The sequence below is a fragment of the Filicampus tigris genome, chromosome 9, assembly GCF_054856515.1.
Source record: "Filicampus tigris isolate MCC_2025a chromosome 9, RoL_Ftig_1.0, whole genome shotgun sequence".
Taxonomy (NCBI): domain Eukaryota; kingdom Metazoa; phylum Chordata; class Actinopteri; order Syngnathiformes; family Syngnathidae; genus Filicampus; species Filicampus tigris.
Window position 1 is genome coordinate 22,898,300 of NC_141225.1, and position 118,743 is coordinate 23,017,042.

The 118,743-nt window shown below is 42.1% G+C and overlaps 3 protein-coding genes across 9 annotated transcripts; 2 read left to right on the forward strand and 1 right to left on the reverse strand.

Annotated features, from left to right (window-relative positions):
* Positions 1 to 15,791: 15,791 nt before the first annotated feature.
* kbtbd8 (kelch repeat and BTB (POZ) domain containing 8) lies at positions 15,792 to 24,589 on the forward strand. Of its 2 annotated transcripts, none has more exons than XM_086041772.1 (5): positions 15,792 to 15,847; positions 17,965 to 18,172; positions 18,359 to 18,665; positions 19,619 to 20,438; positions 21,664 to 24,589. In XM_086041772.1, exons 1-5 carry the CDS (start codon positions 15,832 to 15,834, stop codon positions 22,125 to 22,127), a joined length of 1,815 nt encoding a protein of 604 aa, XP_085897898.1. In that variant the 5' UTR covers positions 15,792 to 15,831; the 3' UTR covers positions 22,128 to 24,589. The 2 variants fall into 2 exon arrangements, with proteins under 2 accessions (XP_085897898.1, XP_085897899.1); XM_086041773.1 differs by lacking the exon at positions 15,792 to 15,847 and adding an exon at positions 16,032 to 16,140.
* Positions 24,590 to 24,800: 211 nt separating this feature from the next.
* On the forward strand, positions 24,801 to 38,562 carry LOC147142597 (monocarboxylate transporter 2-like). Of its 5 annotated transcripts, none has more exons than XR_015088200.1 (7): positions 25,096 to 25,296; positions 25,991 to 26,214; positions 28,134 to 28,277; positions 29,445 to 30,263; positions 33,231 to 33,261; positions 36,955 to 37,107; positions 37,272 to 38,562. XR_015088200.1 is itself a non-coding variant. In XM_086041456.1 (7 exons), exons 1-6 carry the CDS (start codon positions 25,247 to 25,249, stop codon positions 36,956 to 36,958), a joined length of 1,272 nt encoding a protein of 423 aa, XP_085897582.1. In that variant the 5' UTR covers positions 25,096 to 25,246; the 3' UTR covers positions 36,959 to 37,002; positions 37,272 to 38,562. The 5 variants fall into 5 exon arrangements, 4 of the variants coding, with proteins under 4 accessions (XP_085897580.1, XP_085897582.1, XP_085897581.1 ...); XM_086041456.1 differs by having other exon boundaries at positions 36,955 to 37,002; XM_086041455.1 differs by having other exon boundaries at positions 36,955 to 38,562.
* Positions 38,563 to 65,377: 26,815 nt separating this feature from the next.
* On the reverse strand, positions 65,378 to 117,414 carry suclg2 (succinate-CoA ligase GDP-forming subunit beta). 2 transcript variants are annotated; one of them, XM_086040477.1, is made up of 12 exons: positions 117,247 to 117,414; positions 105,396 to 105,543; positions 99,241 to 99,340; positions 98,602 to 98,692; positions 96,456 to 96,608; positions 96,240 to 96,329; positions 95,478 to 95,574; positions 94,319 to 94,480; positions 92,765 to 92,907; positions 73,602 to 73,722; positions 66,338 to 66,446; positions 65,378 to 66,164 (listed from the first exon to the last, which is right to left on the reverse strand). In XM_086040477.1, the coding sequence occupies exons 1-12, from the start codon at positions 117,367 to 117,369 to the stop codon at positions 66,146 to 66,148; spliced, it is 1,356 nt and encodes a 451-aa protein (XP_085896603.1). In that variant the 5' UTR covers positions 117,370 to 117,414; the 3' UTR covers positions 65,378 to 66,145. The 2 variants fall into 2 exon arrangements, with proteins under 2 accessions (XP_085896603.1, XP_085896604.1); XM_086040478.1 differs by having other exon boundaries at positions 65,378 to 66,446.
* Positions 117,415 to 118,743: the final 1,329 nt, after the last annotated feature.

The following is a 118,743-nucleotide window of genomic DNA, read 5'->3' on the forward strand; positions in this document are numbered from 1 at the left end:
ATCAGTGTGATCATTTTGTTTTCTGTCTGCCTGTATGTTAGTTAGGAGCCTACTTAGGTAAGGTTCTCGAATGTCAAATAGTACTCTCCCATTTGCGTTCGGAAAAAAATGCTGTGCAGTGCGTTGTGACTCAAACAGTATAATGATATAATATAATAATAATCAATTTCTCTGTCTCCGTTTATTGACATGTGCACCCAAAAACGACGACGATCAACAAATGGCAATCAAAATAAAATACCGCACTCCGTCTTGCACGTTCCCACACCGCAATAAATGTGTCTTTGCTTTTGTATGGCTTGCAAAGCTGAAAGGTTATAGATGTAAAGTAGAAAAGGAGATCAGATGGAGCAAATCATGCAAGCAGGTTTTGCTCATCTGTTAACATGCCCCAGACACACAGGAAAGAGGGAGAGAGAGAGAGAGAGAGAGAGAGAGACTGAAAGAGATGAGAAACACAGGAGGAGTGAATGACACAGGAAGATTGCCAATTCAACAGAGATGAGGGTGAGGACAAAAAGGGGAGAAATGCTTTTGTTATTTTTAAAAGCTTGAAAAGGGAGGCCCGCTCCTCAATCCTCTTGCCCCTTCTCCTCGCTATTATCGCCAATGGCCAAAACAGAGCTCTTTCAGACGAGTGCCGTTGCAGCTGCAAGCTCTAAAGGACTATCAGACAATTGTAGGCCCTGCGGTTGCCGTGGGGACGCGGTTCTTTCCTCCCCGCCATGCAACTTGCCACAGTGTTCAGAATGGATCTGAAAAATGCTGGGAGAAAACCAAAACAACAAACTGCTCCCTCCTTTCCGCATCAAGTTTTCTCTCGCAAATTCAAATTGACCGCAAGAGATCTGTGAGTTTTGGATCCACACATTCATGGGGTGCAAGGCCCTTTGAATGTCCTTCTCTTGTTATTGTGCGACATTTTTTCTGGGGGGGGGGGTTTGTGTGACATGTCCCGTGGATGCTGTTTTTGTGTGTGTGTGTGTGTGTGTGTGTGTGCGTGCGTTTTCTGCATACAAACCCCATCTGTTTGGTAGCTGGACGCAGTCTGGGAAGAATTCACACACAGCACAAAGGTCCAATTATGAGCCCCCACTCAGACAAGGAGGATGGTGGATAATGGGGTCTTGTCCATCTCCGAAAGGAGGCATGGTGCTTTCCTTGCCTTCCACCTCAACCTCAACCCTCTTCTCGATGAATACTTGTCACCACGTAAAAGCATGGAGGACGTGCTGCAACATATTGAGAGTATACAGCGGCGCTCACTAAGCTTTTTTGAAACCGAGAGCTACTTCCTGGGAAGTGAGCGCCTTTGACGTGAAAAGTCGGCAATGGGAATCCTAACGAGGAGCGCCAGCGACTGAAATGGTCATAGCCTATGCTTTTGTTTTTTAATGGAAATAGGCAGAGAAAAGTCTTGGCCAGCTGTGGTTTGATCTTTAAGATGGGAAAATGATAAAACAAAACATTAGTTATGGCCAGAAGATGGCAGCATTGGGTCTCTTTTGGACGAGATCACTGTGGCGGAAATGGCAGAGCTTTTCGAAATTAACCTGTTACAAGCAGCTTGCGATTGATCAAATTGTTTGTCATGTTAAATATACTACAAAGAGTGTCTCAAACGAGAGTAAAGATGCTGGAGATTATTTAAATTTAGAAGTCAAAGTGATGATGTAATTGACTTACATGTACGCACACACACTACGGAATACTACTACTACTACTCAATAGCATGCAAATGTAAAGCTTGCCAGATGTAAATAGATTATTTTGCCCATCAAAAGCACATTTTTATTGTGCAACTGGTATTTTATAGAAGATGAGGACTGTTACGATGTTTGAAGCAAAAAGCAAAACTTATTAGCATAAAAGTCACTGCTGTGCGCAAAATATAGCTTTTCACCAAAAAATGATTTCCTGCTGATGACTAAAAAATGGAATGAGGTATGAACAAGCCTTTTTTTGTGTGTGATGAAAGAATAGAGTCGAATCTTTCATTTGGTAGTTTCTGTATTTACAATCGGTTCTATGAGCCTCGAAAGATCAGTCAGAATGCTTTTAATTGGCTGGTACTGGTTTCTCTCTCTTTTTTTTAATGGCTGGCATTGAAGGAGTTAACGCAAAGAAACAACGAATTTGCTAAAAAAAATCTTTAATAATTGTATTATTATATGTGATTATTAGTAAGTAATATTTACTCATAGGACGATCATAATGTTTACCAGGGTGCAAACTTCAACCTCCTATTTATTTCACAACACAAGAAATTAATTGTACCCAGAAACATTTTCAAAATAGATGTATAGACTGCTTCAAAAAAAATCTGAACTCAGAGGATTTTATTTCATTCATCCACTTGACAAAATAAAATTGAGTAAATGATGCGCAGCGGTGTTTTTTTTTTTCCAGTGTCATAGTGTGATATAAAATGGTAACTTGCATCTCTGAATGGTTTACAAATTTCAGTTCGGTCACGTCTTTCAATGCATGTAAACTATTCCAATTTCTTCGGGGGAGGAAAAAAAATAGCTTACAGGTTTTCAATTTCTCACGCAAGTTATCCGCCCCTGTCGTTGCTACACAAATATGCATTCCTGCAATGGGCTGCGCGTGACCCCAGGCATATGAGAATGCGCCACTCTTAAGTGTAAATGCAAATGTGTCGGGAATGAACCGAACAAACATACAGTTGTGCGCGCGCACACACCTATTTGTGTGCGTATGTGTGCATCTGACACTCAATCACGAGCAGCTGGTGAACTGCTCTCCCACGCCAGGTGTGACTCGTAGCTCCAGGCCCTGCAGCAGCGCATAGCAAGGCAATACGACACTCGGACGCATGCACATGCAGCCATCTTCGCTATGTGCGCGCAGCGCCCAAACGCCGCGCTGCATTTTGAACAAAGATGGCATGCAAAAGTCACCAATCGCTTGGAAAGCACCGCAGCATCCGTTCGGATCTGATGACTTCATGGTCAAGGGAGCTTAGATGGTCACGAAAGAGAGAGAGTGGGAGAGATTTTGCGTCCCAGCCTGCGTTCATGGCGGGTGTGATCGGGACGCACATGTGGTGAAGGCGAGCAATAAAAGGCATTTGGTCGCCATCTGTCTTTGTGGCCCCTCGGTGTCAAACAGTTGGTTCTCAGTGTCATGCCATGGACACACCACCCAAATAATCATTAGTTCATAAGCAGGCAAATGCTTGAAGATGTATAGGATCAAGTATGTGAAGAGTTAGAAATGTGAAGGATGACCTACAAAAAAGGCAACTTGGAATCAATAATACAGAATTGCATTTGGAGATATTAGAACTGAGTCACTCGACGTGATTGGAAGAATGTTCATGAACGTGTTCTTTTGTTTTCGTTTGGAAAGGGAAGTCATATTTAATTATAAGACTAAAGGAAGTCAATGGCAAAGCAAAGGCAAGGCAACTTTGTTTGGATAGCGCGTTTCATAAACAAGGCAACTCAATCTGCTTCACACAACCAAAAGCACAAAGAACATTTACAAACAGACCAGCTAATGACCTTCGGAAACAAATCAAAGAGAACAAAAGTAGCTGATCAAAATGACTAAAAGAACGTACATTGACATTTAAAGGGAAAGTCCACCCAAACATATTTTTTTCCAGAACACGTTCTATGCAAGCCCACTAGTTGAAACAAGGCAATATGATGAATATGAAATATGAGTTAAGCAGCAAAATCCACCTGTTTTTAGCCATCTCAGGGGGCGGCCATTTTGTTATTTCTGTCGACTGAAAATGACATCACAACTGCTCAGGTAACGACCAATCACAGCTGACCTGTTTTCTGAAGCTGAGCCGTGATTGGTCGTTACCTGAGCCCTGAGTAGTTGTGATGTCATTTCCAGTTGACAGAAATGACAAAATGGCCGCCCTGAGATGTCTAAAAAGGGGTGGAGTTTGCTGCTTAACTCATATTCAACAAACTCAATATTTATCAGAATGGCGTGTTTCAACTAGTGGGCCTGCTGGGAACATATTGAAAAAAAAAATGTTTGGGTTGATATCACTTTAAGCACATTTACAAACAAAAGATTTACAGAAATTTAAAAGCAAAGGACAGAAATAAAAACTGTCTTTCTGAAATGAATAAGGTCGTATAGTGAGATTGACCTCAATCAAAGGAATGTGGAAAAAAAAACATCGTTTAAAAAAGGATTTAAAAACATTCATACTTGGGGCTGACTTCACTTCTATTGGCATCTTATTCCATTTGCATGCAGCATAACAGCTGCTTCACCATGTTTGCTTTTGAAACCTGGGCTCTACTAATTGACAAAGAAAAAAAAACAGTATTTGCAAAAACAAATCTGATACGTAAGATGCAGTCCCATAGGTCTCATGTAAATTCAGGTGACCTCTGACCTTGGCATGTGGTTGTATGCAGCTTGGTCTACACCTTTTGGTTTTCTACCTAATCATTTTTTCACAGCGCTTCATTGTGCCCTGTACTTCACGAAAAGGTGCATCATGTCCTCGGCCACCCGTTGAGCGCATTTGAACATGGCATCGACCTCTTCTGATTACTGGCTGAAAGAGGAAGTACTTTATTCAACCTTGATAATCTGTGGAATTCATCTTTTTTTTATGAGGGACCAGCGTGCAGGACAGCAGAGGCGCTGAGAGACGCGCTGAGGACACAGATACGTTTATCCCCATCGGCAGCCCACTTCCAAAAAATCTCCGGCTTTCACATAAGCCTCCATCTGGGATTTAGAGATTATTACTATGTGTTGCCTCCTTTGTCCCCCGGGGTCATCGATGTGAGGTGGAGGTGACACCCCAGGAAAAACGTCGTTTAAATTGTGATTGAAGTATTGCCGCGATACACACAATGCGGAGTCGAATCAGCTGTGACAGAAATGATCTCAAGTGGCAAAAAAAAAATGGGAGTGTGAGGTTATTTCATATTTGTCGGTGTTGCTATGGCGATAAGGATTGTGGAGAAGACGCTGGTAATGGAGCTTGCGAGGAGGTCGGCACCCCTCCACCCCTCCTTGGAGCGAGCGCCCCTCACTGTGAGGCCTGTGGTGTTTGAACGCTGAAGGTCATGGGTGACACCTGTTTCCCGTCTCATCTCCCAACATCAAGTTGACTTGCCGGGAGAGGGGGATGGTGGTGGGGCGGCGGGGGTTCACCACAGCAGAGGACAAAACCTCCTGTGTTCGCTTCCTGCCTCAAGCAAGGAAAAAAAAAAAAAAAGACTGAAAAGGGGATGAAACGGCCAAGTTTGTCTATCGGGGTGGAAAATTAATTTCCGAGGCAAAAGCAAAGACTGGATTTAGAGAGGGAAAAATGAGTTAAAGCCTCAGTTGACCAAAAAATTCATTCACTCCATCCATACAAATAAATCTGCCACAACTGAATTATTTAGTGAAACTCACAATGCTACAATCCTGGCAGCACATCCAAATATGCTTCTTTTTTTGGTGCTGCATTAGTTTCAAACTTGCCATAAAATGTACAGAGGGCTATGCTTTGAGCACAACAAACAATGTGAAAGATAAAATCCCCCCAACCCCCACACATACACCAATGGATGACATTAACCCCGCCGCCCCCCGGAGTTATTTAAATGGTTCCGTATTTACAAGCGACAGATTCCCGTGTATGCAAATAATGGTTAGTGTTTGCCCCCCTGTGGAGAGAAATAGTACTTCACCATGGCAATCCAGAGACTGCAGTTGAAATTTTTGAAATACTCGCGGAGTGAGTGTTTATCTCCCCATCGACCCCACCCTCCCCCCCCCCACACGCACTAAAAATATTAATACAATGACGTCAGAAAATCTCAAGCACTCACAATAAGCCCGATTATTAATAATAATCAGGCACATATATTGGATTACTTAGAATGTACTCATGTTCAGATACACACACCTGCATCCCTAGACAATGATGATATTGAAAACGAGCAGCACAGAATCAGAAAATCTGGCTAGATTCAATTTATTAACTGTAATCCATTTATCGACAGCCCCCCCCCCCCCCCCCCCCCCCCCCCCCCCCCAACCTTGACCTCTGTGTCTGTATCACTGATTGCAGCTGCGTCGCTTAGGCTTCCACGTGACGTAATCGTGTCAGTTTGTTAGATGGCCCCCTCTGCGTGTTCTCGCTGCACAATACATTCACTTGTTGTTCAAAAGTCAGCAATACGTTCGCCTTATTTACGGAGGGGACGGATCAATCAATCAATCAATCACATTTTATTTATATAGCACTTTTCATACATAAAAATGCAACTCAAAGTGCTTTAAAACATTCAAAGCAAAACATAGATAATTAGAATTTAACAAATATTGTATCATTCATCTGAGGTCGCTATTTAGATCGGCGACACCTATTGTGCTGGAGTATCTACGCATCCAACTCAACAATTCTGAAAACAAAACACCACTGTTGAGTTTGCTTGTAAATATTTGGTTATGGGATTATTTTTTAAAGAAGCAGGTTTTTCTTTTCCAGACAGCAGATGGCATCAGAGTGTTAAATGGACTTTATTCATCATGTACTTCTTCCATTACCTTTTATTTTTTTTGCATATAGGTGATTATTCATTTGTTGCTGACCTATACCTAATAATCGGGACCTACCTACATACCAACACCAGCCAAATAAATACATAAATAAATAAATACAATAGAACAACCAGTGTAGTGGGCAACTGAGATTTTGCTTTTGAGTTCCTGTGTAGAGTTTACATGATCCCCTCACAGCCCTGGTGGGATGGCTGGTGTTGCACAATTTAAGAGCCCTGAATTCAACACACAAACAATTTAGTGTGGCCAATGCTTCTCTTACTCAACATCAGTTGGAAGAGTGCCAAATATGATGCTGTGGAGAAATGTGCTACAGGAAGATTCAGGTGGGAACTTTGGCCACCATTTCACTAGGTGAAGTCTCATATGACAGAGCTCTTGCATTCTCGCCTCGGTGAGTGGTGGCCAACTTGAGACAGAGAGACGGAGTATATTAATTAATCAACCCCCCCAGCCCCACCCCCACCCCCCAGTCACCCGCTGGATGCTCCCCTAGAATGGACATCTGTGGCCAAGAAATGAGCCTTGAAAATGTAATTAATGAGCACAATGGGTGAGATAATTACAGGGAATAAAATTATTGATCATGGCAGCAAAGTCTTAAAACCGTCTGACCTGACCAGAAAATATGGCGAGTGAGGTAATAGGCAATACATATTTGTTTGATCAGCTCATCAGCGAGCTCTGTAGAAGCCTGATAACGATCCTGGAATCAGGTGCGTTGGTGGAGGGAAACATCTCAAACATGGAGGATAGGGGCCTCAAGGACTGGAGTTAGTGACCCCTAGTTTACATTTTCAAACGATCCCATTTATATCACATTCTTAAAAAAAAATCACAATGTCCCATTTGTACTGGCCGCTAGCGCTGACTAACAAACATTTCAGAACAGGACTGCAGGCTACTCGTGTGGTGCTTGCGGGGGTTGACCTGGTACTCGCGGGCACCATGTTGGTCACCCCGACATCCATCCATCAATTTTCTCTGGCCACAAGTGTGCCGGCGCATGTGCCAGATGACTAAGCCAGATACAACATGAAGATACTGTCCGAAATGAATTCAAGTGATTTTATGTGGAACACTCAAGAAAAAAAACGTCTACATGCCAATGTGTACACCCCCACCCCCTTTTTTTTTTTTTTTTTTTTGCCATTTTGTTATGCCCCTCCCTGCCTCACCTCCTCTGTGGAGATAATGAGGCTGCAAGCTGATGACCGGATGAGAGATGGACACTCTGAGGTTTATTTTGGTCCTACGAAAAAAGAACTTGGCATGAAAAATGATGTGTCGGTGTGAATAATTAAACAGCTTCAGCGACCCACTGATCCATCTGTCCACGGATCAATGGACAAAATGCAGATAGAGCGGGCCGTATGTTCGCCATTGGCCCACAATAGCAATAAGTGCAATAACATAAAACATTTCCAGCATCAGAGTGAATTCCTTTCACGCGGTATTAGCATGTTTGCTATAATTGCTCTCTTGCACCATCCACCATACATTGACAATTGCTCTTGTGTGACTGCCTTGTAAGTGGAGATCAAATTTCTATTTTATTTCTGTGTACTGAACATCAAATGCCGTAGCGGGCTCTTGTGCGGGATTGGGGGGGGCTTGTTCGTTTCTAATAGATCCTCGACCTTCGCGGCTCCCTGACAGCCTTCTGACACGATGAGTCCTTTTTGTGGTAGCGTCGGCCGCTCGGGTTCCTGTAATGCAAATTTCATGTCACGACATCAAATGGCGCATTGATCAAAGGTCAGCCCTCCTTTCTGTAGGTGTTTGATATCAAAATTTCTATTTCATCTCCAGCCGTCAAGGGCTGTTAGCGCTGAAGCGCAAAGGATGGAGGGAGGCAAATGAGAGGAAGAGTCAGGACTAGGGAAAAAAAGGGGAAAATCGACTGCTTAGGACTTGGGAAAAAAAAAAAAAAAAAAAAGATTATAGTGACGACAACCCATACGGTATTATCCAGTGATCCATGTAGTTTTATATGCTATCATTTTAACTCATTCCGTGCTGACTTTTATTCTCGTCATATTTTCTGAAGCACTGGAGGAAAGCAAAGGAGGAAGTTTGAAACGAAGCATCAATCTTAACAAATTAAGCAAGAAATTTGTAGCGGAATGCTAAATGAACTGAGGGAAATTCAATCATATATGACCACAAGTAGCAGTGGAATTTTTGGGCCCGCATGGCAGCAAAGTGGGAATATCGTTCGCCAATGTGTCAGGCAGCATCACTACATCTCCTGAGTCCCTGCCCAAGAAATAAATCTCATGCTGACAACGGAATGGACCCATTCAAAGCCAATATGGCAGCACTTTGCATGCAAGACAAATGTCAGTTGGCAGTGAGGGAATGAGAGGGAAATATTCACTCATGCTGAAAGAAACCCACTTGGATTTGCACTTTTGTTGAAACTAGCTAACACAGAGAAACATGTATTTAATCCTTTCCCCCCCCCACTCTAAATAAACCTTTCCACTGTTTTTGCGAGTTACACTTTTTTTTTTTTGCATGCATTTCTTTTTCCAGATGATAGATGGCAATGCTGCTCTTCCCAAGAAAGTCACGCTGCTCCTACCTTGTCTGAAGTCTAAAAACCCAATTAAACACGTGATTGTGATTCAACTAATATTCTGTTAGATCGATTCGAATAGGAGAACGCCAAAATAGTCTTGGGTTGTTTTGATACGTCATACTTTATTTAGCAGGTGTCAGGAAAAAAAAAAAAAGAAAAAAGCATATTCTTGGAAATGGAAGCATTCTCACTGCAATCTTTGCGCTTGCGGTGAAATGTGCATTAAGAGAATGGCAACTATAGCGGTGATAGCTCCTTAAACAGACACACGCGGCCACATAGCCTCCTGTAGTAGCCGTGGAGACAAATTAGTTGCATGGGGGGTAATTATTCTTCCCCTGATACAAATGGAGGCGCAGAGGTTATCTCCCAGCTCATGAATAGACTTTGTTTATAATAGAGAGGCTCCTCATCGCCACAAGGAAGCTCCATTAATTGCCTGACAAGCTTAACCACTGCAACACTCATGGGCATGACCAGCATAGAAGTCAGATGATTCCGTCTCTTTATTTCTTTGTGTGTGTGAGAGAGAGAAAGTGGGGGGGGTGTGTGGGCGTGTGTGTTTTCAATCTTGGCCTCGCCACCTGCTGTCGGACAGGGAGAGATAGTGTGATGGGTGAGAATTAAAATTTACTGTAGTTGGAAAAGTTGGGAGATGGTAAGACGATGGGCAGGGAAAATGAGAGTCGGGCAGCGAGGCACAGGATCAAAATGAAACGAGAGGACGAGAGAAATGGCGTGTAGGGGCGAAGATGAGCGAGGATGGAGACAACAGGCGGGGAGATGAGATTTCGAAGGTTCTAGGAATGCTCCGTTTAGTCCCTTCACACACACGCGCGACACTATATTTCAAGACTCACGGCTCCATGTTCGGAATTGGTCATTTTGCCGATGAGTGGTCATTTCGTTTAAATGTGGTGCGCTGGCAGAACACATAGGGCCCCCCCCCCCCCCGCCCCCCTCACCTCCGCTCATTTGTGTGCGAGGCTCCAACAATATAACTTAATCCAAGCATTTTCACTCAAGGAGGCAAAACTGTGCACCCCACACGTCATACACATACACATGACCAAACTCAATTCTTAACGTATAACTCCAAAACGGTTTTTGATACTTTCACCAAATATTACAACAAGTACTTTATTGATAAATCTCTCATTTAAACCTTCCACCTGCAGTTTGAAAAGTGCTGTTCCAGCTCGCCCACTAATTGAGTGACTTGTCCAGCGGTCAGTGGATTAAAAGGCATAAGCAGTGGTGAATATTTCAACACTTCTCCAATGAAGGCTCCCATTTATCAGCCAGTGGGAGCAGTGAATAATACATGTGCTTGTCGGGTCCGAGCACACTAAAGCGAGGGCACTTGCAGTCGAGAAAAAGTTTTTCTCTCGTCCAACCGGTTAGGCCTCCCTGAGGCTGATTCCGACAGGTCCATTGGGGACGGTCATGTTTGTCCTCTTCCTATGTCTTCCCCTGAGGCTGCAGCCAATCAATCTCCTGATAATGCACACTATTCCATGTTGCCCCCCCCCAACACACACACACACACACACACACACACACACGCACACACACCCCACACACAGTATTTTCCCTTATTCATTAGACCCGCATTGCATCTGCTTTCTAATGTGAACTTTCTAACATGAAACATTAACATCTCTTACGCATATAAGCTAATATCGATACGCATCCCCAAAATACAGGGCGATCTCCCTCTGAGACGCTGATTGCAGCACCTCCTCAACAAGGAGATGGGATTCATGAATACAAACGTTTCAGCAGGTGGCGGCAGGCAGCACTGCGTCCAACTGAGATCTTTTTTTTTTTTTTTTTTTTTTTTTACCTACATGCCATAAAGCGCCATGCCGGCACAGCCGGCGCATTTAATGGGCTTCAATCGGAAAGGCGTGAAATGGCGCAGAATTGGAGCGCGAGGCCTCAACCAAACGCATACACACACGCGCGCTACCGTGTAAGATTTTGTTTTGTGAGAAACCCTGCCCACAGACGCGTGTGGCATCTATACTGTATGACTGAGCTGATTAAGTGCTAAAGTTGCATTTGCTCCTCCTAGCAGGCAGCCCCCAAGGCCAAAGAGGCCGCATGATTGCCTCTGTGTGCTACATTACGTCGACATGATGGAGAATACTCTCCTGGGGCATGAAATAATGTAAAAGGAAAGTGAATAGGGGGGGTGCAAGCCCATCCAAGTGCTTTTTGGTGGGACCCCACAATTCTTTGCATGCAATGGGATTTGCTGATAGATCCTCCTGCGCCACTGCCTCAGTATTGATGACTGGCAGCGAGCATTCGTACACGGCTGCATTGTGCCACACAATAGGGAACTCTTCCAATCCGGACCGGTTTATACAAGTCCATACTATTCGCGGCCCGGCCCCGTAACTATTTACCGTCAGCGGGGGGGGGGTTGAGAGGGGGGTGTGGTGCCCTATACGTCTGTTTGTTTTACTCATTTGCTAGCTTGTGCATTTAATATTAGCATTACGCGACGGAGATGCTAGCTTGTGCATGTAGTATTAGCGTTACGCGACGGAGATGCTAGCTTGTGACGAGACAACTCGCCTTGCGGGGGTGACGGGTAGCCGCGGCCTGGTGGTTGGGGACCCCTGCTCTAATCCACTCTTACTATTAGTGCCCAATACCTTCCTGCTGTGAGCCCCTCCCCACCTTGGCTCACCATGCTACAGCGAGAGGCTCATCCATGCGGGGAAGCATCCTGAAGGTTGATTTGATATTGAAAAACTCTGTGACGTGCACATTTTTGTCTCTCTTAAGTAATTAGTGGGAGGCTAAAAAAGGGGGCAGATTTTATTCAACAAAATCCATCAGCTGGACAAGTGGAACAAATGAGTAATGCACACAGTGGGAGGTGTACAACCTTGGTTGTTTGTTTGCTTGCTTTTGTAATTTGAAGGGCAGGAGAGATAAGTCCCAGAAAACTCCCAGCTTTTCTTCTAAGAAGCAAGAGGTTAATGTTAATTGTTTCCTTATGACTGATTTTGAAAACTCATCATAAGGACTTCCATATTTTGGGTCAAAAAATGCATCATAAAGAACAAAACAACAACAAAAAACATTTAAAAGTCACTCCAGAGTACAAGTCGTTTTTTGGGGGTAACATTTATTTAACAAAAACAGAGACCAAGAAGAGCTGAGGTTAGACTCGCCCCTAAAATCTCTGCTCCCAAATCGTGGGTGCGTTCGGGAATATGTTCCAAGCGCTCACTTTTTCACTCCGACTGTTCGGAAATGTGCCGTTCGGTTTTTCAGAGCGCTCCGAAAAAAGGAGTGCCAGAGCCCATTGCTTCTGGCGGTACAAGTTAAAGAAACAGTTCAAACACGAATTGCTGATTGCTTTATAACATAGGCTGTACTTGGAAATGAATGGCAGGGGAGCGTGCTCTGCCTCTCCGAACACACAACTCTCAGAGTGGTAGCCCTCATCGCAGTAATTTTCCAAACGCATCCAGCGTTGATGGCAGCAAACGAGTTCCGGTTGCTCGAAACTTCCGTTTCTTACTACAGAAAAGTTTGTCTTTTTAGTTTAAAATGGGCTCACTTAAATCCTACATTACATTGGGGCCAAAAGTTGAATCCTGCTCAGTTATTGCGCTTTTCAGTGCTGTAAATAGTAAATCCTTGTTGTGGCGAGCATACGGTTCAGCAGATTTACGTCACGCAACAGTTGCCATGACGACCGTTTTTCTTCTAGTTCTTCTTCTGTTTCCATTTCTTCTTCACTTTCTTTTGACAGTTGCCATATACTTTTGGTGCATCACGGCCACCTTCTTTATAAGTTGCAAACAAACCTTTCTTTAGCATCTTATAAAGAAGGGGGCCACAGCCGGTCATGCATGACTACTTCTTTTTCTACTACTTCTTCTTCCACGTCATCTTTTATTGTCCAATGCCAGTTGGCAAATACTTTTGGTACATTAAAGAAGATTGTGGTACTGCACAGAAAGTCAACACAATTAGGGAACAGAGATTTTTAGGTGCCAGTTCAAGCTCTGATTTTAGTATATCATTACTTTCCCCTTGTGACATTAAAAAAAAAATCACGTTAATAGTTTGCCTGTAATGCGGAAATCCTGTTCATGTAAAAATGAAAAAAAAAAATTGACATAATTGTTTTTTACAGGACAGCGACAAGTTGCACCTGAAGATAAGTCATAGGACCAGCCAAACTATGAAAAAAATGTGACTTATAGTACAAAAAATACGGTATATGAAAAGATTGCTTTTCAATACCTATAGTTGTCATTTTGACACAGGACATCCAAACGAGGTGGAAACTAAAATCGCACACGAGCAAAAAATATCATACCATCCTCATGGAAAATTGTCCACTCATTCCAAATACCAATGCCAGGTAGCTACTCTCTTTTACCTCTCAGGTTTCCACAGAACATATAAAACCCCCCACTTTTAGTTAGTTTATATCAAATCCAAAACCAGAAACCATCCGCGAGTATAAACGTGTTGCTCAGCAAGCCACTTTTGAGTTACTGTGCTGGAAAAATGTTGAAATGAAGTTACCTGCGGGGAGACTCGCACCATCTGCTCCCGTGCTTAGGCAAGGCCATGGAGAGAAAACAGCATCGCTAAAGATTGGCATAAAACATTGGCAAGGACCTCCAAGTCTGTATTTACAGCAGTCTCCTGTAGTGCTCCTATTTGTCCCCTTCTGAGTGCATGGCGGGATGGGGGAACCGATGGCTTTTTATAACATCTGCACGAATACTTGCCCACGTCCCTCGAGGCATATAATAGCTCATTACCTCCATCTCTGACAAAAACACACATTTAAACTCCAATTATGCCCCCCTGCTTCCTCTTCTTCATGCATCTCATCTTGGTGTCTTGTCTTTGTTTCCTGCAATACATGGCATCGTTGCCAAGCTGGGACAAGCCCAGTTAACCCCTGGCACTGTCTCGTCTCGCTCTCCTCCCTCAGAGATTGTAAAAGAGGGTCTAGGTGAAGTGGGATAAAAGATTAAAACAACCATTAAGAATTTCTTCCGTTGCGCTTATCACGCATGAAACAGTCGAATTAAATGGAGTCAGTATTAAGCAAACACATGAACTTTTGCTCAAACCGAAAGATGGCAGATTATCCTGGGGTAAAACAGAGCAGCTGCTTTCGCTCTCGAGCCTGGTGTAAGCAAAAAAAGCACACACTCAACGACTCATATATATTCCGAAGAGACACCTCTTCTAATTCCACTAGCGTTGGCCATTCCTGCACTCTTGCAGACTGAAACAGAAGCCTGTGATTGCACACTGTAACAATAAATCTCCGCCTCATATTGCTGTGACCATGAAATTCTGTGCGAGACAGGGAGAATGTATCAGGTGATCAGTTTCGATGTATCACAGGGCGACAGAAACCAGATCTATCATGAAATAAATGCGAGCAAAGGAAGCCCCTCTGTCTCATTCAGCAGAGGTTTGGCCCAATTTCACAGGCTGCTCTGTGGCGGAATGAGAAGAAATCAAGGGAAAATATGTGAAATTGCCTGCTTACATTGCAGTTGTAGTTTTATTTGTCTCCCTCTGCATTTGCAGTCTGCACAGCACAGATAAGGACACGTGTGTCGGAAGCTATCTTTCACTTCACTTCATCTTTACTGAAAATATTGTACATGTCTTATTGCAACCAAATGTTAGCTTTTTGTCAAAATGATAGCTTATTAAATTGGAAAACTTAACTTTTAGAAATGTACAAAAGTAAAATATACTGCAGTTGTGATGATCATTTTAAAATGGACCCCTTGCATTTTATGACACTTTTGTTGTATTAAAATGTCAGTGAATTAATCAATATTCATCAGAATGCCGTGTTTGGACCAGTGGTTGTGCATAGAACGTTTTTTTGTAAAAAAAAAAAAAAAAAAAAATAATAATAATAATAATAATACTTGACTTTATGGGAGTGAGACAAAGTTCTTTCAGAGTCATCAAATAAGAAATAACCTGTGAAGAAATAATACATTCTACACACAAGCCGTTGCTTTTTGAACATGCCGCTCAAAGAAAATTGTCATCAAGCAAAAAACGTAATTTTGTGTCAAACCTCCATCTGTGGCCAACCCTGAAATCAAACCAGCCAGGAATGTCCCTCGCCATAAGTCAGCTCATCCGCGACCCGAATGAGGACAAGAGAAAGAAGAAAATGGATGGATGATTTAACAATATTGGAATGCACGGTACATTTTCAATGACATCACATACGTTTGATACAGAACAAATCATTGTCAATTTATGTCAATCATTAATATCGCTGCACTTACAAGGCTGGAATAATAATATTGGATTTCAAGTTTAAATGGACAGCTGAGTTGAACTTTCACCTTAAATGCAAAAATACATTAAATGATTTGTTTGCACCAAGTTTAATCAAATTCAAATCAAGTCACTATTGCGCTGACTTTTTTGTTTGAGTTTATAATACATTATTTACTGCCACCGGCGAATGCACCAATGTGTATCATGTTCTCATTAAGCCAATAAACTTTTTTTGTCCTGTTTTAGATAGGAAGATTGTGATTGGCTGTTGCACTTGTGCCTCGTTGTCTGATTGGCTCCTCCTTGTTTCCGGGGCTCCACTGTGCACTCTGACGTTTTTCGGTCTGCCCTGAGACAGACTGGAGAGAATGGCTGCCAGTGCAGGTTAGCAAAAATCTTCATCGTTTTGTATGCTAACGAGACGTAAATAACACGGTTTAAGTTATACATCGTGCGGTTGTATGCTTGTATACTATATTGCCAAAGATGTTGTACCCATACGTGACATGTTGTGCTCTTGTTAAAGGAGGCCGAGCTGTAAACGACTCCTCAAAAAGTGTTTGGCTTTCGCTAGCTTGGCTTTTGCGGCTAACGTTAGCCGTGTGGCTAACTTTCGGCAGGTTAGCTTGCTACCTACAGCTGATTGTGTAAACACTTGTTCGTGACCACAGACAAAGGTTTGAAAGTTCAAGCCGTCGCATCGTTTATCACCACTAATGACAGATACACCACGTTGCGTGTTGTTATGCTGAAGCGAAATATATGTTGTGGCTGCAAGCATCCGAAGTTTTTATCACCGAATTTGATCTGGTTATGCTTGAGGGATGCCTTGCTAAACATTAGCTCGGGGACTGCGGTCTGCTAAAAGTTTAGCGTTGATGTTGACCAGGTAACGTTTACAAGTTGTCGCGTTGACTTTTGGTCAACGGCGTCCACTCGCGACGTGACTTGTGTTTGCAACTGGGAAAGTTGTAGTTCAGCCAAGGTAGCTTCCTTCCTCCCCTCTGTAGGCTCCGGTGAATTCTGTTAGCGAGCTAGCTACCGTCTGCCGCTGTGTTTTGCAATCACCTCATTTCAACTCTTTGTCCTGTCAAGTAGCTAGCGTTGCTCAACACGAGGTGTTTGTTGTGAAAGTTTTACCCCCCCCCCCTTTCAATAAAAATGAGATCATACGCGTAAGGCACAGTGTCCCTTTAGATTCCACCAACGTGGCTTTGCACGTGTGACAAGAATGTTTACGAATGAACTAACATCAGGGAAAACTGTCGAACCATAACGTTGTTTGGCTGATATGTTTAACTGGTGGTCTTCAAAATATGAGTGTGATCAAGCATTTAACAAAAAGACTGACAAAAAAGAAGACTCACAGAAAACTTGAACTTAAAAAGAAAATGTCCTTGTATTTTTTTAATTAAATCTCTTTTCAATAATAACCAGCATGGACCAACACATCCAGGTTATCCATACAAAACACATGGTGGCTGTGTTTCAGGAACTATATTAAAGGGCGTCAAATTGTACATTAACTTTTAAATCTACTTGCAGATTGACATTGCTTAGTTGAATGTGTTATTAATGATTTCTGTTATTGTTGTTGTTTTGTTTTACTGAAGCACACATTTATTTGGGTGAACAAAAGTCATTATTTGACTGCATTGGTCTGTTCCCTTAATGAAGATCAAATGCTGCAGGTAAGAATACATTAATAAGGGGACATGAAGGTTTTGAGGTTAATAAAGATATTTGGAAAATGGATGGATGGAAAAGGTACACTATTAAATTAAACACGAGGGCATCTATAGCTCGTGATGCCTTGATGTGGTTTGAGTTTCATTTGTTGAGTGACCGCGCTTGTAACTAAAAAGCATTTTTCACAATCGAAATGAATGTAAATGCCATTGCTCCATTCCAGCCCAAGACGTTTTTTTTCTTGTGTGCTCGCCTCGGCCACCAGGTGGCCCTTTAACACAGACATGCGAAGAAGAGTTTCACATCTGACTCAGGAAGCTGCAGTCATTCGTTGTTTTTCGCAGATAATAAAGGATTGCATGCCTGCAAGTGGTGTAGTTGTCTATATTTGTTTCTGCTGTGTTTATGTTCGTATTTACGTTGCTTGACATTTTATAACAAGGCTTTACACGATCAGGATTTTGGGGGCCGATCAGTGAGTTCATCATCTTTATATAGGGCTACTCATTCTTCAGGAAGAACTTGGTAGAAGTAATGCATCCATCTATTTTAAATTGATGCGGGTCATGGGTCTGCTGAAGCCTATCCCAGCAGACTTTGGGTGAGAGGTGGGCTACACCCTGGACTGTTTGCCAGTCAATCACAGGGAAATACGCATAAATGGCACAAATATATGTGTTATAAAACGGTTTAGTCAGTCCTTTGCTTTGGAACTTAATACTTGTACTCCGTTTGAACTAATGAACCATTTGAAGTTTTGTTTCTTGCAAGATGTTCTGCGGAACTTGAACGCTTTCCTCTTGTGTGTTTAGAGGTAGGGAAGCTGTTACAAGTTCAGAATGGGACACCTCCAAGCACCAACTACAACGGGGTAGATGCCATACACGCCTGCAATATCCTTCAGCAGCTCAAAGCTTTGTATGATGAAGCTCAGCTCACAGACATCGTCGTAGAAGTGGACCACGGCAAGACCTTCTCGTGTCACCGGAATGTTCTTGCCGCAATTAGCCCCTATTTTAGGTAGGCGATGGTTGTCACATTACAGTAAAATTGTAAAAAAAAAAAAAAACACACCCACACACCATTCTATAATCTTACCAATACATTCTTACTTGAATAAAAGTTGATGTTGAGCTTGAATGGGTGCGCGCTTTTTTGCATGCGAGTTGATGATTTTATTCTCTCCCCTGTCCCCCTGTTTACTAGGTCCATGTTCACGAGTGGCCTTACAGAGAGCAGCCAACGGGAGGTCCGAATTGTTGGGGTGGAATCGGAATCTATGCACCTTGTCTTAGACTATGCCTACACGTCCAGGGTCACGCTCTCCGAGTCCAATGTCCAGGCCCTGTTCACCGCAGCCAGCATTTTCCAGATACCTGCCCTGCAGGACCAGTGTGCCCAGTTCATGATCAGCAGGCTCGACCCCCAGAACTGTATCGGGGTTTTCATGTTCGCAGATGCCTACGGGCACCAGGAGCTGAAGGAACGCTCACAAGACTACATCCGCAAAAAGGTCAGTTTAACCAAGCTGAATTTTTAGAATTATGTGATAATTAGCACCGCAAATACTAATAAGAAAGTAATAATTCAGATTGGAGACACATTAGATACAAATGCAATTTATATTCAAATACAAAAGAGGCCTAGGTTGGATTTAAAAAAAAAAAAAAAAAATGGAATTGTGCTGTTCACATTGTATGGAAAAAAAACACAGCATACATAAGAATTTACCTCCATCGTAAACATTTATTTCAACTTCAGAGCGCTTGCATATTATTCAAGGCTCGAAATGTTTTTTTTTCTTTGTGGAACAGTTTTGTGAATCAATGACTGGCTATGAGGAGCGACTTCCTAGCTTTGTGGAGCATTTTTTGTGTGTGTATGTGGGGGGGGGGGCAGGTTAATGCTAGGGGTTTTTATTGAATAATAAAAATATGACAATATAATGAATGAATAATTGTCGATGATTACTGACTCTGCAACGTGTTTAGGCGCACTTCAGCACCAACCGAAGCTGTTGCTAGCTAGCTACTTATGCGTAAGTAGCACAGAGCTTCCCCTCGACATCCGACTACCCGCAGTCGGTAACGTGAGCCCAGCGAAGCGTTCTGGGACCGTCTCGGTAGTTGTTCTTCTACTTTCGTTTGAGAGTTGTGTCTGCTTTTGAGTCTCGGGTTTGCTGTACAATATGGAATAATGGATCGCAAAATAGACATTTTGACCCGCCAACAGCGTTGCGAAACCGCTTATTTCGAGCCTTGTTATTTCACATGAACGTGGTGTTATGTCGTCATTTTATGTAATTGTAATAAACCTTTTCTTAAAGGCAATATATTTGGTCACTCATCCCGTCCTACCGCAATCGCCATCACAAATTTGCAACCTGTGATAAGTGTCGATACTCAGCGTGTGTGCTTAACTGCTTTGAATTATGTTCTTGCTTTTGTGTGTGTGTGTGTGTGGTAGTTCCTGTGTGTTTCAAGAGAGCAAGAGTTCCTCCAGATGACCAAGGAGCAGCTGGTCAGCATTTTGAACAATGATGACCTCAATGTGGAGAAAGAAGAGCACGTCTATGACAGCATAATCCGCTGGCTGGAGCACGACCTGAGTGGCCGCGAGGCCCACCTGGCAGACGTCTTTTCCCAGTGCATTCGTCTGCCTTTGCTGGACGACACCTTCATCAGTCGGATACCCGCACCCTTTGCTTGTGCCCTTTCCCTGTCTAAAGACCCCGTTGAGGCCAAAGCCCGCCTCACCGGCACCAACGGTTGCCCCCAGCGACTGGGAATGACTGCGTCCGAGATGGTCATCTGCTTCGATGCCGCTCACAAACACTCAGGGAAAAAGCAGACGGTACCTTGCCTCGACACAGCCACGGGGAGGGTGTTCAAACTGTGTAAACCCCCCAACGATCTCCGAGAGGTTGGCATCCTGGTGTCCTCGGAAAACGACATCTACATCGCCGGGGGCTACCGGCCCAGCAACAGCGAGGTGTCCATAGACCATCGGGCGGAGAGCGACTTCTGGCAGTATGAACATGCGGGGAATCGATGGCTGCCACATGCGCCTCTTTTGCGAGCGAGAATTGGCTGCCGACTGGTACACTGCTGCGGCAAGCTCTACGCGTTGGGCGGCCGAGTGTACGAAGGCGACGGTCGAAACGCATTAAAGTCTGTCGAATGCTACGACGCCAGGGACAACTGCTGGACGGCTGTGAGTCCAATGCCAGTGGCTATGGAGTTTCATAGTGCTGTGGAGTACAGAGATCGAATCTATGTCCTCCAAGGTATGGTAATCCGTCTTAGTGGAAGGCATTTTTTTGTGTACAAAACGCTCACAATGCAGCGTGGGTCACGTCTTGAGATTTTCTCACGCCCGGACTTGCTTTTCCATAAAACACGTTCAATGTAAGAGAGGGTAGGGGGAAACAACTCTGAAAATGGAGCTTTACACTTCTAGCCGCTACATTTTCATGTTAAAATGAGGTGGAAGTTAATACGTAGCAAAATTTCAGTCAGCTTCCTCTTTGATTTACTGGTCCAGGGGGGGCTTATCTAAAAATCTGGATGAAACATACTGTCCTGTGCATTCTGGACACAGCTGCAGGACAAAGACAGTTTGCATGCATTTCTTGATGGTTTATGGTTAGTAGAAATAAGTAAGTACATTTTATTTTTAGAGCATTTCTCACTGAGAGGACTTACAAAGACGGTTATGTGGCCAAAATAAAATACACGAGTCACAAAAATACAGCCCATACACGAAAAAGCAAATCAAAACCATTAGCTGGCATCTAAAGACCACCTCAGTACTACTTCTTTTTTTTTTTTTTCTAAGCCGCGTTAATGTAAATGTAATGAAACTTAAGGGTGGGAATTTTTGTCTGATTTCGTAATTTCCAATGTCAACTCGTCATTGTACAGTCAGTATACAGTTTACATCAAACGTTGGTCTCCTGTGCTGCTCACTTTTAGACACGTGAAAACGTTTTTTTAAATTTGTTAAATTCCTTTTTATTGACTGGCTTAAAACAGGTTACGGAGTGCACGATTTTTTTGTGTTTGTGTCTGTTTTCTACTTTCTCCATTTTTGAACTAGGGAGCAATTTCATTCAATAAGTTTCCGAAAAAAAGTGTTTAATGACTTGCTGGACTCCTACGGAGCAGATGAATGATGCCAATTTGATTTCATGAAGTTGTGGCGCTCTCTGCTAAGCCTGGTGATGAATTACTTTTTAATTTAAGAAGTCAAAGCTCCCGCTGCTGCCTGTAGAACGACTATAATTTGAGTGATAAAACAAAACAAGTTGGTACTGTGCAAGCAAACTAGAATATGAAGGGTTAAAAACATGCTTGGAAAATCTTAACAAACGTTAATAATGTCTTCACGTGGAGAAAAATGGCCTCGTACCAGCTCAAAGGATTGTAGCATTGAACAAGGACGGGTTAACAATCGGTCAACTCTCTGGCAGTAGTACCAGTAGACTCAAACTTGCCTTTCCTTGTCCACAGGTGAATATTTCTTCTGCTTTGACCCTCGCAAGGACTACTGGAGTCATCTTTCCCCGATGAGCGCCCCTCGGAGCCAAGGTCTGGCTGCCCTCTATAAGAACTGCATTTACTACATCGCCGGCATCTGCAAGAATCACCAGCGCACATTCACTGTGGAAGTCTACGACATTGAAAGGAACAGCTGGAGCCGCAAGCGGGATCTGCCCTTTGACCAAGCCACCAGCCCGTACATCAAGGCCATGCTGCTGCAAGGCAAACTGCACCTGTTTGTACGGGCCACGCAGGTCATGATGGAAGAGCACGTGTTCCGCACCAGCCGCAAGAACTCCCTTTACCAGTACGACGACGAGGCGGACGCATGGACCAAAGTCTACGAGACGCCCGACCGCCTCTGGGATTTGGGCCGCCATTTTGAATGTGTGGTGGCCAAACTCTATCCACAGTGTCTCCAGCGGGTGCTCTGATGTAGCTTGGCTTGTTGTGTGAACCCAATAAGTTAGGCGGAGGGAGTGGTGTGGTCCTGCCTGCCTTGTGCCTGGTGTTACCTCGGGTTTGCACCGCAAAGACTTTTTTTTTTTTTTTTGTTTGTTTGTTTTTTTTGTTGTTGTTTTTTTTGATACGTCTTAAGCCGTTGAACCTTTTGGTTTGACAAGATCAAGACCGGGGTGCTTTTAAAGATTGCAGTATTCCCCCCTTCCCCCCCACAGAGAGCACCAACTCCCCACACTGATGCTTGCTCTAGAAAACCGTACAATGAATCATAAGTGCAATTACTCAACTTGTTTTGCTTATTGTTGAGCCACGCTTTTGTCATTTGTTTTCGATACATAGGTGAGGTTCTACAGAAGCATGTATACATGGTGTGCACTCTGGAGATATGAATGCGACATCTCAGCATAAAGTAAAATTCTATATATACATATAAATATACAAACGATATATTCATACGGGTAATATGAATAGCATTGCTCATTATCAGTTTGCTGGCTCTGAGGTTTGTGTGCGTCCCTGTCCCTGCCCCTCCCCCACTTCCAAGTCAAATCTCTGAAGCTCCTTTTATAGGTGACTTATTTTGAAGTGTAGTTGTGATTTACAGTAGTTTTTGAAGCCTGTACGCTATTTGTGTGTAAGCGTCAGTGTGTCAAACAATACACTATGTGTGGCTTCTGAGCAATGTTCGTGCTTTTGTTTTTACGATTCCAGTTGCATGGGGGGCTGGTGCCTCCCACCCTTTCAGTTGGTGTCCATTTTGTGTCACACACATGAAGACAACTTGTGATGTGTAATGTTGGAATATTCCCTCTCCACATTGGAGAAATGACAGGAGTGAACTTTGTGTCAACACTAAGTGGGAAGTTCAGACCAACTACAAGGCTTACCTCAGAGACTTCAGAGATATTCCATTGGGAGGAGAAAGAAAAGGAGAAAAGAAAAAAAAAAAAAGACATTTCTGGACATTTTGTGTTAATGAAGCAACATCATTGAGCTCTGTATGGGTTGCTCTGTGGAGTGTCATTCTAACCAGTTTGAAAAGGTTAAAAGAGCCTGCCACCTAAATGCTAAAATGCATTTGCGGTCTTGTGATAACTGATGTGGATGTTGGAAAGAAGTTTTGTTGTAGCAATAATTCTTGGAACTGTGATTAGGCTACATGTCTTCGTATGACTTCAGTGAAAGTGCGTTGATTATTTTATGTACTTGTCTGGTATTGAAATTGCATTTGTTCCACTGGAGCATGGGTGCAGGCTTGAAGCGAGGCGTCATTTAGTGCAGATCACTCGGGATGCCGACGTGCCTGCGGTTGCAAGAAGAGGCATCAGACTCAAATGTGTTCCTCCCGATGAACAATATCGGAAAAGTCTTAACTCAGCATTGCACTGAATCGCTCTCACTTCTACAGACCTGAAATGCGGACTCGACTTTGCAAAAGCACCCTTCTGAAAAGGCCATGAATCCGTCTTTACATGCCACCACAAGTGGACTCATAGTTGGTGCTGCGTTCATCTTTCGACAATCTTTTGCAGAAGAAGTAATGCCACAGCTAAGTGGCGTTTCTCTGCCCGTGTGACATTTTCAGTACATTACTGTCACTTTTGTCATGCTGGTTCCTGTGTCATCTTTGCACTACTACACAAGAGTGGCCCGCATTCTGAAAGAGCTTCAGCAACCTTATTACAATAATCCCCCCAAAAATGACATGCAAATAAAGCGTTCATAAAAAAAAAAAAAAAAAAAAAATTTACAACACCAGGAAATTAATACTCGAGGCGGTGACTTTTGCGGCCCAGTTCAGAGTTGATGTTAAAGCTTCATTCACACAATTTACAGTTGGTAAGCGAGCAATGGGGAACTCTCAGGATTTCTACTGAAACAGTACTGTATTTTTAATTGTTTTTGTCATGTGTAATATACTGTACTATAGGTTTGCTGTACTTGCACAGTTTTTAAACTTCAGTTTCTTTTATAACTTGAAAATAGATGTTTTTTCTTTTGTTGTCTTCAGTGGCTTTTCCCCTTTTTATGTTATTTCTTGTTTAGTTATGGTAGATTAATCCTGTTTTGAGAAGATTGCCTGCACGATTAATACATTTGAATTGATTTTCCCCCCACACTGTAGTACAGTACCGTCTCACCAAATATAAGCGTTGCAGATCAATAAACTACATTTTAAACACCAGTCATGAATTACAGTACAACAAGCTAGGAATGCTATTGTATGTTGAAGATTTCATGGCCCTGGGCTGCAATACAAACTCATCTCATCCACTGTGTGTGCATCCAGGTGCTATTTTACTATATTCCTCATGCTTTTCTCCACTTTGCTGGTTTGTCTTTTTGGGGTTATGGTTTATAGTGGTGGTTGAGCTCAACTGTGAAATTCACGTTGCACATAACTTGAAAATAAAACAATTAAAAGTGAAGAGAAGTCCGTTCGTTTTGTTCTCGGTGTACTGCAGAGGCATCTCTTTGTTTATGTTTTTTATTTTTATTTCTTTTATTTATTACGTCGTGTAATCATCCAGTAACGAGCCCGGAGTAAAAGTGCCTATGTCTGTTTTCAAATATAGAGATGATAAAATGTCAAATAAATTCAAGTACTGTACAGATACCGGAACTGCACTGTACAGGCGGAGCACGTGCTAGCTAGCTGGGAGCCTGTCTACCCTATTGGCCTACTCCACGCCGGGTGACACGTGACCGAGCAGAGCAGAGGAAAGAAAGTTCGGCAAACTTACTTTGGCTGTCCCGAAGTCTCATAACAAAAGGTAAGCTCCTGACTTTTTTTTTTATATTTATTTTGACTCGGAACTGCTGCCCCAAAACGGTCTAAAACTTCAAATTTGTATTTACTTTGTCTTGTACTACTACGATTAGACTGAAGTGTTTACTCTCGTGAGATAACGCGATATTCTTCAACGCGGATAGTCGTAGAGTGGTATCACTTTGCGAAACATTTGAAAATATATATTTATACAATTCGAATGACTGCGACAGTTAAAAACGTGTTAGTCCGACAAGACTCTGCCGTTTCCCCGTGCTCTAACACGATGCGTTCCAGTTCTCATTGATCGATTACCGTCACATGCTGACTATTATTACGTCAAATATTCTCCTGTACTCTGCTCTCAGTGGGTGAGTAATTCCTCACAACTAAATGTAGAACATAAGCGCCACATGGAAAGTCACGTAAGGAACGCTCGTTTGCCCCCATTAGTAAGGCAAAACTGCACTAGTTGATATTTGTGCGCTACTAATAGTGACTAGGGATTGCATGATAGATCAGATCAACGTACCGACTAGTCGCTGATGATGTCATTGTCATTGATGATGATGATTATTTTTTCAGGAGGGAATGTTTTGCAAAAATGTATCCAGTTCATTATCGGAATTTACACAAAAATGTAACTTGGGCTGCTACATGCCCGCTGTTGCTCCATGGTTAAAAAAAAAATAAGAATAATAAAATAAAAATGATATGCTTGCTGCTGGGACAGCCGCTTAATGTTTGCACATGTTATCCAAATGGGGAAACACGTCAGTGTTTTGGGTTCATCAGGTCAGCCAAAAACACTAAACGTCATTCCGGAGAAATTAAGTCGACAGACCGACTAGTTAATTAGTCTGTACAGCACCAAAAAGTGAAGTGCTAAATGTTAACTAGTACAATTTAATCATGTCTGGCAGTTAGTTGTTAACTAGTGCACTATTTTGCCTCAAGACACCGATCGCTGTCCTGTGAGTGTATATAAATTAGGCAAACGGCTGCTAACTGTGAATAATGATACATTGAATAAATGAATAACATACATTCTCCCACTCTCATCAGGAACATGTCCCCTGCACCAACCACCAATGAGCAGGGTTTCAAACCGCCAGATGGTGGCTGGGGTTGGATGGTCGTGATTGGGGCTCATATTTCCATTGGCTTTGCCTATGCTACGCCCAAAGCCCTCTCCATTTTATTCAAGGATATCCAGTCAGATTTGCAAGCCAGCTACAGTGATATCGCGTGGATCTCCTCCATCATGTTAGCAGCCATGTATGCTGGAGGTGAGATGACCCAGTCACACTTTGTTCCCCAGTTTTGTGGTAGAAGAATAACCAAAGCATTGTATTTTATCGCTACGCTATTAGAAAATGTTTCAAGGGTCCTCTTCTGAGGTTTGTGGTTTTCTCTGTCAATATCATCCACACGCATTTCAACTGAACGCATTTCAACGAGCTTGTCAAAACTGTTACCATAACGAAACCATTTAACTGTTTCAGAAAACTAGACAAAAAAACAACGCAAGCAGTCATATTGCGCATGTGTAGTAGGTTAACCCACAATTTGTTAATTGTAAAACCAAGTCTTAACTTTTATGACAATGGCGGAATATTTGGTGCGATAAGCCATATCACAGATGGAATTCATGCGTCTCATTTTTAACATTGTTGCACTCCTCTCTCCGAGCATGACATTTTTGCCCTCAAAAGAGTGCTGCTTCTCCGTTTGCGATTGATTCAGTACCTTGTCTCAAAACTGCCGCAAGCAGCCAAAGAAAAAGCTAAATGTGCAGAGTCAACTGCAAAGGTTAACATAGTTATTCGCCCTGGAAGGGAAATTAAATCATATGAAACAAAAAAGTGACGTGAATGAGGAAAATAATTTCTTTGGCCGTCCATAGCCACTAGCCATACTCGTTATCACGTGAAGATTCTCCACAAACAAAGAAATTGTAGTCGCGTGAATTCCTCAGGACATGTCAAATTGATAAGTGGCACCGCATGACTGACTGCATCCAGTTGCTTTAAAGTAAGGAGAGCCTCTCCCTCATCCATCCATTCATTTGTCTACACAGTGACTCTGCTAATTACAAATCTATTTGATGAATGTTCTAAAAAGTGTCATAGGAATTGAATAATATTATTAGCAAAGACCCTATTCACGTTCACTACTTTGCTACTTTACTACTAAATTGCAATGTATTTGCATGGAGAAGACAATGGACAAACTGCTAAAACTTGCAAAATACTTCTGTTTTTTTTTTTTTTTTTTTTTAACTCCACTGTGTTGATTGAATGAGCTCGATGTATGGCAAACTTAAAGGCACAATTAATCTACTTGGTTGGATTTCCATGAATTCATGGAGCTGTTCTCAAGGTTAGCCAATAAAAAGGTCTCTTCCTCACCTGACCTCAACTCAAAGAGGCCAAACTGGTGAAATATTTGCCTCATGTGGGGCTCAGGCAATGGGCTCCATCATATCGTCCTTGGCGAGGCTTCAGCAATGTCACCAAGTGGTGGAGAGCGACAGCGCAAATACATCAGCGGAAGGTCTCGCAAACTGGAGTCTCTCATCAAGCCCCTCATGGGAGAGACTTGACAGCCTTTTCAGGAGAAAAAAAAAAAAAAAAGTCTGACTCAAGGAGTCAAATGATAGGTGAAGTTCTAACAACTGCGGAAATGGCGCTAGCAACGGGACACGTGCTATTGTGACAGAGACACAAAGAGAAGGCCAATTGATTGCCACACATGCCTGTTCAACCACAAAGTGTATTTCAAATACAATGAATGGTTTTAATCTTGAGTTAAAGGGGGACAAAAGTGATTGTGATTAAATAGTCAATGTTTTTGTGCACAAGCGTGTGTGAAAAGATTGTCTATTAATGGCTGGTGTTTGTTGTCTGTCAATCTGTTGGCTACTCCCTCTCAATCCTAAGGGGTGTACAAAGGAACAGGTTCAGTGTTCGCAGCTTTTCTGGTTCGATAAAATCCGGAGTTACAGTTGCAATTTGTTTGCATTTGCCAAAGAGAAGAAATGAACAGATAATCAATAATCCACATTTTTCCATATTGCTGCTACTTCCAACAGGTCGGACTGCGCTGCGGCTGTGCATTATGCATCATTTTAGTGTTGTTTAGTGTAGCCTTTAGATGTATTTTTTTACTCTTCAATTTCAAATTTTGTCTTCTCGTAATTTTGCAGGGCCAGTGAGCAGCGCGTTGGTCAATCGCTATGGGAGCCGACCGATCGTCATACTGGGGGGGCTGATGTGTGGGGCCTCCATGGTGGCTGCTTCCTTTGGGAACTCCATCATTTACCTCTACTTATGCATTGGCGTCATTGCAGGTACACTATTTTACTCGCTTTTTTGAAATGTTTACTTGTTGTTCACATAATAGTTCACTATTTGGAGTGAGCTCAAATACTAGCCACTAAAAGGATGGATACTCTGAAGTGAAGTTATTTGTTCTACTACCTGCAGTTCGACGTGTTTTGGTACTCGACATCTTTTCACCTGCTTTCCTCACCCTTAACCTCTGACTCGGTAGCTTCTTGTTCAAGAGTGGTATCAGGGTGACCTTTCCAGCTATTGAGGTGGAGCAGGACCAGGACGGTAAATAAGTTAAAAAAAAAAACAAACAAAAAAAAAACACTCACAAAGTGGCCCCATGTTGTGCTACTCAGCCTCATATCAAGGTTCTCACATGGGGCTTCCTACCACCTTTAGTGGCTCATTACCCTACCAAGGACAATTGTGTAAGGATTAATACATGCAGCAATTGGTCCTGTGCGTAATACCAGTGTGCACGTGTCCTGTAGCCACACACTAACACAATGGGACGCTTTTAACGAGGATGTATAGTGTACAGTACACACAACTGTGTGCTACAGCATAACAATGTAAACTGCTTGATAGTTGATTATTGGAGTTGGCTCAATTTATCTGACTGGCTCCCAAGACCAGTAATCTGACAAGGTTCTCACCTTTTACCACATTGTTGTATTGTAGGTAACCAAGAGCTAATCTTTTAACGAAACCGAATTCTTCCAAACACCTTAAAGAAAATCAAATTCAAATTTAAAGTGGTATTGGAGACAAATCCTACAAAGTGGTGCTTTGTTTGAAAAGCATACGATTAAAAAAACAAAATGTTACATTGACTAAAAGTGACAACAACCTAAGGCTCCTCCTCTGTTTAGGGATGTTTTTTCAACCTTAATGTCTCTCACTCCTCTGTCCGAGCAAGACATTTTTGCCCTCAAAAGAGTGCTGCTTCTGCCGTTTGCGATTGTAAATAACCCGGATGAATGAGTATAAATATTCACAGGAACAATAATCTATTCTAATTTCCCATGGGCTCAATACAACGTCAATGTACTTTGCCAATTACATTCGTAAACATTCTTTCTTATATTGCAATCTTATTTTAATCCACTAGGATGATTTGGGTTAATACATTCCAGTTGAAGCATGTTGAATCCCCCCCCCCCCCCCCCTTTGTCTCCACACAGGCTGCGGACTCTCCTTAAACCTCAACGCATCCCTCACCATCATCAGCAAGTATTTCCTGGCCAAGCGTCCTCTAGCCAACGGTCTAGCTATGGCAGGAAGTCCCGTTTTTTTGTGCTTCCTGGCCCCCTTTAATCAATATCTACTGGACAAATTTGGTTGGAGAGGAAGTCTTCTTATCCTCGGGGCTCTCATGCTCAACTGTTGTGTCGCCGGGGCCTTGATGAGACCTGTTGGTTGCTGCGATTCGTCATTTTTTTGCGCGCCCCAGAAAAAAGGGGCGCAGCAGTCAAATAACAGTAACACCGAGCAACGGAAGCAAAGCTGTGGCAGTCGTGCCAAGAACCTCTTCGATTGGTCCTTCTTCAAAGATCGAGGTTTTCTTATTTACCTCGTTGGCAACATAATGTTCATTTTTGGCGCCTACGCGCCCATTGTGTTCCTGTCCGACTACGCCGTTAGTCACGGTGTCGACCAATACTCGGCAGCGTATCTGCTCTCCATTATGGGCTTTGTGGACATGTTTGTCCGCCCTGGCACCGGCCTGATTGCCAACAGCAAGTGGATCAGACCGAGAGTCCAGTACCTCTTCAGCTTTGCCATGGTCTTCAATGGCACCTGCCATTTACTATGCCCACTGATCGAGAGCTATAGCTTCTTGGTGGTCTACGCTGTGTTTTTTGGCGTGGGCTTCGGCATGGTTTTTGCCCTCATCTTTGAGTGCCTGATGGATCTGATGGGAAATGAGCGCTTCCCTAGCGCCGTTGGACTGGTCACCATCATTGAGTGTGTCCCCATGCTGCTGGGACCACCCACCGCAGGTAACAATAGATTACAGCCATGATATAGTTATGCCCAGTATCAAATTATTGACATTATTTGGTGCGGGTGTGTTTGTATGCATGCATGTGTGTGTAAAAACGAAGCACAGGCGCACGGCTGTTGCTGTTCGGATGGACCTAAACGATACGGTTCATGTTACGCAATTCTGTTTTTATCTCCCACGTGGGCCAGTTTCATGTGCGGCGTGAGAGTGATGTAACCTAAAAAAACAAAACACATGAAATCGGTTAACCTCAGATTGTCAGACGGTTCAATTTTGAAAATCTGCATCGTTTCCCAACCTTTATTGATCCAAAGCACGTATTTTACGTTTCACTGGTGTCGGGCAGAATCTTCGTACTTCCGAAATTGTCACATTTCAGGAGACCCTCAAAAACAGCATTTTTGTTGACCCATTAATATCACATCGTCAAAGAGAGCAAGCCATTTTCGACACTTTAGATTGGTCAATAATTTGTAAAAATACAATACAATACAACTTTATTATATAGCGCATTTCATAACAGCTACAGCTGTAACAAAGTACTTTAGATTAACAATATAGCAATAATACATCAGTAAAAGCAGTAAATTATTATTTGCAGTAGACACTGGAAAACAGCAGAAAAGTGTCAGTCTCACATCTGGTCAAAAGCCAAAGAATAGAAATGTGTCTTCAAACGAGTTTTAAAAACGGACACTGAGGGGGGCTTGCCTAACAAGGAAGCTCATTCCAGAGGGAAGGACCGGCAACAGAAAGGCCCACCACCAAAAAAAAAAGCACAAAAGAGGCACATAGATGTACAATGATACATTATTTGTAGTTTAAAAAAAAAAGTACAATTATGTGAAATGTGATAATTTATGCTAACAACGGCTGCCCCTCTTTCTCTGAACAAAACTTGAATGGAAAAAGAAAATCATTGTATTATGTCAAATTCTGTTTCGAGACAGTTACAAATGGTGAGTTGGCTCCTGTATATGACCTGCCTCTTGCAACATAATTACAAATTAGAACTAAATCAAACATTAGTTTGTAACATTAGTAGTCCATAGGGGACATTTGCACGGTACCCCAGTAAATAAGGCAACTTCCTTTTGACACCTCTTAATAATTGATGCCCTCGTAGTGCACTGCTTGGTGTCAGCTCTACAGATCAGAGATTTCTATACGGGGTGCTCAAAACAAAGACTTTGAGGAATCACTGACGCTGCATAACTTAATCAGCTGTGCGCACCAGCCCACTGATTAAGCTACTGTGCCGGCAACCTGACTTTTAATGAGGTGGAAATTTATAGGCCCCGGGTTTGTCTAGTGCGACCCTGTTCTGAGGCGCTCATTTAAAAGGGTAAATAAGTGCCTCCCTGCACATCTTGCATTCTCCTCCAGAGGGCACAATCATTATGTCTACCCAGACTACTCTTCTTGTCACAGTTCCCCCAAAGCTTTGGGTCAATCCAATTAGGTATAATTGAGGTTAGTCTGTTTAATTAGCTTTTTGCTTTGGCGGTCTAATGATGCTCCATTCAGTGTCCTGTAAGTCGGTGGACCTGTGCCGTATTTAAACAAAAGGTGACAATGCCAGATGGACCCCATTAATGCTTTGCCCAACAAAACCCGTCTTAATGAGGATGATGGCCACTTGTGTACATTCACCATATGACAGCTATCGATCAGATGGCACAACCTCCGTTGTGATGTTTGAAGGTGGTCCAAATGCAAAGTTGAGGTATTTTTAACATTCTTGAAAGTCTTAGCCAAGAGGCAGTTGCTTTTTCATACTTTTGACCCATTGCGTTGTGTACTTAATCACCCGAGTTAGTGGTGTTAAGAGCAAAGACTGCGAAATGTACTTGAGAGGTGAGCTTCTTCACAATAAGACTACAGTATGTGGTGAGGCATTTACTGTACGTGGTCCCACTTTCAGTTCTTGGTTTCAGCTGTCTGTGGTTAAGGTTCTACGGTTTTGGAGTGTAAACATGCTCTTGCGCAACATAATTAAATAAGAAATGTTCCTTTTTTTCCCCCCTTTTTTTTTTTTTTTTTTTTTAACGGGGAAGTCAACCCAAACATATTTTTTTTCAAGAATATGTTCTATGCAAGCCTCCTGGGAACATATTCTTGAAAAAAAAAATGTGTTTGGGTTGATTTCCACTTTGAATCAGAAGTGCAGGTATACTTTTCTTGATGATTTACTTTCACCGACTCCGAATCTGCCTTTGTTTTTTCTCTAGCCCTTCAGGTTTTCTTCAGAATTCTAATAATATATGGAATGTTTTCATTATATTTATTTAAGAATAATTATGAATTAAGGGTTAGATTCAGCAAAAAGTGGCTTTTTAAATTTTTTTTATTTTTTTTAAATCAGCGTCAAATTTACGTTTTGGGACACCTGGACACATCGAGCCACCTCGGATTAAAATGACCTGTTTAGGAGTGTACTCTAATAGAAAGAATGAGAGATTGCAAAGAGCTGAAATGACCATAGAGATTGACCCCTCCCATCCACACGGAAGGTGAGCGAGATAAACACCTGCCAATTGATCCTTGTCTGAAAGTGAGGGAGTTGTGCACATGTGGGGGCTTCAATCGAATCCACTTTTTCGGCAGACCTGTCCTAGATATCAGTGGCTGTTAGAAGGGCCTCTCTTCTGATTCGTTTCGGTAGCAGCTGTCCAAATTGCCTTCTCAGAGACGCAGGGTGGGCCAGGACGAGCGTAATGGCCCACGGTCTTTTTCCAATGTGGCACGTCTCAATTTGACCCTGGCTTTGTTTCTCTCACGCTCTCTCTCAAAAACGACACATGGTGTACAGCCGCATATCTTGATGAATTCCGTCAGGGAGATATTGGCTCGTGCTGCTTGTGCGTTTCTTCAAAAGTGTTTCGATGAAAAAGCTGGAGCGTATGCGTGTGTTCCGATTTCAACCTGATTTCTAATTTCATCTCGTCTGCTTTTCTTACAGCGCTGCTGGTGGATATATTTGGTGACTACAGGTACCTCTTCTTCTTGTGCGGCACAGTCATTGTCACTGGTGGGATGTTCCTTTTCGTCATGAACGTTTACAACTATCGCACACTGGAAAAAGAGAGGGCTCGACAACCAAGCCCCAATAACGTAGTAAGCCAGGAACAGGGCGAGATGCTGAACGCACTCAGTCACAGTTTTCGCACAAACGACTCTGATGGGAGTGAGCCAGACCTGTTGAAGGATGCAATTAATTAATTCCAATTCATTTTTCTAATTTCTCTGACGTGCGTCTCCCCAATGCACAAGAGGAGGTGCATTTCACATCCACTGAGCTATTTGGCCATGTAGTCAGACAAGTGAAAATGCTGTTCATCTTACCAATTTTTTTAATGAGCCAAAGTACCAGGCCACACTAGTGCTTCTGTGAAGCCATGATTGAAGTTAAAATGTTTACACTTGTAACACTTGCAAGTTTGCCAATACCGCTGCACTGTTGTGCATACGGTACGGGGGTATGATATCGTTATAATTGTTTACATTCCACAATTTTTCCATTTTTGACAAAAGCCAATGAATGTGAAGCACTTTTCTGGAAAAAAAAAAGTGGTGCTTGGGTTGAATAACTTGAAACTTAGGTCATGGGTCAAACGATCACGTTGTCACCTTTCGCGTGCGGCATGTGCCGCTCGGCTACGCTGTTAAGAAGTGATATGATTACTCCTGAAAGTTGTGGTCAGTACGTCTAATGTAAAAAAAACCCAACCACACTATCGACTGCGTTAACTCGACAATGTGCTTTCAAAGGTCCTGAGCAATCCACATCCTGTCCTGCCAAGGACATTTTTATTAGTCTTTTCACAGTCCAGACATTCAATCCCAGGAACTTCTATTTTTTTTTTTTTCCCAATTTTTCAAACGTTAGGGTAAAAGAGGGTCTGGCAGTGAATGAATTAACGATAAAGTCAATCCCAAAATGTTTTTCCCAAGAATGTGTTCTATGCAGTCTAAACACTGCATTCTGATTGGTATTGCGTTTGAGGAATATGAGTTAAGTAATAAAAATCCACCCGTTTTTGTTCATCTCAGGGGGCGGCCATTTTGTCACTTGCTGTCAACTGAAAAATGACATCTCAGGGCTGTAATAACAACCAATCATGGCTGAGCTGCAGAAAACAGGTGAGTCATGATTGGTTGTTATCTGAGCCCTGAGCAACTGTGATGTCATGTTCAGTCAGAACAGAAGCGACAATTTTCTTAACAACTGGGACAACCGATCTCGCGTTTGCTATAGGTAAGCTCTTTTGTTACAAGCTACGCTTTGAAAAGCATGCCTTTTTGACATTGTAATAAATGAATGGAGAATGACTACTGTAGTTTTAAATGCTTTTAACGTCACACTGGATCGTAATTTCGTATACTGTGCATCGCTAAGAAATGGCTTGGCATTTATTACACTAGGTTCTAAGTTACCAGCAACTGTCGTCCAAATTGCTTTACACGTTTTTTGTACACGATCTATAGTGTCAGTCACGCTTGGGTGGCACAAACGTGTGAGCGGATGGCACACTGAACGTTAGTAATTGTCTGATGTCTCCCTGACCCTTGCGTATGTTACTTCAGCCTGGCAGGGGGCGGCGTATCGTGCAGTCATGTCATTTGTGATTGTTGTTCACAACTGATGGTACTTTTCCGAACATGACTTAGAAATAAAATACGTTTGTCTATTTTATGTCGCCTTTTGAGACAGTGTTTCCAAATAGAACTTGAATGCGTTCAGTGTTCCGTACACTTAATTTACCTTGCCAAACTCTTTTTTGTTTCTGTAACGAGCAAACTATGAATTATTCCTTCAGTTCGTCCGAACGGATTTGACTGAATGCATGTACTGGGTTGCAAAACGGCAACATTAAAAATCAATCCTGTACAGACATTGTGTGTTTCGCCTACCAAATGATTGCCTCTCGATCCCTTTGTTCATGCCGATGATTGTCTTGAAACAACTAGGAGCATTGGACCTTGTTTTCGGACGGCGCACCGCCATGTTGCGTTCACATCTTCAAAGGGTGAGCGAAGTAAATGAAATAACCATCAAATCAACACCAGCTTTGCAGTTGCAGGTGGCCTTGTCCAATATTTCACAATTATGGTGCTTGGGAACAAGTTCGGAAATGTCAGCAGCTTAAGGGCATGAGCAGCTAATGGAGCAAGGCCTGGATGTTTTGCGTGCATTGCGCCAAGCTGTGTTGAGCCTCACACACATCAGCATATAAGCGGCCCACTAGAGCACAGATGCAGTGCAGAAATGACTGCAGTGTGCATTTTCAGTGTCATGCCAGGCCTTGAAGCATGACAAGGTGCGAATGCCATCACTTTTCTACTTGCACTTGACGGAATCCAATATAACAGTGTTTGCCTCGACTAATGCCGTCAGTGCGCATAAAAAGTCTACACACCCTAGTCCAAATGGCATTCTTTTTGGTGATATTAAACGGTACGGTGGGCGGTCTTCTACAGATTTGCGGTCAAGCTTTACAGGACAATATAGTTGACGGTTCTGTGTGCCGATCTAATATGGCTGCCATGACTCCCCTTATGTTGAGCTTGCATGGAATATTTCCGTTTGAAATTATTACTACCACGTTTTGCCTCTCTTAGATCAATAATGATCTAACAGAGAAATGACTGAAGAAGAAGAACAGACGCATATATGATGGACCAAATGTGTTAGGGAAAATGTCTGAGGATGCCGTTTGAAATCGTTTCAATGAAAGCTCAAGCCCGTTGAAGCCAAAGAGTTGTCGTTTTAACTTGCACTGCACCAAGTGGAGTGAGATACAAGATGAGATGTTGATGATCTGCCTTGCTCCTGACCTTTGCATCTGTAAGAATCATATCTGGCTTGTTTACAATTGCCGGCTGACCCGACGAATCGGCCGCGGTCTCACGCGAGCGGACAGCCCGAGACAAGCAGCGAGGAAAGAATGTGCTCCCACAGGGCTCAAAGAGCACTGCCATCTATCAGGAGAAGAAATTGAATGGGATTTGGAGAGCAACAGAGATTAGATAGGCCTCGAGTGTCGAGCAAGCACAAGGCGCGTCCATGTCATGTTTCCTCTCGCCGGGATGAGATCAAACTTACAGAAGGCAGCGGAACAGGCACGCGGTGACGCACGCGCGCACACACTGTGGCCTTTGGGGCTGAAGTCAAGATTTGGTGCCTTTGTTTGCTTTTTTTTTTCCTCACGTCAAATGGCCGCCTTGGCTCAATGAAGGTTGGGAAAACACTGTCGCATACGATTGCATTCGGTTGTGCTTATCGAAAGTCTCTCTCCTTTATCTGAATTGTGCGTGATCCATTTACACCCGGGGTCACCAACCTTTTTAAAACCGCTTCTTCCTGATCTTGACTGATTCATGTAAAGGGAAAACAGTTTGATACACACTTCTGAAAGAACAAATTTGGTCAAATTAGCATGATCTCATTTTGAATAATCCATATTCAAATCATTATCAACAATGAGTTAACAAGGTTAGCACATCCGCCTCACAGTTCAGAGGTTGCTGGCTTTGCGGAATTTGCACAAAACAGTGTCGAGTGCTGGAGAGAATCGATGATTTTCTTTTTTTTTTTTTTTTTTTAAACAAGGTAGGAAACTGAAAACTAACAATATGCAGCACACTTTCTTTCTATAAAGCTCTGCAATTGTTCACATTTTCAGATGATCACTTGCGGAAGATTCCTAGGAAATCACAACGTCCCACGGCTGGTGAGCTGTTTTTCACAACCGGCCTGGAGGTTTTTCCTTGTGCTCCTTGGGGGAGGCTACCATGTTGACTGATGACCCCTGATTTACATCGTCAACGGCAGACCAGTATTGTACTCGGAAATGATCAAATAGAACCTAATTGGGAGGAGGTGAAATCGAAATCAACCCAAACATTTTCTTTGCAAGAATATGTTCTACGCAGCTCCACTAGTCTTAACACGCCATTCTGACTGATATTGTGATAATCTACCTGTTTTTGTCCATCTCAGGGGGCGGCCATTTTGTCTCTCGCTGTCAACTGAAAATGACATCACAGATGCTCAGGGCTCAGCTAACGACCAATCACGGCTCAGCTCCAGAAAACAGGTGAGCCATATCCTTCATCCTGAAGCCTTGCGTAATGTGTGCATGCGTCGAGTTTGTGGGACCGACTTGAAGGTTCCACGCGACTGCCAATTTCGGAAAAGCCCGTCTTTCTTCCGTTAAACGGTGTGAGCGTCGATGCCGCGTACATTTGACACACGATAAAGAACAAAAGGCTTCGGTAAGGATTTGTGAAAGTAATCGAGAACGTTTACTACTTGGGGGAGGCGTAGCAAACCCTTGTCCATCCATCATCCCTGTCACCGTCCCAAACCACTGTGCAGTGGAGGTAATGAAAGTCATTTAACATACATCTATAATGAATATGCTCTCTTTGGGCAGTGTGAGTGGGCCGCGCGAGGTGATGGAGTGTGTTTATTATGCGTATGCGTGAGGTCTGGCATGACGGGGCATCGGGCCGCTGACATGCTAATTCACCGAGCATCACTCCCGCCGTGCCGAGGTCAGATTTGTGCAACAATCTGGGCCAGCGCACGCCTCCACGCTCCCGTTGGTAATATTTTGCCCCCTCTCATCATTTACTTCCTCTGCAAGTGTCCTGAAGTAAGGTGAGACACTGGCTCAGTGGGTTTGACGCCCCGGGCCTGTTCATTCGCTGCACCGTGAGAGCCCTCTCCTTTGTCTTACTTTCTTTTTTTCTTTTTTCTTTTTAACCCCCTTAATTCTCCTTGTCAGTCTTTTCCAACCCTCTGTTCACAACTAACTCTTTTTGCCCTCTCTGCTCTCCTGACGACGAGAAAGCGAATTGAATACGATTTTAATCTCAATTTGTAAAAAAAAAAAAAAAATCTGATGTACATTTAAAACCGCTCTGATACTCCTAAAGATATTTGGGCAGCAAGTTGGGTATCTCAGAATAGACTCTCAAAAGCAAACTCTGTCAGATTTCCATTTTCTTTAATAGAAATAAGTGATTGACGTATCTTCTAAACTGTAAATTACTGATGACTTTCCAACATTTCACATCCCACGTCTGCATCTTTAAAAAAAATAATTACATTTAGACGGACCTGCTGTTTTTGAACTTGAAAGACTTGCATCTGGACAGAGAATATGGACGTCACACAGCAGTCAAAGACTCATTCGCCGCAATCAAACCCAGATTCAATTAGCGTGCCGTCAGAGCACATTTGTCTCGTCTTCATCTCAGTGACATGAACACTCCACAGTGATAAAAATCCGAAATAAATGACATCTTTCACCATTAAGAGTTTTCTGTCCCATTGATCACAAATATATATATATATATATTATTCATTTAACATTTGTCGTTCTTCATTCCGTATTTTTATTGTGCCAACAATTGTATTGTATCCTAGCAAGTGACAGAGAGGTTCCCGTGGAAACGAGACAAGTGAGCTTTCAGTGCATGTACATGGAGCTGCTCCTTATCTCCCCCATTTGACGCCCCCCCCCCCCCCCTGGGCCCACGCCACACTTCGCCCCCTTTAAGATTTTGTCAACAGATGTGGCGGGGGTCACGAGGTGTGCCAGACTGCCGTCCGTGTGTCTCATTTTAATGGCCGGCATATGCAGGCAGAGAGCCACGAGAGGGACAGGTGCTGACTCGTGCGTCCTGTTGACCCTCACGGCATCGCAGCCCACATCCCAGGGACACCTGCAAATGAAACTACTTTTTAAAATTCACGGATATCAGTCGTAATAATAATAATAATAATAACCCAGCGACGGTACTCTTAACACGATTGTAGTATTTTCAAATGGTGGCTTCATATAGTCTGAACCCAATTGCTCATTTTCCACTTGTGACATTGAGAATCGACCCCAAACAACCTCATACTTTTTTTTTTTTTTTAAATGAGCCGATCAAGACCGTTATGCTCTCTGATTGTCATGGTAACTGCTGTGGAAAGATCGACACTGTGTTCTGCATTTTAATACTCCCATGGCGTGTCAGAAAATGATTTCCTATACACCGCAATGTAGTGTAATAGGCTTTCTGAAACAATGACCTTGCAACTTCCTCCCATATTCTGCCCCTTTCTCTCATTTCTGTAATCCAGGGAGACAAAAAGATGCAGAAGTCGATGCAGGGCCCGTGCAAGTCACTCTATGGCAACGCCTACACTAAGGTCGCATCGGAGGTGTTTCGCTCATTCAGTGCCAGACTTTTTTCAGACCCGTTGTGAAATGACATATAAATATGTCATTGGGATAGAACGAGTTAATTAGTTGGCCTTTTCATGAGAGGCTTTTCATTACCTCAATATGTCATACGGTGCATCACACGCGCACACACACACACACACACACATCAGTGTTGGTTCGAGGGCAGGCGGGCAGAGAGACGATTGACTTGGGAAGAGCAGCGAAAGGTGGCGACACATTTCCACTCCGCGGTGCCGCCCAGAGGCGCGTTCATTTCTCTCCTTGCTGGCTTGTTGAGATGAGGAGGTGCTTAGACAGCTGATTGCCGGGTGACTTTGGCCAACAGAAGTGAGTGGCATCTGTTGGCTGCGCCCTGCGTGCGCCATTAAGCCAGCTGGGTGGATCGCTTAACCGTGCGCGCGGGGCGCCAAGGCCATTAACTCACGCCAGCCTTAGCAATGACTGCACCGCAACATCATGCACGCCAGGACATCATTTAGCCGCGGCAGACGATGACTGTGGGACGTAAACACACACACACACGCACGTAATAGTGTCTGATAGCTGTTTCGATTTGTAATCAAACCGCCGGGGTCACGGAATTAAACCACGAATCATTTTGCCCTTTGGTCAACCCTTGTTGGTAGTATGTGATGCCCACTGGCACATTAATCATGCCATCCGTTCAACTTTGTTACTTGCCACTATTGATGTCCTGGTGGGAGTCTTATTGCTGCCCTCCGTCTAGAAAGGTCATAAATCTAGGTGGTCATAAATGTTTGTCGGCATCGCCCGTCTGCATCTCAGCCCACTTGGCAACGGCTGTGAGGATTTTGACTTGGCTCCAGCATCCGTCAATGGACATCCAGTCCACATGTGGCACAGATGCTGAGATGATGAGTGCTCTTCCTTGCTCCAAATCTTCAGGTTGTTCCGAGTCGGCAAAATCAAAAGCTTCATGATACGAATCACGTCACAAAAGTATGCATTCCAATAGATTTTAAAGGTTAGTGAAGTGGTGAGCATGTCCGAGTTTGTATGTATGTATGCCGCTGTGCTTGTGGGCGCTGTCTCAAAATCTGTAAATTGTGAATGTGAGTGTGAATGGTTGATGCGTCAAAACGCGACGTGCAGTCAGCTGTCGATCAGTCCAGGCGTACGCCGCCTCTCGCCCAAAGTCATCTTGGATAAGCTCCAGCGCAACCCCGTGGGGATCGAAAATGGTTGAAAGGCAGAAAAAAAAAAAAAAAAAATCTTTCGCACGGCGTCTGCTGCACATACTGTAAATTCAGTCCAGAATCACTACAAATGTTTCCCGTCAACCAATGTGTGAGGGGAGTCAGCTTGGCTTCAAAATGTTGTGGCGTAGTCAGGATTTTGTAGTCGATCACCGATAAAGCGAATGAAAAAAAAAAAACGATCCGATCAGAAGATGGACCAATCTGTTTAAAGAACTTGTATTTGGGGCTTAACTGGGACCAAAATGTGTGTGTATAATAATAATGCCATTTATCCACGCATTTATGATTTATCACGGCTTCCGGCGTCCTGGCCGCCGCCAGTCAATAGCGCCCGTGCGTAAGTGGACCGAACCGAACGCAAGTAGACCGAACCGAACATGCCACGATTGATTGTTAACGATTGCTAATACACCCACGTGTACCGTTACATCCCTACCAGATACGATCGATGACATCATTCATCGATCGGCAAATTATGAAAATATGTTCCGATCCGGTCCAGCCGATTAGATCTGTGTTAAGTCTAGCGTCGGCCTCGCATCTTGTTAAAAAGTCAGCATCAACTTCCGTTTGGCCTCCTGCTGTTTATTATTCCGGCTGCTGTGAGCCAAATTTTAATTCTGATTGGAATATTTTTCCATAAACACTGGAAATCTGCACAGTGCTATTTACAATGAATTTAGACAAGCTCAAATAGTGTCAAGTCCTCCGTGTATCGGCTGGGGCCCCTAATTGAAAGGCTTGAGTCACCATTTTTTTAAACCTCAGCCAATGCACGTCGATTCCTCGCTTCTGTTTGCAGGTAAACATTCACAATCTGACTGCCGCCTGCCAGCAATTGTCATGCATGTGTGATTTTCATGCCCGGCTAAGTTATAACGGTCAGACTGGTGCGTGCCCGCCCACACTTTTTATTTATTTTTTTATTTTTTTTTGGCACCGTCTGCACTTGCTTTTGTTGTGTGCGCTGCCCGCCGGGAGACATTAATAAGCACGCCTCGGCCTGCCGGGTTCCCTGGGGCACAGTTCTTAGCGTGAGGTGGCATCCCCGGCGCCTGCCTGAAAGGTTTTCGAGGAGAATGGAGTTCCTCCAGGGGGGTCCTGAAATGAAAGACAAATGTCTTTATGGATATGGATGAATAAAATCCTGCTGTCACCTCTCTCTCTCTGCATTTCCAAGTTGCGCTGTGTGAAGCTACTTCATTAAGAAGAGTGTGACCCCTTCTTTGGTGACCTTTGCGGCTTCGGCAGTGGGGCGTTAAACTGTAAGACGACATTGCAGGTGGGCCACGCAGGAGCAAGTGATTGATTACATTTTTACAAGAGCAATGTAGAACCAGAGCCAGTAATTGGCACGGCGCTTTGTGTTTCTTTTTTCTCATTATTTCTCGTCCTCGGCGTATTTGATTTATATTCCCCCTCACTCACTGGCAAATGATTTAAGAAAGCCATTTGAAAGCCACTGGCAGTGAGTTGGAGGTCTCGGGCCGGCAGATGAATGACGAAGAGTTGCCAGTAGAGGTCAGTGTTGCTCCACTGATGACGTGAAGGCCCAGATTGGTTTCACCCTGTCGATCATCACACGAAGTGTCGCCTCGAAGTCCGACTTGCGTCGTGAGTTAAATTGCGACGGCTAATTAACGCTCTCTCCCTCAACGGTTGCACACACTTGCACTCACTCAACAACCTTGTGCGGTAATTGGATTTGACTCCACTTGATCTAATGGCTTGGCAAACAATGCAACACAAAAGATGGGCTTCGAATAAGGAAAGCCAAATAAGCATACAGTATTAGAAAAAAAAAAAAAATTAATAGAGTTGCTCGGGAGGGCCACTAAACAGGATATTGACACAGATTAAGACACACGCGTGGGGAGACGGATTAAAATTGCACCATCAAAGGACGCCTCTCAAGCCATATTGATTAGGGAATGTGTTGTTGTCAACGTTTAGATTTGATTACCGCTGACACGCAGGGCTGACGCTGAAACACAAGGCGGGTAATTATGAGGGGCCGTTAGGGATATAATTCGGGAATAGCTCTCACACTAACTACTGAAATGCTTTCGTACACACTAGTGAAATTTATGTTGCTCATAAACACTAGTGAAATGCGCTCAAACACGCTAGTGAAATGCTTTCATACAAGTGAAACGCTCTCCTACACACGACTGAAATTTTTGTTGCGCATAAACACAGGTGAAATGCACTCATACACTCTAGTGAAATGCACTCATACACAAAACAACCATGTATAGTAAGGCGTTTAAAAAAACAAAAAAACAACCGCCATGTATAGTAAGCCGTTTTTTTGTGAAAAAAAAAAAGACAATGTATAGTAAGGTGTTTTTTGTGAAAAAAAAAAAAAAAAAAACGACCAAGGTAAGGCGTTTTTTGGTGAAAAAAACGGCCATGTATAGTAAGGCATTTTTTTGGGGGAAAAAAAAATGACCATGTATAATAAGGTGCATTATTATTATTATTTTGGAAAAATGACCATGTATAATAAGGCGTTTTTTGTGAAAAAAAAAAAAAGACCATGTATATATAGTAAGGCGTTTAAAAAAGTAAAAAAAAACACCATGTATAGTAAGGCGTTTTTTGTGAAAAAAAACAAAAAACAAAAACGGCCATGTATAGTAAGGCATTTGAAAAAAAAAAAAAAAAACGACCATGCATATTAAGGTGTATTTTTATTTTTTTTTAAAAGGCCATGTATGGTAAGGCGTTTTTGGCCCCCCCCCAAAAAACTTTGAATTGCTGTTGAGAATGTGTAATTATAATTCATGTTATGTAAATGTAAAAATATGAGACGAACAAGAAGTTCAGCTGTAAGCTATCTGAGGCTGGAATCGAACCCTAGTCATCCATGTCAAAGTCATCTGCACTAACCGCGCAGCTATGGTCATCTTGTTGCTGACCAGCTGTAGTAATAGAAACAAAAGTGTTAGCATCATCTTGAATAACGCATCAAGGCGTTTAAAAAACAAACAAAAAACCCCCCAAAAAAACGACCAAGGCAAGGCGTTTTTTTGTGAAAAAAAACGACCATGTATAGTAATGCGTTTTTGGCAAAAAAAGTAAAAATACTTTGACTTGCTGTTGAGAATGTGTAATTATAATTCATTACATCAAACAACATTAAATGTAAAAATATGAGACGAACAAGAAGTTCCGTTGAAAGCTGTCTCAGACTGGTATCAAACCGTAGTCATCCATGTCACAGTCATCAGCGCTAACCACTCGACTATTGTAATCTTGACAAGCTGTTATAACAGTAACAAAGTGATAGCATCATGTTGAATAAAGGTATTGGCAAAAGGCCAAAGGCAAAAACAAGACCATTTATGGTAAGGCATTTTTTGTGAAAAAAAAAACAAAAAACGACCATGTATAGTAAGCTGTTTTTTGGGTTTAGGGTTAGGGTTAGGTTTATTGTCATTACTTGTGTTTATGAGCAACATACATTTCACTAGTGTGTATGAAAGCATTTCAGTACTAAGTGTGAGAGCTATTCCTGAATGATGTCCCTAACGGCCCCCGCATAGGTAGTGGCCCCCATTCCTTTTGCATATTAACTATAACGCCAGTCTTACAGGAGTAATTAATACTGCTGGACGGTTCTGAAATTGCTGGCGTAAACGGCCAATCAGTTTTGCATGGCGGTAATTCGGAAGAAGCATGGGAGGGCGGCCTTACATGCATGTTTCAAGGTAATTCGCCCATTGTGGGTTGCTGCTTTCCCTCAAAGGACCTCTTTGGTCACACTTTGGGATAAGCGGTTTGGAAGATGACACATGACACTTTGGCATTCCTGCGGCTCGGCGAGATTGCATGGGGGTGATTTCACAGCTCCGCGAACGGCTGGCGGTAACAAATGAACTTCAACTGGAGTGGATTTTCTGTGTGCTTTTGGTCCAAATTTCAAGGCTTTTGGTGGTGGTTTAAAAAAAAACAAAAAAACTGCATATCAAAGAATTGTCAGTGTGGTTGGCAAAAAGCAGCTGTCATCAGGTGGGGCACAAATTGACCTTGTTTTAGGTAAGATACACCTCATGCTGCTAATTGCAAGCACTGCAGTGATTATCCAGCATCAGTGACAAGCAATGGACAAAAGTCCCACAGATAAATATCAACATCTTGTCGAAAATCTTCCCAGAAGAGTGAAATGTTCTACGGATGTAAATGTTCACCGTCTGTAGGTGCCGAGGCCGCGTAATCAAAGCGCTAAAATCACAAATGAACAAAATTAAATTTCAATTGATAAAAAAATGGTTCTCATAAATGCCAATAATGTAGATCTTTGATTTGAGATCTTTTTTATTTAATAAAGAGTAAAAGTCCGCTGAAATAGACTCTCTCGCTCCTATGACCCTAATGAGGACGAGTGTTATTGAAACTTTCCGAACGGATGGCCTTCCAATAAAAAAATGGATCGTAAGAAAACAATCTACTGTTTATAGGTTCCTCTAAGCTTGAAAGTGTTTGCGTGTGGCAAGATGAAAGGAGAAGTTTCCACATTGACACAGCGATATTTATACACGGACAAGCACGATTAAATTAATTAGGGGCTAAATTAGCAAAGCGATTTTTCAATAAGAAATCTACCGTCTTTTCAAAACGTCATCTTCAACATCGGAGGCCGGCACTCGGTTTAACTAAGAAAAAGTTTAACAAAAAAAGTGAATCGTTTGAGTGAGAACAATACGCCATCGCGGATCGTCGTTAAAATAGCATACAGCGGCGTTACAAGGTTGTCATTTGGACGGTAGCAATCGTTAAGAATAACGGCAGCGCACCCCTAAAGGGATCAAGCGGCCTCAAGGTCCCGAAAGCACACTCAGCCCGTATCATCCGAGCATAATCCCTCTAAAGCGATACAGTATTTAAAAATCACCCGCTAAATGTTCTATTTTAGTGAGGCCGAGTGTGCACTGCGCTTGTGGCCTGCGGTGGGGCGTTGCGCAACGTCTTTGTCCTTCCTCCTCTCCCCTGCAGATGAGATGAGTGATTCTGGGCTACGGGGGCTCTTCCCTCACTCGGTGTCATTTCCAGGCCAGCAGGTCTCCGGGGACCCCGCCCGCTCCCCATCCAGCAGCCCCCTGGAGCCCCCCCGGGTCTCTGCCACACATAACGCATTGGCTCTGTCACCAACGCTGCTTATTTTAGAGCGGCCTCCTTGGCGCAAGAGCCAACGCTCACTTTATGTAAATCATATTAATGAATTTGCAGGAGTTTTTTTTTTTTTGGGGGGGGGGTGAAGACGCGGGGGAAGCGTTTCGGTGCTCGTGCCAGCAGTGCCAGAAGGTGAGCGGGACAGTGACAGCAAGTGGACAGATAAAGGAAGTGTAGGAGAAGAAAGACGCTAGCAGCTTCTGGAGATGAAGGTCAAATCAAGGTCAGAAAAAGGTTCTCCGCAGTCGGAGTTGACGAGACCGCACTCTCCCACTAGTTGAAACGCGGCATTCTGATAAATATTGCGTTTGTGGAATAAGTGTTGTGTCCACTTGTTTTTCGCCATCTCCGGAGGCGGCCATTTTGTCTTCCGTCGACTGAAAATGACATCACAAATGCTCACAGTCACCAATCACGGCTCCGATTCGGAAAACAGGTCGGCCGTGATTGGTCGTTGTGAGCATTTGTGATGTCATTTTCAGTCGACGGAAGACAAAATGGCGGCCCCCGGAGATGGCGAAAAATGAGTGCATTTTGCTGCTTAATTTATATTCCACAAACGCAAAATTCCGCTTTAAGATTGTCTCCTCATTCTCTTACTGATGATGAGTCATCAGGACCAACTGGAGGTTCAAGATCTTGGCCAAGGACGCTTCGACATGGTCGCGAGCGTTAAGGACTGAACCAGCAAAATTCATGAGCCGTGACGTCCGATTTGTGAAAGGTGGACCAAAACCCCTTTACAGATTCAAACACAATTAAACTATGTGCACTCTAAAAACACCTGGGTCAAAAATAACACAATTTGGGTCAAAAATGGACCGATTCTCTCATTGGGTCAATTTGTCCCACCTTCTTGATTTTTTTTTTCAACAAAACAGCTCAAGTTTTTTTTTTTTTTTTTTTTTTGCACAAAACAGCTTTTCGCGATTTTTACTACAAAACGACCCATTTTTGAAATTGAAAGTTGGGTCAAATTGACCCAATTGGTGGATCAGTCCATTTTTGACCCGAATTGGGTTATTTTTAACCCAACTATTTTTCGAGTGCACTGCATGCTTCTGAATTCAATTTGGCCGAAACCAAGTTTGGAATTTTTCAAGTGGCTCAATGAAGACTTGAGTGCAGCAATGTGGTCGTCTCCACCACACTCATCTGCTTGAATCCATCTAACACCTGGCTCTCCGTTGCATTAAATGCGGACGATACGAAGCAGACAAATCCCACAATATTATTTTCCATGATCAAAAGCCTGTTCCCTCCTTCCGGGCATCCACTTGTCTCATATTCAGAGTGAAATCCAGTCAAATCCATACATGATTGAGACAAACAGCAGATTAAAAAAAGCATGTCGACGATTGCGTTGATGAAATCCAGCATGTTTAGTAGCACTACGGACAGCGGGGAGTCACTGACGGAGGAGGAGGAGGTGAAAGGAATGAAATCGATGCAGCGCGCCGATGTGAGAACGTGCAGCAAAGTCAAAGGCAGCAACTTGCACTCTGATGTGGCCGTCAAAGATTTAAAGATCGCCTCTGAGATTTCCTCCACTTCGTGTACGATCATTAACTTGTAAGAGGCCCGATGCACTGCGCTGTCCTCCCGGTAACATTTTATGTAAGTAAGTTTACGCCAAACTGGACTACTCTATAGAGTAACATAGACACATTCTCCAAAGTTTAGGAGAGGATTTTAATTTGAAAAAAAAAATACCACTACTGTAATAAAACAAAATAGTGACCATTTGGGCCAGGTTGAAGGCGAACCAACAAGAAAAGAACAAGATTTATTTATTTATTTATTTTTTTTTAATGGAATTCAAATGGTCAGTCTGTGATCTGCCGCACGATCAACACGTTGCGGGTTTGAATCTTATCTTGGGCTCTCTTGTGTGCAGTTTGAGTGTCTACCCTGTGCCTTAGTGTCTCTTCGCCAGGTAAACTCCACGTTATGTGGAAAAGCATTCAAGGATCGATTTGAAAGTTGAACATTTCAATTCGATGCGACTCAGTGAGATTACGATTCGATTCGGTACGCTACGGCTCTGTTCGAGGCGGGTATGATGCAATGACTTTTTTTTTAAAATGTCATTTTTACATACATTTGAATGAACCGTCCACTACTGTAAACGCACCATTTCCTTCTACGATATATCCCTCCAATAATAGACGATTTCAATACATATCTCGATATATTTCAAAGTGGAACGATTCGATTCGGTCCGATGCTTTAAGTATTGTTGCCTGGTATCGGCATCCTTCGCAAGTCCCCAGTCGGTATCGGCCTGATACGATACCTGGTATCAGTACTCAGCGCCCGTCCTTCGCGAATATGTACAGTATGAGTTAAGGAAAACAGTGCGGACAAAAACTGTGAAAGGTTATCCGATACCGATACAAGGGTTTTGACATCAATCCTCGTTGCCACAGAGGGAAGAAGCTCACTTCGTCCTGCAGTCCACGTGGTAGATTACAAACTCCAATTGGAGTAAAGTTGGGATATTGTACGAAATGTAAATAAAAACAGAATACAATCGTCAGCAAATCTTTTTCAACCTCAATCGAATACATTCCAAAGTCAAAGGGGCCTATTTCTGCGCACATGGGTGTTTGCGTCACTGTGGGAGTGAACACAGCCGACTCGATTTCAGGGTTTCCGAAAGGTTACCCGTATCAACGACTGCAAAATCTCCACAAAATTAGCCGCTGCCAAGTGGGGACCCGCAGACAGGAGTGCTTTTCAAAAACATTCAAGATGAGAATAACAACAACTCAGAGCGTTCAAATACACGTTGACGCCATATCTATGAACGAAACTTTCGCTTCGCCACCTGCGCCCAAAGAAGCGCTGACCCTGTTTTCTCTCATTTAGATTTATCCGGAGCATTTCGCCATGTGTGCGCGCGTTAACATAGTGACGCCCCGCAACGTAGTGTGTGTGTGTGTGTGTGTGTGTGCAACCGAGTAAAAGCTCTCAGTCTCAGTGGAGACAAAGTGCAAGAGCAAAGCGTTCGATCATATTCATACTGTCAGCACAAAGACAAAGAGCTGCCTCCGAGCAAACACAGCCGGTCACAGGTGAGTCTCGCGCGCGCACGCACGCACGCACGCACGCACGCACGCACCTACACACAGTCCATTTAAACGGCCCATGAGCTAAACACACACACGCGGAAATGCTGGCCGGCGAAAGCTGTCCAGAGTGCCCTTGGCATGATCTTCAGGCCCGGACACTATTAATGGGCACCGGGGATACACGCCCCCTCATCCCACACACACCACACACGCACACACACACACACACCGACCTTTGCCGTTCTCGTGACCCCTCGCTACAGGGCCCCCGCTTTCCTGTCACGGCGCTTGGTGTGTCACCCTGGCTTTCCAGCTGGGGAGTGTGTGTGCGCGTGTGCGTGCGCATTTGTGGGTCTTCGTTGATATTCGGAAAATCGGGCGATTCATCTTATTGCCCGGGTTATTATGCCACGTTTTCCTTTTTACCGTGCACAGAATATTCCCGGCAAAAGCGGACAAACCGAAGAAGTGGGAGAAATTTCATGACGCGGTGCGGACCGGCATGGTGAAAATCAGTCTGGGCATTAGTTTTGTGTTTGAAGTTGCTGAAAGTCAGCGTTTCTTTTGCTGATTGCTATTTTCTTGTAAGACATTAAGAGCAAAATATCGTTATATAAGGCCACGTTTCTTATTATAGCACTTCCTTAATCTCAGCAACCGTGTATCTATCCTGGCACCGCAGCACAGACCATCTGTATTACACAGATATGAGCGAAGGCCTTGGGAAATGTCCCTTTTTTAAATTTATTTATTTTTTAAAAAAATGCAGCTCAATAGTAAGTAGCCCCAGTGTAGAGAGAGCGGACGGATTTAATAGCTGAAATTATTATTAGAGTAACACTCTGCCCTCATTTGTCTTTTAACTCCAAATTGTCATCTGGTTTTAGCCAGGGGCGGAGCCAGAACGTAGCGAATGGGCGGGCCTGGAAAAATCAGGGATGGGCCCGAATATTTTTCTCACTGAGCACGATCCTCCTGTCCCGACACATCGCATATTCGAATAAAGCGACAAACTGAATAATATGAAGTTCGGGTCTTCCTTTGACAACCGCAATTATGCCATTTTTGATATTCAATAAAATAAAAAACACAATTTACTAACTATTTAAAAGTATCTCTTTTTTTCATGAATCCCACTGGGTGGGCAGTGTGTCAATCTGGGTGGGCATGTGCACACCCAGGCCCACCCATGGCTCCGCCCCTGGTTTTAGCTCATTTTTGCTCGTGTTAGATAATTGATTTGTGCGGCTCTTTCATGGAACGAAAACCTAATCTGGATTTGATCTGGATACAAAGCTTTTTTTCTGTTATAATAGGGCTTTGAAATACTGTATTGTAATATTTTTACTGGATATTGCAGTGAGTATGTGATGATCGTCACCAAATGTTCGGAGTAACAACCTTATACGCTATACGAAAATTCATTTCCTAAACTGCAAGTAGTCTTGGATTTTGCATTATTTTTAGTATTAGCTTTTATTTCATTTTGACATCTGTTCTTTCAATTCACTTAGCTTTAATTCATTTTTTATAGCAGGTTTCCTAATTTCTATTTAGTCGAATATGCTTTTAAAATTTTTTTTTTTAAATTTATGGAGCTGGGCATTTTACTAAAAAATTGTGCGTCCGAAGAAAAAAAAAATTAAAAAAAGGTTACAATAAGTCAAATGACTGTTTGGTCTTCCTTCTTCTGTACGGATGTAAATAAATGAATAAAGAAAATGAAGCCCGAAAGTATGATATGAATTCATATAGACAAACAACGAGGCACATTTTCACAAAAACGTGAAATGTACTTTCAGCCGGTAGTCGCTTTTCTGAAGCACTTTAATTTCAGTGAATTTTCAGTCCCACTTCACACGTGCGATCTGCAAGCTAACCCGGCACCGTATCACACGCCGGAGGAGGGAGCAACTTGGAGCGGTTTTGGCGGTTTTGTGTTTCAGTGCTCCACCAGAATGTCCAAAGCGTCATGCTGGAGCCAGGCCAAGTTCTTCACCGCCAAAACACGGCTGCCCTCGTCTTCCGTGTAGTGATGCCCGGTCAAAGAGGAGCCCGTGCCGAGCCGAGGGGGCTGCACTCTGCACCCTCCTCCTGTTGCCGCTTTGATTTCCAATATGTCCTCCCATCACTACAGATGGCCGCAGAGGAGACATTTCCTGGACCGACAGTGCTGGCGTAACCCCCCCCCCCCCACCCCCCGAGGCAGAAATTGGAGAATAATGTACAGTCAGAGAATATTTGATTGGGCAAGACACTGTGAAAACTGCCATGGTTAGACTTATTGAATGCCTGCATTTTTTTGCCACCTCCTCCTTTTGTCCTTTCTGTCTCGATTTGGTCAAACTGCACGATCGGATTTGGAGACCGCTGCATAAGAGAAATAAACAGAACGATTCTCATGTTTTAATGGATGATCTGACTGCTGACAAAAGCGACGGGGCAAATTCTGAAGCATTTCGGGCAATTCGATCTGCTCATATTCAACCAAATGCTTCAGCTGCTTCACAGTGCCGATGACCCGAAGCTTTAAGAGGGAAGTCAATCCCCAGATTTTCTTGACAATAATATGTTCTATACGCCTCCACTAGTGTAAACAAGCCATTCTGATTAATATTGTGTTTGTGGAATATGAGTTTAGCAGCAAAATCCAGCCATTTTCAGCCATCTTGAGAGGGCGGCCATTTTGTCATTTCTGTCGACTGAAAATGACATCACAAAATGCTCAGCGCTCAGGTAGCGACCAATCACCTGTTTTCTGAGGCCGAACCATGATTAGTTGTTACCTGATTCCCTGAGCAACCGTGATGTCGTTTCCAGTCGACAGCAAAGTGACAAAATGGCTGCCCTCTGAAATGGCTAAAAAGGGGTGGACTCATATTCCACAAACGCAATATCAATCAGAATGCTGTGTTTAGACTAATGGGGCTGCATGGAACGTATTCTTGTAAAGATTTTTTTTTTGGGGTTTGACAAACCAAGCAGACGTTTGCTCCGCCTCCCAGGTGGACGGGCAGGTGCGGCTTTGCTCACCTGACGAGTGGCCGTGAGACGAAGAGAGGGCGGGACATGTCTGCAAAGCATTGAGGGAGCTTTTCATGGGTCCAGATGGTCGGGACCGGTGCTGAGAAACGCGGCGGAGTAAACCTGATGACTCATCGGACAGTCACGGTGCGACAGGCCTAATTTCGTTGTTCATTTACCAGCATGCCTCGCCCCTGCCTGAGTTTTGGCTCACAGAGCATTACAATGTAAACGGCCCGCTGTCGTTCGAGCACCTCAGCAGCGTGAAGCCCAGAAAGAAGGTATTTAGATTTCACGCCTGCACTGAAGGAGGAAATTGGACATGTGGAGTTTTGGACAAGGTGCTAATTGAGGAGTTGATGCCCCACCTGCAGGTGCATCAAGGTGAGCATCCTTTTAAACAGACGACACATGCAGGGCCTTTAAACTAAGCACAATGGAGGCTGATTGCTTTTCTCACTACGAGGATGCTGAGAGAACTTTAGACCAGGATGTACTTTAATTGGTCTTCATTTCGCTTGACTTGAATGTGGGAAACAGTCATCTTATTGTTATTTTATATCTGCGTGGCCGAGTTTTGGGTTTTTCATTGTAGTTAGTTTTTGGTTCAGTTTTACCTTTTTATTTTATTCAGTACGTATTTAGTAGTTTTTAGAGTGAGTTTGTTAGTTTTCATTTTTTTCATAAATGCTTCGTTTTAGTTGAGTTTTTATTTGTTGTATTTGTAATGTATATATGGATTTATTTGGAATTGAATGATAAAAAAAAATAAATACCAATACCAAGTATTGTGTAATAAAGTAATGTAACCTAAACGACTGTGTTTCTTCTGTTCGGCCATACAGTACTAAATAAATTTAAAACAAACCACCAAAACTCATGTACTGTACAAAATTAATTAAAGACTAAAACGAAGGATATTTTTTGCTATAATTCTAGTTACATAAACGTAGAATGCAGTTTCCATTAACTGCTGATACCCTTGGTTGGAATAAAGCACTGCGGCTCCATTGAAATGCTCAATCCATTTTGTGTTCATTCTAAAAACAGTTGGGTTAAAAATGACACAATTTGGGGTCAAAAAAAGGACTGATCCACTACTTGGGTCCCAACTTTCTGGGTTGTTTTGCAGAAAACAACCCCAAAAATGTGCAATTTTGTCCAAAACAACCCCCAAATTTTGGCTGTTTTGTACAAAACAAGGCAAGAGGGTGGGTCATATTGACCCAATTTGTGGATCGGTGCACGTTTTACCCCAAATTGCGTTATTTTTAACCCGACTTGTTTTTAGAGTGTAATTCACCACCGTTTTGGCACGCCAGAGCTTTTTGCCAGCGGCAGTGGAGCCGAATTCAGATGTCCGCCCGACAGCGGAAGCGCTGTCATGTAAGGCCGGTCGGGGGAAATCACAGCAAAGTTAAGAAGTATTGCTGCAGTCATCAATCACTCGGACCGATCCTCCCCGCTCTCCGGCCCCGGGATCCATCAGAGGGGACAGGGCCTGACATTGAGAAAAATGAGCTCAACCCCTCCACACGTCAGGCGCCCAATGTCACCCACTCCGCCCGACTGAGAGGCCACCACTCAGACAGGATAAAAGACACAGACGACGCGTAACCCGTATAGTACCCTCTTCTATTTTTACTCCCATTCTGACAGTCGGACCTCACAGGACTACATCCCTCCTTGTGTCAAGAGCTGGACTCTCCGTGTCTCTCATTCAACCCCCCCGCCCCCCCAAAGCCTGCCTCATGTCTCGGTGACACATCCACGCTCATCAGGCTGCAAATGATTAATGCCCCTTTTTTTTGTCCAAGCGGGCATCTGGTGCACATTTGCCCCAACGGGACCGGGACTGATATGAGCCGCACTTCAGGGATTAAGCCGCCCTTCACTCCCTCTCGTGAGGCTGCAGGGAAGAGAGCCTTCCCCGCCCGCCGTCAGACCAGCCCTTTTCAAATCCCAACACTTTGGGACCACCTTCGAGCTCGGCACTGGAAGTATGGATGAAATTGATGATGTGGAAATGACCCGCTATTTATTCAGCCTACAGAGGATGTGGAGAAGATTCATTGTAGTCGTTCAGGATTCCTCTTCCCCACCTACTGTTCAAGCCTTTTTTTTTTTTTTTTTTTAACACGACATAATTCTCAACTATATCGTTGAACTACAGGGTGGGCCATAATTTTCCCTACATAGGGTTATACTACCTATGATGCCTATGACACCTGTACTCTTAAAAACAGTTGGGTCAAAAATAACCCAATTTGTGTATAAAATGGACCGTTACACCACCCCCAAAAATTGGGCCATGTTGTATAAAACAAGCCAAAGATTTGTGTTGTTTTGTACAAAACAATCAAGGAAGTTGGGTCAAATTGACCTCTTAGTAGTGGATCGGTCCTTTTTTGACCCCAAATTGTGTAGTTTTTAACAAAGCTGTTTTTAGAGTGTAAGGCAGGGTCGGGCAACTTAAATCCATGGGGGGCACAATATATGTCAAAGCTTGAAAAATGTCAAAAATGTGAAATATGGTCAAAATATGTAACATGTTAAATATGTTCTCAGTATATTTTATTTTAATGCATGTATAAAAGAACCCACTCTCACAAACTGTAATTTTTTTCTCCAGTGCAAAGTGCAAAATTGTTATTTAAGGATGGCACAAAACTGCTGAACAAGAAACCAACATTAAGTGCAAGAGATCATTTTGTACATTTAAAAAATGAAAAAAAAAATAACTCACTCAAAATGTTATTATCGAGATACTAGGTTTGTCCTGCATACCACTCCAAATCTGCCCCCAAAAATATTAGGCTTATCCATGTAACGATATAGGGCAGTGTAAGTGTAACTAAAACATGTCTGCCATCTAGTGGTGATGGGTGATATTACAACTTTAAATTCCAGTCAACCCCTGTATATTCGCAGTTCGGCGCCCGCAGATTCACATATTTGTGGATCTCTTTCTTTTTTTCAATATTTTTCACATTTGAGATTTTCCCACTATTCCAACTCCCACCCCATTTTTTCACAAAAAAATCCGTGGGTCGCTAGTTGCCTATCCAAGGTGTAGAGGCAACCTCAAAGATTCAAAAACTGCCACAGAGAAAAACTATAAGTGATTAACAACCAAAACTAAATTGACAAAAAAAAAAAAAAAAATCAAGATTGAAAATAAACAAACACAAGATAAAACTTAACATAATGTGTCGCAACAATGGACAGGACCGACAACCAAGAATAACACGCACAAGGACTGCGCAAAAGCAGCAAAAGGAGACAACGAGGAACACCTGGACACGACCCGAGCGGCGACAGGTTGACGAGCACAGGTGAGAACACACACAAAAAAAAACAAAAAAAAAAAAACAAGCACGACCAGACACAAACCACAAGAAAACGGGCACATAAGATGAAACCAAAAAAAAAAAAATCAATATATTCAAAACAAAAGCCCAAATGCCCATCATGATATTAGCATACCGAAGAACAAAAAGCCAATCGCGCATATATATCCTTCGAATGAATCGCCTTCATGACACGCCGGGCTATGAATAGCCACACATGGAATAAACAGAAATATAATGCAAAAGCCAAAGTCCACTGGATACTCAGGGCACCAATAACACATCGATTCTCCACATACCACATCATGGGATTTGTGACCACTTTAGAGGATATTTTTCAACCTCGCGCGCACACGCGCGCGCGCACGCGCACGCACACGGAAGCCAGTGGGAGAGAAAAGCTGAAGGGAGGAGTGTGTGAGAGTATGACAGTGGATCAATAGTTGTGTTTGTGGCAGCGCTCCCACCGGAGCGGAGCACTATATGAAAAGCTGCAGCTGATGGCTGAAGGTCCCCTCAGAACATTCCCTGTGTGTTTAGCCCGCAGCCAAGGTTAACCCCGGCACAAAGACGCCACCAAACCTCAGCCTGTCTCCCCGGGGCGACATCCACTCGCGCAGTCCGAGACCCACGGGGGGGGTGGGGGGGGCTTTCTTCTTCTTCTTCTTCTTCTTCTTCTTCTTCTTCTTCTTCAGCCGCGTGCGCGTGCGTGTGCGCCGGCATCAGACATAAATACGTTGCCATTGGGAAACAGTTGCTGAAGCCATTTTCCTACCCTATGTGTCACCGCTAATATGTGTCATTTTAACAAGTAACTGCAATTAAGCCGCTTATATGGCTTCCGAAGTGAAAACGTTAAAAGACAACGAGCTACTTCCGCACAGCGCTAAACACGTCGTAAGGAAATAATGAATGTTCCACTCGCGTAATTATGAGCCCAACGCAAGGCGGAGCGCTGTGATTTATCCGGAATTAATTTCCATCTTAACAATTTATTTCTTTCACTAACATGAAAGTTCCCCGGGTGAAAGGGAGGCAATAACTGCGGGGCCATTAGACTATTAAATCATGCATTTAAAGTAGTGCAATCCATATTAGAAGGAGCTTTCAGTGCACCCGTGGTGACTTAGGAATTTGTACGAAAAAAAAAAAAAAAAAAAAAAAAAAACGTTGGTCCTCTCAAGTTGAAGTAGAAAAAGGCTCCAAAGGCCCATTTTCCACACAAATGACATTTTTACTGCAACTGTGCAGCGCTGAGGCAAACATTTACATGCACTCCTATGGCGCAGTTATTTTCTACATGTGCGGGCCAACGTGTGCGCCATCATGGTCGCAGCGGAATGATGGAATGCTAATTAGCGTGCCCCCACTTGAATTATTCATGCGTCTTAATTAGGGGAGAGAGTTCCCATTCGGCTTTTAAATGCGTCCCAATCAGTTGCCATCAAGCCTGGCGTGTAAGTGTAAATGCACGCGCACGCACAAACACACCAAAACATTACGAAGCAGCACTTTGCGGAAGAGCGACCTTCGGTGCTAATTGAATAGCCACCGTTCAGCAAAAGCATAACAGAAACAAGTGGAAGCGAGGCAATGAGCAAGCATTGCAATGACATCATCTAATGACTTTGTTCCGAAAGACCGCTAGTATAACAAGTGCGGGAAAACAGGACACAACATGCTAATGCGCGGTTCTTCTGTTGATCTACTTTGCTGTGTCTGACGGGTTGTAAATGTTTTATTTGCGGGAGTTACGTTTGAGGATGACTCACAAATAGTTTTGTAGCTTCATAAAACTGCTTAATGGGGAATAATAATAATAATAAAAAAAAAAAAACACATTAGATTGTAGGAGGCATTATTGTTGTTTTCTTGGTGGGAAGCCTGCATTTGGCAGGCATTTTGCTTTTTTTTTTTTTTCCCCAACTATGAAAATATCCCTAATTGCCCACGCTGGTCTCTCTTTATAATATTGCTGCCCGAGAATAATGTGTGCTTAGTGTCATGATAACAATTTGGCAAACTCAAGAAACAACGTTATTTTTTGTCATGTCATGGTCACCAGTAGCTGCAATCATATGAAACAAAACTCATTATTGCAAAATGAAAAAAAAAAAAAAAAAAAAAAAAAAAAATACATATATATATATATATATATATATATATATGTATATATTAAAAAAAATAAATAAATAAAATAATATATATATATATATATATACACACACACATGTAAATATATCTAATATATATACATACATATATCTAATATATGAGCAAAATATGGCCTCACTGTATCACAAAATGGAGACTCCACTTACTCGACTAATCTGCTGACAAAAGTGTTAACAGCGAGCAAAGACGTTATCAATGAATTTGTGGAGGGTCCCCTTCTCATAAAGTGGAACTCGGTGGCGACTTTGTATCGGGACGGATGACGGACCACCAGCAACGATTGCATTCTTGTTCTAATATCCTGAAGTACTGAACACTAGTTTGTGCTACTGTCACACCCATCTGCTGCAGCTCAGTGGGGAAATTAGGCACCTAATGTAGCATAGGCCTTTAAGTAATTGGAAAGTAATTAATAAGGTGACAGCAAAATACAATCATCAGCAGCTCTTGTTCCGCAGTCAGGTGAAATCAACTGCCTGCGTGTGCTATATTCAGCTACATCAAAGTATTTGAAACCCTAACCCTGTAATTTAATGTGATGGGCCATTAACAAAATATTATTAAATACCATTTTTTTTTTTTTCTTTACCTCATTTTTGAAATGCACTCAGATGAAAATAAATGACCATGATTCTGAATGATAACACAGAGCACACAGCACCTAACCTCACCTCTTGTGGTTCTTTTGTCTGATGTCTATGATTTGATGCTTTTAGGAGCAAAAAAGACAAGTGACATATGAAATATGTTGTCCAATTACACAGCGAGTATAATACGCAGGAACAAAACATCTTGCGGGCAGAAGACACTTGAGAAATGACACCCGACAACTTGATTTATGAAGGTTGAAAGATACTTTGAATGCATCTCCCACTGCTTTGCTATTTGACAAGTAAGAAAAAGATTGATGGCGGTGAGGGAAAAGTCATTAAGTTTAAAACTGCCAGGCCAAGTGCTCACACAACAAGTTTGGATCTCTCGGCAATGTTAAAACAAGAAAGCGGTCACAAGGTGAGTCTGTTCAGGTCAAAAAAAAAAACAAAAAAAAAACTACCAAAATGGTTCCAAAACAGATGACAACCCTACTTTACATAAATTTACGAACCAGTTTTGCCGATACTTAATTGGAAGTAGATTTTTCACAGTGGAGTTTAAGAATAAAGTTTCTTTTTTAATAAAACATAAAATAAAGACAACCTTTTTAGTCATTATTTTTATTATTGTTATTTTTTTTATGGATTTCACTTAACATAAACGGCCTCTTGTTTTAATAATAAAAAAACGTTTTACTAGACTTCACTTAACATAAATGTGTGTGTGTGTGTGTGTGTGTTTTTTAAGGCAGTCTGTTCAATTTGTGGACCTCATGCAGTCACGGTCTTGTGGGCCTCTCTCTTTAAACCAGAATTGTGATGCAATCCTTACGATTTTTTTTATTTTCTTGTTTCGTTTGACGTACTGGTAGTGCCTTTGAAGCTGGATAACACTTTGCCAACAGCACAGAATGCGCAATGTACTTTAATATTTACTTTACATACGTGACGAGAAGGGAATGCAAACCGTTTAGTCCCAGCATGCTTCACTTCAAGCTGTAAACGCCACGAATCCAACCGTTTATTTTTTATTTTTTATGTGTTCTATAATGTACAGTTGCTAGCTGCGTGTATCGTTTAATTATTGGTCTTGCGCCACGTACACGTGTGAGGGGAAAATCCTGATTGAAAAATAACTGAATCCTATTCAAGGGTTGTCAAAACACTGCTGCACTCAAGAGGCACTTCGTGGCACTACCACTTGATAGTGAATGCTAAGTGGCAGTTAGCTTTCTAGAGCTTTCTGAGCTGATTATCGTCATTAACCGCGAAACAGTCACGCATTGTGGCTACTATGAAATGTAACTGTAAGTTGGATTACTAAACGGAGAGAAGGCATCACTGGTGACAACCTACTTTAGTGTGTTTACATTGTTGTACAAGTGAGCCATGCAAGCTAACAGTTGGTACTTAGCATCATGACGGAAAGGTGGAAGGGAGGGCTGGCGAAAGGAGCAGTGAGCCGAAGCTCCACGCAAACTCCAATGTGAACTCTGCTGGTTTGCATAATTTAAGGTTAATGAGGAAAAACAGCAGATAAAATCTCTCTCATTTTATGCCGTCTGGCTTTGCTCTACTGGGGCGCATTTCATTAAAAAGGCATCAGAAGCAGCGCTTTAATGAGGTGCGAATCCATCCCATTTTCACCTCGTTTTATTTTGTGACATCAAATGCGGATGCAAGAGTAAATTTCCTTTTCAAGGAGACGCACCAGGCGCATTCACGCGCGGTGGTGCCGAGCCAATCCCTGCCATCTACGTTGCATGCAGTTCATGTTATGTGCATGGATAATAAAACCAAGTAGGGCTGTGCAATTGATCGAAAATTCAATTACAATCACGATTATTACGCTCCACGATTACAAAATTGGCATAGTCATAAAAACGGTTATTAATTAACTCATTCTATCCCAATGACGTATTTAGATGTCATTTCGCAATGGGTCTGAAAAAGTCTGGCACCGAATGAGCTAATATTTATTTCTATCAACACACTGTTCACGCAAGGAAGCCATACGTGAATTTGTACCTTTTTAAAAATTTGAAAGACATTTTCTTGATTTGTACCAAAAAATGGTTCGAATCATCGTGATTTCAATTATTACCAAAAATAATCATCATTCATATTTCTTTTCCCATAATCGAGCAGCCCTAAATCCAAGTATATTTAGTAAAGGACGGCAAAAAGGCAACCTCGCCATGACGTTCACATACAACCTACGTGAATTACTTGAAAGTTATGAGTGAGCAAACTCAAGAGCGTGTACAGGCGTGACCTTTCCGTCCCAAAAAGTCCCAAGGAGTGTTTTAGATGCAAATGCAGCCTTTTGCCCTTTTCTCTCAGTAATCCTCACAGAGGTAATTGGACACAGAGCCACACAGCGTCCTCCTCCTCCTCCTCTGTAGCGTGCACCAGTCTCCAGTCTGGCCCTTCGCCGCCTGGTCCCACCTCCATTTGCATGCGAGGGCCCTGAGACTCAGCCTCAATAACGCGGCGCCGCTTTGAAAGACGCGTTTTTAATCTCGGAGCGGAGATGAGTTTCTGACCTGCACCTGTTTTGTTTCCGTACCTCCTTTTCTTTGCTGTCATACAAAAGTGACCTGCAGGAAAATTTGCAGAGGCAGAAAGGCGGCGTGGTTCTCTAAGTACTGTCATTGTGAATTCATTAATATCCCCACATCTGACATGGCGGGGAAAACGCTTCTCGGCCAAAAAGGCCACTCGTCGTGCTGGCTGGGACTCGCTAACAAGTAATCAGATGGGCTGACAGCGAGTGTCAGCTTGCGTGTGTGCGGGTGGAGGCAAAGGAGGAGATGGGCGCATTTTTTCTTCTCGCTTTGCCCTCTATTGACCCATGTAATGGAGAATTTTACAAGGGGAAGTGTTTGAAATATCCTTTGGTTGTGGATAATGTGTCCGTCGTAGTAGGAGAGTGTGCCCTGTAAACATTATACATCGTCTCCCACTTACACACCCGCACAAAAAAAAAAAAAAAAATCAAAAGGCATTTGGGTTTCAACTGTGGAAATGTCACGTAGAATCCTAGTAATAAATTGTATTGTAATGGCTTATTTTCAAATGAATAATACACGCAACACGCACATACCCAAACAGAACAATGCAAAAGCCGCATCAAATATTCCAACAAGATGCACAGTAGACACAAAACTGACACGGTCACAGAACTAGTATTCGTTGCAAAATTTGGTTATATTGTGATGGTAGTTTGAAGTGTTCTAAAATAAATTTGGAGAAAATTAAACAATGTGACATGCGCCTTATGGTCCCAAAAATACGGTCATCATCAGAGGTGGGCATTTTACTGAATTTTGCAGCGGCCATTTTTCGCCATGAACTCAATTGTAATCGTCGTTCCGTCAGTCGGACCGTCAAGTTAAATCCGTTGGTTTGTCGGAAAAACGTCCGTCCGTCTCTGACGGACACGGTTCGTGACATTTACACTAACGCATGGGAACCCACCTCCATTACTCATCAGTCGGTCATTTTAGAAAGGCGTCCAGTCATTCGTCACTGGTCAGAAACGGCGTCAGACTGACGGACGCCAACCTCTGGGCATGTTCTGGAGGAATCGGAATATGAGAACGCTTCATGCTGATCGCATCAGTTAACAGCAGAAGCCCTTTGTGCTTGAGGGTGACCCTGCTTCATGATTGCGCCACAGCCAAAACACACCTCGGAAGGACAAGGAACACGCGCCCAAGCCCGAACAATTAGTCATCTTGTTGCATTCAGCTCATACAAATTTCATACAAACTCGATTTTCCAGGATTCTTGCCCTGCCTTTTCAAGAAATGTTCCTCACTACAGAGTTAGCTGAATGACATCGTCGTCACATCTTTGCATGAGCATCGATTTGCACACGTGTGATGGTTGATGTTGAATTCTGCACTTTTTTTTCTTGCGTGCATCTTGTGGCGCGTGAAGCAGAGCGCAACTATTTTCCGCTTGACACTGGCAAAAATCACAGGCGACAGACCACTTTTCCGATCGGCCCGCGCTGCCGGCCGATGTCATTGACTGCGATTGCACTCGACACGCACGCACGAGCCGCTTTAATTTATTCCACTTGAATATGAGATGGAAGAGGGAATGTTACCGTTATCGCTGTTAAGCGTCAAAGTCACCTTCGCCGCGAACACACAAACGCGGCTCGCGTGATTCAACAGTTCACACGCACGCGCGCGCGCAGCATCACGTCAATAAAACAAAACAAAACATTTTAAAATGTGTCTCCGGCTCATCACGCCTGCGTTATTATTCGTGCAACCAAGTACTATGTGACAGCAAGCACCTGTGGTGTGTTCCACGAGGACAACTTGGGAGCGTAATTATCAAGTGACTGTAAAGCGTATTCTGTCATCTGGGCCACGGTTTTTAATCAGTGGCGTTTGCCTTTCAGAGGTCACATTAAATGAGCTTTTAAGTACTGCGGTATCCAGGACGGACGGACGGACGGACGGACGGACGGACGGACGTCCCTCCTCCCTGTGCTGTTCTGTCCAGGACACCATCACTGTCAGCCTGGTCAAGAAGATGATAAAAATGTGCCGTTAGGAAGTGAGACTCAAGTGTGGTAACCTACATCGTATCCCAGCTGACTTTGGGCAAGATGCACCCTGGACTGGTTGACAGTCTTTTTTTTTTTTTTTTTTTTTATAGGCCAAAGTCAACCCAAACATTTTTTTTCAAGAATATGTTCTACGCAAGCCAACTAGTTGAAATTTGTGGAATAAGTGTTAATCCACTCGTTTTTAGCCATCTCTGGGGGCGGCCATTTTGTCTTCTGGAAATGACATCACAACTGCTCACAACGACGAATCACAGCTGACCTGTTTTCTACATCTGAGCCGTGATTGGTCGTTACCCGAGCAGCTCTGATGTCAGAATGCCTTGTTTCAACTAGTGGGCTTGCGTAAGACGTATTCTTGGAAAAAAAAAATATGTTTGCGTTAATTTCCTCAAAGTTTTGTGTCAGGATTCTCTATTGTGAGTTAAGAAACACGGCTTGCTGCAGCGACTCAAGACGGGTGGAAAAAGAAGACAAAGTAAAGGATGATTTTCAGATTTGTGGGTGAGCAAAGTGAGTGTTCAACACTGAAAATGAATATTGACGGAATATACGGGTAGACCGTGACAGCGGCGGGGGACGCAAGGTGAAAACAAGAGATTGTCACGGCAAAAAATGAAGATTGTGGCGGCGTGATAATGATGATGATGATTACCTTTTTAAACCTGTCCACGCCTCACTCAAATTCTCCAGGCAAAGTCATTTAAATCGATTCCAAGTCCTCCAGTTACAGACATCTGCTGACAACACTTTTGGGAAGAAGGAAATTGATTTTTCTGTCCATTTGCGAGCCGAGGCCAGAGCGACGCCATCACTCACTGGTCAGCGGCAAAGGTAGAAAAATTTAAATATTGAGCAAAGCCATGTGCCCAACAGACAGTCCGACACAAACCGGAGGTGATTCAAGCCTACTGAGCTTATAAAACGTGAGCAGTTGCTTTCAAGTCAGCCCGTAAATAAATCGGAAAAAAAAAAAAAAAAATCCTTTACAAGGCTAAACAGCCTTGACCCTGATGACGGATGCGCGCCGCCTTCAACGCGGCATCTTACCGTTTTCATATTGATTCTTCGGCACATAACAAACAGCCCCCATGTTGACAAAGCAAACCCAACAATCGCAATGACAAAGTGAGCCGCTAAAAGGACCGAACCTGCCTCGGCGTAATAAATAGCTTAATTAGTTGAGCACCTTTTGCTCCGAGGGCCATCGAAAGCGACGCCTCCTCGCCCCCGCGCACGCACACAAGGTAGTGCACTTAAAAGTCTGCTTGACAAGTCTTCAGGCTGACCTCCAAAGCTTCTTTAGCCTCATCTATATTTATATGATGGAGCGGCACTAATTTTGCCCAGTAAATCAGTGTGCACATTTCATTGTGACCTCCATCTTGACACTGAATTAAACAATATCAGGGCCCGAGAAGGCTGCTTTAACAAGCCTTAAATTCCTCCGTCCAATCCATCAGCCGAGAGGTTTCTGACACACGCAGCCCAGAGCATGAAATAAGGCAATTATTGAACCCTTCAGTCCATTTCTACGGCTTGGCTGGCAGGCATGAGGGAAGCTCAAATGAGCCCCGCACACCTCCGACTTGAAGGCTTCGGACGACACGTCGATCGGGGCTGACGGAAAATAAAACATGAGAAATAAATGAAGACTCTTGGTACAGAAGCACTTTGCCTTCCCACGCATGTGCGTATGATGCAACGTGACTTCCACAATAGTTTGACTTGGATATTACTTTATCTATATATATTACATTTACTATACGGAAAACAAATAGAGACTGCAAGTTCCAGTGGAGTTTTCTGAAGTACGTTTGATTTTTTTTTTTTTTTCCTGAAAGTATAAATAAGAACATACGTTGTGTTTTTTTTTTTTGTTTTTTTTTTTATGCAGGCGGTAGTCCAGCCCAGTTTTTGTCTGGGCTCCCTCTCAGATTGAACTGACAGATAATCCATCACACAGTCAGTGCTTCTGTCAAGAGGAAGTCTCAGTCAACTCTCGATGAAGTCCACCAAGGACAGTCACTCGGCTCAAGTCTGCCGTGGGAGTTGGATTAGAACATTGCAAGAGGGAGCTCGTGTGTGTGTGTGTGTGTGTGTGTGTGTGCGTGCGTGTCACTCCAAAGTAGAAGTAGAGCTTCAAAGTCATAATATATCTTTTCTTGACAACACACAAAGGTCAAAATGATTCGCACAAAGCAAAAAGGCATGTACAGCAGGAATTGCTGGCCAAGTGTGGAAAGAAAAAAAGTCAAGCTTTTTGCTGATTTAATGGACTCGACGAGATGCGACTCTTGTCTTGGAAATGAGCCAAATTCACTTTTTTTTTTGTAATAGCTAAAATGAAAAAAGGACGATGCATTATCATCTTAAAGTATTATTGGATCTCCTCTCGTCTTCCATGTGGTCATTCATAACAGTAAGTCAAATGAAAAGCCGATATTTTGTCTTTGTGCGCGCTGACATGCGCGCAGTCACGCATAAATACGTCGACATTTCAAGTTATTGACGCAAACCTCAATTCGCAACTGAGCATTGCGTTTTTTAAAAAAAAAAAATTTTTTATTGGGAACGCGCAACACAAATCAACTAAAAATTGAATGAAACAGGGATTTGAGATTGTGTTCTATAACTCCCAAATGGACAAACTGCCACAAACAACAATGCTAAGGATTTTATTGAATGAAATTAGGCACTAATTATATACAGTATATTGAAATTCTATCCTTCCATTTCACTTTGGCTTTTTTCACTCATTTATACTGTGTATATATATATATATATATATTTTTTTTTTTTCTTCCCTTAAACACACCTAAATAAAGTCGAGCTAGAGACCGTTTGCAAACCACATGGCACAGATTTACAATGTTCTTGAATCACAAAGTGAATCCTCAAATCATGCGTGTAGAAAATTCACAGCGCTCTAGCTAAGATAAGGCATTGGGTGGGTGCGTTGGTGGGGACAAAAACAAGACTCAAGAATGATTTGGCATTGGCTGCCAGCGTTGCCGTTGTCTTCGCTCAAGTCAAACGGCGTGAAATTATCGCAGCGCTATTGGCTGCCTGCGACCTCTCCCAAAGATAAGCCGATTTATTATTTCTTGGAATGAGGCTTGACGATGCGTCTTCGTAAAAAAAAAAACGCCACATCTAATCAAATGCCCACAAAAGTGTTCCAGCATGACAAAGAAGAGCAACAACAATGCGAGTTTGAAGACGGAATGGTAAAAGTGTCAAAGGGCTCGGCTCAATTTGTGCTGGATATCTTCATTGTGCTAATGTTATTTTTGCGAAATCAAAAGTGAGGCGTTTTCGGTGTAATTCATGGCCATCAATGTAGAGAAGCGAGAGAAAGGTGCCAACGGGAAACTGGCAGGCGATCTGCACGAGGCGGGGGACATGATTGGCTCGATGGTTCAGTAGTTCATAAACCAGCTGACGATCTGTAGTGGTAATCACAACTGTTGGACTTCAAAAAAAAAAAAAATTTAAAAAAGACAAACAAGTTCAAGGAGCTTTGGGCTGGAGGTCAGCTCCGTGAATGCAACGGAACGGACACGGATCGTAAGGCCACCTGGAGGTTGCTGAGGGAAATAAATTGGACATTTTTTTTTACTTCTTGATGGCGGCCACCGCTTTCCGGGCAGCGTCGTCCAGATTGTCTGCGGCCGTGATGGGCAGGCCGCTCTCGCTCAGGATCCTTTTGGCCTCAAGCACGTTGGTCCCTAAAAGGCACAGGATGGGGGGGGGGGGGCGGGGGGGAGAAACAACAACATGAATCCCCGCTACATCGCTGCTCACCTTTTTCATTCGTCATGGAAACGGCAACTGGTTTAGTTATGTTTATTAGACTATTTTCTGACTGGTTGAGGTTAAAATGCACACCAAGTGTTTTTTTTAATTTTTTTTTTTTTATTACAGGGGAGGGCGATATTGGACATAATGAAGTCATTCACTGCCATTGACGAATTTATTTGTCTTTTCAGAGTCCCGCCATTCAATCCCAGGAATTTATTTTTTTTCAAATTTTTTCAAACGTTAGGGTTCGGGTCTGAAAATGTCTGGCAGTGAATGAGTAAAAAAAATCATTTTCAAGGACAATACAATTGACTTAATGAGGCTAAGTCAATCAACACTGTTGCTGGCTGCCTTGTCGCAACCCGGAAATGGATTTTTCGGGCACCTTTAGAGCAGTATGTACAGTATATGGTTTGGTCCAGAATTTGTTGTTTAAATGTTTCATTCACTTTTGTTTCACAGTATGTGACAGTTTGAAAGTAAACTTCAATGGGGAGTGACAAACAATTTGAAGCACGCACACTCGACCTCTTTTTCATATGAGCTCCATCACAGATTTTCACTTATCGTGCATTTGTCCGGAACATATCCCTCGTTCACTGTCCAAGAAAATGGCTTCCCCGGGCGGCGCCGGATCAGGCGTCAGCACATAAACACAACGGAGGGAATCCGCAAAAAATGACGGATGGGTCAAGTTCACTTGCTTTGTCTGCAAACACTGCAGTTGTTTGTCTGGTTGTGCTCCGCCGGCTGCAACATGAACAGAGGGGAGCAGATGCTGCCTGACATGGTGGCCCGGGACCGTCCAAGAGCAGCCCGAGCAGACACACACACGCGCACACTCAAACGGCGCCACACGCATGAGCCAGCAACTCTCGACCGGCTGCCTCTGAGCGTGGCTCTCTATGAAAGCAAACGCAAAGCTGACAAGGCTGTCACAACACGGGCGGGGGGTTCCGCTGTGGACGGAAGGACGCGGCCAGCCAGCGAGGGTGCCCGCAGAGCATCGGCCAATGTGATGGGAGGCCAAACAGCACAAAAGGTTAAATAAAGCAAAAAGGGCCCTGATGCTTTTAGGAACGCCGAGGCGTTCGTTCATTCGGCGCAATGACAAAGAAAATGTCTTTTTGCATGCTGACGGGTTGACTTAACTATTTACACGTATTTATTGCTGGAATGACATTGCTCGCCTGTAGGACAATTTACATTTTCACTCCATTTATTTCGCAAAGAAAATCGCACAGTGTGAACATATACTTTAAGTCCGATCGAATGCAAGGAATAAATACTTTATTTCAACCGGCCGTAAGAACAAAAGTGGAATTTTGCAGAGCTGAACGATGCAAGTTCAGTTCATCGAGGACTGTGGAATTGCTTGTAGATTGTTTGTCAGCACGTGTACGGACTCAAGTTGTTAGAAGTGAAAACCGAACGCCAGAATGTTTTATTGTCGTACATTAGTTGACTTCTTTCTCAACTGGTGTGTTGAAAGCGTTCAGAAATTTGCCGTGACGTGTCTTCGGTACCAAAGTAAAAGGTGTTTTAGTGGTTCGTAAAAAAGATCGCACAAAATATTGCCTGTATAATTGATAAATGTTATATGATCATCATTCCAGATCATTTCAAATCGACAATATTTCCAACAGGAAAATCTGTTTGCAAAAGGAGAATCCGGCAAGCAAGACATTTGCATAAATCCACTTCCAAACACGGGCAGCTTCCGCACGACGTAACCAAAGCCGCGTGTGTGTGAATGCCAGCCTGATCAATACGACTTTTGTCAGGACTTGCATTACCGGTGCCACTTAACGCCTAATATTTCATCTCTTTTGTCCAGCCGGGTAATGAGTAATTCCAAACACCATGCGCTGCAAACAATCAATTCTGCAGTGTAATTAATCAGTACAAAAGCAGGAAGAGGCCTTGCTTGGGGAAACAAAGAGGAAGACGGGGGTGACGATGAGCATTTTTTTTGCGGATTCGTCACTCTCGGTGAGGGAAACGGTCGTTAGAATTCAAATGATTGGACTGCGTACTTTCAATGGGATTGGCTTCACATGACCAGATGGAACATTTCTTGTCTGTTATTAAAACCAATTTGATGCTACAAAAAAAAAAACCAAAAAAAAAAAAACAATAACACAAAGACAAATAGTCACACACAGCCGAGCAAATCCATAATTCATGACATACTGCATTTTATTAAAGACAAATGTCTACTGCGAGTGCATACGGTGGTGAGATAAAGTAAATAAACGCGGCGCTTCTGTACCCCCAATGCCATAAATATTCATGAAGCGTGGACTGCGCACGGCGCTGTTTAGTTGCGGCCGCGTCTGCCTTCTCCAAGTGCGGGAACAGAGCACGCGTTCACCTGCTATTTTGTGCGCGCGAGCCGACGGCGCTCAGAAGTGCTCACAGCAGCCAAGGCAAGGACACAAGTGATCTGGGAGCAGCCCTCGTGCGAGTGCAGGCGGCGCGCTGCCTCTCTGCGAGCGGCCGACTCAAACGGATGGGTGTGCGTTCACCTGCGGCCACTAGGTGCTGCTGGAGACCGACTCTCCCGTGTGGCGCCGCACATTCATGCCCACGAGTACAGAAAACATCTGACTGACTCTCACTGCCCCTCTTTTCTCACGGTCTGCATATTTCTTACTTATAGTCACAGCATGATGTTTGACATTGTAAATCAGTGCTGGCGTGTAATAAAGTTACACAGCAAAATCAATGATTGCCTATCTTAATACAGCTGCTGATGCAGCTTTTTTTTTTTTTTTCTTCCCCCCCCCCCCCATGACTGGAATCTCAATTCCATGCAAACCAGCACAGTGGGTCCCATTACTTTTGAACTCTTTCCAAGCTACTGAGCGATGCGTCTAGTCAGCATCCTTGCAAGTCCGCTCAGCTTAAGTGCTTACAACACGCCGAAACAGAGCAGTTTGCCTTGTGATAGATTGCCACTTCGCGGCAGATTTCGGTTGCGTCTCGGCTGTAATTAGCAAGCTTACGAGACTATTGTGAGAACGTCACTTTAATGCGTGAGTCAATTACAGGCCGCCATATTTCAATGGCATAATAAGGTTTGGGGCTGTGCCAAAGATGGTGCAGAAGAGTTTTGTTGACGACGAAGCTCCAAATTAATTATGTGCCGCTTTCTGCTTTCAGGAGGTGAAAGTACAAAGGCTTCGAACTGACGAAGAGGAAACGACGTCTTAGTTTCACAATGCACTAGAGGGTGAGCGGTTGTCCAAGTCAACAGGGATGCAAAATTCCAAGTGAATTTTTGCGGGGTGAGCAGATCCGCTTTTTCCATTGCGTTATTCTGTCACTTCAATGACTTGATGATATAGAGCGAACCCATCAAGATTGAACCCAGTCCGTTCCGTGATGCTCGACCTCCAGTTGTTTATATATCAAACTGAATGCTCTCATAGGGAATTAAAGTGAAAGTCAGCCCCCCAAAAAATTAGTCTCTCGTTGAAACAGGCTATTTGAACTCATTCACTGCCATTGACGAATTTATTTGCCTTTTCACAGTCCAACCATTCACTCCCAGTAATTTATTCATATTTTTTTTTTCCAATTTTTTTTCCAACGTTAGGGTTAAAGAGGGTCTAAAAATATCTGGCAGGGAAGGAGTTAAGTAACATTTTACGCTGTGCGTAAAGTTAAGCAGTAAAATATTAAAATGTAAAAACAACAAAAGCTCTTTCGAGATGCACGCCGAAGGCACAATCGCGTTTCCGTTTAACGTTGCAGATGCGCTGCATATCAACATTATGCATTTGAACCTCCTTAGCCCGTCACTAATCAGTACAAAGATGTTCACCATTGTAGAATAAAAACAACAAAACGCTCCATAACATCCCATGAGACAAAAGTATCCAGACACGTTTGGCTGGAGTCGGACTATGAATCGGCTTACTTTGGTTTATGTTCTTCTTTTCCCTCGGTACATTTGCTCCTTCTTTTTGAAGAAGTCTCAGGTGAAATATTTTGACACGTCAAAGTATGAACTGTCTGTATAGTTCTCCACTGGTATTGACATCTACTTCTCAAAACACTTTCATCACCCGATGACATCATACTTGTTGAGACTGTTAATCCTCATAATTCTCCGTAGCAAGCGGCATGACTTTGCCGTTTGAAATGCGCTCCTCCTATTACCATCCCGTGAGTCAAACATCAAATGCGCTCATCAGGATGCACTCGAGATACTTGCGAGCAGCGCACATAGTTTTTCTTTTTGATGTGCTGACAGTCATTAAGCAGTTGTTATGTTGCTAATATTGTTTGGACTTTTGTTAAACACGCTTAGGCACATTAGAACGACGACGAGTAATAGCCAAGTTTACATCTTAAAGTTCGGCAGAAGGCAATGATTGCAACTGGGGTGTCCAAACTTTTTGGGGGCCAGATTGTGATGTGAGAATGTGTGAGGGTCGATTCATCTTCAAGTTTTTTAAATTTTTCACGGCATTTTTTACAGGTCACTTTGTCGTAGTTTGCATGTTTCGTCCGGTACACATTTGAACACGGGCCGCATTCGGCCCCCGGGCCGGACTTTGGAAATGTGTTTTCACAGTTGCAATGCATGTGAGTAGACTTGAGGTACATGTCCTGGAACAAACAATGGTACTGTCAGAAATGATGGAATCAATTTAAACTTATAGGAAAGGAACTCTTAACTTAAAAAAAATAAGACAAATGAAGCCAAATCACTTTTCAAGGAGAAATCAATTTTGTTGTTTGACAGGCGGTTATGAGACAAAGGGGGAAATGAATAGGCCAGGACCACAGCTAAGCCAAAGTCTTTACGTTTGTTGCCCAGCTATTTTTATCTTATTTTTTTTCGTCACAGTGGGCGGCAGAGTTACAATCACTCAAGCATGCGTGTGCGCATAAGTCAATTCTCATACTTCATCTGCAGTGATGAAAGGAGGCGTTTCGGCCTTAGACAAACACCCCATGCCACTCGTTTGATTCCCTGCTTCGACTCGGCCCGCATCACGACCGCATGCTCCGTCCTCTCCTTCGCAAACAAGAATACACAACTCTTGGGCCAATGCAATCACGCCAAGCCATTTAATAGCGCTTTCCCAATTAAAAGTGTGCCAGTTAATCCATTCTGATCCCGTTGAAGAGCGTTGGGCTGTGCCCGCTGCCCTGCAGCCAGCCTAGCGATCTGAGCTGATTTGATTCTCACCCAATCTTCTCCACAAGACTGAAAGCTGAGGTGTAATGAGCCACTTCTAAATTGTGAGTAAGGCCCAGGCCAAGCAAACACGGTTGGGACAAGCACACGCGGTGACCTTCCGGAGTTGGTGAGTCATCTTGGATAATAGCGCTTGGGAGTTGTGTGCTTACATTTGCCGCTCTAGATCTTGTCTTCAGAATCATAATGGTGTGTTAAAAAAAAAAAAAGAGTAAATAAATTTAAAACAAACAGCTGTTTCTATATAGATTTAAAACAATTTTTTTTAATTTAAATGGTGACTCCCAATAAGTCCTATTATCATTTCCAAGTCGAGCAGCCATGTGAATACCGCACTGCGGTAGCTTAACGACTCCTAGAAGTAGTTTACATGCCCTGACCTACAAACCCTATTACCGTGTGAGGATTCACAGTGGGAAGTGATGCCTTCGACTCCGGCTGTGCTTGTGAGAGTCACTATTTGTATCACATTCTCCGCACGCGCACAGCTGCGCGGGTTACGTAAGCAGACGCAGGTTGAAAGGTGATCTTATCTGTGCTGTCTCTCCTCTTATTCTGGCCACCCCTAATGACGGGTGCGGCAGAATGTGACACATTTGAGGAATGCACTGCTGTTCGTAGAGGGACACGGGGCTGCAATGAAGATGAATAATCTCATAGAGCCGCAATAACACAGTGGTTTTCGAAGGTAAAATCAAGGTGACAAATAGGTGGTTTTCGTTTTATGCTCTTGTTGCTATCACTGGTGCTATTAGTCTCAAAACCGACTGTTTTTTAGTACAGACACAGAAAGAAAGGTGTATTATGCTGTCGCTCCCGCCAAACAAACTGGATGGGCATGAGGGCTGTGCAATTAATCAAAATTCAATTCCAATTACGATTATTACACTTCACGATTACAAAATTGGCATAAGCGTAAAAGACGATCTTTGACATGTATTTATTTCCAACGCACTATGATTGCTTACACGAGGAAATCATACTTGAATTTGTACAATTGCACATTTGTTATTTTAAAAACAACAACATTTTATAAACTTTGTTTGGTCCTAAAGGAACTCACATAATTATAGTGTTTCAAAGACATTTATTTGTCTTTACATTTTTTATGTTGAAGCATTTACTTGTTTTGTATCAAAAAATAAATGATCGTCTGAATAATCGTGATTTAAATTATTCCCCAAATAATCGCGATTCATATTTTTTTTGCCCATAATCGAGCAGCCCTAATGGACATCTCAGGCCAGATTATTTTAACTGTCGCAGCAGTCACGGGGTAACTGCAAGAAAACCTGACCGCTCATAATAGGGCGTAACAAAACTTGGGGCGGTCCGTAGTGAACGCCAGCACACTGCAGTGTGTGTGTGTGTGAATAACGGACTTGTTTGGCACATGAGATGGAATAGTAAATAACTTGTTGACAGAAAACTAATAAAGATTTATTGAGCGTCAGTATGTGCCCCCCATGCTGCCCTAGTGCCCCAGTTAGATGTGTTTTGATGCCGGCGCTGAACGGGGTATAAAGTTATACCCGGCGGGAGAGCCTCATTCGAGCCTGGTAGCCATGTTTCAGCTGGAGAAAGCCTTGAAATTATGTGAAAAAAAAAAAGTGCTAGACTTTGATCAGAATGTGAGAAACTTGAGGGATCCCATCAGAACGTGAAGAGGCGGAAGGGAGCAAACCGTCGTGTGCCTTTGAGCCTCTGGGACTCAGCAACCATTTCCCCTGCGGCCCATCATGGATACCGTGATAGATCCCGAGAAAACTAAGCAAGATTTGACTACAGAGTGGCCAAAATTCTATGGCCGTGGAAGCTCAGCATTCGAGGTCATTTCAACAAGTGTCTCTCGTATGCATTTTCCTACCTTCAAGCCTGACCACCAGAGGCACCTTGAGTTCCAGCTCTCGACAGGCCTTGGTGATCCCGTTGGCAATAATGGCACAGTTGACGATCCCCCCAAAGATGTTGACCAGGATGGCCTCTACCTGAAATTTAAAAGATGAAGAGTGTTCAGAGTGGGTATACTTTGTACGCAATACTTTCTAGCATTTGCTAGAAGAACAAAATAATCTACCGGTAATAAAATATTTAAAACGAGGTACATCTTATTGCATAATGCACATCCAAACGTGTTTTGCCCACGCTAATACTTCTGGTTGACAGTGGTGGAAGTAACGAAGTAGAAATAGATGCACCAAAATGTTCCAGCACTAGTGTCACAAAAACTTATAGTTCAAATCCAAACTACAATTTTCTCATTCAAAGGAATCCCTCTTGAACCTAACGCAACGAAGACAATGTAAAAAAGAGATAAAACAGAGAGACAATTGCAGTTGTGATCTTCATTGTGAAATCTTATTTGGGTTTCATGAAGTGTAAAAAACAGGAACAGCAACAACATGGAGCAGCGTGAACATTCACAACAATGAGGCAACAGATTCGGAGAAAGCAAGATATTCCCCATCCATATTTAAGAGAATGGCTTGATGTTGTCCACCTCAAGAATGATTCGCTGCAAATGTGTTGCGCCTTGTGACAGCCTAAAAACTACCAGATCCTTGTTTTTAAAGAATTCTCAGTTAATCTGGAAAAAAAAACCTAAAGCTAAGGTATATTTTTTCAGTTATTAGCAAATTTAGCATTTTCTGCCTACCTGCTCACATTGTTAGCAAAGCTACGAAAAAACATTTTGATATAAGTCTGAGCCGATGTCAGCTAGCTAGCTCTTGATTGAAAAGAAATCTTGTTGGTTTCGTTGTGCCAAGATATCAATACAATAGCTTATATAGTAACAATAGCCTATAATGTAACAAAGAAGGGAAATCAATTCTTTTGCCACCTTGGTGTTCACATTTGCTCAACAGCTGAAGTCACCCGTTTAACCTCCGACGTTGTTTCCTTGACAAGACAACATCCGAGTTCATTTGCTTGTAAAATAAAACCAGCAGCCAGTGACGTATTGAACAAACCAAGAAAGGAAGCTTAGTGTTTGTGTGTTTAAATGTGCGATTACACAAACGATCTTCGACTTGATAATTAGCCTGGCCAGCTGACTGGAAAAGTAGGCAGCAACACACAGGATTAATCCTCAATGCTTGTTTATAATCACTGCTAATCTGCTAGTTCCGATTTGAACCAACGGCTTGTAAGTGTCTCTCATACGTGCGTGTGTGTGCGCGCGTGCGTTTGCCCGATGCAAATGTCTATTCTTTCAGCGTGTGGTAATGATGTTTACTGGGAGACAAGATCAAGGACTTGGAGAGCTAATAGAGTGACAGTGGAGGCATTGTCCTTTACATGCTGTCCAAATGAATACCTCCTTGTAAACAACACAGATCAGGACAGAGAGAGGAAACAGCATGTAGAGGAAATGGACAAATAACTACATCATGGTGATCAAGCACCGGGAATGGAAAAGCAAAATTAAAAAAATAATAATAATAATAAAGAGCTGGCTTTATATGGCTTGAGTACAAAAGTGTGATGCCACACGATTTTGTTCGTTTTTTTTTTTTTTCCTTGCATAGAATGTGAAGGGGACCACCTCCGGCTCTAAAATCTCTTACCATCGTGAAAACGGTTATGTGACCAGTGTTGCAGGACTTGAATGTCTCTTTTGGCTGAAATTATGCCAATGGAGCATGTCTCATAAACAGTTGGAAGTCACCTCTAAAACCTTTGCACAAGAGAAGAACCATGAATGGCAGACTCTCTTTCCCCGATACTGCAAATGTGTCGGATCATTTTGCGGCTTTACAAACAGGTAAACACTGTTTCTTTTGTCACCAAGCACGTCTGATTTCTCATAAAATGAGATAGTCGTTTTCAAGGTGAGGTGGCAATGAGGAGTCAAGTGTGCAGGTGTAACTACAGAAATTGCAAAAAGTAATGTTGATGATGCGCTACTATATTTTGCCAGGTCTGGAAGTATAAGCCTTCTCAAAATGGAGCGGACCAGTGAAGGTGAGGATTCAGGAGAGGACACGGAGAAGAAAGGGTCTTCACTTGATAGGGACTAATGTTATACTGAGGCAACGCCAACTTTAGTAACATCAGAAAAAGGGATGTTTTCCTCAAAACACCAGCCCGCGGCTTGGAGAGGCTGGACAAATTCGCCTGGCTCAGACATACTAAGGAAGGCACGTTTTATAATATACGCCGGATGCTTCGTGGCCCACGGAGCACTGACTTGCTGCTGCTCTTGTGAGACAGCTGTCCACAAACTACAGGCTGAACACCTTAGGTGTCATGACATGACACCAATCAATAGAAAAAGAAACAACGAACAAGAAAAATGTTTCCAAAATACTTGAATTGTGAGCTGTGTTTTGCGGTTGACAATATGAACACATGGATAGGTACATATGTCTGCAATTTACTGCTCAAACTGGCACATGTGCTCAGTGTGCACTTCCTAATTCCCGAGCAAATAACTTAGCAGCGGTGCAAGGTAAACATCACCAGCGTTGTCATTATATTTTACATTGCCAATGTTTGAATGTAACAGCCTGAAATGTAGAGCACAATCTCATAATGACCACCAGTTTATTTTACAAAAAAAACAAACCAAAACTAGCTCCCACTGGGGGGCAGCATAGATTCAGAAGCATTTTTCATTACCTCACTAGGCAAGGTTCTGCTCTCTTGGTGTTTGCAAGCCATTTTTCAACCCTGTCTCGTTTGGGAAGAACAATATTTCTTCCATTCATGCGTCTCCTATTGACATCCACGTATATAAATGATACATAAGAAAAGATTTATGTTGCTTGGCACAGAGGTAAGTGCTGTTTATACCAATGTGCATGTGCCAAAGACTTTTTGCAAAGTTTGGGTTTTCTCTTGTGCTACACGTGCAAGCACACCGTCTGTGGGAGATCATTTTCCCCATATGACCTGGCAAGTAAACGAAACATTTCAACTGAAATCGTAAGAGGTTACCAAAAGAAGGACTGAGCATTTGAATGTCATTGGAAGTGACTGTGAAGGTAAGATGTGTGACCAGAGCAAGGTTTTCGGTGTACAATGTTGAGAAAAAAAGAAAGAAATGAGGAATTTTCATTTGAAAATTGTGCACCAGTGGCTACTTTAGTCATCCAGAAAAAGCCCAAGGCTTTAAGGGGTTACAATGCCACAGTGGGGAACTGTCGGAGACGATAGGAATTTAAGGCTAATCTTTCTGATGTGACAGCCACTCCAATCAGAAGTTCTGCCCTGCTCTATTCGAGTTCTCGAAATTCTCACCCTAAGATATGAAATAGTGCCGATCTGTTTCAAACATCAAACCCAAGAGCAATACAGAGGACTTCTTGTCACAGAAGCCGGTGAGCATATTTGGCAGCAGAGAGGATTTTTTTTTTTTTTTTCCAACAAAGCTCAGCACATGTGGGGGAAAAAAAAAAAAAAAATCACATAAAATGCGCCAACTTGCTCTTTTTAAGCAATCTTTGTGCATTTTTTTCAGGCAATGTTATACAGCATGAGATGCTGCTTGCTACCTGCGTGCCATGTGAAATTATTCAAATTTTACAAGATCGGATCATTGCTGTCGGCATTTCGAAACCTGCCAAGGCATATTTGAGTCAAACTGAAAAAAAGAGGCTACTACAAGTTAAACAATACAGTCACCAGAAAGACGTAATATCTACAGTAGACAATATGAAAAACTAACAAACAGAGGCAGGCAATTGACCAAATCTTGCCGGTTCATTATTCGTTAGCGGCCTGGGCATCGTTCGTCATCGTCGGTCCGTCATTATTTCAAGCCGAACCAAACCGTCGTCGTCAGCCTGTCAGTTTGTAGGTAAAATTCGCAGGTCCGCCACAATCCTGGTGGATTAAAGTACCACCTTATCAATCAACGCTTTTCCTTCGACTCTGTCTTCGTCTGACGGTTGACAAACAACTTTGGCGCATTACCGCTCCGCCAGTGCTTGACCCGGTTCGTGACGATTACACTGAGGGACGAAAACACAATTCCGCCAGTGCTTAGTCCACCGTGTTTTTGAAGTTTGCCGTCATTCGCCAATCGTCAGCAAAATGGCCGTCAGTCTGACGGAATGCCCACCTGTGCTAATCAAGACAATCAGAATGATGTCATGCAGTGTGCCTAACTTGGTTTGAAGCAGCACTGATCATCCGTTTGACCTTTGCAAATAAAACATTTTGTGAAAGTCACCGTATTACATCCATAGACTAATAGTGGGGGGAAAGCGTCTGTACTTGTCCCCCTCAAGATTCAACCCAAGGAAGGAACAAAAGCATTGTGTTCCTTCTCATTCTCGCCCGGCTCCTTTCAAGAGTTGAGCAAGCGTTGCCGAATTATCAGTCAGATACACATTTTCATGCCCATATCCCTGTTAAGTACGCTTAATCTCTCCGCAGGAAGGGACGAAAAGGGAGAGCGTCGCATTTCCTTTGTTAGCAGAAAGCAGAAAGGGTTCAAAAAAGACCGGGCTGGAGATGGGTATGTGTCCCTCTGTGGCCTATTAGGGGGCCATTGTTCTGTCTTATCTTCAGCAGACAGCCTGTACTGTCACCGCGTGCTCTGGCAGGCCTTGTTTATTTGTTTTCGATCACCACTCTATGCCCTACAGCCACAGGTTAACATGCACAACTTCCAAATGAAGGCGGGCCTGATGTCTGTAATCGCACATCTCGAAATGATGGGACTGCCGGTGTTACCGAGCAGCGACGGCACTGTTACAGTCCATCATGGGGTTGGAGTACATTCGCATTGGGATTAGCCAGTTTTAACTGGCACTTTAAACATCTTTTGTTTCTAATTTCTACCTGTCATGTTGAACAAAAATTGCAAAGTGAAAGGCATTTTACCTACATTTTGAAGAAACGGCAAGAAGAAAGAGAAAATGGAAAGACAATGCCAACTTTGCTGGAACAAATGCTTTCTGTCCGTTACATTGCATGAGGTTGTATTAGTAGCGACGGGAAAATATGGCAAATGTTATAAAGTCCATGAACAAATTCTGTAAGAAATACAGCAAGATGTTTATGGATGACGAGGTTATATATTTTTTTTCAAATGATTACTGCCGTGCAGAACATAAAATTGATCCACTAGGGTTTAGTCTCCCGGAATTTTGTGTAATGTTCATCTTACACCTTCAATCTTCACACAATACTGAAAAGACACGCAAAGCAGGTGAAGTGAGAAGATGAATTTTAAATGGGTTTAATGAGAGGCAAACTATTGTGAAAGTGATATAAGCCGCAAAACACACAGAGACAAAAAGAAAAGCAATTATTTTCTATATCTTTCTTTGCAGAAAAACAGCGAGGAGTCGGCTGTAAAGCAAGCCGCTCGGGTGTCGCTCAGCACCTTTGACATTTATCTTAAAATACAACAAAAGGATGTAAACATCCGCGACAGCGGCTCATCACGTTTTGTTATGTTTAGTTTAATTACGTCACATGTTATGTTATATAAGATTGAATCTAAACTACATAAATGTCTAGATACCATTAATAACATTAAAAGCAAATTTAACAAGATAATGTGCATGAATTGTAGGACAGCCAACGCCAAACTATACTTACTATACAGCAAATGAGCAATATCCTGCCTTGTTACAGGTTTCTGACTTCAGGCTGCAGTAAATGAGCTTTTGGATCACAGCAAAGTGATGAGATTGCTTGAATGAAATCAAGTGTAAATGTTCATGCCTTTGAATCAGTGAAGGAGACTAAAACGAGTAATGCGGGCTATCTAATAAAGATGCTCCTTCGACAAATTCTTTCTGGAACATTTACCTTTTGAACATGAATTGTCACAAAACTGCAACGCTATTACGACTGTGCAAATGTCTTCATAGAGCGGATACGGAAAAAGAGACTAAAAAAACAAACAAACAAACTCAGGCTGCATGAAAAGAGGGTGTTGGAACCATGGAGTGAGGCGTACTGAAACCAATGGAAGAAGATAGATGGAGAAGAAAGAAGATGGAAGGAGGTGATGGGAAGTGGTGCAGTCCCTGACTTCTATTGAAGACTAAGACCGGCCCTGGCAAGGAGGGATAAGAGGGAAATAATTATCCGGGCTGCTGAAGCATGACAGGCTCTTCTCGGATCTGGAGAGAGAGACTGAGCATTATGTCAAAGAGTGGCCATGTCACAAGCGAGGATACCTCCTGACAGACAGCGGCGGCTTAAGTTTCACGTGATGGCAGGAAAGCACGTGATGGTATATAGGGAAGCTAATGCAACTGGTGGCGGCTACTTGCCTTGAAAAAAAGGCCCAGCAGAGACGGACGGGTTGCAGTCTTGTGGACGCGAAGAGGTTAAGCAATGGTTATAATCTTTTTTCTCCTTCATTATTCTGGTGTTTTTTGCGTCAGTGTCAGAAACCTCAATTGTACTATTGTCGCCAACACACACATCAGATTATTGATAAACAAAGCAAGTATCAAGCCATCAAGAAGCGCTAGATTATTTTGCATCTTGAACTTCTACTCAACTTAATCTAGGTGGAGTAGACATACTTAGAGAGGAAGTTAACCCCGACATTTTCTTCACAATCCTATGTTCTATGCGCCTCAACTAATCTAAACGTGGCATTCTGATTGATATTGCGTTTGCGGGATATGAAATAAGAAGCAAAATCCACCTGTTTTCGTCCATCACTTGCTGTCGATTGAAAATGACATCACAGTTGCTGAGGGCTCAGGTAACAACCAATCACGGCTCAGGTTCAGAAAACAGGTGAGCCGTGATTGGCCGTTACCTGAGCCCTCAGCAACTGTGATGTCATTTTCAATCGACAGCAACTGACAAAATGGCCGCCCCCGCAGAGATGGCTCAAAACGGGTGGATTTTGCTGCTTAGCTCATACTCTACAAATGCAAGATTAATCAGAATGACGTGTTTAGACTAGTGGAGGCGGAGGTAATTGCAAAGACAATTTTGGGTTTGCCTTCCCCTTTTTTAAAGTAAAATTAATTCTAATTGAGCACAAACCAATTGTAGGCTGGTGGCTATATACTTCCAATCACTCAACCAATAAGGAGTTGACATTAACCACAAAGTTTCAAACATGATCTGTTCACACGAAGACTAATAAAATCAACTGATCAGTCTTGACATCAATTTACTGACCAAAAGTGAAGACAAAAGTTATAACATTTGTGCCCGCAAATAATGGACCTGGGACCGTTCTTATTTCTTACAGACAAAGTAATTGAGAGGTGGCAAGCCTGACTGAGCAAAGACGGACACCGGCAGGCAGCGGGAGGTCTGTCATGTCAGTCAGAGATGTAGTGCTGCTGCTCACCTCAGGCTATGAAGATGTCCCTGGCCTCAACACACGTGCACAAATGGCGCACATGTACACACCACTTTGCAGCTGACTGGACGGAACAATTGCAGTCGGGGTAGGACAGACGTATTATTCATCTCCAGAGGGTGTCATGTCACCGCTGACAGGCAGACATAAATATTCGTCAACCCCTTCACCGCGGGTTAATGGTTGTCCATCAGGCAGCCGTGAGACATACGGGGGGCCACACGGGCCTGGTGTAGACACACACAATATGAACACCTTCAATGAAATAGCAAGGTCACTTAAGGAGATTTGAAAAACCGATGGGTGGTGGGTAAGGTCGGAGTGAAAATTGCTTTCGAGAGCAAATAGTAAGCGAGGTTTTGTGGGGTATAGTTCTCCTCTACCCCACTCAGAGCATGTACTAAATTGAAGCAATGCATAGTAATAGTGGACTGGCACACATACTTGGGTCAGAGGCAGGGTACACTAAACTGGCAGCTGAATATTAAAGAGCCAACATTCTCTGCTTTGTTCCTAATGTTGCATGTCTTACCCAAATTAATTTATTGTAATGTATGCACACAGAAGGTCAATTAACCAAATAATTCCGGTTCAGATTGTACCATGATCTTGGGAGCCAATGAGCCACTGAAAGGGCAGATGGGTGTACTTTGCAAGGCAAATTATTGGCCCAACTTTTTTTCTTTGACACTCCCACGGCATTTGCATGTTGACTTTCGGCTATCCACTCAAGTCTTACTAACTGCGACTGGCAAAGAACTACGTCTTGTACCGATGGTCACCCACTGCAGGTATCAAGCGGAATGAACGTCACAACCATTCAGAAACATCCAACCCAATGCAACAACAACAAAAAACTACCACAACTCGACTTTGAGAAAACTCATTCGTCACTTTGAGGAGTATACACAGGTGTTGTCCTCATTTACCAACATTCTCTGTTCAACACAACTTTCACCTTAAAACTAATGTCTTACAGCAAACAGAAGTGTCAGGTGCGAGCTTTTGAAGCTGCAGATAATAGCCTAGTGTTCATGTCACACTTTGTCGTCAGTCACACATACAGTGTAGAGAGCTGCACAAAGTTGTCAGATGTAGCCAAAACTGGCCGCTCAAAAGCACAATCATCTTCCCCAAATCAACAAAAAAATGTATTCAGGCACATTTGTGTCATTAAACAACGCTGTTCGGAATGAAAGGTTGGTTTCCCCTGGTCCTTAAGTCCTGACAAATAGAGAAATAGTTTTCTCTCATATGTAAATGAGGACCGTTTTTAGATGTCTTTAAGGGGGTGGAGTGGAACAAATAGCTCCAAATCTGACATTTTGCCCTGCAGACATTTGATGGTGCTCTAAAGAACAGAACAGCATATCAAGTAGTCATTAAGGTTTTGCTCAGGTATTAGCAGGATCAGTGAGACCAATAAAAGCTCCAGAAGGGGAGAAAAAGACGTTAAGTAGATCTCAGATCGATGGAGGTCTCATTGAGGAGCTTAGTTCATGTCAGAAACGTCATATGGGATGGGAAAATAATGTAACCTTTGAACTGGAGGTGCAGCTTGGTATTTTTATGCTCATGAAGATTTTACAACAGTAATTTCTCCTGGCAACTTGTGCAAATTCTGCATCCTTAGACTCGGTCAGGAAATGATGGACTTCAACATTTCTACATTAGCGACTCGAGTGAGATATTTTGATTTGGAATCATTTCATTCTTGACGATTGTGCAAATTGAACCCAGAAGTGAGGAGAGGTAATTGCTGTAGGTTAGCAGACGTCACGCTTTTTAATATTTGCGCCAGTCTCACAAATGTAAAAATATGCTAACCACACTATAGTAAATCAATGAATTATGCATTTATGCTTAATTTTGGACGACACGGTCGCAAACTTGAATTGAAAGGTTTGCCGTGCATATCTCGGACAGGAGTCTCTTCAAATTAACAGTATAATTGACTTTGCAATGAATTACATAACCTTATTGTCACTTTAGCCAATAACACACTACACTGTAACTGGATTGCTTTAGTGTCGCACGTTAATCGCAAAAAAAAAAATATATATCAATAAAAGTTGGCCACTCATGACAACTAGCAGAACCCCTCAGACGGGGCAGGGCGGGGCGTGCTAGTATTCCACGCTACAACGCCTTTAAAATTACCTCACTTGTCTTGAATGCACGCACACTTGGAACACATGCAAAGCACATCGGTCACATCTTTTACATTCTGTCTGCCAAAGTAGTAAAACTTCCATTAAATCAGTTTCACAGGCCATAAACCGCGGGTTCCTCCATGTTCTCCATTGCTGCTTTCAGCCGGCCGTGAAAGGGTGCCACACCTACCTCCCCTCCACCCGCCTCTGCTCATGGTCTCTTTTAGTTCCTTAAGAATAAACAGAGACACTCCCATCGAGCCACTCTATCAAGCCACTGCCCCATATACCAGTCAACAACAGATGGCTTGGACTCTCTGTTTGTGTGCGAGTGTGCATGTGTGTCAGTGACAGCAAATGGAAGTCTTCTCCTGCAAGATGAGCTCCAGTGATTACAGGCTGAGACAGTTTTCTAATTATTCTGTCAACCATCAATCCTGTGGGCTGATGCAGGCCATCCTGTGCCCTGACGGACAATGTAATCACTGCAAGAAACCCAGACTCTCCCACTGCCGGCATTGTGGGCTCTCTGTTCCTCCAGTTTTCCTGACTCCGGATCGTACCGGCTATCTTTAAATCTCTGTCCTTATCTTTCCAGTTAGCTCTCACTTAGGCAGGATTTACACTGCAGGTCCAAACGCCTTGCTCAAGTTAGATTCCTATATCTGATTGTTTACATGCACGGGTACAAGTGACACACCAAACGAGCGTCAACACAGGCAAGCAAAAACGACAACTTTGAGATAACCCCCGTTATAGTTTGGCGAACTAGTTGGACAAAATAAGCAGAAATAACAAAACAAGTGAAGTGTTTAACTTGATTGGGTTACATCAATAATAGTAAATAAATATAATAATAGATACCGTTGAGTTGGCCTGGGCTGGCTCTCCCCTTGATTGCTTTAAAATGACGGTAACCTCCCCATTATTACACTCGCCTTCGTTCCTTCTTAAACGTTCGACACAGCTCTATTAAAACATATTTAGACAATATGTAATGGTGCACGCTTTCACTGTAGTTTATATTTACAGGTTGTGTATGTAAACGTGTTTATTAGCGTCGACTGAGCATCTGCTCCGTCTCAGCAGTCACATTGGCAAAGATCCGATATGCATCAGATTCTCATCTACATTTCTGAGAGGCCTGCTTACAAGCTGAGGACATCGGATTCCCAGCATCCACTTCTCTCCTTTTTTTGTTACTGTCACATGTCCGGATTGTGCCATTCCAGCCTATTTGTTTTCTGTCAGTGGTCCTCTTGTTACCTCTACTCTTAAAGTCATTTTGCATTTCCAGTGCTTTAACTGATACTGTAAATAAAATAGTAAAACAATGACCAAAATGAATGAAAGGAAAGTGTGGGAGAAAAGAACAGCAAAGCAGAGGAGGAAAGTGCTGTTGTGGTCACACACTGAAAGACGATCACAGATGGTGTCTTGCTGTTTCACGGGGACTATAGATATTAAAATGAGCGGCTTAATAGTATGCATTCTCACTTTACAATAATTTTTAAATGTTCTAAAACGTGTTTCTTTCCAAGTTTTATTGGTTGAATGCACTTGAACCCAATAGGCACTTTGAACCTATAATTGATATTTAAAATGTGGCTTCCACAACCATTTCCATGCTGAGTTAAACCATTCCACTGATCCACCTTTTTTCGTTTCCACCAGCTGTGCGACCCACACACCAGAAAGACTATCCATAGTACAGAAACCGCCACCCTCAAAAACTATGGACACATTGCAGTAGTTCAGTCATTTAAACATGGAACTTCTGTTTTGGGGGGGAAAAAAAACCAACTTCAATTTGAATTTGGATGAAAAAGGGTGTCGGAAAAAAGACTACAGTGCATAACTATCTTTTTCTCCTGTGACAATGTTCAGTTTATCCAGTACAAATCTCTTGACTATCGGCAGCCTCATCTGACAGTAGCAGATACTGACTGAGATAACAAGCCTGTTAAGGCATTCTGCATTGTCTCTCCTGCTTAGTGAACATGGCAGGCTGCTCTAGCATCAGATTGTCACGTCCGTCCAGACAGCAAACGAGGATCGCACTGGCTGATACGGATTCTTTCTTCTGGCTGTCACTTATCAGAATAGATGGAAAAGACTGTATGGATGAAGGAACTGTTGAGCAACATGATGTTTTAAATAGACGTCCTAATGCAATACACGGCCGAAAGCCTGCAGTCAGCTATATTAACTCCAGTGTTGCGTCTGTGCAGTTCATATTACCTTCTATCCAGACCTTGGACGTAAAAACAAAAACGCAGAAGCATATTTCTGCGCAGATATCAGGCGGCCAATGTTACAATTGAGAGTCATCATCTCTCCATTATGCTAGATAATATAGACATAGGAGAATCACAGAAGAGGGTAGAATTGAATCAGTCCTGGAAAATTCAATTACGCTGACAATAATCTCTTGCTCTACTGTGGCCGGCATGTCTTACAAAGCAACAAACACCTACAACATGGACAGAGGGAAAGTGATCTCAGCGGGACATGGAGGCTCATTTTAAGTATACAAAGCATATACTTACCAGCCATCATCTATATTAAGTATTCAGGAACGATACTTTTTGTTTATCAATCAAGCTGCCAAGATTAATCGACGAGTCTCAACTGCCGCATCGCAACGGTGTGGGTGTTATGTCACATATGTGTGTGTGTAAAGAAGCCTACACACGCACGTACCACCTTCCAGGTCGTTTTCGCAATACAATTAATTGCATCGTCTAGTCATCTAGGTCCCTTTGTTGTAGCAGGCACGATATCCACTGTTGTCGCTGTCTTTTCGATCGTCGCTCGGCAGTAAAACCGCCGACCGAAATTGGCCATAAAAGGCGGAGGAAATTTCGCACTGCGCTGTCCTCGTCTGTATCAGCTGTAGCGACGCCCCCCGACTTGGGAGTAAAACGGCAACACGTTTTCAAAACGGCGCGTGTGGGTTGCGGCCGAGACTTTACTCTGTGAGTATTGCTCCGCATTCGGCGAATCGAGTGACTCATGCCGTGTTAAGGTGCACTGTGATCACCTCAAACCAAAAAGCGATCCATATTTTTTAACACTTCAGCATGTTAGTTTGCAGGGCGCTCATATTTTACTCTGCTAATTAATTTGCAGCAGCATTGAATAGCTCTCATGGCAATTAACTTGCGGCAGCCCTAACCTCAATAAATGGCTTCAAAATGTACTCAACGTTAATAGCTGAGGCGAACAAACAAGGATATATTGTTGACAGTGTTAGCAGATGACTCTGAGAACATGGATGATCTCATCAACGCGGCGTTTTGAGTGGCTTTGCATAATCTCAGTGCATGAGAACGCATAAGCGCCAGGCGGGCGTGAAATGAGGGAGACCTAACAGCCACACTACTCCGGTAATGTTTTCCAGCATGAGACAGGAACAAGTGGTCCGCAATGGTGTCACTCCCCCAAGTCTCGGGGTGGTTCTCAACCGTCTATGACTTGCAACCCTACTCGGTCCTCAATGTGTCGTCCTATATCCGTCAGTCATATCATTGTGGAGCTCATCTATGGGGGGCAGCAGAGCGGTTTTATAGTTTGGGTTACACTTGAAACATAAAACTGGCGGTGACCTGTTGCAACAGTTGTAAAAAGCCAATGTCCCATCTCTGTTGGGGAAACTTGCAAAGGATGGTGGTTTGGATGGTTGGATTAAAAAAAAAAAAAGAGTTCTAAGACCACACAGGTTAGGAACACATCTACCTATCTACCTATACTTCAAAAGGAAATTGAATTTATAATAATAAAAAAAAAACAAAGCCCTAACACCTACCCTCTTTAAGCCTGACCTATACACTCAAATTCATCCATAAAAAAATAGGTAATGTAAAACAGCAGAGAGAACATAATCATGGCTGCCATCATAATACATAAAATATTTGGAGGTAACCGTCTTGCGATAATGCAAAGACATTGACTGCAGTGAATTTTAATTTGTTCCCTTGGCATCTCGTAGTTAGCAGTGGGATGTAAAATGTATGCAAATAGATGCAAGGACTTGCTTCATCGCAGCAACTGACAATCTTAAGTAGCAACATCAAACCCAGAATAATATTTGCAATCAAAAACCATCAAGTACTTAAAACTGTGCAGTAGACTACTGAGTATTTTTTTTTTCCATTATAGGAAACAAATCAATTTGCAATGCCATTCTGACTGCTTGACTCCGTAACGTTGCTCAGTCACAAGCATTTTCCTCCCCCAGAGGACCGAAAGGCCCAATTTGATGGCGGAGTGGCGCTCCTTGTCCAAACAGAGCGAAGCAGGTGCTGCAAAGACAAAACACTCCTGGCAGCAATACGAGAAGAGAGTGTGCAGAGCTCAATTAGCTGGCGCTCCAATCCCAGATCTTGTATTGATTTCCCGCAGATAAGGAATGCCGGACAGGGGAACACTCAATCAGACATGCCGTTGGGACTTGTCTGCTGGTGTGAGAATCCACAGGGACAAATTGGACAAGGTGACAGGATGCGGGCAATTCATTAGCAGTCCATGATTTACATGCATATTGTGGCGTAGGCTTGAGCAATACTGCTGTCTAATGATGGTAAATGGAAACTGATACAACTGTTTTGAAACACACAAGGCACCGTACTGACCCGTAAGCGATGGTGAAGGAGACAGATGAGACAAAAGTTCTCTGAGGGGCAAATCAATTTGACAAGTCTTCAGTTCCCTTGCGCATTTCGAGACGTTCCCCTCACTTCTTCAAATTAACCTTCAAAAGACCAATGTGGGCTCGAATGTGTGGCAACGCTATTAATTCTTTTCTCCAGCCTTGCAGAAACGGAAGCAAAGTGGACCTTTTTACTTCCCTTTATTTTCCGGAAAGCTGGTTCAAGAAATTGCTAAAATGTCTTTCGAGTGATTGAGAACACGTTTGTGCAAATTCCAACTCATGATCCTGAATTATTGGCGGAATTTCCCCATTTTCAGCAGGGCCCGGTATCCACGCCCCACGGATAGAGTGGTAAAATGGTACGCTATATCAACAAATCCATCCTGAACTATTACCTTCTCTCTGCTGAAGACGTCAAACAATGCATTGAGCGTGTGTCGATACGCAACAATATACTGAAGAATTACAGCCCGTTCAACTACATTACAAGGTCACCGGGTCAGTGCCATGCAGCTTTAGCCTGCAACATCCACTTTCCATATTACTGTTGTGAATTCAAATGTACCCTATCTAAATGTTACCCATAAGAAAAAGCCCTGATCAGTCACAAGAGTGGGATTTTAAGGCACTGTAAGCAAATCTACAGGAAAAAAAACATTGGATGAAGTAGAACTTCTCCCTTGTAATGGATAACCAATACAATGGCTTTGTCACAATATACGTAGTGTAGGTGAGAAATAAGAAAAGAAATGAATCACAAAGACAGCTCACTCTCCTTTAAGCACACAAAGCCACGCATTAACTGTCACTATGGTAGATGGTTGGCCAGACTGAATACATGTCCCCGACATGGCCAGCCCCATATTTGCTTCTCGTCTAATATTCAGCACACTGGCAATGAACTCAATTATCGTGGTAGGTTGGTTTATTCCTTTTCTCCTATTCTTGTTGGCTTGCATTGCTTTTGTTTACAACACAGGGGACAGGCACCTCCCACAGGCCCTCCGCTTCAGGCGCAGTGGTGATTTCTCCTTCTAAAAAAGCCAGCTTGTGATTTAAACTTGCAGCGTTCCCAGAGTGTAATATCGTGCGTGGGCTTTGACAGACAAAATAAACATACACGCTTGCATGTGTGATTGAGGTACATGCTTTCCATTGCAATTGTTCCTTCATTCGCACCACGCCACAACGGAGAACAGGACGGGCTTCTCCTTCTCCTCTTGCAACAACAACAAAAAGAACATCGCTAGTCAATCAGCATCAAAAGCATCTTCTCAAACATGCCAATCGTGCCACTCGGCACGGATTCACACTTATCTACGTAAATTGCAGTGACTTTATACTGTATGTAATCGCAACGCGAGAAGAGCTCAAATCGGGTTTGGTCTGACCGTCGCATAATTCAGCTGGTTGTGGGTGCAGCTGCTACTTTCTTACCATGGATATAAATTAGACATGGTCTTGGGTAGCTGCAAAAAAAAAAAAAAAAAAGAAAAAAAAAAAAAACAGAGGCAGGGAGATTTAGCTAGCAGGTATGGAAGTAAAGAGGGCTCCTGGCATTGACTGTAATAAGATCGAATAAGATGAAAGTCTACAGTGAAAAGAAAAACATGGAACGATGCAAAGAGGGGCCAAGAAAGAACAAGGAGAGAAGGAGCACAATGAAAATCAAGCTAAGAGGATGGTGGAAGATGCAGTGGGGCATATCACTAGATCTCGCGGTATGATTCACCTTGTAAGTTATTCCGAAAAAATAAATAAACACACACTCTTAGGAAAGATAACGGGTATGAAAGACAATAATCTTAATATGCTCCCAAAGAAGGGCGAGATCGGACATAAGAGCTCTCTGCTTCAAGAGCATCAGTGCAACAACAAGAAAAGACGAAAGGAGCACAGATGAAGGAAAGGCACTGACGTATGATGACACAAAAATATGATGTTTATTGAACAGAACCTGGCATGCTAGGAGTACAGGCCTAATGCTCCTAATGAGTATTAAGACAGTGAACATCGGTGCAAATAATTATTGTCAACAGGTACTCAATGCCAGCAACACTCAAAATGTTTCGCCATCAACAGCATGGTTATGCAACAAAATTATATATAAACACACCTCAGTATTTGCATGTGAGGTGGGTCATACAGATTAACTGATGCTCGCGTGACACTCTGTCAAACTCTCGGCGCTGAGCATCCTTTCGAAGCATGCCAGAAGAAGTTACGCTAAAATTAGTTGTTATTAACTGCCTAAATTTGACATTTCACGCCGTGTATCATCAAATGTTAAAATGCGTCAGTGATGATAAATCTGCTCAATAATGAGCAAGCGGCGGCGCTTTAAAGTGGAAATCAAGTCAAAAATTATTTTTGCAGCCACCCCCCTTCCACCCCTCCAAGTCTAAAAACACTACTCTGCTCTGATTAATACTGCATTTGTGGAATAAGAATTAAACGGTATAACAGCATAATCAAAACCATACCATGTATCTATATAGCACATTTAAAGGACAACGAAAGTTGACAAAGTGCTGTACAGGTCACAGGGGTGGATGCCATATTGGGTGAAATGATGATCAGCTGCAGACCGGAAGTGACGACGAGAAGCCAGTAGAGAGTAACCTGCTTTCACGGTGCTCCACTGAACTGTGTCGGCTGACAAATTGCGGAGAGTGATGGATTTTTGCAAGTGCAACACTACTGGTCCGACCCCCCACATCGTCTGTTATTTGTACGCACGATTAAGCAATTCAAAGTGTTGAGCATAGCTTGAGAACAAATCTATTATCGCACTTGAACGCTCCACTGTCTGTTGTAAAACGCCGCCCCTTCCCTCATTCTGCGAGCCGGAGGAATTCTCTCGACTGACTCTGGATATTTTTTTTTAGACAATAACGAGTGAAAGTAGTGAGCTTTGTGTAAGCCAGTTTTGTTAAAAAAACGGACAGCTGTAATTTACAGTAGGTAGGTAACTAGAACTTCGGTGAAATTAAGTGCGTGCAGATCTACTAGACTGCTTGTGGTTTTATTTATTACATCACCCATGGTTCTTTGAAAAAGAGTTGACCAGCTGTGCGAGCTAGCACTGTGTTATACCATTTTAACCCTCTCCAGGCAGGTTTTGCAGACTCACAACAACTAATAGCTAATCCCCTAATTAATACACATTCATATTATATGAGCGTTCCCTTTTTTTTTTTTTATTCAGAAGTACAGTACTAATAAGTACTGAGAGGGTTAATCACTGACAGCATCATTTGTGATTTTATAGTTATTCAAATACAGGTTGAAAATGATTTTGGGATGGTGTTGTGGAGATTGGTAACTCAAACAAGAAAAGTAGTGATTTCAGAGCTGCGAGAATTCCGCCCGTTGTCATTGCTGACCTTCAGCCTAACTTTTTAAGGTATTCTTAAGGTTTTCTTTGTAAATGAAGCTGCATGATAAGCAGAAACTGGAAGATACAAGTCACATTCTTGCAAATCCACACTCTCGTGCAAGTGAAAAGTCCTAAAACAATGTTGAAGGCGATGCATATTTTTCCAGAATAAAAACTTTATAGATTTTTAACACCTGATAAAGATCCATCCATCCAAGATCATATAGTATATATTTTGACATCTTGGATTTAATTCCCCTTTCAGTGCTGGAATTTGTAAGTTCTACTTCTATATTTCATATTAACCGCAGCTTAGTATTTGACCATGTTTGCCATTCTTCAGAAATGTCATTACTTACTCAATCCTATAACATTTCAGAAAACAGCCTTCAGCCCTGAGAACAAACTGGATGTTGAGTTGGATAAAACATCCATCTGTCAATTTCTTTACTGCAATGGCACAAGGCAATAAAAGGCTTATTTGGTATTTTCTGCCTTCAACAGCACCTTGCCTACAGGTGACGTGAAGTAAACCTCTGTACATATCGGAATTTTGTGCACAAACATTCCCCTATATGTGGCCACGGAGAGAGTTGCGCAATTTATTGTTGTCTGGAAAACAAATCTGTGGGCTTTAACATGCTAGAGGCCTAAATACAAAGCTAAATGGGCTGTTGCTGACCCAAGATATAGAAACCTGTTTCAGCAATACTTGGCCAAAAAAAAGAAAGAAACAAAAAACACAAACAAAAAAAAAAAACTATATTTTCCCCTCACAATACTTCATAAACATCTTTTCCCTGGATGTCTTCCCATACAGCAAGGCAATTTTCTCAGCTTTCCTGCCTCCCTTTTCTTTCAGGAAATAATAATGATTAAGGCAATAAATGCTCTAATAGCAGATGCAAGAGTACAGAAACAGAAAGGGGCCTTTGTCATCTCAGGCCCAGTGTCTGCTGTTCAATGCCAGCAGTGCACTCATGTCACTTCCACTCCTCTCAACACAATGAGCTCGAGCCTTCAAAGCCAGAGAGGCAGTGGGGAAAGTGAGCGAGATGTAAAGAGGTATAAGACCTGTGCGAAACAGAGGCAGGGTTTAAAAATGACCGCCACAATATCTGTTATTGCGCTAATGTATAGCATCATTACTGGGAGATGTGGGTGTTATTGAGTCACTCATCAAACTTTCCGAAAGACACGGGGACCGAGTGGGAGGAATGGCCCCTCCTAGCAGAACCCAAGTGGTGTTCTGTTATTGGACTTGTGTGCCCGTCAAGGATCGTCCACAGGCAACCAATCACTTGTTTTCGGAGTTAGGGCATGTGACGTCGGCAAGCTGAGCCGTGATTGGTCGTTGCCTGAGCTCTGCGTAGCTAAGATATCATTTTCAGTAAGATATCATTTTCAGTTGACAGCAAGTGACAAAACGGCAGCTCCCTGACGTGAACTGATAAAATACGCGATTCATTTGCAATTAATCGCAAGTGCACTAAAGACGTCATGCGCTCGATTACGATTAAACATTTTCATCGACTGACAACCCTACCTTTGGGTCAGCCGTAAGGAGCTTGAAGGCCTCATAAACCTGCCTCTCCTTAACTCCTCCTCCGAGATCTAGGAAGTTAGCCGGCTTTCCTCCATGCAGGTCAATGATGTCACATGTGGCCATGGCCAATCCAGCTCCGTTCACTACAAGTGAAAAAAAAAAAACACAGCCGACATTATTAGTAGACTAAAACTTGAATTGAAATACAACGGACAACCAAAAGCAGATAAATACCAATGAATCTCAAAGTGGCGGATCGCTGCTGGCTGGCCCTTCAGGAAAATTCTACTATTTTCACAACATTCCCGATGGCCACCCCCCCGCCTTTGAGAATGACTACGCTAGATGGTCAAAACCAGACAAAAATGGCAACAAACCTGTCCAACTTCTGTAACTATGACCTGGTATGCTCGGCAATTGGAAATGCGGGAAATTCAATTATACAGACGTCGCTATGGTGGCTTATTAACATCTTATTGTAACTGGGCCCTAAAAACTGTTCTTATGTGTGTGTGTGTGTGTGTGTGTGTGTTGATAGATGACAGCGCTAAGAGAAAATGTGTGTGTTTATGAGCCAACGGGGTAAGAAGACAGGGCACCTGTTGGTGCTGCTGTACTCTGTAAAAGCTTTGATTTATGACAATAATGTGGGTCTTTAATGAGAACGCTAACAATCCAGCTCACAAGAGACTTTCTGGGTGGATTATCACTAATTAGAACACATTGGTTACGGTGGCATCCCTTCCCGAGTCCTCAGAAAACTGCTTGTAATGTGGATTAGAGGAGAGCCCAGGGTGCCTTTACTTTGGCAAGGATTTAACTGTGTCCCAAGGGAATTAAGATATACAGTGGCTATCAAGACACCCCTGTTCAATGCAGGTTTTTGTGTTGTAAAAAGAGACCAAGAGAAATAATTTCAAAACATGTTTCACTTTTAATGTGACCTATTGCATAACCTGTACTCAACTCAATTGGGTTCAACTCAAATGATTTTTTTAAGATGAAAACAAAATATAAAAAGGCAAAGGCAACCTGGTATCAAAAAAATGTATGTACCCTCTCCTCTAGACTTTATTAGAACACTCAGTCTTTTTTGATAGAAGCCTATAATACCTTTCATACTTTCATCCTCTTTGACTGAGGCCCCAGTTTGAGCAATAATAAAATAAAACCGAGTATGATACTGCCAGCATCATACTTTATGTAGCTATGGTGTTCTTTTTTTTTTTTGTTGCGATTTGGAAATTGCACCCAACTACACTGTCGATTTCAATTTGATTAATTGACATGACCTCTATCCAAGTTCTTTTTTTTCCCCTCCAATTGAGCTGTACGAGTCATAGGTCCCATTTATTATAGTCTAAAAAGTTTCGAGGTGATTTATCATTCACGTTTTTTTTTTTAAATCATAAAAACAGAATTTGAACAGGGGTGTGTACACTTTTCATATCCAGTGTATCTTTGTTATGCAAGAATGCAACTGAGTTGGCAAGTGTGTGTGCATCCGCGTGCGCGAAAGAGAGCTAGCTCCTTCACACTGTGTCGTTTTCATACCAAAGCAGGCGATGTTTCCATCCAGACCAATATATTTGAGATCCCACTTGGCTGCTTCCATCTCTGTGGGGTCACTCTCAGTCATGTCATCCATGGCAAAGACAGCCTTTTGACGGAACTCAGCATTGTCATCAAAGTTGATCTTAGCATCAAAGCAGACCACTGGTCATGTAAGAAGAGAGGGGACAAAATAAGCACCGGCAGTGGGGACAACCGGAGAAAGAGCACAAATTACATCGATGAGGGCAGCGGGAAAAATGAAAGGATGTCACACACAAACAGCTAATTATAAATTTAAAAAAAGAAGAAAAAAAAAAAAAGAAATTAACACAATGAAAGGTTTCCCTGTGGCCTGTTAGCATAAATTATTTCAGAGGTTAGCATGCTAATAAATTGCATTGCATAGTGCCTCCTTGCTGCCTCAAAGGGATAGACCATTATAGTAGACCTCATGGACATCTCCTTTACACTTCAAAGATTTAATTTCAAAGAGACCACATTCATTAGGCTACCTACAAAAGACAGCAGGCCAAATATTCACTAGTTAGTCTCAGGCATTTCTTTGAAAAACTGCAAGAATATAGCAACAAAAATAAAGGTAGCAATGCAGAACCTGAGATTATATATTAGCAATGCATGGCCTTTTAAATGTGTTACATACATTCAATTTCTATTCTATTCCTTAACTGTTCTCACGGTCAGGTCGCCAGTGACAGTGCACATGCAGACAAACATTCACACTCAAATTCACGCTATACTGTGAATAAAATGGGGGAATTCCAAATGAAATGCTACTCTTAACTAAAATACATCCAAACCAACATATATAGCTCTGTATCTGCTGTGGATTTATTTTGTTGCACACTGTACAATGACAACAAAGCTATACATTAGATAGTAATATACACTCCAAAGAAAGATACTGATAGTTAACAAAAAAATAACATACAGGAGGAGATGGTTTGAATCGGATCACGGGTCGGATCTTCATACATTAAGTGAGGACAAAAACATTTTAATCAAAATTTATTTCAAATTTAAGGATGTGTTGAAATGAGCACTCACAAAAGCCTCGGATGTATCTTTCAGATAGCCCTTACCCGTGTAACCAAAAATACATATTCAAAAATGAGTATATTTCAAGAACGATCGAAGGTACCTTGTCCTTCAGGAGTCTCTCCAAGAGGGTTGACTTCAACTTGAGTGGCGTCGACTTTGAGGAAGAGATCATAGAGCCGCTTAATCTGATCTGCCGCCTGCAAAGTCCATCGAGGAAAATAATTACCCGATGGTTCACATCTGAGCAGCCGGTCCAACCAACAACAATCAGCCTCCCACACACGCAACAAAACATGGCAGATCACCTTCACTGTCACACGGTTTGATTTTGTTTTGCATGAATGTCGGGTACTGATATTACATTAATTGGACCAAAAGGAAACAAATATAGTTTACAGCAGATTTTCTCCAAAACTATACAAGGTTTCACATTAATATTTGGAAATCTAGATATTTTATTATTTTTTTAAAGTTACTTCTTTATTTTCAACAAGGTGGACCTGAATAATAAAATGTGTGTGGAAATGCGTAGAATCATACAACTACTCTCACATAAACTGGGTTCTTGCCTTCTAGTAAATACAATTAAATGTCTTCCACCCTCTAAAGACAACCTAGGGAAATACCACTTGTAAAGCACTGTACAAAACTGCCAGATGTGACAGTTGACCCTCTGGCAAGCGTGCCTCGTGCGTTGACACTTCACAGCACACATCTGAAAAACTAATAATATCAAGTTGGATCTGTCTATAAATAATCAGGCAGCTGTCTTTGGACACACGAAGTATACGCATACCGGAATATACACAATATATCAGTCGCTCTGCATCACAATTTGTTATGACTTTATAAAGCCGATTACCTGTCTCTGCAGAGGTCCTTTGAAACCCAAATTAGCTGCCATGCGAACTGCCTGGTCATCCTGTACACCTTCAAATATATCTATGGCTTCCTGTGAGAGTTGGAGTACAAGGGGAACAAAGATGACTCCAAATGCCCATCGTCATCATCATTCTTACTTTGAGGCTTATAAATCCCTCTTTCTACCACTTTGTAGCATGTGGAGTGTTAGCCATACCTTAAAAATGAGTTCTGGCGTGCTGGCTGCTACTTCCTCAATATCCACACCTCCCTGGGGACTTCCAACCATAACAGGACCATTACAGGAGCGATCCATTAGAATGGCAAAGTAGGTCTCCCTGCTTATGTCCAAGGCCTCGGCAACCATCACCTACACACGGACAACAGGGGAGAGGTGACTGATGGATGACTTTGGTTGGCTACAATGACACATTCATGATTGCATAGAGGTTATCAAATGTGGCCCTGGTAAAAGATAATAATTTGCACGTACACTATCATAATGCATATGCGATAGTTTAGACATTTGAATCGTTAAAACTGTGAAGAATTGGCAGAATAATGCAAGCATTGTGATCTGAAGAAATGATGAGATGGGGAAAAATACACAAGAGGCTAATTTGGGAAGGCAGCTGAGGGACAGGAGTGGTTCAGTGAATGGACAGAATTTCATTCAGTTTCCCACCTGCCTTGCCAATCTTCAGTCTTTAAAGACTACACGTGCAGTGCTATTTTTCCCTGCTCAGCTGTTGTCATCGCCTTGCAGTAGATCTCCTCCTATTTTGTTTAGTTTAAACAATACCATCTTGATTGTGCTTTTTTCCCCCTATATTGTCTTATTCCACAACAATATTTCACATGCCTCTCTCATCAGCTCTGCTCAATCCTCTATCAGCGCTGACAGCAAATCCATGTAGCAGATGCAGTGCTCGCCACTCGACGCTATTCTCTGCTCTGCAGTGCAGTACGGTCTGGGAGTGGATTCAAGCTTCATTGGAATGTTGACAACTGAGCTCTGGCTGTCATATGATTGGCCAAGCTTAGACTAAAAGGACTACACTTACCCAGACCTTCAACACTTGCCACTTTGCTGGTGTTGCCTAAAAAAATGATCTCTATTAAATGTTCATTAATTCCGGTTTGGCGGGAAAAAAAAGTCTCAAGCTGAGGTCCACGACATAATAACGTATAGAGTGCGGTCCTAACTGTTGAATAAAAAGAGAATAGCACATCTATTATATATAAAATCACAAGAAAAGACATGAATTTTAATTATTTCCGCTGAGAGCATTTTGTTTGAGGCTCTGTTGTTTTGGTCTCATAATATCCAAAATGTAAAAAGCGTGATGAAGAGTACTGTTGTTGTTTTTCTTAAACACAATTTCTAATTGCTGTGTTGTTGGGTAATTGCTTCTTGCACGAGAACAGCAAGATATGCAAAAATAACATAAACATTGACCAGCTGGGCGTGTGCATTCAAAGATTTAGAAAAGTTCAAATTAAGTCCACCTGCAAAGGTTGTAGTCGATATTTTAGGTTAATCTTGATATTTCACCCAAAAGTCAATATAACGTCTTTTGTTAGTTGTGTAATTTGATGAGTCCCTTGCAATTTGGAAAAAAAATCCTGCTTGTTAGTGGCACACAGGCAACAGTTTACACCTGAAACAAAGTGTTTTTGGTTCAGCTTATGTTATAAGCCATAACATAACATAAGATCTAAGGTTTTTTTTGTTTTGTTTTTTAATCAACGGCACTGCAAGAGCGGCAGCCTGTTTCAGCAGCTCTGACTCACTGTTGATCTTTTTTCTTTTTCAACCTTTTATTATTTTTAGATTTTTGAACCTTGAAAAAAAACATGTTGGTAAACGAAATAAAAATGACTAACTGAAATAATATTTCATGTCCTTGATTTTAGTATTTGTCAATTAATTTAATATATGAGCCGCACGGAAGAAGGACGGTCAGTCATTTTGGAATTGTAGTTCTTTTACTGTGTGTTGCAGCCAATTAAACGGTGCTGCCAGATGGCATCGCCGAACCCGGAACCGCGGCTAACGCGAGCCGACGTATTTTTATCATGGTTCTGATTCCCAAGTACAACATTATAGAGTGCTATTTTCCTTATCAAAAAGGTGTTCGAAAAATGTCTTGGGTTTTTTTTTGGTGGGAGGCCAGAACAGAATAATTTCAATTCTTTTCAATGGGGAAATATGATTTGAAATATGAGTGCTTTGAGTTGTGAATGTGGTCACGGAAATCATGAGTGTGTCTCAAGACACCACTTGTACTTTCAAATTAGATATGAGGAAAAAAACAAAAAAAACAAAACAATGAAGCAATCTTTCCTGGACAACAACTTACCGTTTTAACTTTCACTCCATCTTTAGGTGTCTGCTTGGTTGTCAGATTGAAACCCAGCATCTTATTGGCCAGCTCACCAACAACTGCGGGGCTATGGGAGAGAGGAAAACACATCGTCACATACTGTATGCAATACTGTATAAAGCCAACTGTGGGCATCAATGCAGCATTGGGGAGTGACCAAAACTCTTCTATGCTGTACCGTCTGTCATTGAACCTGACTTATATCTGTATGCAAAGATTGATTCGAAAGAGGCGGATTTATAAGTGAATACAAAAGAAGCAATAGGGCTGTGATTATCAAGGAAAGCTAAGTACTCAATTCATTGGTTTCCCACTGCATATTCTAGCATACGGGTGCACTCAAAATGATTCAACTCCTGTTGCACGTTGTATTTGCAAATGGTAAAAACATATATATAAATATTTGCAATGAACCAACAAAGCAACAATGTAAACAGCTCATCACAACTTACATTAGAAAGTGATTTTTTAAGTGGCCACCTAATGAAAGTGTGTGCATTATTTTCATATCCAAGTAATCCTGACTATGGTATCTGTCTTCCGGGCAGCCTCACCCGAAATGATGGATTTTTGGATTTTTTTTTTTTTTTAGAGCAAGCAAAGAGGCATACTCACTCCTTTGTTAGATGCACTCCACCTTTGAGGCCGCTGTCAAATACACCCTTGCCTCGCCCACCAGCCAGAATCTGAGCTTTAAGCACAATCTCTTTGGCATCTGAAATCATATGAAGAAAGGTGAAAAAAGAGGAAAAATACCATATGTACCACTGAGTGTGACATGTGAAGTTTAAGGTGCAACATATTCAGTGACATGGATGACTATTGATGCTTTTATTCAGTACACAAATGATTCTTCCTACTGTAAACAGAATATCCAACGTAAAAATGCACTATTATATACATTAATATAATTAACATAGTCAATGTATGTAATAAAAAAAAACTTGACCCTACCCTCATAAAATAACACAACATCTCCTTTGCTGTCACTTTACCCGACAAGAGCTAAAAATTCACTATACCACTTCCACATTCATCCTACGATAGCTCCATTTAAATGGAGTTGGTACTCTTGATGAAAGATGCTTCCAGGCAAGGTTATTATTATCTAAGTGGCCAAGTTCAGCCACTGACAAGAGTCTCTCGTCAGGTTGGGGGAAAAAAAAAAAAAAAAAGAACAGTGGACAGCTAGATGAACACCTTGACCCTCGAGGCAAGAAACAAGCCCATCCTATGTCAGCAAAGGAAGGAGAACATGAAGACACAACCTGGGAAGTCACGGAGGCCGAAAAAACACATTTTCTGCAGGAAGAGCTAGAAGAAAAAAAAAGTACCAGAGAAAATAGTCTCTGACAGGATGGCGGGGATTAAACTAACACTGCATTAGTGAGACCCAGTCTTCACAGTCTGGAGCTTAGTGGGAGGGGGAGGTGGTTGGGGGAGAAGAAGAAAAGATGTACTCATATACAAAAAAGGTTTGAGAGGAGTCATCAATGAATAAATATGTTCATAAAAACTGCCACTTTGCGAAATTAAAAAGAGTTCAAAGTGAGATGAAATGGAGTGTCTTGCGGGCATGAGCGGCAGGGGATAACAACAGAAAAGTCTTGAGCTTTAAACGCAGGGCAGAATAACGTTGCCACATGAGAGAAGCGCTCTTTTTCCGGGATCACGTTATGCTTATGCAGAGGTGAAATAGTGGAGGTCAAGCACAAATAATATCATATTATAAGGCGACGATATGATTCTTCATTGTATGTATACAAATAGTTGGGACTTTAGAGTGTCTTCCAACCCATCAAATGTGAAACTAAACAACTACAAAGTCATTTTTTTTTTTTAAGGAGAGCTCATAATTTAAACATCTAAAACAGGCTGGATAGAGATTTTGGCACCCCTGATATAAAGGATGTCTGTGTAAAATAAAAATAGTGGAGTACCTTGTTTAATGGAGCAGTCAGATTTGAAAATTCCAATAAGTCATGTTTTACCATAAAAACCCGCCCAGAATTCTAAACAAGCCCGTATGTTTTGATGCTTGAGCGTAATTCCTTGACAGATGTGCATATTGAATTTGTGATGTTTTTCAAAATGGTGTTTAAAGCTTGATTTGAGTGGTGCCAGTTTTTGACATCTGAAGTACTACCAAAAGCTCACTGAAATATGATCGGATTCCAAATCAAAGTATGACAAGTGTTCTGCATGCAAAAACTATGTGGCAAGAGATGTGCGTTTATCTTTAACTGAATGTACCAAACAGAGTACAAATCAAATTCAGGGGTCAAAACCAACCTGAATGACAAGAGGTTTGGCTTAACACTTGTTGTCGATATTAGTGATGTAACGATAAGAGCGATATCGTGATAGGGCGATATTGCCACAATATCGTCTTATACCCACAAACCTGTGCCTTTGAAAATAATGGACGCAAACATCTATTGCAGATACTATTAGAGGAAATGTAGAGAGAATTCAGAGAGGTCTGCAGATGCCTGGTACATCTATAGAGTGATTCGATATTCCTTACTTATGTGCAATGTTTATTATCACATTGGCCCCAGAAGGACCAGAAAATGTAACAGATTGTGTTAAATGTTTAAACCTCCCCTGAGATGGGCTCATTTAAGAGCAATGGTGAACGTGAAGTTATCTTTTTGAAGTTCAGCTTCTTACTCATTTTCACCTGTTTTCTTTCAGCGGGAGAAAATGGTTCCGTGTTGCTCTTGTGATGACAGGTGAAGCAATACAATAAAACGTTATTTATAGAGCACATTTGACAACAGAGCACTTTACATACAACAAAAATAGCAATAATATAACAGGCGAAACCAATAAATTCATCCAAAATACTTTTAGATCGAATTCACATATGAATCGTTGTGTACAGTAGCTTTCATGCATGCAAGGTACCATGGGAACGAGTAATAGTCACATTGGCACGTTACTATCATGCTAATTCGATCGAGGAGGATGTGTGTCTAAAATAATTCCATGTCTCACCCGCGACGTGAATAGGTTAGGGTGCGTAATGAGGAGGTGGAAACACTAAGCTCCTTACAAAAATCATCTCTGAGAGAGACAGGCGGCTTTAGCCCGCAAAGCCTATTTACAGCTGTTAGGACAATTTAGAAATGCATGGCTTTTTTGAAAGCAGAGACTTAAGAGCTGGCTAATTTATGCTGTGCCATCAGGTCCGACGAGTGGCCAGTGAACAGCGTTTGTGCATGCAAGTGTCTCTCTAAGCCCTCTTATTATCGGAGTGCTCTGTGTTGCATATCTTGTTGACCATTAAAAATGTGCTTGTATTTAAAAAATAAATAAATAAATAAATTGTTAGTTCCAGCCACTTAAATTATATACCTGCAGCATCCATCACGCCCCCTCCTAATCAGGTATTTGCCACAATGGGAAAAAAGTGCAGAACCATCTGTCTTCCTTTGTCACAGGTGAATACTCGTAAGGAACAGGAGGTGCTCTGTCCATGTGAGGACTCTCGGGAATGTGCAGCACTCAACACTTACTGCACTCAATTTATTCTCCCTATCTAGCACTGGATTGGCTTGAACTTGGCCACGTAAAGCTGCTGTACTGCTTTCGCTTTACTATTTAATCAACAATAAAGGTTAGGCACAAAATTTAGTTTTATGTACTAAGACAGAGAGAGAGAGAGAGAGAGAGAGAGAGAGAGAGAGAGAGAGAGAGAGAGAAAGAGAGGCAACAAAGGATGACTGGCATTGAGGACTGCTGTACAGGTATCACTAAAGCGGAGTGGAACAAAAATAAAGACGGAATACTAAAATGTTGCTTTGCTTTGCAAAATTGAAGTCCATTTAGTACGTCAAATTAATTCAACGCATTCAAGAAAAAACTGTTGGGAATGCACTCAAGTACATCAAGGCCTTTAATAGACGGCACTTTTGCCCAACCACTCACTCATCCATAGAAAATGGCCATAAATGAATAGGCCAAGTCTCACTACCAGGTGGCGTGTCACATCACTCACTCGAGAAACTCCAAATGGTGGCAAAAAAAAAGCAAAACATAGCACAGCAACAACTGTGGCTCTGTCTTCTCATGAAGTTCAAGTACTTATTGTAAAACCCCATTCCTTCAAAATAACCCCATCTAGTAGACCATCGAGAAGAGGACACCACACAACTGCTACACAAAGGCGCGCACACACAAACACACACATACACACTATGCACAAAGCTATAAGAGGGTCATCTTATCCCTCAGCACTTTTGACAAAGACGCTAGCAAAAGGGCTGTGGTTAAGCCAACTCTACTCAGCACTAAATGCTACTGTCAGCATTTTCCACCAGAGACACTGCCTTCTTTTCTGCAAAGAAAAGATGAAAGTAATTTGAAAAAGGCATTTGAAGTGTTAAGGGGCACAAGGCGACTTCAGCGGGGACAGTTGGAACAACAAAGGAGGACTTACGGACTGAGAGGAGGTCCGGTCAGCCACATGCCTTACTTTCATCATATTTGATCAGTTTATATTTATATTTTGCTTAGGTTGGGTGTGTGAATTAAGTAAGCCCTTTTGAGGCCTGATTAGTTTGAATTGGTGGAGTCTAGTCTGTCACCATAATTTGTGCAGTATACAGTGAAGCAAAATATGACAACATTTCCGAATGAGCGCTTTCTGCTGAAGTCCCAATAAGTGGATGAACAGAATGAAAATTATTGGATGGGTCAGGGCCAATACCGATACCGATTATTAGCAGTCAAGGAAGGCAATAAGATAACCGATATTTGGAGCTGATATTCAGTTTTAGTAAATAGGAAAATATTGGCCTCAAAATCTATAAAAATTAAAACTTAACTTTGTTGAATCGCCTTCATCGCTGGCATTGATATTAAGAGTCCAAAAGTGCAGGCATGGCAGAAATAAAAGAAAGGGCGGCAAATGTAGTTATAATTAAAAATGTCCACAGAAAAAAAAATCATCAAGATGCATCTGCCAAGCAAGAGACGAAGCACAAAGTGCACTTGAGAGAAAACAACTTAGTGGACATAGTAACAGAAAAAGAGTGGACTAAAGAAAACAAACGTCTTTGATCAAATGTGCCGCGAGGTTTTTAGCGTGTTCATTTCTTTTTTTTTTTTTTTTTTATATGTTTCAATCGCAATGTGTTTCTTCTGTTTTCCGGACATGGACGCACACAGTTTGTACGGAGTAAGAACCATGCCTCCTTTGTTTGTAGTCGGGATCAGCTGTTAACACAGATTCCCGGAGCGTTACTCGACATTCATGGTGAGCTGAGTAGAAAGACAGAAGGCGGCGTGTCGTGCCGGGACAAAGCGTCCAGCTCCAGCTGACCTTCAAGTGCTGCTAGGGACATCTTGTGAAATTCTCAAAATTGTTGCTAAAACATTTCATTGTGTCCAATTAGTTACTCAATGACAAAGAAAATAGTAGCAACAAATAACATTAAAGGGCAATCCCTTTTTTATTATGGAATTTTAATAACATTCAGAGAGTTTAAAAATGGAGGTGCCGCTAAAATTCCATTACAGAGTGAAAAGGTTTAAACTCTTGACATGTCATTGGATTTTAGTAATGGTTCTGAGCAATGAACTTTTGACTATTTTTCTTTGGGTCCCTGTGGGGTATACATTACAAAAGCGTTGACTTCCTGACAGCTCCTTGCACATGTCTCCCAGTATGGGTCCATAAAAATTCAAACAATGAGCCATTATTGTCTGAGTCACCCATCTGCCAAAAATGTTAATAACCGCCCTATGAACCAGATGAATGGTCATTTAAGTCAATGCGAGTCAATGAATCGTGAAGTATTTTACTTTTTGACTTTTGAGAGGTGCAATGGAACCCCCCTCCCCGCCCAAACAAGTAAAAGGCGTTTCATTTTTCTCTTGTACAATAGAGTGACATTTATTCTCTGCTTTTAACACGTCACACCCGGGGACCAAAACTGTCACAGGTACTTTTTGAATTTCTGATTTCAGGCAGTGGTTAGAGTGGCACCAATACTGCAGAGCCACAATCCCGGATGCAGAGTTGTAGCTGGAGAGGGCACTAAATAACATTATTTAAAAAAAAAAAAAACAATAATAAAAGAAAAAATACACACACAGCTGAAGCTGGTTATAAATGTGTGGGTAATTTGATGAGTGGGCACAGAGAAGAACAGCGGAGCTGGTAGATGAAAGATAGATTTGTGTGAGTGCATACAAATGTGTTTTCGGTTCTGTTCTATTTTAGTCATAACTGTTGAAATAAAAGAACTAAACTGTGTTGTCACTTTTCAGCATGGCGTGGCGTGAACACGCATGGGTAATGGTCCCATTTGCAAGCCAAGGGTTCAAATAAACTATAGAAGAAAAATCCAAACAAAAGCCATGTGAGGTGTGAAAAACTGAACATGAGAGGCTGTGAAAAAAATTAATTCGGTTGAGTGCCACGATGAAAAAGCAAGAAGGCACAATCATCAAGCTGAAAAAACAACAACAAAAACAGGCTGCGATGCATTAGCCACAAATTTGGAAGACATGATTAATCTTGATAAAACTTCATCTCTGATTAATCCCAACAGTTGACATGTCTTGCAGCACGGCCAGAGAGTCATGCAACGTCATTTCACTGTGCCCCACCACATTATTGTTTTTAAAATCATTAGTAATTAGTAATGTAATGAAACACATATCGTATCTTCAAGGTGGCAATCTCGTGTTGTATCACTTTGATTTCCAGAACCTCCACAACAAACGTGAGTGTGTATATGTGTTTTTCGACTACTCACCGAGTCTCTTCGCAGCCTCTAAGGCCTGGGAGGCCGTGTCGGCTACAAAGAAGCGTTGGACAGCCACGCCACACTCTTGCATCAACTTTTTACTCTGGTACTCTTGAAGATTCAGCCATCTTTTCGGACTCACCCAGCTGCACTGAAGCTGATAAAAGAAAGCAGGATGCCAGTCTGAGACGAGTCACCTTCAGCGTAACGTCGTCAACATAATCCAAAATAAAATCACAAATCGACACAATCTCTAATGGGAACATTTCCCCTCTGCCGTGTCGGAAAAGGTCTACCGCAATACACGAGTCTTTACCTTACTATGAATTGCACAGACTACATCCTCTCTCCGCTCCCTAATTCTGTCTTGTCTGCTGCTGCCTTCGAACATCTCTGGTTCCCTTTTTCCAGTAATGAGGCGTTAAGTCAGGTTGAGCAGCATGAGGACAGCTCTTGAGCTATTTGCACCATCAGCAGACACAAGCCTTGTCAGCTCCAGCTGCTGCTATTAAAAAGAGATTGAATTTGAAATCTGACGGAGAGACAAAGGTGGAGGAGGTAAGATTCCCTATAGCGGTGCTGTGCGCGAACGGAAACAAGGATTTTAAGTTAGGTTCTGGCAACTATGTAACTGGATATTGACTGAGAAGTCACTGCACAAAATGCACTGTGCACAAAAGAAACCGGACACACTTCATCAATCATACGGCCAATGTTGCTTGTTGCAACAAAGCTCAGTATGATGCCAGAAATATGTTGCCCTCTCCAACAGCAAAACAATCCCCTCAGCGCAGATGACAAAAATGTTTTCAAAGTCACCTGAAAAAGGCAACTGCGGCTGACTTGGTCAAAGAGCTCTACAGTACGTGGGCAATCGTGAACTTTTCTAATTGCGATTTGTCTTTTCATGCGGTAGTGCAGACACTGTGGCTTCACAAATGACCTTTACAAACATAAGTACGTTTTAGAAAGCTTCCACCCTGAATTTTTCCAAATATTTACACCTAAGAAACACAAATATGTATTCTTGATTATAAACGGTTATGTGTGTATTTTCCCCGTGCATTGCAAACGGACAGAGTGGGGTGGCATCCCGTTGGTGTCCCACGGAACAAGTTTTAAATGTCAGATCATGACCGTCAAGTGTTCAATTTAGTCACGCATCCATTGAACTTTTGTCAAACGATAATTGTCTTTAACAGCTATATTTCCCAACGGACATCATGTCTGGCCATAGAAATGATTCTCAGAAATAAAGAAAGAGACAAAAGCAGGAATAGAGGCTACGCTTAAACCACCTCCACATTCAGTCAAACAAGTCGAAGCACTTGAGAGAAAATGTGGAGTAAAGTTATTCCCCATTCTCACTGGTTCCACTTCAGTGGGTTATCTTCACATTTGAGTGTGTTGCAAAATACCACTCGAGGCCGACTCAGATGAGGAATCACAATAAATGCACGTGGACAAATTTGTGGATTTTCCTCCTTCAGTTTTTTTCTCATCAATACTCTAATATTTGCTAATTATACCTTCAGGCATATGTTTGTACAATTGTGTGGGTGTGTGTGGGATTTTACAAGAGAGAAGGACAAATAAAGACCAATCGTTAAATGCACACAACAACAGGATAAAAAGGTACATTTTACAAAGCCGGTTTATGCAAACACTCTTAAGCCAGCAACATTTAAGCAGCCAAAACACCTCTTGTGTGTGTAACGCACTTATTTTGAAACTTAGATTTGCATTATTTCCGGTGAACCACTTAGCGAACTGACGCTGACTTACTGATCAGAGCAACAGGTTCACCACATCAAACACAACACTTGGGTAAAGCCGATTATGGCTAATCATACCGATACGTTTGCATGCACATGTATTTGAATAATACTATTTACGGGTCATTGACGCACACTGCCGGACAAATTCACAATACTGCACACATGCTATCCTCGGACTTATATACGAAATAAACAAATACATTATTGAATGGTAGCTGGATAGCTCGGTGACTGGATGTGCAATTGTCACTTTGGTATGTGTCCAAATAACAATGTTAATACTGTATCATAAATTATGAAATGATACTGAATATGTACACTGGCCGTCTGCTTGTTAACAAGGCGTGGACAGATGGCAAAATCCCTTTTATGAGGAGCAAAGCCTCTCATTTTGTCACCATTACAGCTGCGTAAAGAGAGATTGAGAGCAGCTGCACCATGACCGTGCATCAGTGTGGCACAGGATATGAGTGTACTGTATAATTACTCATACTTTATTTCTATTGGTGTTGAGTAATTAGGGCATCCGAACAATGTTTCAATCTTGCAAAGCCTGCAGGCCAACGGCTCTCTAAATGTTTGCATTGCACGCAAATTTCAATGCATATTTTCCGCTTCAGCTTCCTTTAGTGTGATTGCCTTTATTAGTTTATGTATGAACTGTGAAATTAGAAATATTTGACAAGTAGAGGGGATGTCACAGTATTGACAATAGTGATATCGCGATATTAAAATTGCCACGATATATCGTCGTCGTCATGTCACAATATTAATAGCAGCACATTTAAAAGCCCAAGTTGTTTTCCATTTGAGCAGTTCCAGCACCCCTTGGTGGTTAGTTTATTAGTGCAGTTTAATTTGATGCCACCTACGTTTGAGACCCACGCTAATCGCCAGATGAAGGAGAACGCAACACTTTTGAGTTCCTTCACAAATTGTGAGTTCATTAGCAAGTAAGTGCCTTAATATTACAACTTCGGACATTGTAGGTCATTTATATACATTGCGGTTAATGTTAACTGTACTATTTAACGTGTACATACATTTATCAGAAGTGTTGAAGCCACTTCATCACTGAGGTAGATACGATTAAGTCATCAACAAGCGTTATCCCAATCTGTAGAGTTCAAAATCTCTTCCGTAAGCAAAATTTATAGTCCACCTACCGCAAATACCGTGCATCCCTGCCTGCGGGGTGAGTTAGGTTGTGTGATTTATCTTCTACTTTTCCAGGCTGTCATAAAGCAAAGCAGATTGAAACATGCCAAGCTGTTTTCATTGTTAGCATGTCTGTTGTTGAATTTTTTTTTTTTTTTTGTCCGCTCAAGGACTGGAACTTAATGACATACCCCCATTTTCCCATCCCTGTATGATTGGTAGGAAAACACGGGCAACAAAGGTGTCTCAATGAGACTCAGTCCTGAATATTTTACACAGAGGGGTGGAGAGCTCTCCACTTGCAACAGCTCTTGCAGGGACTTCAAACAACGGGCAGCTTCTCGTTCTGTCTCAGCTTGAGAACACATTTACATTTCCTCCCCGCAAGGGACAAAGTTAGCTCCAACTAGATTTGAATACTGCTTTACCAAGGTTAATAGGCATTTCTGTAACTAGTGAGATGCTTTGGGCTTCTCAATAATTTACATGAGCATTAAGAAAATTTGGGAAGGTTCTAAAAACGGCAATGTGATGTGTGTGGTAACAATTCTAAAATATTATCTGTCAGCAAGGAAAAAGTGTGCTTAACACAAAATCAGTTGATGTCATGTAACTTGACAATAATATGAACAAAAGTGCAGTACTAAGGATCATGCCAGGGCCGGGCCATGAGACGATATTTTACACTTCACCAAATCAGACTATCAAAGAAAACATTTTAAAAAATGTTGCAGTGCACTTTGCATTCTTTTCCAGAGCTTGCCTGAGGGGATTCTTTAATACATTATATTAAAGTCATGGAACATTATATTAAAGTCAAGGAGACCTTACTTTCGTTCACTACAATTTGTCAGCCAGACAGTGTCATTTTTGAGCAATAAATCTAGTGATGGCAGTGCTACTACGCGACTATACACATTGTTATACATCAATGGGTCTACTACTTGGGGTATTAAAAAAGAATGACAATCCAGTAAGACCTCTAAACTTGCTGCCAATCAAACATTTGCATGAAAAAAATAACAGCACTGGTGCTGCCGTCCAACCCAAACGAGACTGGCTTTCCCGACTAACGACCAACTGATTAAAGTGCTGACACAGCATAGATGGACTGATTTTACAAGAACTATTTTCATATTTTATTGACACAGCAACCGTTTTGTAGTCTTGCAGTGCCTTTGCCTAACTCACCTGTTATCTATTCTCAAGTATGACACCTTTGAATAAGACTACATAGGACCATCCAAGCTTATTAACGATGCTAATTACTTAAATACCTGTAGGGAGACAGCAGTCAGGTTTTGCATTTTTAAGCCTGTCTGCTGGAGATTAAACCTACCCTGGCAGGATGAAAATCTACTTGATCTAAATCCAGGAGGTCATGCTCTACTGCTCCTGCCTCTGCTCATCTGTACTATTTACAGGTCTTTCACAGACAGATGCCATTTTTCTCTATACCCTAATGGTTTGCGTGTGACTTTTGTTTTGAACAGGCAAGGACACAGAGCAGTACATTGGAAGGTGAAAAAAAGACACACAAAAAAGAAACTATTTGGTGTTATGCTTACAAACATTGCATACATTTCCTTATGTTAATTTTTCATACGGCAGACAAGATAAAAACTATTGTATATAACAGTGTTCCCCAACCACCGGGCCGCGGGCCACTTTGGACCGGGCCGCAGTAGGCCGCACTGATGAAAAAAATAAATAAATAAATAACAGTAATTCCAGTTTATTTATTATCCGAGGCCGAAAAATATTTAATTTTGAAAAGTGACTGTATTCTCTCCATTACATCCATCTATGACTGACTCTTAATACATGTCAAGTTGTCTCCGTTGTGTAATGCTAATATTGAATGCACAAGCTAGTAAAATAGACAAATTCGGAACGTTTCTTTGCAATGGGGAAAAGGCCCAGTGAGAATTCAACACAAGAGCCTATGCCCAAGAAGAAAAAGAAAGGTACATTTCACAGACAATACCAGAAAGCCTACTTGAAATATGGATTTACGGCGACAAGTGATTCTCACGCACAAAGTAAGCTCGCTCTGCACAATATGCGCAGAGTCAATACAGACTTCAAAACGGATTCATCAATGAATATAAGCGCCTTGAGAGCAACATACTTGGTGGCTAACCGCATTTCTTGGGCTAAAAAGCCGTTCAAAATTGTTTTTTTGCAATGATGAACATATTTCTTTGGCAAATGTTACATTGTCATATAGACATCTTTTGTAATAAAATATTTTGGAAGATGATTATCTTAAATTCGCCATTTATCTGTCGTGCAATTTATTTTATCATGGAACAATGGGGCATAATGCTGTTTCAAGTCTAGTATGGAAAATACCCCAAAAAAGTGCATCGATAACTAGATATTGAATCGTAGCCCTCTGCATCGGGATCAATAGAAGAATTGTGGGATGGCAAGACATTACCACCCCTACTATTAAGAGAATCATACAAATCAAATCGACATCTAAGGATCATTAGTCATACATCTTCATTTTTGACTCACTATCAGTGCTTTCATTTCCATTAGTGAATCACTGCTGAATCAATCATCGGTAATGAAACGAATGCTCTATGTGTCAAGGGATATTCAATGTTTTTTTGGTTTTATTCAGAAAAAAAGATCAGATAAAAACAAAGTGGTTAGAGATTTTGTTCATCTCGAACAAATGGCCACCCAAAAAGAGCACACAGAAAGGAACATCAGCCATCAACACCAATTTAGCTAATTCGATAAAGTTGAGTTTGACGAGTTTCTCTGCTTAGCATGCTAATGCCCCATAAGGCATACAACTGCTACATGACTGACTTTAAATGGAAATATGCTTATTATTCACTCTTGTTTGTTTATGCGGAAAATCCGCATCAACTTTGGATCTTTGCCTCCATTTTTTTTTTTTCTGTGCCACCTCTCTAACGACTTACTTAAAACACAACCTGTATTCATGAGTCATAAAAGAGAAGCTAACTGCAACCTCATTAGCAGAAAAACAGTCTACTGCGGTAGATATGCCAATGATTTTGATGTTTCTTGGTCCCGCACTATTTGATGTCTGTGCTCAAGGAAGTGGACACAATCAAGTTCCTTTTCATTTCTGGCCACATGGTTTGCTAAACGGACAGGGAAAATACAAGAGTTCATCATGTGAATGGGAACAAATCAATTACTTAGAATTAGTGAACTGGCAATCTGTTCATTTCTTGAGCATTTGATAAAGCCCCTGTAGGAGCATTCTGGTTAATTAACTGTAGCCATTTTTCATCATCAATTAGACAGTGTCATTTCAAAGGGGTTAAGGTCAATGCATGACAAGTAACGAGGATGTTAACCTCAGCAGACTTGGGGCAGGCCAGTGTATATACAGTACTGTAAATTAGGCTTTGGCTTGCCTCTGAAAAATCAAACAATGCAAGATCCAGGACAACATTGTGAAAAATGAATTAAAAAGTGTTGTCACAATAACAAATGGAATGGTCAGTGCATGATAGTAATGATGATGTAAACCTCCGCAGACTTGGGGCAGATCAGTGGACAGTATATCCTGTAAATTAGCCTACGGGGTGACTCTGAAAAATCAAACAATGCAATATCCAGGACAACGCTGTGCAAAAGTGAGTTAATTAAACAGTGTTGTCACAATACCAAAATTCCCCACGGCAAAAAACGCAAACATCCATAAGAGCAGCGGAATCATAAAAGGATAAAACATGAAACTTCAAATTACGAGGAGCAAGGAGACAGCAAAATTGCCATTAAGACACTCAAGATAAGCTCTAGGTCTCAGTTCTGCCGTATTTGTGACAATTTCAAGGATTTTGTGCTTTCCCTGTCTAGTCCCCCCCCCCACATATTTATTAGCTCATTCGCATCTTCTTTTCATCACTGTTTTCTCCTCCTCCGATCGCCACTGCTTTTCGTGCCTGTTGTTTTGTCGAACAATTGAGATGTGCGTCTTTTGATGACGTATAGGTCGGCTGAGCGCAAACTAAGCGGCCAGACCGCATGGAAAAAACAAACAAAAAAAAAAACACCACAATCCTCACCACAGCAATCAAACACAGGGCTGACATATAGAAACCAACAACCATTTACGGGTGCAAAAAAAAGTTCCCTTAGGTATGACTCATACCTAAGGGAACTTTTTCATTTCCAACCATGCAAACTCCACAAAGTGAGACAATGGATGGAGAGATTCAAAACCAGAACACTCTCACTTCTTGAATGCTTACTGATTCATGGTACTTCCCTGTTGTTGTTGTTTGTTTCACTGTAATAGGCTGCAGATTTCCAGTGACCGTGAACAGAACAAACAGTATAGAAAACAGATGACTGGATGAATAAAAGAAGGGATGACATTTAAGCCTATACATAGAGGACAATATTTTTCATCTTTAAAACAAAAGCACCCCTAAGACGAAAGTACCCATCCCTGCTACAGCATATTACTGTGACATTTTGTGATCACTCTCTGAATGTCAAGACTCTTGCTGCAAATCCGCTAAAAGCAGAATTCTTTCATAGTTTGGTGTTACTTTATTCTCAGCCTAATTTGAATTGTGCAAGAGTGGTTTTAGTTGGGTCCTGTTACCGCAAAATGCAGTACAGAGCTAGTATGAATACTGTCGCATCAGAACTTTGTGTGTGAAAAGAGCTTTGCGGTAGTTTTTACCTTTTGTAGCTGAGTATCTCGTCTAACTTCCCAGAAGAAAGAGACAATAAATCAAGGCTTAAATTGTGGGGTTTTAAGGACAACGAAACACACGCAGGAGCCTTTACATAGTCAAGACCTTGAATTGATTCAAGGTCTATGGTGGTAGTTTTAAACAGTTGAGTTCTTGAATATGAGGAAATACAACGTTTTTAAATCAATCAACAATCGTTTTTTAAGAATCGTAATTTCAGTATCAGTCAATATAATGATATTATTCTTTTCCATAAATCGCCCAGCCCTAGCGCGCAGTCTGCGCATCAAGCAGTTCATGCTGTGCTTTAGTGAACGGGTTCATGTTCAAGCCATACTTCACGGCAAGGATTTGCCGCCATTACGCCAGTTGGAGTGGCGCGTCGAATCGATGCTGGTTGAGCTGTCGATGCCTCTCATACCACCAAGATCGAATGCCGAACTTAGGGAGTGATAGTCCAATCTTTTGCAATATTGTGCCAGAAAGCAAAACGGGACAGGCATCAATCAGCAGACTCACACAAGGACCACACCACAAGGGGCAGAGCAGCTTGCTCGTGCAGCAAAAGAATCTCTATGGAACAGTTACATATTGATAGCTTTGCGCCAAAATCTATAAGTAGCTGCCAAAATTAATTTGCGCCGGCCCGCCACAGGTAAATGTATTATGTGGGGAAACACTGCGGCTCTAATGTCTTATTTTGCGGAGCCAGGCAATTATGTCATGGACACGGAGGGGGAAAAAATGCATGGAATCAGATATCCTCCGATTGTAATTAAGCCTCTTCCAAATGTGGGTACAAATTTTAAACGTATCGGACAGTAAATTGACCGATCTGATAATGCAACTTAGATGGAATCAAAATACACAGATATGCACCCTGGCCTGTCCAAACAACACAATTTACCACATTCAAAAACACCAGCTGTAAATCAAAACGACAGGAAGAGCATAATGGTCTAAATACAGCACAGAGGAGTTGCGTCGATCATTAAATAAGGATAATAATTGCAGAAGGCAGACCCTTTCTTTAAATTGAAATCAATGGCAGACGAGTCAGTGCCATCTTACTAAACAATATGCAACTTTTTAAGAAAATTATTCATTTATCATTGTTTACTTCCATGTTGTCACTGGCCGGGCCGGTGTTGACAATGCTGTGCAGTTATTTCCACGCAATTTGGGCCCGCAGATGCCCCAAGATGTGTTCCGTGAATGTTAAGACAGCCATAATGAATAATGTCACTTGAGATATACATGGTAATAGACACTTTAAAAATCAAATCAGAGATGAGCATTAAATTGGAATTGGGTACTTGATAACTGCAGTGTGAATCCAGCCTTCCAGACATTATGGCAGTCTGAGCACATTTGTGTGCATCTTATGCGTACGTGCAGTGACGAGATGTTGGGGTGGCTGGTTGGGCTGCATTCTTGTGTGGTATTAAGTACAGCAGCAGTTAGGTAGCAGCACTGAGTCAGGTGGTCCCCGGAGTGCCGTTGACGATAATTACTGTCGAGAGAGTGTCTCGCGAGACAGTGAGCCAGCTGCCTGCCTGGCTCCATCCGTAACATATGCCACTTTCTCATTGAGTGCCTCAATGTAGCACTCAGGCTAGTCATCTACTGTCAAGACCTCGTCAGTGTCACAATTTGACAGTCTGATATCACGGAAAATGATGTCATTATAAAATCTTAGAAACTTGAATGTAAAAGTAAACAATATCAAACCAATGTGAGCATCCATGCTGCTAAAGTTTCATCTCTTAAACACTGGCGACAAGCAGGTGCTGTCCGCTGACACGACAATACTTTCAAGGTCTCAATTCATTATTAAAAAAAAAAATTATAAATCGCATTTGATATCATTTTGTCCGGTTTGAAAGATAATTTGGATTGGAAGTTATTAGACATTATATTATGTTAATTTCATTGTCCAGCCAAGCCTGGAGCCTGGATTGAACCCACGACCTCTGAGGTGTGAGGCAGATGTGCTAACGAGGGGGCCACTGGCAATGATCTCATGTTTATACATATATAAAAAAAATAAATAAAAAAATAAAAATTAGAGGTGCACCAATTAATCAATTATTATCAAATGAATCACTATTTTTATTGATAATCAATTAGATACTGTTTTTAATTAACAAAAACAAAAATTTACAAACTAGGGGAGACCGTCTTGGGACAGACAAATCGCACAAATTGTTCGACAGAGCAGTGTTGATATTTGACATTAATTTGATCCCACTTGAAACATTAAGTATAAAGTGGACATCTGTGGTGATAGTGATACATCTGCCATGCAGATGGTGCATTTGTGACGTCAATGACATAACGTCATTTTTAGAAGACCTCTGCGTCACATGACGACATCGAGGAGTGATCGTCTAATTTCTGCAATACATTTCAACCTCCTCCCGCCTCGCTCCTTTTAGTCTCCTCCCTCTTCGGTCAAATTTCTACTGGACAGTGCTAGCATGTACAGAAAGAGGTGAGGGGCGAGGACCAAGATTGTTGCACTTAGATTAATGAGATGAGCCCACTGACACCAACAGCGATCCAACAGCAACTGACTACTACAAGATTGGAGGCTGACCACATCCTGGGAGGCGCTGCTATGGAGATTTCTACATTGACAATTGGGCCCCTGCTCAGCTCACCGATGTCATCTTCCTGCAGCACTTCATTTGATTAACTATCACATCACTTTAACAAACACTGTATAGTACTATAATGTGTGTTCAATGTTGCCCACTCGGCATCCATTGCAGCCTGATCATCCTGGAAGGGGGATCCCCCCCATCTGCTGTCCCTTCTCAAGGTTTCTCACTTTTCCCCAAATGTTTTTTTTTTGAGTTTTTCCTTGCCCTCCTGGGGGTTAAGATCAGGGGATGTCATGAATATGATCTGGTACATATGTGAAGCCCTTTGAGACTTTCTTGTGATTAAGGGCTATATAAATAAATTTGACTTGACTTGACACACTCGTTTTCCTGGCAAAGTACCTTAATGTGGCCAAACGACTGTCCAAAAAAGTTACAAATAATCAAAATGTTGATATTGTTTTTTTGTGTGATTTTCTTTCAAGGGTATCTTAATATCAATAAAATATACAATGAATTCCACGTTGTCTGTTTTCATTTCACTGCTTTTAATTAATTTTAACTTTTTTTTTGGCCTGTTATAGTTTAGTAATGGTACTATGCAGGTACAGTATCAAAGTCTTTTTTTTTTTTTTTTTCATTTACATACATTTCAAACACATCTTGCAAAAATATTGAATGTACAATATTTGAGGTTTGTGGGAGGGGTTAAAGTACTATTCCAAAATGTTTGGTAGCCCTTTGCAATTCCACCTGGCAGTTTTACCTGAACGAAGGTCGGCCTTTTTTTATGTATTAAAACTTCCATAATTCAGTTCCATTAGCACATAAAAGGATTCTGACAGTTGAGGAGCAAAAATCAAAGTGTTTTCTTCAAAAAGAGACCAAAACTATGCCAATACTCCAAATGGTTCAGGTACAGCATCAAATTTACTTTGGTGCACCTTTCGTTCAGGTAAAACTGCCAGGTGGAATTGCAAAGGGTTAATGCACGGTTGCACCGTTTCTTTACTCATTACTTTATACCTGTACATTCCATACAAGAAGAGGTAGGGGTAGGGTTATGAATGTAACAGTAACTTTGCTATGGACACATCTAATCAGAGTAAATACATTGTTCAAAGTACCAAAATCAGTCAACAATTGGTGAAAGTACAAAGTTTGACCTTTACACTGGTCTTATCTGAAACGGTGATGCTTTGGCGACTTGAAACTGTTCTCTGCTTAAAGCTTTCGGACAAACGGTTCCGCTCAATTCATCACGAAAATATGACAAGGTCAATGAATATGATGAACGATGCGCCCCTGCATACATTCTAAGGGGTGTCAGACGTCAATTTGTATGATACAATTGTCATTTATAATGACCTGACATTTTTACTCATACAAGCTCGCGTAACCGTTCTCACGTAACGCACAATTACAATTATGATAGAAAAACAAAATCGTTATTTGTCAACAACTGAGTGCTCCTGTCAACTTTACCTTGCATGCATGCCTCGCGTTTGTCAGACGTGCTAACATGCTAACCGAGTAACATCATCGTGCAGACATTCATCGAATTTGACATGAGAGTGCACACCTGCATTCGGAGGAGGAAGGGAAAAAAAGACAATACCTTCAGTTTGTTCATGAGTAGGTGCTTTGACGTGGCTGCCCTCAGTCCTCTCGTTGCAGCCTGGGCTGCCATGGATGCCGCCATGTTGATACGGAACTGCGAGTATGATGACGTCACTGACATGTGCTTGTTACCACGTCAACGGACACTCGGGGGCGGAGCTTGGAGAAAAGTTCACCCAGCACAGGTGACAAAACTTGAGTATAACATGCAAATGAAAATGGCATTTTGATTAATTGTCATTTGTGATTAAATAACCGTTAAGTAAGTGAGGTCTAGATCATATGTTTTTTTATTTATTTAAATGAAATTACAATTTTATGTTTTAAAGAAAAACAGATAATACAGTAAACCATGATTCACTCAACCATACATAGTACACTTATTTTATCTATTGAGTGAGTGAGTGAGTGAGTGAGTGAAGATATTTCCTTTTTCCCCAAATATCTTGCTGTGTTTAGTGCAACCTTGTAACATATACTCAAACACCTGAAAAAACATTTTTAAAACTTATCTGAAAAATCATTTACAATTCAAAACAAAGAAAGTTATTTTATTAGGATACTATTTTTTTTTAATTTGAGTATTATTCTAGTTACAGCAACAGGGTTGTAAATCAATGCTAATGTTAGAGTTTATTTCAGCATTCGCTAAAGAATACATGCTAACTATTTTAGCTATTATGTTGTTATTATGCAACAAAAATAAACTTAGCTATTCATCCACCAATGAGTAAAACAGTAGACGGAAGTGCGTTTGATATGATGGACGGATTGACCGATAGGAGATTACTATTTGGTCCGGTTTGACAAATACACAGACGGATGGCAGAAGGATACCCAGGCTGCATTCGGATGGAGATTGACGGACCAGAAAATTTTAGTAAAATGCCCACCTCTGCAAAAGACATACCTGGACATGAAAATAGCTCGTGTTAAGAATCTAGTCACTACCAGCTGTTAACTTCCACCACTGCCAACAGCAATTTGGACCTTTCTCTGTATTATCTTGAGAAGTTAACCACCCTGCTTTCGCCAGCCTCAATTCCCACAAAAACCCTCGCCTGACTGTTGAAAGCTTCTGTCATTGCTGTTCACTGTCGAGATTGTCAGCTATCAACTGATGGCCAACGCAATCTACTCCCCCACTAGAAGCATAGTAGAACATTTCACCAAATAGTTGTTTGTTAGGATCCACATGGAAAAAGAACTGCAAACTAAAAAAGTGTCAAGAAAGAAAAATCAGGTTGTGGGTTACAGATTACTTTTGCGTTCTTTTCACAAGCATAAATTATATTTGTAACATTTAGCTTTAAAATCAGGAAGGCCGAGAGTATGTCTTTACGCTATCCTACAATTAAATACATGCAAGTATAGTATTTGAGCTATTGCACCAAAAGTTTGCTTGGTAAAACTTTGAATGCCTGTCTGCGTTAATAACTTCTAATTGCTATAATTTCAGCGCATCACATTGCTCACAGCTTGGTTCTTATGCAAC

What these genes read in the sequence shown, in the direction of transcription:
- kbtbd8 (XM_086041772.1), top strand. An exon ending in GCAATTAGCCCCTATTTTAG is followed by an intron (nt 18,173 to 18,358) that starts GTAGGCGATGGT and finishes CCTGTTTACTAG; the next exon opens with GTCCATGTTCACGAGTGGCC. An exon ending in TCGAATCTATGTCCTCCAAG is followed by an intron (nt 20,439 to 21,663) that starts GTATGGTAATCC and finishes CCTTGTCCACAG; the next exon opens with GTGAATATTTCTTCTGCTTT.
- suclg2 (XM_086040477.1), bottom strand. Translation starts at nt 117,369, where the DNA reads ATGTCAGTGACGTCATCATACTCGCAGTTCCGTATCAACATGGCGGCA. An exon ending in TACTCATGAACAAACTGAAG is followed by an intron (nt 105,544 to 117,246) that starts GTATTGTCTTTT and finishes TTCTTTTATCAG; the next exon opens with CTTCAGTGCAGCTGGGTGAG. An exon ending in AGAGACTCCTGAAGGACAAG is followed by an intron (nt 94,481 to 95,477) that starts GTACCTTCGATC and finishes TTACATGACCAG; the next exon opens with TGGTCTGCTTTGATGCTAAG.
- LOC147142597 (XM_086041453.1), top strand. Translation starts at nt 25,247, where the DNA reads ATGCTGACTATTATTACGTCAAATATTCTCCTGTACTCTGCTCTCAGT. An exon ending in CTGTACTCTGCTCTCAGTGG is followed by an intron (nt 25,297 to 25,990) that starts GTGAGTAATTCC and finishes CACTCTCATCAG; the next exon opens with GAACATGTCCCCTGCACCAA. An exon ending in GCTGGGACCACCCACCGCAG is followed by an intron (nt 30,264 to 33,230) that starts GTAACAATAGAT and finishes CTTTTCTTACAG; the next exon opens with CGCTGCTGGTGGATATATTT.